Genomic DNA, 121,896 nt, shown 5'->3' with positions numbered 1-121,896 from the left:
AATTTATGTATTTAGATGATGTTATAAAGAATTTCAAGTGATGTGTATGATTCAATTTATGTAATATTGTATACTTGATGAAAGATGGAAAAATGAATAAAGAATTTGCAAAAAAAAAAGTATTCTTATACGCTTTTAATTGTGCAGTACGGCAGGCTCTTTCATATAGTTCTACATATTTTCCTTTTTGGTGTTCCGGTTTTTTTTCAATAGTTTTTGCTATATTGTTAACCTTGTTGGTGTCATTTTTAGCATTTTGGGTTTTCCCTTACAGCTATGCTGATGGTATAGTTTCCTTCTACATTGTCCTCTGATTTTCTTCTGTGTTCTTTTGGCTTATTTTCTTTTTGGTGTGTTTTTTTCTTCCCTCTTTCTCTTTCTTGCTCTCTCTTTTTTCCTTCTTTTCTCTTGGCCCCCTTTTTTTTTCTTTTCTACTTTTTCTCCTTACCTATGGCTTTTCATATCTTTCTTTATACTTGCCTTCCTCTTTCTTCAGTTCAGGTTTTGCAATGCATGAAATGTTACACTCAAGATTCTCTGTATTAACATTTTATAAAGTTGATATTTTGTTACAAAGTTATGTAGTGTTACACTTGAGATTTTCTGCATTAACATCCTGTATGGTTGCTAGCTTGTTACAAAACTTGTTCTTTCAATCAAATAGCTTTTGAAGTTTGTTTACGCAGCTATGTGTTTTGCGCTCTTTTATTGTCTTATGTAAATATTATGTTATGCTGTAATTTTTTAGAGTTTTTCTCTTGATGAAATATGGTATTCTGATGGTCCTATTTCCATATTTTTACTACACAGCTTTGTTTTATCCCAGACTTGCCATCTGTGAACTTATACGCTACAGGTTTGGTTTCATTTTTAGGTATTTGCATAAACATTGTCATATGTTTTGTTTGTCACATATATCTTTGATATATGTATTTATTTATTTACATGATTGGCCTCTGGTATTCATTTACTTGTATGGCTTTTAAAAAAAAAATTTACATTTTTAATTTTTATGTGATGTGTTTTAACATGTTGCATTATATGTTTTTATGTTTAGTGACCCCTGATACAGGCATTCCTCAGATGCCGAAACACAGTGCTGTGTCAGGTCCATAGTTTCTGCTTGTGTCCTTTTATGAAATAAACAAGTTGGTTTTACATTAGTGATCTTCAATGGCGTGTTCATTGTCCGTTCCCACTTCCTTTTGTACTGTTTTATACCCGTGGGTTCTCTGTCCTGTTGGACTTTTTGGTGTTATACTGTGGCTCTACTAGCAGAACATCCTATGGCTCACCCTGTGGCCCCCTGTATGGTACCTACAGTGTCTTCTAGCCCTATCATATATGGTGAGTATTTTCCCTGTGTGATATGAAGCACCCCCTCCCCCCCCCCCCCTTCAGCATATGTGTACACCATTTATCATTGTTATTTCTCCTTTGCAGGTGTCCAAGATACCAGTGCTTCTTGGCAGGCAACGCACATGTTTCATGGACGGATTTCTCCATCATACGTGGGTAAGTTATTAGTTTAATGGATTTCTTTTGTATTTGTCCTATCTTGTATCTTGAAGGTGACAACAGTGCCAGGCAATAATAGATTTGGGTTTATTTTATTTACTAGGACCAGCAACGTCAACGCCTGTGCAACCAAATAGGCCGCCTAGCTGTGAATCGAGGCCGCAAAAGCTGTGTATCGAGGTATGTAGTGCTCATTTGCTTCCCTTTCTTTAGTTGACATTTCTATATCACCTGATAGACTGGTATAGTCCTTATGAATGAGTTATATACCTCACTGCTACCAGCAGGTGGAGACTGAAAACAAATTTGTATATCAGGATAGCTTCCCTTCTTGCAATCCAGTCTTCCTCAGTCTCCATTAAAGCAGGTAGGGAGACTAATTCGGCTTCCCTCTTAGTACTGTTGGAATTTTGTTTTGGACTCCTGGGTTCCCCTTTTGTGCCCGATAGAGCTTGGACGGGTCCTTTTTGGGGATCTGTCCGACTTTGGAGGTGTTAAACTCAGCGGGTCTCGTGCTGGGTCCCTTCCTCCATCACCCCACATTTTTGTAGAGGTGCCTCAGCCAGCAGCCTGGTCCCCTGTTGGTCTGCCCTCCAGCTTTGAGAGCTGTGGAGTCTGTTCTGACCAAGTGGAAAAAAAATCCTGAGGTGTTCCTGTCTAAAGGGCTAATTTCCCTTTAAAACTGCCATTTCTATTGGTTTTTCTCATCTAACCAGCACTTTTATTACAGCTAGGGCATTTTTCAGCACAATGAGCACTTTTAAGGAAGAAAAAACGCTCATTGTGCTCCAGACACGAGGTATTCGCGGCCGGCCTATGCAAGCATTGTGCAGGCCAGAGCAGTGGGGGAGTCTCATCAGCAGCAGTTGCTGGCTGCCAGGGCATCCCGCTGCTGGTACCTCGCAAAGGATTACCTTACTGCCGGAGCGGCTGGGGATTCCTTTTTCATGTCGGTCGGTTCTTCGGCCTCAGCATCAGGAAAGTTCCAGGTTTTTCAGCCACGACAGGCTGCAGGAGCTCCAATTTTGGCGGTTTAAGGTCCAATTTTGGCAGGAATCATCTTCTTCATTTCTGTTACCTTCTCCCTGTTCTGGAAATACAGGGGCAAGGTATGGCAGGGTCTCCTGCTGGGGCAGGGAGTCCCTTGGGGCCGCCGGGGGTTTTCCCTCCTGAATTTATGTTAGCACTTTGTACAGCTTATGTGCTGGCGGCTGGAGGTTCTGTGTCCATTCTGGGGATCTCGGGGAGGGGGGGTTTGCCCTCAACGTCTTCCCCAGTGCGGCCCCAGGAAGCGGCGGTTTTGCCCCCCTCTACTCCTCTCTCATCCAAATGCCCGAGGGTGTTTTGGAATGAGGATTTTTGCCCAGAGGAGCAAGATGTTATTGATGAGGACTTGGCCCCTTTGGGAAATTTCCAGGATCCTCTTGGGGAGTCAGATTCCGCCAGCGAGGGGTTCGAGCACCCCCCTGCTGACAAAGATTTGTCTGTAGTGCACATTTTTCAGCGGGAAGAGCTTCATGAGCTAATTCTTCAGGTCTCCTCTTTTCCTATGTATTAGGATAGTTGGGACATTTTGCTCACACAGTGGTAGGTGCCGGAAGCTCCCTTTCTTTTTGCGTGCTATCAAAAATGCTGGGAAATGAAACAGGTAATTGGGGAAATATAGATCATTATAGCATCCAAAATTATTATCTGAAAGGGGCAAGATTTGGAGTGTTCAGGGATGGTGTCACTTAGATATCTACCCCCTGAAACTGCGCGCAGTTTAATTGAACAATAAGCTAATTAGCGCTAATGGTTGGCCACAACAAAGACTGAACTTGTCTAGCCATCTTCAGCTTTACTCATGCCACATGAGCCACCTCATTCACTTGCACATCCAAGCTAAGGGCTGAATTCAAAGTAATTACAAAGAACCACACCTTAACTACTGCTAAGTAAGTCACAAGTAGAGAATGACACAGGGACAAATTTGTCCCTATCCCTGCAGGAACTCAATTTCCCTGCCTCCCCCCCTTCCCATAAGCTTTGTCACTACCCTTTCCCTGCCCCATTCCTGTAAGCTCTGCCTTAACCGCTCAAGCCTTGAACACTTATGATTTTAAAGTGTTTGAGGCTTGTGCAGCTGAGGAGAGAACTTGCAGGGACAGGATGGGAAAATGAGTTCCCACAGAGACAGGGGAAAAATGGTCCCCATGTCATTCTCTCGTCACAAGAAAAGGATCCATTGGTGGATCTGATGTTGCCACCCACAGTATCTCTGTTTTAGCCACATTCAGTCTCATCAAGAGATGATAATAATAATAACAGTTTATATACTGCAGGACCGTGAAGTTCTATGCGGTTTACAATGATTAAAAGGTATTACAGATTGAGTGGCATAAACAAAGTTCAGAGTTAGTGAATAACAGTTCTAAAGATCATTTGTTAAGGACTAAGATTGTATAGGTCAGTTACCTAAGTACTTCAGGAACAGGTATGTTTTTAGGCATTTCCTGAATTCTCTATAAGTAGTAGGCACGAGCAGTTATTCCAGGTCTTTACCCCATAGACGCTTGCAGTTAATCCAGAATGCATCTATAAAACTCATCATTAATTCCAAAAAATTTGATCATGTGACACCCCTCCTACAAAATGCCCACTGTTTACCATTATCCCATCAGATTACTTATAAAATAATCTTGCTCTGTTTTAAAATACAACAATCAAACTTAACAGCATTTCTAGATAAATTCTTAATACCATATACACCATTGAGAACTTTACGATCTGCAGATCACAATTTACTCGTAATTCCCTCCCTAAAAGTTATTAATACTCGAAGAAATTAAATATTCACAATTTATGCTCCGCAGCTATGGAACACTTTACCCTCTTATCTTAGAGAAGAAAAAAAGCTCGATCGCTTTAAGAGCAGCTTAAAGTCTTTTTTATTTAAAGATGCTTTTCATACTTAAGTATCAAATATATGATACTTCTTTTTAAAGAAGTATACCTCAGGAGACATCAGAGATTCCCGCTGCCAATCCTTTATGTACTTCCCTAGACTCCTTTCTTTACTATAACTATTGTAGTTCAACCCCTTTCCCTGTTGTATAATGTGTGATTTGAGATGTATTCTTATTTTATAATAATGTACCCCATTTTAAAATGTACATCGCTTAGAAGTATTATAAGCGATATAATCAAATTTTAAATAAACCTGAAACCACCACCATTACTGCAACAAACATTCCTACATCAACTCTCATAAAGCAGCTACTGTGGTGTGTTGAGGAACAAAAAACTGTAAGCATCCATATACATTAAAAAATGATACCCAACGCACAAATTTCAGAAGCCAAAGATCCAAAATACAACATAAGGGAAAGAGGGGAACCCTAAGAGGCCCCTCTAAGAAAAGTTCTCAAAGCAGAAAGCCCAATATCTGTAAGCTCTGATCCATTAAAAAAGAATTCAAACCACAACGCCAATCTGTACCCCTAACTCCTTCAATCTTTCAACAACTACCCGTGCTCCAGTGTCCAATAACACCAACACCCCAGCAATGGTCTTATTCAAAGAAGACATTTCATCTAATAAAGCTACCAGTGCAGTTTCTGTACTAAATCTGGTCCTAAAACCGGATCGTCCTTCCCATAAAGCCTATACTTCTTCCAAAAGATGTCTGGAGTGGATATCCACCCAAAACTCATTAAATTCCCCCAAAAGGAAAATTAGAAATAGGCCTATAACTCCCCACTTCATTGAGTGAAATGACCCCTGTCTTCAAGAATGGGATTAAAAAGAGCCCAATGACTAGCAAAAGACTCATCATGAATCCTGCAGTGCAGAAAAAGTGAGGAAATGTAAGAGCCCAATTGATGGTATCCTGATTCTAAGCAGGAAAGTGAACTTAAAAGATTGCTTACATTAACTGAAGAGATCTATTTTGTGAGCTGAGGAAACATTGTGGTGACGTGATGAAGGGGGATGGGACTTGTATACCATCTTTTTGTGGTTACACATTCAAAACAGATTACATAACCTTGGCTTGAGAACATAATTTTTTCCAGAATCATGCTTGTAATCCAAAGCACTTGTATTTCAAAGCGAATTCCCCATAAGAAATCATGGAAACTTAGATGATTCAATCCACAACCCAAAAACTTTAATACAAAATACTGTATTGTATAAAGTAAAAATATATACAGTAAAACAAATTAACCTGCACTTGCAAGACCTTGCTCGTTTAGAACAGCCACTACACTCCCACAGCATCAGAGAGAGAAGAACCATCAGCTCAGTTGTCATGCACATATGCAATGCTTACTTCTATTGCAAGACCTCGTAGCATCAGAGAGAGAAGAACCATCGGCTCAGTTGTAACGCGCATATGCACCAACAACCACACAATAATGTTTCAGTTTCACAAGTTAGAGAACAGAACATTTCTTCAGTGGGGTGTACCTTTGGAAAGAATGGTTGTGGAGGGTGATGTATAAGAGGGTGACAATGTGGAAGTACCAAACGGGCACCTATTTCATAAAGACAAGATAGACACTTGTGTATCTTAATAAAATAGGCACTCGTTTGTACTTCTCACGTAAGTTCTCTGTTATAAAATAAACCCCTTAATGGATTGTTCATTAACAATTTGCCAGCTCTTCTCATTCACCTCTTTTTTTTTTTTTCCTTCCTGCCCTGCTTTTCATACCTCCCCCTTCTCTCCTCAACACATTCAGCGCTCAGCTTTTGACCTGGCTTTTTTTAATTCCCTTTTTCCTGAGTCATGTGTCTATCATCTCTGCTTGAATTCAAATCCTTAAATCCAGCTTCTGTTATACAACACATGTAAAGCCTCTCACAAAACACAAACCAATTAGCCTTCTGCTTCCCATGGAGAGAGCACTTCACCAAAAATCATTTTATGTAGCTTATATATTATACACGTGCAAGGGGGAGCTGAAAGTTCTCAGCCCAATCAACTTAGTAAATTCTGAGTGTTATTTTGCAACTGTAGCTGAAAAGAGTGTTATCTTATTTCATTAAGTGCCAATTTGCAGAAAAGAAATTCTATTTTTTGACATTGTTTCAGATCATTGTTTGAACCATATCCAGGTCATTCTCTTTTTGCTTGGACTGAGAACTTTTCAGCACCTCCCCCCCCCCCCAATATTTATTAGAATTTATTTGAAGAAATTCCCCTAGGAAAACTCTGGCATGCTTATCAATCATATAAAGGGTCCTAGCAGGGCAGGTGAAATACAGTCTGATAGGATGAAACTAAGCCTGTGAAGGAACAGAAAGGAAGACCTACCTCTCACAATTTATGGAATTTGCCATACAACAAGAGGCTTGAAAAGAGGAGACTGAGAGAGGACATGATTGAAACATTCAAGATATTGAAGGGAATTGACTTAGTAGAGAAAGAGAGATTGTTCACCCTCTCCAAGGTGAAGAAAACAAGAGGGCATTCGCTAAAGTTAGAAGGGAAAAGATTCCATACAAACGTAAGGAAGTTCTTCACCCAGAGAGTGGTAGAAATCTGGAACGCTCTTCCGGAGGCTGTTATAGGGGAAAGTACCCTTCAGGGATTCAAGACAAGGTTGGATAAGTTCCTACTGGAACATAACATATGCAAGTAAGGCTAGACTCAAATAGGGCACTTTGACCTAAGGGCTGCCGCGTGAGCGGACTGCTGAACACGATGGCCCACTGGTCTGACCCATTAGTGGCAAATCTTATGTTCTTATGATATAACCTTTCTGTAGTTACAATCAGAGTGGTTTACATATTATATACCATACTTATTTTGTACCTGGAGCAACAGAGGTTTAAGCGACTTGGCCAGAGTCACAAGGAGCTGCATCAGGAATTGAACTTGGGTCACTGCACTCCCCATTAGGCTCCTCCCCCACTCCATTCTAACATACCTCCATTTAAAATTTAGCAAATTACTACACAGATATATTCATGATTTTTCTGACTTCTTCATAAAACCAAAGTCTTGTTTACTCAACCAGCTCAGAATTAGATTGCTGTTGCTATTAATTCTTTTGTCCAATCTAAAACATAGCTTAGCTTTGTCAGTGGACTGCACATGAAAGCGCTATAAAATCAAGCTTTCTACAAGTGTCACTCGTACTTCTTGCAGATTTTCCTGTTTCTCTGCAGGCTGTGAGCAAAATGTTATCATAACATTTCTCTGGGGTTGTTTTTTTTTTTTTTTTTACTTCTTCCCTATTCCCAAAGTACTACTATTACTACTACTTATTTCTATAGTGCTACTAGACAGTCCCTGCTTGAATGAGCTTACAGTCTAATCAAGACAGACAAACTGGACAAGAAGGTGCATCAATACACTTGCTCAAGTGGGGGGAATTACAGAGGGAATGATAGGGCAGATAGTGAAGCTTAGAAGGTGTATTGGAGTTTGGAATTGGAAGCAGCTTCAAAGTAGGCGGCTTTGAATTTGGATTTGAATACTGCCAGAGATGGCAGTTTGTTCCAGGCATATGGTGCAGTAAGGTAGTAGGGACGGATTCTGGAGTTGGCTGTAGAGGAGAAGGGTATAGATAAGAGGGACTTACCCGATGAGCAGAGTTCCCAGGGAGGAGTATAGGGAGAGAGGAGAAATAATGAGGAACTGCAAAGGTCAATAAGGAACTGTAGGTCAGTAAGAGGAGTTTGAATTGTATGTAGAAACAGGGAGCCAATGAAGTGATTTGAGGAGGTTTGTGGGTATAGCGGCACTGGTGGAACATGAGACATGCAACAGAATTCTGCATGGATTGAAGGGAAGAGATGGTTTAGCGGAAGACCAGTGAGAAGCAGGTTGCAGTAATCTAAGAGGTATTGATGAGAATCTTAGCAGTGTGCTCAGAAAGGAAGGATTAAATTTTGGTAATGTTGTAGAGAAAGTAACAACAGGGTTTGACGGTCTGTTGGATTTGTGAAGACAAGGAGAAAGTCGCTAAATCATAGAAGTTCACAACTCAGTCCTAAGGGTACACCAAGCCAGTCATATTTTCAGGGTATCCACATGAATATGCAAATCTAACACATCCTTGTGGATATCCTGAAAACTTGACTAGCTGAGTGTGTGTACCAGATATTGGGTTGAGAATGATTGTTTTGTTTATATTAGAGCCTTGTCAATTACAAACATGAAAAAATAGATTACAGCATCACTATGGAGCCTATAAAGCTAAAGATAAAATTAGTCTCCTTCCTTACAAAGAAAACATAACTTCTGGATACACAGAGGGGCATTTTCAATAGGATGTCTTAAGTCTGAGTTTGGATGTCTTGGGAAAGATGTCCAGTAATCCAGTAGAGAAAATGTCCATTCTCAAAGCAGCAGGTGAATTCCTTGGTCAGAAGGGGCTTTTTTACCCTTTGGAAACTGCGATCTATCAGGGCATACTTTGACGAAGCATCATAGAATTTTGGTACAGTGTCATGGTTAGCTTGATTACTGTGAAACTGCTTATCTAGGAATATCTCAGAAAAATATGCAGTGGCTGCAGACGATTCAGAACGCGGCGATCAGACTGATTTTGGGGTTAAAGTAGTATGATCGCATAACACCATTTTATCGGAGGTTGCACTGGCTGTCAATAGAGGCACATGTGAAGTTTAAATTTGGTTGTTTTTGTTTTAAGGCTCTGTTTGGACTTGCTCCCAGATATCTGATTGATCTTTTTGTATTTGCGAATAATAAACACAGAAGAAGCTTTCTGCCAGTTAAAGGCTGTAAACTTAAACATCACCAACATCTTTTATCATATCAGGCAGCATTATGGGGCAAAGATTTGGAAAATTTGATCATGTCTTCAAGTTCCTACGTGGAATTTAGGAGAAATTTAAAGACATACTTGTTTTTTTAAACACCTGGTGGATATTATATTTTAGCATTTTTATCTTATTTAGTTGTTATTTCCTATTTTCTTTGTTACACAATTTTTAATCTATTCAGTTGTACTCATTATTATAACCTTTTGTCAACCGCAAAGAACTTCACGGTCCTGCGGGTAAACAAGTGATTATGCTATGTTAAAGACATCTATCTTTATTTTTTTAATGACCTATCTAGATGTTTTGCTCCTTAGTACATTTAGCTTTTATGTCCCTACTCAAATATAAAGACGTCCACATAAACCACACAAAAATAAGCTTTTCGGATGTTCAGGTAGCCAGCATTCTTAGCAAACTGGCCACACAGACATCTGAGCAAAGCAGAGGGGCACTCTAGAGGATACAGTTATCAGATGCTAGGATCCACTTGGGGATTAGCCCCCAAGAAAAGGATCTGGATATCATGCCCATTGTGCGGCAGCAGCCATAAAAGCAAACAGGGTGCTAGGAATTATTAAAAAAGGGATGGTTAACAAGACTAAGAATGTTATAATGCCCCTGTATTGCTCCATGGTGTGACTTCATCTGGAATATTGTGTTCAGTTCTGGTCTCCTTATCTCAAGAAAGATATAGTGGCGCTAGAAAAGGTACAAAGAAGAGTTACCAAGATGGTAAAGGGGATGAAACTCCTCTCGTATGAGGAAAGACTAAAACGGTTAGAAACATAGAAACATAGAAAAAAAGCGGCAGAAAAGGGCTATAGCCCACCAAGTCTGCCCATTCCAAGTATCCCTCCCCCCTGAGTTTACTCCCTTAACGATCCCACATGAGTATCCCATTTTCTCTTAAAATCCGTCACGCTGCTGGCCTCTATCACCTGGAGTGGGAGTCTGTTCCAATGATCCACCACTCTTTCGGTGAAGAAGTATTTCTTGGAGTCGCCATGAAACTTCCCTCCCCTGACTTTCAGTGGATGCCCTCTGGTGGTCGAGGGTCCCATGAGCCAGAAGATATCCTCTTCTGTCTCGATGCGTCCCGTGATGTACTTATACGTTTCAATCATATCTCCCCGTTCTCTTCTTTCCTCAAGTGAGTACAGCCGCAATTTCTTTAGTCTTTCTTCATACGTGAGATCCCTGAGTCCCAAGACCATCCTGGTGACCGTTCGCTGCACCGACTCGATCCTCAGCACGTCCTTTCGGTAGTGTGGTCTCCAAAACTGAACACAGTACTCCAAGTGAGGCCTCACCATGGCTCTGTACAACGGCATCATAACTTCAGGTCTCCTGCTGACAAAACCTCTGCGGATACATCCCATCATTTGTCTTGCCCTGGAGGTAGCCTTCTCCACTTGATTGGCAACCTTCATGTCCTCACTAATGATCACTCCTAGATCGCGTTCCGCCGTGGTCCTAACCAAGGTCTCACCATTTAGTACATAAGTTCTGCGCGGGTTTCTCTTACCCAGGTGCATTATCTTGCATTTTTTAGCATTGAAGCCTAGCTGCCAAGTAGTCGACCATTGTTCCAGAAGCAGTAGGTCGTGTGTCATATCATCAGGTAACAAGCTTCTGCCTACTATGTTGCAAAGTTTGGCGTCGTCGGCGAACAGTGATACCCTTCCTCTAAGTCCCCGCGTCATATCTCTTATGAATAAGTTGAATAGAATTGGGCCCAGGACCGAGCCCTGCGGCACTCCACTGATCACTTCTGATGCTTCGGATGGGGTACCGTTCACCACCACCTTCTGAAGTCTACTGCTTAGCCAATCCCCAACCCATGTAGTTAGAGTGTCTCCTAATCCTATCGATTTCAGCTTGTTCAGTAATCTTCGATGAGGGACGCTATCAAATGCTTTACTGAAGTCCAAATATACCACGTCCAGTGACTCTCCGGCGTCCAGTTGTCTAGTAACCCAGTCAAAAAAGCTAATCAGATTAGATTGGCAAGATCTTCCCTGGGTGAACCCGTGTTGGTGTGGATCACGCAGTTTTTTTTCGTCTAGGATTGTGTCAATATTCTGTTTGATCAGTGTTTCCATGAGTTTACACACTATAGACGTGAGACTCACTGGTCTGTAGTTTGCTGTCTCTGTCCTGCAGCCCTTCTTGTGGAGTGGGATTACATTAGCGGTTTTCCAGTCCAAGGGGACTCTTCCTGTGCTTAGGGAAAGATTGAAAAGAACAGATAATGGTTCAGCCAGGACTTCCCTTAACTCCCTGAGCATTCTGGGATGTAGGTTATCCGGTCCCATGGCTTTGTTTACTTTGAGTTTTGATAGTTCATCGTAGACGCTACTGGGCGTAAATTCGAAATCTTGAAACGGGTCTTTCTGGTTATCTCCTTTCTGCAGCTGTGGACCAGCTCCCGGCATTTCGCGGGTGAACACTGAACAGAAGTATTGGTTTAGTAGTTCTGCCTTCTCAGAATCTGATTCCGCAAAGTTACCGTCCGATTTCTTCAGGCGTACTATCCCATCTTTATTTCTTTTCCTGTCGCTAATATAGCTGAAGAAAGATTTATCCCCTTTCTTAATTTTCCGTGCTAGCTCTTCCTCCATTTGGAGTTTGGCCTCTCTGACTGCTGTTTTGACAGCTTTAGATCTCTCTAGATAGTCCTCTTTTGCCCTCTCTCTGCCTAAGTGTTTGTAGGTGATAAATGCATCTTTTTTCTGTTTAACTAGGTCTGAAATTTCTTTACTGAACCATTGGGGTCTTTTGTTTCTCCTGCGTTTACTTACTGTCTTTATGTATCGGTCTGTTGCTTCGTGTAGTATGGACTTCAGAGACGTCCACATGTCCTCCACATTGTCAGATTTTGCTTCTTTATGTAGCTCCTGATGGACAAAATCTCCCATGCGGTTGAAGTCTGTGCCTCTAAAATTGAGAACCCTTGTTGCTGTGTTTGTCTTAGGAAAACCTTTCTTGAGGTTGAGCCATACCATATTATGGTCGCTGGAGGCTAGTGTGTCTCCTACTGAGACTTCCGTGACGCTATCTCCATTGGTGAGAACTAGGTCTAGTAACGCCTGGTCTCTGGTGGGCTCCAATACCAATTGCTTGAGATGTGCACCCTTTATGGAGTTTAATATTCTTTTGCTGCTTCCCGTAGTCGCGGAGAGTGTGTCCCAATCTGCATCTGGCATGTTGAAGTCTCCTAGCATTACTGAGTCCCCGCGCAGTGTGATGTTCTCTATGTCCTCGATTAATTCTATGTCTTTGTCCTCCTGTTGCCTGGGAGGTCTATATATCACACCAAGGTATAGGCATTTTTCCTTTCCTCTGGCCAGGTTCACCCAGATGGATTCCCCGGTGTATCTAACATCTGTGATTCTGGTGGTTTTGATGCTTTCCTTAGTGTATAGTGCTACTCCTCCCCCCAATTTACCCACTCGGTCGCAACGAAGTAGGTTGTACCCTGGTATAACCATATCCCACCCATGCGATTCTGTGAACCAGGTTTCGGATATCGCTATCACATCAAGATCAGCGTTTGTTATCTCAGTCTCTAATTCTAGAATTTTATTGCCCAAGCTGTGTGCATTAACATACATAGCCCTCCATATCTGTGAAGAGATTCCTTTATGATGAGTTAGTGTGGCTTCTAGATTATCAGTGATTTTTCTCCCTGAATAATTGTGGATATCATTGGTACTTACCTTAGATTTGGTAGTGTCAGTGCGACTCGCCTCCACAGGGTGGTTTCTTACTGCTCTGGGATATAAGTATGTACCCTCCCCCAACTTACCTAGTTTAAAGCCCTGTTGAGTAGGCGGGCCAATCGATGTCCAAATACGTTTCTACCTCTTCTGGTCAGGTGGAGTCCGTCTGGTCCCTGCAGTCCCTGGAGCGTATCGCCGTGGTTCAGGAATCCGAAGTTCATTTCTATGCACCATTTTCGGAGCCATTCGTTAGTCCGTTGAATACGCTCTTCTCTCGCTCGGCCTCTATTTCTCACTGGAAGAATTGACGAAAAGACCACCTGTGCTCCTGTCTGCTTCAGCTTCTTTCCTAGTACTCCAAAATCTCTGGGGATGTTCTCTGTGTCGCTCCTAGCAGTGTCATTTGTGCCTACATGGATGAGAAACATGGGAAAATGATCATTAGGTTTTAGAATTTTGTCCAGGCTAGTGGTAATATCCTGGATCCTGGCTCCAGGGAGACAGCAGACCTCTCTTGATTGTAAATTAGGCCTGCAAATTGGTCCCTCGGTGCCCCTTAGTATGGAGTCACCAATGACTACCACTCTTCGTTCCTTTCGAGGGGGTCGGTCTGCGTGCTCTGGATTTGACGTTGTGTGCTGGGTATCCTCATGAGCCTCTTCTGCTGTTTCCTCGGTGGTTTCATCTTGTAGGATTTGAAATCTATTTCTGAGAGTTAGCTGTGGTATTGATGAACGGCTATCCTGTTGAAGAGAAAAAGAAAAAGAAGAAGAGCGTGAGAATGGGGTGGGTTTATTTCGCTTGCCCGTAGAGGAGGTTACTAGTTGCCAGGGGCCAGCATCTCCAATCATCTCCTGTACTCCAATTGTTGTGTTTAGTGCTGTAGGTTTGGGCGTGTCAAGGATGGACCTGTCGTGGGTTCTCTCTGTGGTGTGTGACAGTTCCAGGATGGTGTCATCGATGAAGGCCTCGTCATCAGCCTCTCTTCAGCTTGAAAAAGAGACGGCTGAGGGGAGATATGATTGAAGTCTACAAAATCCTGAGTGGAGTAGAATGGGTACAAGTGGATTGATTTTTCACTCTGTCAAAAATTACAAAGACTAGGGGACACTCGATGAAGTTACAGGGAAACACTTTTAAAACCAATAGGAGGAATTTTTTTTTCACTCAGAATAGTTAAGCTCTGGAACGCGTTGCCAGAGGATGTGGTAAGAGCAGATAGCGTAGTTGGTTTTAAGAAAGGTTTGGACAAGTTCCTGGAGGAAAAGTCCATAGTCTGTTATTGAGAAAGACATGGGGGAAGCCACTGCTTGCCCTGTATTGCTAGAATGGAATAGTGCTACTCCTTGGGTTTTGGTCAGGTACTAGTGACCTGGATTGACCACCGTGAGAACGGGCTACTGGACTTGATGGACCATTGGTCTGACCCAGTAAGGCTATTTTTATGTTCCTAATCAATTCATGACATTCCTACTCAGCATAACAGATTCAGCCACCATTGCAGCCATCTTTCTATTTAGGGTTTGTTTTATGTAATCCTTTTCCTCGTTGTATTAGCTATTAGGCAACACCCAGTTTGGGGAACTACTTCAGGTCCTCATTCCCTCAGTGTTTGAGTTTGTGTAGTAAATTACTCTTGACTAGTAACAGGTGGCCGTATTGCTGTAGACTGTAGAGAATTGGGAGAATTTAGTTAAAAGAAATGAGGGGGGAGGGCAGGGTGGTGGTCTAGGTATGGCAATTTATTTATATACTTTACCTAGGAAGATAGAGGACCATAATTGGAGATGAAAAAGCCAGCTTGGAAAAGGGGTGATCTGCAGACAGTCCAACTCACATGGCTGAGACCTGGAGAATATCATTAGCAAGAATAGTTTAGAAAGGACAACTGACCAAACTTGGTGGACAATCATTGCATTCTGGTCATCTTATCTCAAAAATAGATATAGCAGCATTAGAAAAAGTTCAAAGAAGAGCGACCAAGATAATAAAGGGGATGAAACTCGTATGAGGAAAGACTAAAGAGGTTAGGGTTCTTCAGCTTGGAAAAGAGATGGCTGAGGGCTTGATTGAAGTCTACAAAATCCTGAGTGGAGTAGAATGGGTACAAGTAGATCGATTATTCACTCTGTCAAAAATTACAAAGACTAGGGGACGCTCGATGAAGTTATAGGAAAATACTTTTAAAACCAATAGGAGGACATATGTTTTTTCACTCAGAGAATAGTTAAGCTCTGGAATGCATTGTCAGAGGTTGTGGTAAGAGCGGATAGCGTAACTGGTTTTAAGAAAGGTTTGGACAATTTCCTGGAGGAAAAGTCCATAGACTGTTATTGAGAAAGACATGGGGGAAGCCACTGCTTGCCCTAGATCAGTGGCATGGAATGCTGGTACTATTTGGGGTTTTGGCAGGTACTTGTGACTTGGATTGGCCTCTGTGAAGTTGGGATATTGGGCTAGATGGACCATTGATCTGGCCCAGTAAGGCTATTCTTATGTTCTTAACTATGTCTGATCTGCTGACATCTACTATGCTCCTATGTCTTGTGTTATCCAGAGAACATTTATTTATTTCTTTATCTTGTTGTTAGATTCTATTTTAGAACTCCCAAGTACCAAAGAACCCATTAAACACTTTCCGGTCTGGCAGATCCTTCATTTTTGCAGAACCTGAGTAATTCAATGCTCTGTGCACTAATAAGAACTGAAATCATAACAACCATTAAGCCCCTCTAATTTTTCTAATTGCGAGATACCACTGCCCACAAACCATTTGGACGTGTACCCTATCTCTAGCCTCCTGTCCCTTTGTCACTTTTAATGAGTTCTTCAGGCTGTTTTATGCCAGCTTATTAAAAGGCCTATGTGAATAATGCCATGTGATATTTTAATCCGAACCCGGTGACTTCACAGAGCTTTCTGCAGCGTTTCCTTTCCTCTTAACGAGTCTCATTTGACCCTGTCTTTCTTTCTTTCTGTGTATCTTGGTCTTAGAGCTTTGTCCTCAGCACAGGATCTCATCTCTCCATAGACTTTGCAGTTCGGGTTCATACCATTGCATATTCAGTTTTGCTGGGTGAACGGTAAGTAAAGAGCTCTTTTAACCTGGCTAATATAGACTTGATTCCCTTGCTGAAAACTAGAACATTTTGATTGTGATTCTGAAACAATAGTCTACATTTTCCTCTCCTGTGGATTTCAAACTGGTAGGTGAGGGAATAAAATGTTTCTGCTTTGAAAAAAAACATCTAGCTCCAATGCTTATAATATTACTAAAGGGTCAAATTATATATGTAAGCAAAATATTACTCAAATAATGATCTCCGGGTTGGGGGGGGGGAAGTAAATCCTATATTCTAAATGTTAAAACATATTTTATTCTCCAGGAAACCATTTTTTAACATTTACGGCCTCTTTTACAAAGCTGTGCTAGTGGCTGGAAAGGGCTTCGGGGCTGTTGCCGTGCGGCAGCTGCTAGCCCGTCTTTGTAAAAGAGGCAGTTAGTTTAAAGCTTAGCAGACATAATTGGTTTTCAGTTTAGAGTCTGAGAGTTGCTTCTGTATATGGTCGGAGAAGTGATCCCCAAATACGTACAATGGAGAGATGAACAGATGCCTGTAGAGCAGTGTCTGTGTGCCCCGAAGAGATTCCAGGTGTGCCAAGGGAGATCCCATAATTTTACTTTATTTTAAAAATTCCTTTCATAAGTATACTATAGATTAGATGACATAAGGATAGGAACAGTCCTTCCTCCTACTGAGACCCCCCAATGTCACTGCCATTTACAAATGGAATTCTTCCCATCCCGTGCATTCATGTGTAAACTATTTAAATGAACAACTATAGGGTTAGAGAACAGGCTGCCAGGTTCAAATCCCAATGCTCCTTGTGATCTCAGGCAAGTCACTTCTTCTTTCATTTCCTCATCTACAAATATACACTGTTAAGTCCTCCAGGGGTAGGAAAATACCTACTGTGCCTGAATGTAATTTACCTTGAATACTGAGGAAGGCATGAACTAAATCCAAATCCTTATCTTCATAATCATTCAAACAGCTTGTGCTAATTGTGCAACCATGTTAATGCAGTCATTCACAGAGAACTTTAATTGTACCTCTAGCCTTCATCACATAAAACGTTGCAATAACACGTGCATTAGCAAATACATAGGTCCCCAGAAATACTTCTACTTCAAAGGTCAATCTCTCAGATTTATTTTTTTTGGGGGGATAAGAATATTTGCAGTATTTTATTGCATTTTTATGCTTTATATTTTTTGTTGACCATTCTTCTTGTTGTTTAAAATAGACATATTTTGATTCTTTGCATTAAGAATTACAGATCATATATGTCAAGTGGCATTACTTCCAGATCTTGCCATATTTTCTTCGTTTACTTTCCTACATGCGTTGCTGTGGTCCTCTACAAACATTATTTTTTTTAATAGATTAAACTTTAGTTCTTCTATACTGTATAAAGAAGCAGGGCATAAGCTTACATTTCCTTGTTTTCTTTGTCTCTTCATTTTGTTTATGCTTTGTTAGGAATAAAATAATAACAACCTGAAATAAAAACTAAACAAAAGAAAAAAGCAACAAACCATCAGGTCCAGAGCACTTTCCAACCTTTAGAAAAAGCCTAGTATCACCAAATTTTAAAACATCAACTCTTCATTTTCTTATCCTCTACTCTTGGATGTACCTTACCCCATCCATGGGAGTTGTCAAAAAGTCCAAATAGGATGGGAGAATCCTCAGTTGGGCCTACCTTGCCAGACCCTGCTTCAAATGATGTGAGCTACTGGAGGTAACAAAATGGTGGACCCCTATACAATAAAATACTGCAGTCTCAGTTTGAATCCTAGGAGGCATCTGAAAGGGCTGTTGGGGATCACTCTTACTTCATTTGGACTTTGGCAATTCCTAGGTATGGGATAGAATGTAGGGGTGGGAGCATATAGGAAGGTTCAGGGGGGCCTTGAATGATTGGAATTTGATGCTGATTGGGGTTTTTCAGTAGGAGATGGAGCTGGGCTGAGACTGATGGTTCATATCACTAATTAGTTTTGACTTCCAAATGAAATGAAACAGATTAGAAAACTGTTTTAAATGAGAGCTCTCCCCTAATGCACCTGACCTCATACTTGAAGGAGATGAATCATTAACTCTGGTTGGTTTATTTTCCTCTGTCACATAGTATAAATTCCATAGGGATTCATTCCAACTGACATTATCTGAATCAGGATAACACCAGCAAGTTTCATTTCATCTAGGATTCTCCATTTTGTGCCTGGAATAACACAGAATGCTGATAGTAAATTATTTGGCATCTGGAGAGTTAAATGACTGTGCAAAAGAAAATGCAACATGGAGTTTTCATTTACTTTTGTCTTTACTGAATGAAACTCTCTTTTCTTGGCATCCTTTACTGTATTTATTTATTGCTTGAACAATTCTAGCCTGACAATTCTCAGACTTAAAAGCAAAATTATATATAAAACAGTAAAAACTCAAAATAAAACACAAATCTCACGCAGTCAAATCTTCCCAATATTGCTGCCCAATTCTCACTGCTCATCATCCCCCAGATTCTATATGAAGGGGTGCTGAAAAGTTCTCAGCCCAACCAAACATCTTCCTAAATTTTGAACCTGTTTTTGCCACTGTAGCTGAAATGTGTTATCTTATTTCATTAAGTGCCAATTTGCAGAAACAAAATTCTATGTTTTGACATTGTTTCAGATCATTGATTGAACCATATCCATGTCATTTTCTCCTTAGTTGGGCTGAGAACTTTTCAGCACCCCCTCGTTATATGGTGCCCAAAATTGGGTGCTGATATTTGAGCACGGATTCAGGTTGGGCTGAGAACTAAATTGGGTAGCAAGCCAAGTAATGCCAATAATTGGGTGCTGATGGCTGCTATCAGCACTAATTTAGATTTGGGTTCATATCTTTACTACAAGCTGGATCCAAAGCTACCTCCAAAGATCCTAACAATAAACCAGATCTCTCAATGCTTGCACTAACACATCGCCTGACTGTCATAGTATTATGGAAGAACAATGCACACATTGGATTCAAGGACTTCAGAACACTAAAAGTTCAAAAACATCCCACAAACTCCCCATCTCAACGTTAGGTATCACTGGTAATAGCACATTCTCAAAAATTTCTGTTATCCCTAGAGAGAAAGTAAGAGGTGCCGGAACATTGGTGTCCCTCCCCCACCCTCTTCTCTGCCCCTGCTCCTTCACTGTCCCCCCTGCAGTGCGCATGTGCCCCTTCCCCCATATCTCTTTAACTTTCCCAGCATGAGCATCATCATCAAATAGCTGCCCATGTCGGAGTCGGCTCTTCCTCCTACGTCACTTCTTAGGCACAGGACCCAGAAGTGATGTTATAGGAAGAGCCGGCGTGAGCACCAGGTTGGAATTACTGCTCATGCCGGCAAAGAGCTAGAGGTATTGTGGGGGGGTGGGGAAGAATTGGGAAGGAGCGGTCGGTGGATGGAGAGGAGGAGGGATGTTGGCACCCCCACCAGAATAGCACTCAGGGTAGACTGCCCCTCCTTAGTACTCCACTGGTTAACCCCCCCCATGAACTTTCCTCAAAAAGAATTGTTCAAACTTGATACCTAGTTCAGTAAAAGCCAACACATGCCTTCAAATCATTAATACCCCACCACATCTTTTCCCATTATAGCAGTCTCACTCCTCCAAATAACCTGAAGTACAACATTGATTAATTACCTTCAAACCAAGACTCTGTAATACAGAGTACATCCAACTTCTCTTGTAACAGCGAGTCATAAATCAATAGTCTTATTTCTTGATTTTTGCAGTTGTCCAGGTCTCACCGTATCTGGGTAGGTAGAACCGACGTTTCAGCCATCATGCTGTGGCCATTATTGATCTAGCATTTACCTGTAATATATTCTGACGTGGAATCGATCTCTCAACATGTGGTACAGTTGAAACATATCTCCATTGGACAATCCCTCACACGCCTACAAACCAGAGTCAGATAATACGCCATAAAGTTCACAACTCATAATTACTAAAATTGCTGCCATAGTAATATACAGACACACTACAAGACAAATCTAAAGATTCTACATTGCTCCATATACACTTACAACTTCCCCCCAAACCCTTCCAAAGTCCACCCAAAGATGTTCTCTTAGTTGTGCTCCTTTTCATCCTGACAAAGTCAATATCTTCTCTCTGGTGTACGGTAATCCCGACAGTAAAGAACTTGGACACCCCTGTGATGTCACAGGGGGTGGGGCCAGAAATAATCTGTGCAGGCTCAGGAATGTTACCATGACCGTAGTAGCAGTAGGTAGTAAACACAATCCAGAGGATGAATGTCAAGATGTTGATAGCTGAGCAATAATATATCTCCGTCTAAAGGCAAGCTGGTGAATCATGCAAAACAACTGAAAACGCTCTTTGATCCTTTTCTGTTGTCAATCGTGGTAATTCCATTCTTGATTTCAAGGTCCAGCTTCTGGACCATTCACTTTTCATAGTAACAGAACTGATAGATCTATTAGATAGGCAAGGAGCTCCTAAATGACGACAAATACTTTGGATAGCTCTATGTCTGAGTTCATGAAAGTGTGGGACAGGTAGGTGGAATCTTTTAGGGAGAGAAGGAAATAGTGGATGTTCCAGATGGGCAGCCTGGATGGGCCATTTGGGCTTTATCTGCCATTGTGTTTCTCTGTTTCTACATTTCTCCATGTTAACTCTTCATCTGTGACGTGGGCATTATGTGCAGAGCTAAACTGATCCCTTGAAACAGTGGGATTATTTTGACCCCTTCTTTGCTTCTTGCTTTTCCTTTCATTAAAAGAATCCTCACACAAGGTAGATCTGAGACTATTAAATCACACAAAAGAGGTTCTGATTAATATACTCTGTTTCATTCCCATCTCTTGCACTGCATCTCAGAACGATTTGGATTTGGGTCTAATGTAGTGATTCTCAACTCAGTCCCCAGAGACACATCTAGCGCATCAGGTACATTTGTAGCACGGCCTCCATTGTATGTAAATCTGAGGCAGTGCACGCAAATTTATCTCATACATATTCATTGTGGATATCCCGAAAACCTTAGCTGCTAGTTATGTCTCAAAGTCTGGGTTAAGAACACCTGGTATAACCTAATATGAACTGGTAAAATGCACTGTCCTCTGCTTACCACTGCTCTTTTGGATTACTGGGTAGAGGATAACACTGTAACAAATTTTTCCCTGTCCCCGTAGGAACTCAATTTGCCCATCCTGTCCCCACAAATTTTGTCGCTGCCCCTGCCCCATTCCTGTAAGCTCTGCCTTAACTGCACAAGCCTCAAACACATGATTTTAAAGGGTTTGAGGCTTGTGCAGATGAAGACGGAGCTTGCAGGAATGGGGCAGGGACAGGAAAATAGCTCATGGGGACGGAATGGGAAAATGAGTTTCCGTGGGGACGGGGGAAAAAATTGTCCCTGTGTAATTCTCTATTACTGGGGTGCTTAAATTATGCTATGGAAGCACAGAGCTTCTCACCAGTTTGTTTCTCGTTTTCTTTGCAGCAGCTTTGTGTTGAAATACAGAGCGCACCATGTCTACTACTGTGAGTATTACATCAGATGTTTCCTCCATTCTTCATAAATTCTTTCATAGCAGAACTAAGGATTAGAAGAAGCTAGAGAACTTTGCTAGTTTGGAACTTTCTGGAAAACACTTATAGCTTTCAGAATATAAAAAAGTAAGTAGAAGGGAATTACTCCAAACAATCACATCTGTGGACTCAGTGTTCATATTCCATATATCCCAAAAATGAAGAAAATATGTGCAAAATAGGTCAGAAATCTCTGTAAAGCATGACTAGGAGCATAAGGTATAAAGTTTGGTCACGGAATTTGCTACAACTCCAATAACATCCTCAGAGTCCAGCCAAAGGGATTTCTTCAGATGCTCTTAACGAATAGGTATAAGAAATAAATGATTGCAGCGTCTTGTGCTTTTTTAAATTTTCCTCCGCTCAGGCTGGTACGTACCGCATCATTTCTGAGGAGGAACAGGCTTTACAAAGCAAGTTAGAACATCTTACCACAAAGGACCACGGGCCAGTGTTTGGGACATGTGAAAAAATTCCTCCTCATACACTCCAGAAGGTAAAGAAATCTGTTCCCAAGGATACCTACATATGAGTACCTAATCTGTCTATATTATATTGCAGAAGGAGAAGTGTGTGTGTGTGGTGGGAGTGGGGAAGATGTCTAGCTTCCAATAAATTCCACTGGCCAACACTCAGGGCTCCTTTTACAAAGGTGCACTAGGGCCTTAACAAGCAAAATAGCGCGCGTTAAATTCCCATGCGAGCTAGCCACTACCGCCTCCTTTTTAGGAGGTGGTAGATTTTCGCCTACCGCACGCTATAGCTAAAAACCCTAGCTCACCTTCGTAAAAGGAGCACTCATTATCCCATGACAAGCAGGCAGGTATTCTCACAAATGGGTGACGTCATCGACGGAGCCCGGATGCGGACGCCTCACAAGCAGACTTGCTTGAAGAAACTCGAAGTTTCGAGTCGCCCGCAATTTTGTGGCTTTATTAAAAGGATTCTAAGTTGGAAGAAAAACGTGTTAGTCTTGGGATATCTAGATCAGTGTTTCTCAACTCGGTCCTGAAGTTACCCCCTTGCTAGTCAAGTTTTCAGGATATCCACAATGAATATGCATAAACTTGGATTTGTATACACTGCCTCCATTGTATGCAAATTGGATATCCTGAAAACCTGACAGGACCGAGTTGAGAAACACTGCTATAGAACATCTACAAGAAAGAAATCAATGGGTGGCTGTGACTGAAAATCCGAAATATGCACAGTCTCATTACTATAAGGAAGCTGTTACACAAGGATGGTCAGAAGCTACTGTTAAAGATCAGAGTCTGTTCCTCAGGCAAAAGATGAACTGAATGAGACACAGAAGACCCGAGAGACAGCTATTAAGGAGCTGAGAGAGCTGGTTCAGGACCAGAGCGGCAAGGGGGAAGAACTCTGCAAAGCAGTGGCTGAGAAGGTAAAGGACCAAGAGGACAACTTCTTTCTAAGGTTCATCCGTGCTCGGAAATTTGATGTCAACAGGTCTTATGAACTCTTGAAAGGTGAGGTATTCAATTTCTCTTGGATTAATAAGTTTTTGGGTCTGAAAGTAAATTATTTGTATCGTTAGTTAGAATGGTGTCAGTTATGAGCAGGAGCTTAAGCTCCCCTGTCCCTTCACTAATACATTTAGGCCCTGATTCTATAAATCAGTAATTCCCAACCCTGTCCTGGAGGACCACCAGCCAGTCAGGTTTTCAAAACAGCCTTACTGAACATGTATGGGGCATATTTGCATGCCTGTCATCTGCACTATATGCAAATCTCATTCATGTATATTCATTAGGGCTATCCCGAAAACCCGACTGGCTGGTGGTCCTCCAGGACAGGGTTGGGAACCACTGCTATAAATGATGCTTAAAGTTAGGCACCTAGATTGGTGTGCCTAGCAGATCTAGGCACCTAACAACCCCCCTCTCCACCACCTTTTTACTAAGCAGTGGTAGAAGTTTCTAACGCAGCCCATGGCGCTAAATGCTCCAACACTCATAGAATTCTATGAGCATCAGAGAAGTGTCAAAGCATTTAGTGCTCCAGGCCAGTGGCTCCACAGGCCCTCTTCTTTGTGCCCCCACGCTCTTTCCGCACCCCCCACACTCCTCCTTGCCCCCTACTCTTTCCGTTGTGCTCTCCCTCCCGTACCTCTTAATCTTCTCCAGCACAAGTGGCTTCTGGATGCATGCTCCTCGAGCCAGCGTTGGATTCCCTCTGACATCACTTCTTGGCCCCGTGACCTTAAAGTGATTCAGAGGGGAACAAGGCTGGTGTGAGCAACAGGCAGAAGTTGCTTGTGCTAGTAAAGTTAATACGGAAGTACAGAGTGAGGGGGGAGGGATGGCGTGAGGGTGGCAGGGCGAGGCAGACAGGTGTCAGTGCCCCTACTGACTTGGCGCCCGAGGCGGTCCACCCCGCATCCCCCTTGCTACGCCACTGCTCCAGGCGGCTTAGTAAAAGGAGGGGTTAATTTTCTTAATTGACATAGTCGGCACTGATAGTTGAAAGCACTATTAAAAACCAATGTATCTTAGCACATGGGTAACAGATATGTGGGGGTGGGGAGGGAAATGTATATCATATGGAATTAGGAATATTGATAAAAAGGGGGGTATTTATTTTATCTTACAAGATTATTTGTTTGTAAATACAAGTGATATGTGAAAATTGTTTGTATTATGTTTAATTCACTTGTTGTAAGAATTCAAAATGAATAAATAAATAATATAAAAAAAAAAAACCAATGTAAAAAATTTATTAGCTAGTAGGCAACTAAATCAGTACTCCAAGGTGCTTACTAATTAGTAGGCATGGTTAGGGGTGGATTTGGGGCAGATTTTGAACATGGTTTGACTTAGGTGCATTTATTTAGGCCAAGAAAATCTGGTCTAAATGGCAGTGTGCCTAAGGATTCAATGGCTACTGGCACAAGACTGCTTAGACACGATTCTACAAACAGCGCCCAGCGGATGATTGAAAACTGCGCTCAATGGCATCTACAAATTAGGCATCATTTATAGAATCAGAGCCTCAAAATCCCTGATATCTGTTCTTGGGAATCTCTTGGGTAGAAAAGGACATTTTATATTGTATTGTGACGTAGAGGGTCGTTTTCAAAACATATGTCTAAGTCCAATTTGGACGTATGGTGCTAGACGTCCAAAGTTGGCAGTAAGGAAATGCCTATTTTCGAAAGGCAAGCCACCATACGTCTAGAAATATTTTATTTTGAAAATCTTCTATCTGGACATCCAGACCATTGAGATGCCCAGACTGCCAGGATGCCTTATCTTTATACCACATTTTCAACCAAAATTTTGTCCCAAGTCTCAAACATCAGAACAGGACCATTTGAACATGAGAGGGGCCATTCCTGTAATGGACTGGCCACCCAGACCTGGCAACAAAGCAGTGGGGCACCTTAGAGGGCACTGCCGTGAACTTCACATAAAGGGTGTCAGGTAAACATCTCACCAGAACTCCCTTATGGGGTATGGTGAGACCCCCAAAACCCACTATATCTACCTGTCTACAACCTCGATAGCTTTTACGGCTGCAGGTGGCACCTACATGGCAGCAGAGTAGTGTTTTGGGGGGGTTTGGTGGGCTCACATTTTCCACCATGAATGTAATAGTTAGAGTGGCTTATGGGACTAGCTACTCTTTTCTATGGTTCAATAGCCCACCTACCCAGACTATTTTAGACACCTGTATGCAGCTCTACTAGGCTTTCCTATACCAGGTGCTGATGTTCTGGAGACAGGTATGTACGTTTGCAATCTGATCTTTGTGGGTATGAGGGGTCAGTGAGCACTGGTGTCAGTGGTGGTGTCTTACCTTGATGCATGCAGTGGTTATCTGGTCAGTTTGGGCACCTTTGTAGTACTTAAACCCTTCTAAAACAGGTCTAGTTCCAAACATATAAGTTCCATCCAGGATGTATTGCAAAATGTTTGATTATCACTGCAAGACGTTCATGTCTAACCCGCCCTTGAGACCACCCATAACACGCCTCCACCACGCCCATCTCATGCTCTGAATGTACAGAGGCTGGAACACCTTGCTAGACATACAGAAAGATGGTATGGATTATCAGCACTTGGACGTCCTGGTGATTAGGACATCCAGGTGCCGATTTAGGATGTTTTTAGGATGTCTGTGTTTCTGGATTATTAGCCTGATAATACCTATTATGAGTTAGGACACAACTTAAATTAATCTTTGACCAAAACTACAGCCGTATTAACTTTCTTATTAAATGAAAGGTTAGTATTGCAACCTATGACTCTATCCTATAGATGAATTAATTATTCTGATTATTCATAAAATGTGACACTGGAAAATACGTGCTCCATAGAATTGCTGTTCCTACAGATCACTGTTTGTTTACAGTCTGGTTACATTCACTCCACTAGTGCACTGCGATACTCAAGAAAACAGAAGGGAGGTGGGACTGGAACCAATGAGGGTAACTCGAAAGAACAAGCATGCCGTAAGTACAAATAAAAAAGCCAAAAACAGAAAACTATTGCTGTTGGGGGATTCCATCATCAGAGGCATTAACCTTGGTACACAAGGCGAGGAGACCAAAATAGTGAAATGTCTTCCAGGATCCTCAGCTACCAGGAGTTCCAGGCAAATACAGACTATAATTAATGAAGAAACTAAGGATTTTAACACTGATGTTGTTATCCATATGGGAACAAATGACTTGGCCAACAACTCCACACTTACAGCGCTGAAAGCTTTTTGGAAGCTTAGTGACGGCTTGAAACCTTTTGTAAAGACTGTAGCTTTTTCAGAAATACTGCCTGAAAAACATATGGAAAGGGAGAGCAAAGAGTAAAAAACACAGAGAACTTTAATAGATAGCTCAAAGCCTGGTGTCATCAAGAAGGCTTTAGGTACACATGAGGATGGGGAAATATGTGGAAAGCTAAGAAGCTATATTGCACTGAGGGGCTACATATTACTACAGCAGGAAAAATAATCCTTGCGGAGAAATTTAGACAATATGTTTCTAGGCATTTAAATTAGAAGGTGGGGGTGGTGTATGTATGAAGGACAATTAGAGACCACCCCCGACAAAAGAAAAGATGTGATGGTAGTAAAGATTGCCACGTAAACAATATCAGCAACTCACTTCTTAGCATTGCAACAGAAAGTGAAACGAAACAAAAATCTATATGAAAAAGGAGATTACCGATGAAAAATAGCTGGAAAGTGATGACGACAAATGCTTGCAGTCTAAGCAACAAAGTTTATGATCTGCAAGCCCTGATGTTAGAGGCAGATCTGGATATTGTCGCTATCACAGAGACGTGGTTCACTGAATCGCATGGATGGGATGTAAACAAACCTGGATATAATCTTTTTAGGAAGGACAGAGATGGTCAAAAAGGTGGAAGAGTAGCAACCGAAATGCAAGGGATCTGGGGAGAGGAAGAAGTGATATGGATCACTCTGAAAAGAGAAGACGGAACTTCTATCTACGTGTGTATAGTCTACAGACCTCCGACTCAATCGCAGTAAATTGATAAGGTTCTGATTGTGGATATCCAAAAGTTTGGAAGGAAAGAGGAGGTGCTGCTGTTGGGAAATTTCAACCTGCTGGATGAAGACTGGAATGTTCCGTCTGCGGAATCGGAAAGAAGTAGCGAAATTGTGGATGCCTTTCAAGAGGCTCTGCTCAGACAAATGCTGACGGAACCCACGAGGGAAAAAGCGATATTGGATCTGATCCTCACAAATGGAGAGAGTATCGCTAATGTTGGAGTGGGTGCTCACCTGGGAAGTAGCGATCATCAAATGGTTTGGTTTGATATAACGGTTAAAGTGGAGGGTGGCCGCACGATACTAAAAATCCTAGATTTCAAATATATGGACTTCCATAAAATGGGAGAATACCTGAAGAAAGAGCTGTTAGGATGGGAGGACATAAGAGAAGTGGAAAGACAGTGGTCTAAGCTGAAAGCAATAAAAATGGCTACGGACCTTTATGTGAAGAAAATAAATAAAAACAAGAGAAAAAGGAAACCAATATGGTTCTCCAAACTAGTGGCAGAGAAAATAAAGGCAAAAGAGTTGGCGTTCGTGAAATATAAAAAAAAACCAAGAAGAAAAGTGCAGAAAGGACTACAGGGTGAAACTGAAAGAAGCCAAGAGAGAGATACATCTGGTGAAAGCGCAGGCGGAAGAACAAATGGCTAAAAATGTAAAAAAGGGAGACAAAAAATTTTTCATATATATTAGTGAAAGGAGAAAGATGGAAAATGGAATTGCTAAACTAAAAGATGCTGGGAACCGATATGTGGAGAGTGATGAGGAAAAAGCAAACGTGCTAAACAAATACAGTATTCCCTCGATATTCGCAAATATGGTTTTTAGCAAGGGAAACAGGAGAGGGCAGCTGGAGTGCTGGCGAGTGAAGGAAATCACTCGCGGTATACTCCTGCTGCCCGGTCATTTGCGGTCGGGAAATACCGCGAATCACCGGGACCACAAATTCGCGGGGGAGCACTGCACTTCTGTTTTGTATTCATAGAAGAAAATCCTGGAGAAGGACCAAGATTGTCTGGCAAAATAACTTGAGAAAATTGAGTAGATTCAGCGCCATACACGAAGGAGAATGTTTATGAACAACTTGAAAAACTGAAGGTGGAAAAGCTAAGGGACCGGATGGGATCCATTCCAGAATACTGAGGGAGCTCAGAGAGGTTCTGGCGGGTCCTATTAAAGACTTGTTCAACAAATCTCTGGAGACGGGAGTGGTTCCTGGGGATTGGAGGACTACGGATGTGATCCCTATTCACAAAAGTGGTCACAGGGATGAAGCGGGAAACTACAGGCCGGTGAGCCTCACTTTGGTTGTTGGAAAAATAATGGAAGTGTTGGTGAAAGAAAGGATAGTGTACTTCCTTGAATCTAATGGGTTACACGATCCGAGGCAACATAGCTTTACAAAAGGTACATCGTGCCAAATGAACCTGATTGAATTTTCTGATTGGTGACCGGAGAGCTGGATCGAGGACATATGCTAGATATAATTTACATAGTAACATAGTAGATGACGGCAGATAAAGACCCGAATGGTCCATCCAGTCTGCCCAACCTGATTCAATTTAAATTTTTTTTTTTAAATTTTTTTCTTCTTAGCTATTTCTGGGCAAGAATCCAAAGCTTTACCCGGTACTGTGCTTGGGTTCCAACTGCTGAAATTTCTGTTAAGACTTACTCCAGCCCATCTACACCCTCCCAGCCATTGAAGCCCTCCCCTCCCCTCCACCAAACAGCCATACACAGACACAGACCATGCAAGTCTGCCCAGTAACTGGCCTCGTTCAATATTTAATATTATTTTCTGATTCTAAATCTTCTGTGTTTATCCCATACTTCTTTGAACTCAGTCACAGTTTTACTCTCCACCACCTCTCTCGGGAGCGCATTCCAGGCATCCACTACCCTCTCCGTAAAGTAGAATTTCCTAACATTGCCCCTGAATCTACCACCTCTGAACCTCAAATTATGTCCTCTGGTTTTACCATTTTCCTTTCTCTGGAAAAGATTTTGTTCTACGTTAATACCCGTCAAGTATTTGAACGTCTGAATCATATCTCCCCTGTCTCTCCTAGAGTATACATATTCAGGGCTTCCAGTCTCTCCTCATACGTCTTCTGGCGCAAGCCTCCTATAATTTTCGTCGCCCTCCTCTGGACCGCCTCAAGTTTTCTTACGTCTTTCGCCAGATATGGTCTCCAAAACTGAACACAATACTCCAAGTGGGGCCTCACCAATGACCTGTACAGGGGCATCAACACCTTCTTCTTTCTACTGACTACGCCTCTCTTTATACAGCCCAGCATCCTTCTGGCAGCAGCCACTGCCTTGTCATACTGTTTTTTCGCCTTTAGATCTTCGGACACTATAACCCCAAGGTCCCTCTCCCCGTCTGTGCATCAGCTTCTCTCCTCCTCCTTCCTATTATTAATCCCCAAATGCATTACTCTGCATTTCTTTGCATTGAATTTTAGTTGCCAGGCATTAGACCATTCCTCTAACTTTTGCAGATCCTTTTTCATATTTTCCACTCCCTCTTCGGTGTCTACTCTGTTACAAATCTTGTTATCATCTGTAAAAAGGCACACTTTTCCTTCTAACCCTTCAGCAATGTCACTCACAAACATATTGAACAGGATTGGCCCCAGCACCGAACCCTGAGGGACTCCACTAGTCACCTTTCCTTCCTTCGAGCGACTTCCATTAACCACCACCCTCTGGCGTCTGTCCGACAGCCAGTTTCTGACCCAGTTCACCACTTTGGGTCCTAACTTCAGCCCTTCAGGTTTGTTCAACAGCCTCCTATGAGGAACTGTATCAAAGGCTTTGCTGAAATCCAAGTAAATTACATCTAGCATATGTCCTCGATCTAGCTCTCTGGTCACCCAATCAAAAAATTCAATCAGGTTCGTTTGGCACGATTTACCTTTTGTAAAGCCATGTTGCCTCGGATCCTGTAACCCATTAGATTCAAGGAAGTACACTATCCTTTCTTTCAGCAACACTTTCATTATTTTTCCAACAACTGAAGTGAGGCTCACCTGTAGTTTCCTGCATCATCCCTGTGACCACTTTTATGAATAGGGACCACATCCGCTCTCCTCCAATCCCCAGGAATCACTCCCGTCTCAAGAGATTTGTTGAACAAGTCTTTAATAGGACTCGCCAGAACCTCTCTGAGCTCCTTTAGTATCCTGGGATGGATCCCGTCTGGTCCCATCGCTTTGTCCACCTTCAGTTTTTCAAGTTGCTCATAAACACCCTCCTCCGTGAACGGCGCATAATCTACTCCATTTTCTCGTGTAACTTTGCCAGACAATCTCGGTCCTTCTCCAGGATTTTCTTCTGTGAACACAGAACAGAAGTATTTGTTTAGCACATTTGCTTTCTCCTCATCACTCTCCACATATTTGTTCCCAGCATCTTTTAGCCTAGCAATTCCATTTTTTATCTTCCTCCTTTCACTAATATATCTGAAAAAATTTTTATCTCCCTTTTTTACATTTTTAGCCATTTGTTCTTCCGCCTGTGCCTTCGCCAAACGTATCTCTCTCTTGGCTTCTTTCAGTTTCACCCTGTAGTCCTTTCTGCTCTCCTCTTCTTGGGTTTTTTTATATTTCATGAACGCCAACTCTTTCACCTTTATTTTCTCAGCCACTAGGTTGGAGAACCATATCGGCTTCCTTTATCTCTTGTTTTTATTGATTTTCTTCAAATAAAGGTCCGTAGCCATTTTTATCGCTCCTTTCAGCTTAGACCACTATCTTTCCACTTCTCTTATATCCTCCCGTCCTAACAGCTCTTTCTTCAGGTACTTTCCCATTGCATTAAAGTCCGTACGTTTGAAATCTAGGACTTTAAGTATCGTGCGGCCGCTCTCCACTTTAGCCGTTATATCAAACCAAACCGTTTGATGATCGCTACTTCCCAGGTGAGCACCCACTCGAACATTAGAGATACTCTCTCCATTTGTGAGGACCAGATCCAATATCGCTTTTTCCCTTGTGGGTTCCGTCACCATTTGTCTGAGCAGAGCCTCTTGAAAGGCATCCACAATCTGCCTACTTCTTTCCGATTCCGCAGATGGAACATTCCAGTCCGCATCCGGCAGGTTGAAATCTCCCAACAGCAGAACCTCCTCTTTCCTTCCAAACTTTTGGATATCCACAATCAGATCCTTATCAATTTGCTGCGATTGAGTCGGAGGTCTGTAGACTACACCCACGTAGATAGAAGTTCCATCTTCTCTTTTCAGAGCAATCCATATCGCTTCTTCCTCTCCCCAGGTCCCTTGCATTTCGGTTGCTTGGATATTGATCTTTACAAAGAGAGCTACTCCTCCACCTTTATGACCATCTCTGTCCTTCCTAAAAAGATTATATCCCGGTATGTTTGCATCCCAACCATGTGATTCACTGAACCATGTCTCTGTGATAGCAACAATATCTAGATCTACCTCTAACATCAGGGCTTGCAGATCATGAACTTTGTTGCTTAGACTGCGAGCATTTGTGGTCATCGCTTTCCAGCTATTTTTCAGCGATAATCTTCTTTTTCGTATGGATTTTTGTGTCGTTTCACTTTCCGTTGCAATACTAAGAAATGAGTTGCTGATATTGCTTATGTTGCAGCCTTTACTACTATCACATCTTTTCTTTTGCCGGGGGTGGTCTCTATAATTGTCCTTCGTACATACACCATCCCCACCTTCTAGTTTAAATGCCTAGAAAAATATTGTCTAAATTTCTCTGCAAGGTTTCTTTTTCCTGCTGTAGTAATATGTAGCCCATCAGTGCAATATAGTTTCTTGTCCTTCTTTTTTTTTTTTTTTTTTTTTTCCCCATTATATTTTTATTTTCAAATTTTACAAAAAGTGTACATAATAATAAAATACATTTGATAAATGCATGGTATCACTTTTATATCTAACACAATGTATGTCTAAATTTGATTTTCCCCTTCACCCTCCCCCCACCCTTTCATTGCCCCGATATAATATTTTCAAATTTTATAAAAGTATACAACATATTAGAATACAATTGATAACTATTCAATAACATATTTATATCTAATATAATATATTCTGGATAAATTTTATTCATTTTCCCTCCCCCCACCCTTCTATTATTTTTTTTATCATTTGTTACATTTTGTATCATATATTATAATATATTATATATAAATTGTTTTCCTTACCCCCCCTATATGTGTGTCATAAAAAAAAAAAAAAAAAAAAATCTCTAAAAGAAGAGAAGAAGAAAAAGTATTCTATTATTTAATCATTACAGTATTTTGTCAATGGCCCCCATATTTTTATAAATTTATTATATGTCCCCTTTTGTATTGCTATTGTTCTTTCCATTTTAAAAACATGGCATATTGTATTCCACCAAAATGTGTAGTTTAGGTTGTTGTAATTTTTCCAATTGTTAGTTATATGTTGAATGGCAACCCCTGTCATAATTAATAAAAGTTTATTATTTTCTGGTGAAATTTGACTTTTTTTTCTCATCATTGTTCCAAATAAAATTGTATTTCCCCATCCTCCTATGTACCTGAAGCCTTCTTGATGACACCAGGCTCTGAGCCATCTATTAAAGTCCTCTGTGTTTTTCGCTCTTTGCTCTCCCTTTCCATATGCAGGCAGTATTTCAGAAAAAGCTAAAGTCTTTACAAAAGGTTTCACGCCCTCACCAAGCTCCCGAAAAGCTTTCTGTGCTGCAAGTGTGGAGTTGTTGGCCAGGTCATTTGTTCCCAGATGGATAACAACATCAGTGTTAAAATCCTTAGTTTCTTCCTTAATTATAGTCTGTATTTGCCTGGAACTCCTGGTAGCTGAGGATCCTGGAAGACATTTCAGTATTTTGGTCTCCTCGCCCTGTGTTCCAAGGTTAATGCCTCTGATGATGGAATCCCCCAACAGTAATAGTTTTCTGTTTTGGGCTTTTTTATTTGTACTTACGGCATGCTTGTTCTCTTGAGTTACCTTCATTGGTTCCAGTCCCACCTCCCTTCTGTTTTCTTGAGTATCGCAGTGCACTAGTGGAGCGAAGGAATTCTGTAGAGGTAATATTAATGAAGGTGGATGTTTCTGTGTTACATGTCGCAGTCTTCCTGAGCCTACTGTGGCCCATTTATTCCTGGGCTATTTTATTCTTTGAGGTAGAGGTGGTAAGTTGGTATGATTTTGTGGAGTGATGGAAGCTGCTTTAATTGTATTCAATTCCCGTTTAAGTTTGCAGAGCTCCTCCTTAATACTGGCAAGTTGAAGACAGATGGGGCAAGCCTTAAGCCTCCAAATAGTATGTCTTGGAATTAAAGCACCACAGTGATTGCATAGAATAAAGGTCATCTTGATTGGTTGGGAAGTGACTTGATTTGAGTAGTCCTGATTATATGGGTCTCTATATATGAATAGAGGTCCCTGAGGTTGGTGGGACTATAAGTCTTACCCTTATTCCTATGAAGGGAAAGAGGAAATAAGATTTAACAGAGGAAAGAGAAGGGTTTATTTTTTGTGTTTTTTTATATATATATATATTTTTTTAGTAAGAAACAGAGAGGAGAAGAGATATTAAGCAGATATAATTACTTAGATTTCAGCAAAGCATTTGATACGGTTCCTCATAGGAGGCTCTTGAACAAACTTGAAGAACTGAAGTTAGGACCCAAAGTGGTGAACTGGATTAGATACTGGCTGTCGGACAGATGCCAGAGGGTGGTGGTTAATGGAAGTCGCTCAGAGGAAGGAAAGGTGAATAGTGAAGTCCCTCAAGGTTCGATGCTGGGGCTGATCCTGTTCAATATGTTTGTGAGTGACATTGCTGAAGGATTAGAAGGAAAAGTGTGCCTTTTTAACAGAGTAGACACCGAAGAGGGAGTGGGAAATATGAAAAAGGATCTGCAAAAGTTAGAGGAATGGTCTAATGCCTGGCAACTAAAATTCAATGCAAAGAAATGCAGAGTAATGCATTTGGGGATTAATAATCGGAAGGAACCGTATATGCTGGGAGCTGAAAAGCTGATATGCACGGACGGGGAGAGGGACCTTGGGGTGATAGTGTCCAAAGATCTAAAGGCGAAAAAACAGTGTGACAAGGCAGTGGCTGCTGCCAGAAGGATGCTGGGCTGTATAAAGAGAGGCATAGCCAGTAGAAGGAAGAAGGTGTTGATGCCCCTGTACAGGTCATTGGTGAGGCCCCACTTGGAGTATTGTGTTCTGTTTTGGAGACCGTATCTGGTGAAGGACGTAAGAAGACTTGAGGCGGTCCAGAGGAGGGCGACGAAAACGATAGGAGGCTTGTGCCAGAAGACGTATGAGGAGAGACTGGAAGCCCTGAATATGTATACCCTAGAGGAAAGAAGGGACAGGGGAGATATGATTCAGACGTTCAAATACTTGAAAGGTATTAACGTATACCAAAATCTTTTCCAGAGAAAGGAAAATGGTAAAACCAGAGGACATAATTTGTGGTTGAGGAGTGGTAGATTCAAGAGCAATGTTAGGAAATTCTACTTTACGGAGAGGGTGGTGGATGCCTGGAATGCGCTCCCCGAGAGAGGTGGTGGAGAGGAAAAGAGTGACGGAGTTCAAAGAAGCGTGGGATGAACACAGAGGATCTAGAACAAGGATGCCAACACTTTTTTGGCTTGCGAGCTACTTTTAAAATGACCAAGTCAAAATGATCTACCAACAATAAAAATACTAAACATATACCCCCTCTTTTACTACGGTGCGCTAGCTGATTTAGTGCGCACTAAGTGCTATTGCGCCCATTATATTCTATGGGCGCGTTAGCATTTAGCGTGCACTAAATCAGCTAGTGCACCTTAGTAAAAGACACCCCCCACACCATATTTATATTTTTATATATATATATATATATATATATACACACACACATATATACATACACACTGAGTAGAAACATAGAAAGATGACGGCAGAAAAGGGCCACAGCCCATCAAGTCTGCCCACTCTATTGACCCACCCCATTAATTCTGAATGCTAATGACCTAGTTCCTTAACTCGACCCTCGTCGAGTGCACCTTTGAGTGCACCTCTTCTGTCCTCCAGACCTAATTCCACTTCCCAACCAACATCTCTCTCTGTCTTTCCAGGAGTCCAGCATTTCTTCCTCTCTCCTCCACCCCTATTGGCAACATGTCTCCCTCCTCTGTTCTGATCTTGCATCTCTCTGTTCTTCCTCAGGGTCTCTCCCCCTCTGTCTCTTCTGTCTGCACATCCCATAGTCCAACATCTGCCCCCCTCTCTTCTGCCTCCCCTTTGTTTCAGGTTTCTCCCTCTCTTCCTACTGCTAACATTTTGAGTCCTCCTACCTTTGGTCCAGGTCTTTGTCCCTCTCACTCTCTTTGTCTTCCCCCTCCCCAGGACCTGGCATCTGTCTCTCCTCGGTTCAGAATGTTTCCCCTCTCTAACCCCTCTAGTAGTCCAGGATCTGCCTTGTCTTTCCCCTCCCTTTTGGTTCAAGGCTGCTTTCCCACCCCTCCTCACAGTCCTTTTGTCTCTTCCCCCTCCCCGATCCAGCATCTCTAAGGCAATCCCCCCTCCCACTGTGTTCCTCGCGACGGGCACAATTTTACCCCGACGTGCGGAGCCTTACCTCCGCTGCTTCCCTGCACACAGTGACTGTCAGGTCAGTTCTCCCCTCCATTCTTCCTTCTGGGCCTACCACAGTTGAAAGTTAATTATGGCAGCCTGCAGAGCAAACCTAGCAGGCTGCTGTCAGTTTCTGTAGCACGTTCCCTCTGCCGCGGTCCCGCACCTCCTCTGACGTCGGGGGCGGGACTGCAGCAGAGAGAATGTGCTACAAAGGCTGACGGCAGCCTGCTACGTTCGCTCTGCAGGCTGCCGTAATTACAGTACTTTTAAAGGTGAGAAAGTGACTGGGGGAATTCTAGGGAGAACACTGGCTCTGCGATCTACCAGCGATGCCTTTGAGATCGACCAGTAGATCGCAATCAACATTTTGGGTACCCCTGATCTAGAATAAGAAAATAATAGTAAATATTGAACCAAGGCCAGTACTGGACAGACTTGCACGGTATGTGTCTGTATATGGCCTTTTGATTGAGGATGGGCTGGGGAGGGGTTCAATGGCTGGGAGGGTGTAGATGGGCTGGAGTGAGTTTTGATGGTGATTTCGGCAGTTGGAACCCAATTACAGTACCTGGTAGAGCTTTGGATTCTTGCCCAGAAATAGACCAGGATAGGCCAATGCATGTGATCCTTCCATCGTAACTGTCAGAGATCATAGAGATGTCATCCAACCTCCTGAAATCCTTCATCTGTGTTTCTATTTCTTTAGACAAACTTTGAATACTTCCTCTTGTTTCCTAGCATTCTGAATGTTATTTGTCTTCCTTGCTGTTTTCTAACCATTTGCCTCTAATTGACCCTTAAGGTTATGTCCACTTCCGCCAACAGTATCCAGAGCTCTTTGAGAACATTCATACAGAGGCTGTGCGTAGCACGATTGAAGCTGGATACCCCGGTGTTGCATCCAGTCGAGACAAGTTTGGCCGGGTGATCCTCCTCTTTGACATTGAGAATTGGAACTATGAAGAGATCACGTTTGATGAGGTGGGTCACTTGTTTGTTCTCTTCACTTCGTATGTCATTAAGGTGTCGATGTAAATAGCTTGGTTTCAGCTTCACCAGGCCCCTCCATTTCTGTCCTTTCTGAGTTAATGTATAGATGTGATCAGGGAAATGGCGATGTGGTGGTGTGACAGAAAAATGTGGTTTAATGTGCCTAATATAATGTAGGAGTGTACTTAATATATGGGCTATTTTTCTAAAGGCCCTAATGTGTACTTAGCACGTGAAAAATGGGCTACTGCAAAACACATTAAAGTGTTTTTGTCGTATTTTGCCTGTTGTGTGTGCTAAGCATTCATAAACTATTTTTTTTTTTATAGTACCGTATTTGCCGGCGTATAGGACGACTGGGCGTATAAGACGACCCCCCAACTTTCAGTTAAAAAATAGAGTTTTGTGTTATACTCGCCGTATAAGACGACCCCTTCTTCCGCACACCTTCTCTACCGCCCCGGGTGCAGCACAGCCGGCCAGGTTCCCTTACTTTTGTGGCACTTCCCCGACCGACCGACAACAGCCCCGGTCCGACAAACCTCCCTGCCCTTAACCGCGAATCTAAATTACCTTCTTACAGCTGCTGTAAGAAGGTATTTAGATTCGCAGCTACAGGGCAGGGAGGATTGTCGGACCCGGGCTGTTATCAGTCGGTTGGGGAAGTGCCACAAAAGTAAGGGAACCTGGCCGGCTGTGCTGCAACCGGGGCGGGGCGGCCGCCCCTCGAACCGCGAGGCTACTCTCCTTTTCCTTACCTGCCATGCCTGCAGCACAGAGCCGAACGGAAGTCTTCCCGACGTCAGCGCTGACGTCGGAGGGAGGGAGGGCTTTGTTTAAGCCCTCCCTCCCCTCCGACGTCAGCGCTGACGTCGGGAAGACTTCCGTTCGGCTCTGTGCTGCAAGCAGAGAAGGTAGGGAGAAGAAGAGCCGCGCGACTGAGTACATCCAGCCCCGCAAGTAAGGGCATGTAAACTGTACCCGGCGTATAAGACGACCCCCGACTTTGGGGAGGATTTTAAGGTACTAAAAAGTCGTCTTATACGCCGGCAAATACGGTATTTTTAGGCAGGGTGTGTCATGTGAAGAACAGGTTTGAAAACATTAACCAGCTAGCGTGTTCTCGTTACTGTGCTCTAACTTGCCAACAATGAGTTAATGCAGGAGCCTAAATAGGAGGCGGTAAGTGCTCCCGCATTAATATTTTGCAAGTCCCATGCGCTATTGGAAAAATGAGGACAAGACCTGAAAAAAAAGCACTAAGTCCCCTTTTTACAAATCAACAGAAGCGGTGTTTAGCGCAGGCGAGTGCACTGAATGTTCTGCGCTGCTCCCGACGCTCATAGGAACTCTATGAATGTTGGAAGCAGCACAGAGCATTCAATGCACTGACCTGCACTAAAACTGCTTTTGCGATTTTGTAAAAGGGTGTGGGGGGGGGTGTGTGTGGTAAATCTGCTGCATTAAATCTTGGCTTGTGAAGCAGAAAAATCCCATGCAAAGATGCTCTAAGCCCAGATTTTTTTTTGAAATATAGTTTTATTAGAGTTTACAAAAAACCAGAATGCCAAATAATACAAATCCAAAAAACATACTCATCTAAACAATCCCCCCCACAACCCCCCATCCCAAAAATAACCCCCCCCCCAGCAAAAAAAATCTCTTAATGTGGTCGTCGTCTCCAATGAACATATGAATCCCATATTTTAGAATAATTCTGCAAGGTGTTATGTAAATTGCAAGGTGTTATGCAATTGTAAATAGTCTAAACGAGAATAGAGAGTGAGAAGGCTCGGAATAACAGGAGTGCGCCAACTAAGCCCAGATTTTAATGTTGTTTAGTACTTAGTCATGGGTAATTTGTACTAGATAATGACATGAGAACAAATTTTTCCCTGTCCCTGCAGGAACTCAAATTTCCCATCCCTGCCCCATTCCTGCAAGCTCTGTCTTCATCTGCACAACCCTCAAAACTTTAAAATCATAAGTGTTTGAGGCTTGTGCGGTTAAGGTAGAGCTTACAGGGATGGGACAGGGGCAGCGACAGAACTCACAGGAACAGGATAGGGAAATTGAGTTCCTGCGGGGACGGGGACAAATTTGTCCCCGTGTCATTCTCTACTTTGTACCTACAGGTCTGCAAGCTAATCTTCAAAGGGAAACTTGCCATGGTAGGTTGTGATGAGTAAATATGTTCCCACAAAGTTTGCAGATGCATGCATGCTCATTGCTCCCCTTCAGACATATACACATATCTTGCAAAGCAAGCCCCCAGTTGCTCCTTTTCCCAGTAGGGAAGATTCATATGATGGCCACGGCATGCATACTTTTCTCTGTGGTTTGGGTGTGGGGGGAGGGCAATATTAATGGAAAAACTGTTTGCAAATTTCTACCATCAAAGTCTGTAAAGCAAAGCATTCAGGCAGGTAGCTAAGGCAGCCGAGTGGTTAAAGAGGGCCCTTTCTACTGCTGTGACCAATGACTGCAGCTACTAAACTGACAGAGGCAATGTGGTATTCTGGTACTCCAGGGGGCTAGCCCATCCCTTCCAAGCGCCCCCGCCTCTTCCCACTCCTTCCCCAGCCACATGTGCACCCCCTTCCCTGCCACAAGTAACAACTTCAGAGCGCTCCTTGTGACCGTGTCGGCTCCTGCTGATGTCACTTCCAGGTGGCACACATAGGAAGTGATGTCAGAGAGAGAGGACGTGGTCATGAGGAGCATGTTGAAGTTGTTGGTTACGGTAGTGAACAACTAGAGGTACAGGGGAAGGGAAGAGAGGAGCATGTGCGGGAGGGGTGCCTCTCACCCTTGCCACTGCTTCCAAGGGTCCTGATCCCAGTCCTAATACCATGCTGCACATTTAAGCCACATGTATCTCCTTGGAGGCAGACTGAATTCATTTGGCCAGTAGTGATGACAGAGATTGGCTTCATCCCCACCATCCCTACAAGAATGTTTAATTATGGAAAAGTGTGGTTTGGAAACTGACAGATGTTTTGTAGGTGTTAAACTAACTGTCCATCCCACTAGTGGGACAGCCATGCAGTGAAGAAACGGCAGGATTTTTTTCTCCCCGCTCTACATGGCTTAGATTCTCCGTGCATATTGTGTTATCCTGGAAAAGCTCCTTGAAAATGAAGAAACGCAGATCAATGGATTCTGCATTGTTGAGAACTTCAAGGGTTTCACGCTGCAGCAAGCATCAGGTATCAAACCTCATGAGCTAAAGAAGATGGTGGACATGTTGCAGGTGAGGACATCAGTGCCTTCAGCTTGCTTTTCCTTCTTCCCTTTCTCATGGTTTTATTTCACTCCTGTCTCACTTCATGCATGTTCTTCATCCCTTAGTTGCACAGCATTTGATTTGACATTTATTTATTTTAGTATTTATACACTGCTTATAGCCTAAGTGGTTTACATTCATATTTTTTTCTTATCTGTCCTGGTGGGTCACAATCTGACTAATGTACCTGGGGCAATGGAGTATTAACTGACTTAGAGCAGCGCTGGGCTTGAACCTGCAACCTCAGGGTGCTGAAACTGCATCTCTAACCATTAGGACACTTCTGTACTCCGTTATCACTATTTTCTATTTTGAATAAATTAGAATGATGTGTCAGGTTGGCCTTTGAGCCCAGAAATATGATAGTATGCAGAATCATGCCCTAGTCACTCTCCTTTTCTTTGACCTTGAAGAGAGATTACAAAAAGCTCCAGTTTTGTAGGGGTGCCAAACCCGGACCTGATCTTACTTCCATTGAATTCATTGAAGAGGATGGTAATTGTCAAAGACATTAACAAGGATAAGCAGAGATTTACCTACATAAATTGATTATCCCAGGACAAGCAGGCAGCATATTCTCACATGTGGGTGACGTTATCCACGGAGCCTCGATGCGGACAGCCTCGCAAGCAGACTTGTTTGAAGAACTTTTAGAAAGTTCACGACCGCACATGCACGAGTGCCTTCCCACCCAAAGTAGGGTACGTGTCTCCTCAGTGTATCCTCAGTTCTTAAGTTTTCCACGGAGCCGAGAAGTCCTTATTTCGACGCTCTGCGCAAAGAGTTAGTTCTACTTGTGCCTTCTCTCACTGCAGCTCGTGTATTTCTTTTACAGGGTCATTGTGTTTCTTTTCGCGTTTTATTTTATTTTTTTTTAATTTGTTTCCTTTTTTCCTCATGTCACAGCGAGGCCTACTCTGCGGCTTCAACCTGCGGGCTTCAATTTGGCCGCGGTGGTCTTTCCTTTTATGTCCTGGTCAGTCACAGGCTTCAAGAAGTGTAGCCGGTGTCAACGCGCAATCTCTCTCAGTGACCCACACAAGTGGTGTGTTCAGTGTTTAGGACCTAACCATCGTCCGGAGTCATGCACCCGTTGTGCTACACTTCAACGTCGAGCTCGCAAGCGTTGTCGAGTTCATCTTGAAAAAATATTCGGCGATTCCAGCCCCAACCTGGACCTCCACTCCAGCGAAGTCTTCTACAGGGAAACCACCTTTAACCTCGACCTTAATCAAACCTTCCTCGTTCGGGAAGTCCTCGTCTTTGGGGAAATCAGCTAAATCTTCTCCTGAGGAGCCGTTATCCTCACTGTCTCCCTCAGGTAAGACAGCTAAGCTAACTCCTCTGGACATGCCACCCTTAGAAAAGGTGGTTTTAAAGGTAACCAGGAAACGTGTCTCAAAGTTAAATTATTGTTCTTCCTCGAGCTCATCTTCCTCGGAGACCATAACCACACCAAATGTACCAGATTCAGTGATCTCGGTGCCGGTTTTGCATAATATGTTGACAACTCTTCTGCATCAGGAGTTTGGTAACATGCTTGCCAAATTAACTCCTGCCTCGACCCTGCTTCTTCCAGGCCAGCCTGAGCACTCAGCAGTATCACAAGGAGTCGAGTCCTTGGCAGTACCTCAAGCTACATCTACCCACTCTATACAAGGAGTTGAGTCCTTAAGAGTTCCTCGAGCTGAATCTACCCACTCTGTGCAAGGAGTCGAGTCCTTAAGAGTGCCTCGAGCTGAGTGCCACTCTATACAAGGAGCTAAGTCCTTAAGAGTACCTTGAGATACCGTGACACAAGGAGCTGAGTCCTTTTTGGTATCTCGACGTCGTTCTCCAACTACCAGTCCTCCCTCCCTCCGTTGCCCTTTTCGAGGTATAGGACGAGGATTCCTTGATATTCATCTTCTAGGCTGGATCTGGCTCAGTCACAGGACCATGATTCGAGGTGTAGTTCTCTACATCATAATTCGAGGTCTTCATCGAGGCCCAGGTCTTCTTCTCGAGACAGGTCTTGTTTATTGAGGCATAGAGAATCCTCGAAGCCACTAACTCCTCTTCACATTCTATGAGTGGGTCATCTTTGCCTATGGATTCAGATCTCAGGTATCAATACTCCAGAGTAGTGCTGCCCGATTCAGGGAAAAAAATTTTGATTCGATTAGATTTTCCGGCCCAATTGGGTGTTTTGTTTTTGTTTTGTTTGTTTGTTTGTTTTTTTTCAAACATCCTGGTGAGTTTATTTTATAGCCTCTTCACCCCCTTTGCCTTCTCCTAACCACACTGGCGCTGTGACTTTTCCGGTCTCTGTTAAATCCTAGCTCATATTTGCGGTCTAACATCAGCTCTGGCAGGATACACGTTTCAAATCTGACATATTGTAATCACAAAACAGAAAATAAAATTATTTTTTCTACCTTTCATTGTGTGGTCATTGTTCAAATCTTGTTGGTCCCAGACTCTGTCTTCTGATAACTTGCTTGCCAGGGTCTCCTTCTTTCTTCTTTCTCTAACCATCCATCTGCCATCTCTGACCTCCCCTTCCATTTCCCTTCCCTCCCCCTGAGGTCTGGCATCTTTCCTTTTTTACGTCTCCATCCACAGATTCACCTTTTCTCAAGTACCCTTTCATCCAGCATCTCTCCCTCCTTCCCCACCACCCCAGGGTCCACTATCTCTCCCTTTCTTTTTCCCAACTACCCTCCTATCCAGTATCTCTATCCCCCCTCCACACCATCCCTTGTGTCCAACCTCTCTCCCTTTCTGTTCCTTCCCTCCCTAAATCCCATTGTCCATCATCTCTCTCCCTCTCCTCTATTTTCAGACCCATTATTTCTTTCTCCCCCCCTAAAGTCCGGCATATGCACATCTCTTTGAACCCCCCCTTCCTTCCCTCCCTCCGTGTACTTCTACACCAGGGCCCCCTTACCCTGAAGGCCTGTCCCTCCCTTGAAGGCCTGTCTACTCCCTGAAGGCCTTTTCTCCCCTTTAAAGGCCTGTCCTCCCCTTTAAAGGCCTGTCCTCCCCCTTAAAGGCCTGTTCCACCATCCCTGAAGGCCTGTCCCCCCCCTTGAAAGCCCGTACCCCCCTTAAAAGCCCGTGACCCCCCTTGAAGGCCTAGCCACCTCCTTGAAAGTCTGTTTCCCCCCTTAAAGGCCTGTCCCCCCATCCCTGAAGGCTTGTCCCCCCTGAAGGTCTGCATCCCACCCCTGAAGGCCTGTGCCATCATCCCTGAAGGCCTGTTTCCCCCTTGAAGGCCTGTCCCCCTTAAGGCTTGTCCCACCCCCCACCCCAAAGGACTGCGCAGTCCCCCCCAGGGAAGGTTTGAGTGTTCCCCATGGCCTTCCGCGCACCATTTACCTAATCGGACGTCAGAGGGGCGGGACCACGACGGAGGAACCAGCTCCGAAGCGGTACTAAGATCACTAACACCGCGATCTTGCTTGCAGGCTGTTCCGGCTGGAAGGTAAACAGTGCGGGGAGGCTGGGGGAAGCGGAAGGCCGAAGGGGTGGAAGCCGGACGCCGGGGGTGGGAAGCCGACAGCAGCACTTCCCGACTGACCCTCCCCCCTCGCCTTCTAAAGCAGATGCGGCGAATCGGGAAGCCGATTTTTTTTTTGTTTTTAACCGATTCAAATCAATTCACCCGAAGTGAATCAGTGAACCGATGTGAATCGGGTAGCACTACTCCAGAGAGACATCACCCTCGTACTCTGCAATGAGAGGAACCTTGAGGTCACCTTCTCCTCCATGAGGTTGTACCTCTTCAGATCAGGTATCCTTTACTAAATTTCTCTGCCAAATGAGTAAAGATCTTTTTTTTTTTTAATCTTTATTCATTTTACATCTTACAACAAGTGTAACAATAGATAACAGTTGAATTGAATTGAATACAACACTTGAATCTCTATCATATTCAAAATTAAAACATTAAAATTTTTAACCCATTTCCTCCCAATCCAACTATAACCTATGTGTTCACAAAGCTCATATATAATATTCTTTATTATTGATCTAAATCTTTAATAAAATTATAAAATCCCTCCCCCCATCCCTTCCTTCTTATTGCATTTATAATGGAAAAATGGTATTTATTCATTACAATATCTTGTCAATGGCCCCCAGATTTTATTAACATAAGAACATAAGCATAAGAACATAAGAAGTTGCCTCCACTGGGTCAGACCAGAGGTCCATCGTGCCCAGCGGCCCGCTCCCGCGGCGGCCCATCAGGTCCGTGACCTGTGAAGTGGTTTCTGTCTAATCCTATAACCTACCTCTACTTCTATCTGTACCCCTCAATCCCCTTATCTTTTAGGAACCTATCTAGACCCTCCTTGAACCCCTGTAGCGTGCTCTGGCCTATTACAGCCTCCGGGAGTGCGTTCCATGTGTCCACCACCCTCTGAGTGAAGAAGAACCTCCTAGCATTTGTTCTAAACCTGTCCTTTTTCAATTTCTCCGAGTGCCCCCTTGTGCTTGTAGCTCCCCACAGCCTGAAGAATTTGTCCCTGTCTACCTTCTCTATACCCTTCATGATTTTGAAGGTTTCTATCATGTCTCCCCTAAGTCTCCGCTTTTCCAGGGAGAATAGCCCCAGAACATAAACAATGCCTCTGCTGGGTCAGACCTGAGGTCCATCGTGCCCAGGAGTCCGCTCACGCAGCGGCCCAACAGGTCCCGGACCTGTGCAGTAATCCTCTATCTATACCCCTCTATCCCCTTTTCCAGCAGGAAATTGTCCAATCCTTTCTTGAACCCCAGTACCGTACTCTGCCCTATTAAAATGATTATAGTTCCCTCTTTGTATGGCAATTGCTCTTTCCATTTTATAGATGTGACATAAGCTTTTATTGATCATGACAGGAGTCGCCATACAACAATTCACATTTAATTGGAAGAAATGGAATAGACTCAATTATTGCTTCTGGTGGAATTCATTATGAGTAAAGATCTTAACATCACTTTGGAATCTGACTCAAAATACTCTAAGGAGTATTTAGAAGAATTGAGTATGCCTCATCCTTCTAGGGAGTCTCTCAAATTACCATTGAATGGCATTCTTTCTCAAACCTTCAAAAGAAATCTTGAAACATCATATTCTGTCCCAGCAAAGTTGGAATCTCACTACAGTATGGTCCACTGTAAGGGATTTGAGAAGTCTCAATTATCCCATCAGTCTCTTCTCATGGAGTCTTCTTTAAAAAGAACCAATCCTGCCAAGGTTTATGCCACCGTCCCTCCTGGAAGAGAGGGCAGGACTATGGACAAGTTTGGTCGTCGGCTGAATCAAAATTTCACCCAGATTCCACCATATCTTCCCCCAAGAGAGTATCCTTCAAGTCCGTCGCAGACCACCCTTCTTCTTCAGGAAGCTCAAGCTCTGCTTCGTCTCCATGCCATCGAGGAAGTTCTGCTGGAACAGCAGAGCAGGGGGTTTTATTCCCGTTACTTCCTAGTTCCGAAGAAGACGGGGGTTCTGTGACCTATATTGGATCTCAGAGCTCTCATCAAATTTCTTGTCAGAGAAAAATTTCAGATACTGTCTCTAGCATCCTTATATCCCCTTCTACATCAGAACGATTGGTTATGTTTTCAGGATCTCAAAGAGGCTTACACTCACATTCCTATTCATCCATCCTCGCAAATTCCTCAGATTTTGGGTGGGAAATCATCATTTTCAATACAGAGGGCTACCCTTCGACCTGGTATCATCTGCCAGAGTGTTCACCAAATGCCTCGTAGTAGTAGCAGCAGTTCTGCGCAACCATGGTCTTCAGGTTTTCCCGTACCTGGACGACTGGCTCATCAAAGATGCAACATCAAAACAAACTGCACCACCGGAGAGCAGCCTTTTTGTTGCAGGCCGCTGCTCGGTTGGCCGCGGGAAGCCGTCCTTCGTCCCTGCACAGCCGGAGAGGAGCGTGGGAGCACTGCTCCGCCCCCCTCCCAAACCAGCAGGAGACCGACTAATTAAAACAAACAGCACCACCGGAGAACAGCCTTTTTGTTGCAGGCCGCTGCTCGGTGGGCCGCAGGAAGCCGTCCTTCGTCCCTGCACAGCCGGAGAGGAGCGTGGGAGCACTGCTCCGCCCCCCTCCCGAACCAGCAGGAGACCGACTAATTAAAACAAACAGCACCAACGGCGTACAGCCGTTCGGCGTGCCGTCGAAGGCGCACGTCAAAGGCGCGTGCGCCTTAGCACGCGCCTTTGCTAACCACCTGCGAGAGGCACCCGCATAGGTGACCCCTGTTACCATCATCCAGAATCTACTCACTCCAAGCCCAGACCACAGAGTGGTCTACAAATCTCCACTACAGGCACAGACATTGTAGACTGACAGAAACACAGCTGGGCCAATCTACTAGTGAGTTCCTTCGCACGTGACAACCACAACAGGGCCGACGCACCAGTCTCCAAGTCCGACGGTTCCAATCCTGAAACCCCATCTGAAGAGGTATTACTGCTACCTAACAAGTAACTTTTCATTTTACGGCCTGGACACTGTGTCGGTTTGTAACGCATAAATTGTATTGCATTGTTTTGATACTGCTCTAATTGCACCAGATTTTCTGTTCGATACTACTATATGATACAACTGCGGACTTTTCTGTATTGATCCCGTCCTATGAAACCTGTTTCCCTCAAACAGTCCTCTCCACTTTGCATTACCCCTGATCAACCAAACAACAAGACAAGAGAATTAACACTCCATTAGCACACTGCGCCATCCTCCACCCATCCAGCGCCCCTCAAAGCCCCTCCGCAAGCGCCAAAACCTCAGCCATTGCGGCTTGACAAGCCCTCCGCAATGGCCTGGCCTAGCACACTCCAATGCGCAGCACTACTACTAATCTACTTGATCACCACTAGGCTCTGCAATGCAGACAACTCTAGCGCATCCCCCATCCCCATCCACTTCACACCATACCGATCAGTAAAACCCAAAATCCCTACTTACACTCTCCACACCACACAAGACCACCCACACATCAATCTGCCCACTATCCCCCCGCAACCCCACAAACCGACCAAACCCCACGCAAAAAAACCACAAACTCTAAAAAAACTGACTTACTCCCACTACTTCCCAATTGACCACACCAACCACCAGATCTTACTTGGCTTTTACCTAAATATCAGATCTATGAGGAATAAATCGACTTTGATCAAAGATTGGCTGACTGAAACTAACCCCGACTTTGTCCTTCTCACAGAAACCTGGTTGTTATCTGACAAGGACATCATCATTAAAGATTGTCTACCCACAGGATTCAAGATTCTCTCACTGGCTAGAACTTGGGGAAGAGGAGGTGGTCTTGCAATAATCTTCCGAGACCAACTAAACTGTACCACTCTCAATACAACTTATTCGCCCATCGCAGAAATTCTCACCATCTCTCTAACATCAAAATCATTGCCCTCAGCACTAACCATCACTTTATTCTATATCCCGCCAAAAAAATGGACCATGACCAAAGAGGACTTCGCTGAAACCCTACTAACAAATTCGTTAACAAGTCCTTACAACCTACTATGTGGGGATATTAACACCCATCTTGAGCTAACCGACCAACCAGAAATCTCTGATTTGTGGTCATTGCTCACCCAACTAGGCTATGACAAACACCCCCCTATCAAAACCCACCAAAGAGGTCATCAGTTAGACCTGGTGACTCTCTCCTCCAAGGAACTAACAAATCCCACTTTTTACTGGAAACAAGGCAACTGGTCAGACTCTCTTTGGTCTGACCACCGTCTATGTACCTTCACCATTGGATGCCAACACAAACCCACCAAAAACATTAATACTAGAACTATCAAAACCCACACTACCAGAGGAAAGATTGACCCAACAGAATTTTGGTCTCGCTTCGAAATTAACTCCACTCCAACCGAAGAAATAGATCAACTCATGGCCGCCTGGACCAAGGATAGTACTACCATACTAAACGAGATTGCTCCCATTAAAACCCGCAGAATAAGAACCACTAACAACGAGGGCTGGTTTGATCCAGAACTGCTGCTATTAAAGAAGGATCTAAGAAAAGCAGAAAGACTATGGCAAAAATCTGGAACCCTCGAACATAGATTGACCTGGAGACAAAAACTAAAAAATTACAAAAACCTCACAAATGAAAAAAGAAAAAATTTCTACTCCCACAAAATCGGTAATATCAAAACCAATAGTAGTAACCTCTTCAAACTGGTTAATGACCTATATAACACCGAGACCCTCACTAATACACATGAAGAATCCACTCTAACTGCCAACACCCTGGCAGACTTCTTCAACTCCAAGATCCAACAACTAAGATCAACACTACCCACTAGGCCCAACCCCCTGGAGTTGTCCCCATTCTCCCAAACCCGGATATACCTAACCTAGACCCAGGAACCAGAACAGACCTAAGCTGGAAACAATTTGCTACAATCGACTGGCACAACTTTAATACCTACTACGATAAATATTCACACTCCTTCTGCAAATTGGACACATGCCCACCAAACATCATGAAAGCCACCCCGCCCCACTTCAAAGCAAACATGATGACATGGGTCAATTTCCTTTTATCCACAGGAAACTTCCCTCCTGAGCAAGGTCAGATTATGATCACCCCAATCATAAAAAACGCGAAAGAATCACCAAACTCCCCATCTAACTATAGACCGATCGCAGGCATCCCCCTATTTACCAAAATAGCAGAAGGGTTGGTAAAGACGGAACTCGCCGCATACCTAGAAAAATTTAACATCCTATGCGACTATCAATCAGGCTTCCGCGCAGACCATAGCACTGAAACCATCATAGCCTCTCTTCTGGACCACCTCCACTCGCTCTTTAGTCAAGGCTCAAGTGCCTTGATTATACAACTCGACCTGAGCAGTGCTTTCGACCTGGTCGACCACACCATTCTACTAGAATGCCTGGCTCACATCGGCATCTCCGACCAGGTCCTCAATTGGTTCCAGGGATTCCTTAGAAACAGATCCTACAAGGTTCTCAAGAGCAACTCCCTCTCATACAGCTGGGACAACACCTGCGGGGTCCCTCAGGGCTCCCCCCTATCACCCACTCTGTTCAATATCTACCTGGCCTCCCTAGGTAACCTCCTACTTAACCTCAAGCTCAAATTTTTCATATACGCAGGATGACATCACAATAACTATCCCCCTAACCAATTTCTCACAAGAACTACTTGACCACATTACAAACATTCTCAACCAAATTAAACTCTGGATGCTATCCTTCAGACTGAAACTCAATCCCGACAAATCAAAATTCTTCTTAGCCACCCCCAATGACAAAATCAAGGACACTATTATTCAACTGAAAGGAACAACTTACCCCCTCGAACCCACCCTAAAAATTCTGGGAGTCACACTCGACAAAAACTTATCCTTAGAAAACCACACTGACCTCACGGTCAGGAAAAGCTTCTCCGTTCTCTGGAAGCTACGCACCATAAAAAAATACTTTTACGACACTTCTTTCCGCCTACTTGTACAATTTTCCATCCTCAGCATTCTTGACTACTGCAACATCATTTACCTTAACGCCACGAAGAAAACTACCAGGAGACTAAAAATAATCCAAAATACCGCCATGCGTCTCATCTTCGGCCTAAAGAAATGGGAACACGTCACCCCCTTTTACCACCAACTTCACTGGCTGCCTTTCGAATCTAGAGTTATTTTTAAATTCGCTTGCTTCTGCTACAAATCGGTAAATGGTTCTTCTCCAAGTTATATTAATCCTCATTTTAACCGGTACTACTCAAACAAGAAATCCCATAGAATTCAGCTGTTTGCCTTCCCCTCGCTAAAACTTTGTCACCTCAAAAGATTCCTAGACAAAACCTTCGCCTTCCAAGCAGCCAAGCTGAACTCATGGCTTGCCCAAATGATACTCGAGGCCCCCACTTACCTCGGCTTCAGAAAATCTCTTAAAACTTACCTTTTTAGTGAACATGACCCCTAAGGAACCCCCATTTTTCATTACTCTTCGCCCCCCCTAATTCGCCCCCTGCTCTTTTACCCTCCTCCACGATAGCTTCTCTTTTCCCGACCTCCCCCAATCTCCCTCCCTCCTCTATCAAGTTCGGTTAAATTTGTTATATAGCTGATAAATTGCTGTAAATCTGTTGTCAACGCAGATCCTAATCTAACTGATATAAACCGCCTAGAACTCCCTGGGTATGGCGGTATATAAGAATAAAATTATTATTATTATTATTATTATTATCTCATGGGGTTATTAGAGCGACTCAACGAACTACTTGGTTCTTCCAAAGTTTGGGATTCGAAATCAACTTTCCCAAATCCCAGCTATAGCCCTCTCAGACCCTACAGTTCATCGGAGCTGTACTGGACACTGTGCAACTCAGAGCATTCCTTCTTCAACAACGTCAGTATGCTCTTATTCGACTTTGTCACAAAGTATCATCCCTCACTTCACTTTCAGTGGGACACATGATGGTTCTCCTAGGTCACATGAGTTTACATGACTCCTTTTGACAGACTTCACCTCAGAATTCCTCAGTGGACTCTGGCATCTCAGTGGGCGCAGACCTACTCTCTCAGCACATTACAGTGACTCCTTCGTTGAGACAGTCTCTCCACTGGTGGATGCTCTCTTCCAATCTCTCCAGAGGTTCACTGTTTCAAGCGCCCCCTCATCGGAAGGTCTTGGGGGGCTCATCTTGATGGTCTCCGTACTCAAGGCCATTGGTCCAGCACATATCGTCAGTGTCATATAAATCTGTTGGAACTCAGAGCGATCTTCAATGTTCTCAAGCTTTTCAACATCTTCACGATCAAGTAGTCCTCTTTCGTACAGACAATCAAGTCGCCATGTACTACGTCAACAATCAGGAAGGAACAGGATCTCTCCCTCTGCCAGGAAGCTCAAAAGGTGTGGGATTGGGCAATCCGTTACAACACCTTTTTGAAAGCGGTCTACATTCAAGGAGAGAAAAACTGTCTGGCGGACAAATTGAGTCGTCTTCTACAGTATTATGAATGGACACTCAATTCCTCACCTCTCCATCACATTTTCTCTCAGTGGGGAACTCCTCAGATAGATCTCTTTGCGTCTCCCCACAATAACAATTACAGACTAGTATACCTGACTAGTATGCCTGACTTCAGTGGAACAATTATAAAAAAATAAAATTGTGGAGCAAATAGACAAATATGATTTAATGGAACAGAGTCAGCATGAGTCCAGCTGAGGAAGGTCTTGCATGACTTCTTTGAAGGTGTGAATAAACAAGTGGATAAAGGTGAGCAAGTGCTGTTTTTGTTTTGAAGCATGTGGTTATCTCTTTTCCAATGTCCTGGACCTGTTGGGCCGCCGCGTGAGCGGACTGCTGGGCACGATGGACCTCGGGTCTGACCCAGCAGAGGCATTTCTTATGTTCTTATGTCTTATGGTCTTACATAGTAAGGCATTTCACTTTTTATATCCTGACCATTGATACAGTGATCTAATCCCAAAACATGTTCTTCCATGAAGATATTGCTAATCTCTTCTTTGTGATGTCTGCATAGATTTATTCTCATTTCGTATGTCTAAAGGGAGTGTAAAACCCTAATGTTAGGTGGGAAAACTCTGATTCTATAAATGATGCCTAACTCATAGATATGCCATTGAGCACTGTTGTCAATCATTTGCTAGGCGCCATTTATAGAAACTTGTTAGCAGCGCCAAAGTGGTCTTAGACGTCGAAACCTTAGGCGCACTCCCATATGGGCCAGGATTTTCTTGGACTAAATGAGCGCACCTACGTTAAACCATGCCAAAAATCCACTCCTAACCACACCTACTTTATGTTAGACATCTTGGTGTAGTAGTTGGCACCTACTGAGTTAAGCGCCTACCAGGTAATTAATTGTTTTTAAAATAATTTTTAATGGTGCTTTCAATTAACAGTACCGATTGAACTAATTAAGAGCGGAGCGGAACTAAATGGCTGGGTAGTGGAGTTGCTCTGTGAAGACAAGCTATTTGACAGAGATCATAGCCAGAAAAAATTCAAATTTCACTCTGAAAAGTGAGGTAGAGGTGGATAATGGCTTCGGGAAAGCAAAACAAAAATTTGGCGGCGGGGAGCAGCTCAGGAAGCGGGAAGCGATCGAAACTTGATACGGCTTCACCGATGTCAGTTCCGTTGCCGCCGGAGGATGTAGAAAATAAAGACATAATGAAGGAAATACAGGCGGTAAAGGAAATAGTATTGGAATGCGCTAAAAATATAAAAGAAGTGAAAGAAGAGGTGGTATGTTTATCAAATAAACTGCAAGCAATGGAATTGAAAGTGGATCAAATTGAGAAAAGAGTGGAAAAGTGTGAGGAGGAAAGTATAAAGCACATGGAACACAGTAAGGAAATTGAAGCACTGAAAAGGGAGCTGGAAGATTTGTCCAATAGGGAACGAAGGAGCAATTTAAGGGTGCTTGGGGTCCCGGAGGGAATTGAAAAGTCGGATCCGATTGGATTTTTGATTAATTTTTTGCCCAAGGTGCTCCCGATGCAAAACAAGTTTCCATTGGAAATAGAACGTGCACACAGGGTCCCAACGAGATTATCAAACAGCCAAAAAGGACCACGTCCACTGATCTTTAAGCTACTTAGATATCAACAGGTAGCTGAAATAATTAAATTAGCTAAAGATAATAAAAACTTAAAGTGTCAGGATTCAAAGATTTACATAGTGCCTGACTTTGCCAGAGCAACGGCACAAAAGAGAAAGCAGCTATTAGACCTGAGACCACAGCTGAGAAGTCTGGGAGCTAGATATGGGCTCATATACCCGGCAACTATGCGGGTCACTTATAAAAATAAAACTTTGAATTTTGATACTGCAGATAAACTTAAGGAGTTTTTGGAGCAGTGTGAATCACCAATGGCTACTTAATAGAGACTTGGATGGAAGTATTTGTGTTCTTGGTTGAAATGTTTATTTTTGTTTGGAAATTTCTATGTTAAAGGAAGAAAAAAGAAAAAAAAAGAGTTAATAGGATTCTGAAGGCATGGCTGCAGTTGGATTTCAAATACATTCCACATTCTATCTTGTCATGAGGCAAATGGAATGTAGCCTGCAAGAGCATAAGAGATGCAATATTACAGACCTTTTAAAGGACAGAAGTTAATAAGATGGATTGTACTGACTTGCTGTTTGGACAGACAGACTGAGAAACGATAGAGGATTGTGCAAAACAGATTGAAGGAAATAAGTTCTAAATAGTATTGAGAAGATATAAACTACAAGCAAGAGGACATTAAATAGAATGGATCTGCAAACAAGATGAGAGTTAGACTGTGACTTTGTAAGCCTTACAATTTTCATTTGCATAAAAGGGGAAGTCAGCTGTGATATATGGAATAAGACATTGTAATGGAAATTCTCTAAATGCAGCAGAGGATTTTTTGAAGATGGTTCTGGTATATAGTTGACCTGACCTTAAAATAAAAATGACAGAGCTACAATGGTCAAAAAAAAAAAAAAAAAAGGAACAGGGTTTGTATATGTAGAATGTGAAGGATCTATGATTGGCACCACAAGTTTGAAATTGTGGTCATTGTAAATCTTTATGCAAAACAATTGGAAAGGAGATTTAAGGTGGATCAAAAGATGAGACTGAGAATGTATAAACAGTAGTGTGAGAGGATAGAATTTGATATGGATCTGCAAGCAAGAGGAGATTTGAAATGAGACTTTATGAGACATATAGCATCTTATTACAAGAAAAGGAAATTTGTTGTTATGTATGGACTATAGTTTTAAAATTGCAAATCTATTAATGCAACAAGAGTCATAATATTGTTGTTTGGGATAAAAATTGGTCTGAACTTAATATAAATAATGGTGGATATACGAGGAGATTAAAAAAAAAAAAATTAATTTGAAGTTTTGGTAAAAGCGAAGGATGTAGGAAAGTTTGGATGTTATAATATAAAGCATATGATATAAGAGAATGTTGTGAATGGAGTGGAAATTAAAAGGGTAGCAAATATGCTAGTGTGGAAATGGGTATGGAATGTTAGGAGGGTTATGTTAAAGGGATAAAAATTGTTGTTTTGGGGAATTTATTGACTTTTTGAATAGGAAAAAGATTTCCATTATATATTTAATAATATTTAAAAGTGATATTTAACTTGAGGGAATGTGATGTAATCTGACATGAAAGATGGATGTGGTTTGGATGAATGTAATTTTAAAATTTGGTGTGATTATTTATGTATTTCAATAATATCTTAATGGAAATGAGTGAGTAGAGAAGGGAGGGTTCATGAGAGATGGGGGAAAGGAAAGGAAAAAAAAAAAAAGAGGTAATCCTTGATAAAGAAGTCTTGTGTGATAAAATGATATTCATTTTAATATGATAATGATCTGGCTAATGGTTTTAAAATTATAAATATAGCTTGTGGGGAGTTTATCTATTGCCTAGTCAAGGTGTGCGTTTCAAAGTTGGCAAGTAATTTAAGGGAGGGATGGGAGGGGGAGGGGATTAAGAATATGGGAAGGGGTATAGGGGAGGGGATGGGTTCTAATAATAATTTTAAAAAGGGGAAAAGAGGTTATAATATTGATGTGAAGAATATTATTGATTATTGTTTTGATTTGATATAATGACTTTAAAAATTTTTTCAATAAATGTTAATGGTCTCAACCACCCGATAAAAAGGAAAAAAGTATTGCTATATTTAAAAAAACAAAATGCGGATGTCTATTTCATACAGGAGACTCACCTTAATGGAGATGAATCAAAAAAGCTAATTGGTAATTGGGTGAGAGATTGCTTTTTTGCACCGGCGGTGGGGAAAAAAGCTGGGGTAGCAATTTTAATAAATAAAAAATGTTCAGCAGGATTTAATATGGTGAAAGCAGATAAATTAGGAAGATGGGTGCATGTGAACATGAGTATGGGCAATAATACTGTGGCGCTATTTAATGTGTACGTACCTAATTCGAATCAAATTGAATATTTTAAAACTCTACAACCAATAATTTTACCACTGGCTGCTAATAATTTGATAGTAGCAGGAGATTTTAATGCTGTTGTGGACCCTTTATTGGATAAAAAACCTAGTAAAATTTTAAAATCTTTAGGGTTGGATAATTTTATAAATTCTTGCAATTTAAAAGATATATGGAGAATTCTTCATTTTAATGATCGAGATTTTTCATTTTATTCACATGTTCATAAATCTTTTTCTAGAATTGATTATATTCTTGTTTCTGATGGGCTAATACAAGATGTTACACAAGCCTCTATAGAACCAATAATTTTATCAGATCATGGAGGAGTGTGGATTTCTTTAAATTTTAATGACCCGGATAATGGTAGGCCTGTATGGAGATTTAATAATGCATTGCTTGCATATCCAAAATTTTGTGAAGAATTTCAATTAAAAATGGATGAATATTTTCAAAATAATATTACAGAGGAAATATCTACAGAAATAATATGGGATGCTTTTAAAGCAACGATGAGAGGGCAAATTATATCATTTTCAGCTTATTCTAAAAAACAATTAAATAAGCAATTTACGGAACTGGAACACGAAATAAAAGATTTAGAATTAAAATTGATTAATAAGTGGGAGAATTCTACGTTGCAAACTTTATTAAAAGCAAAATATAAATATAATGAGATTTCTTCTAATTTGGCTAAAAAAAATATTATGTGTCAGCAAGCTTTGTATTATGGTAGTTCAAATAAGGCGGGAAGATTATTGGCTAATTATCTTAAAGTGAAAAAAAGAAAGATGAAATTGAATGCAATAAAAGATGAAAAAAGTGAAACTCATTTTCAGATTGGTCCTATTTTAAAACAGTTTTTAAATTATTATAAAAACCTGTATTCTTCTGAGTCTTATTTAAATAAAGAAAAAGATGGTATAGTGTTTTTAAATAATATTGAAGGTCCGAAGATTCCTGATCATATAAAAAGAAGTTTGGAAAATCCAATATCTTTACAAGAATTACAAACAGCATTGAAATCTCTTAGAGTAGGGACCGCTCCAGGTGGTGATGGTTTTACGGTAGAGTTTTATAAAGCATTTCAAAATACTCTTTTACCTCATTTATTAAATTTATATCAAAATCAACTAAAGAAAGGTTGTATATCAGGCACTATGGCAGAATCATTAACTATTGTTTTGCCGAAGCCAAATAAAGATCCCATGTTGGTTTCAAATTACAGGCCTATTTCATTGATAAATGTAGATGGTAAATTATTAGCCAAACTTTTGGCTACGCGTTTGGCAAAAGCTCTTCCTCACATAGTTGGTATGCATCAAACAGGGTTTGTTGCTCAGAGACACTCTTCTAATAACACCAGATTGGCATTGCAAATGTTATATTTAACAAAAGAAATTGGAGATCCGGCTTTTTCTGTGTCTCTAGATGCAGAGAAAGCTTTTGATCGTGTGGAATGGACATTTATGTATCAGGCCATGGAGTGGTTTGGTATTGGTTCGGGATTTATACAAATGATTAAAACTCTGTATAGCTCTCCTGTTGCTAGATTATATATCAATAATAATTTTTCTGATTGTTTTAAATTGCAAAGGGGAGTTAGACAGGGATGTCCTTTGTCTCCTTTACTTTTTGATATAGTGCTTGAACCCTTATTATTAGCTATTCAACAAGAGGAGGAGATACAGGGTATACCGCATAAAGATAAAGAATATAAAGTTTCTGCATATGCGGATGATATATTACTTCATTTGAGGAATCCGGAAACAACCATTCCAAATTTATTGGTTTTGATTGAAAGATTTGGAAAGTTTTCAGGATATAAAATAAATTGGACTAAATCAGAAGTTCTTCCTTTAAATGTGCATTGCACAAAAGGATTATTTGACTCATTACCTTTTATTTGGAAAGAAGAAGGAATAAAATACTTAGGTATATGGATAAAAAACACGCTTGATGAGACAATTATAATGAATGAAAAAAGTTTATTGCAAAAAGTAACAGAGTTATGTGAGCAATGGAATCCTTTACATTTATCTTGGTGGGGAAGAGTTCAAACTGTCAAAATGATGATATTGCCTGTGGTTTGTTATCAAATGGGAATGATACCAGTTTTTTTTCAGGGGTCTTTTTACAAAAAGTTAAATAATATTCTTAGTAAATTTATTTGGCTGGGTAAAGCTGTAAGAATTGCTCTAGTGACTTTACAAAAACCAATTGAGGAGGGAGGGGTAAATTTTCCAAATTTTTATAGGTTTCATCAATCCTATATATTGCGCCAAGGTATGTATTGGGTCCTCCCAGAACTCATGGAGAAGCTTCCAGATTGGTTATGGTTGGAGTGGCAGCTCATGTCTCCTATCAGGCTTCGTCATCTGCTTAGCATTAAAATGCCTAGAATAAGGAAAACCAATAGGATATTAATGGACACATGGACAACATTAAAGTATGTAAACAACTTAACTCCTATTACTATTCAAAAATCTACTTGTCAAAATATATGGCTGAACTCCAAGATACAAATAGGCGGTTTTATGATTGTCTGGAAGGATTGGATTGAAGCAGGAATACGTACTTTAGATGATGTTATTAATGATGGTAAGCTGCTGGAGTTTTCACAATTGCAACATAAATTTGGACTTAATAAAAAACAAAGTTATAAGTGGTTGCAATTGAAGCAGGCTATTCAGGCAGGGTTCCCTGAATGGAAGTCTTTAAATACTCATTTTACTCTAGAATTCTTATGCTTCCAGGCAGATTTTATGGGTCACCAGGCCGCACAGTGGTATAAAACATTATCTGGATATTTAAATAAAAAACCAAGGACTGTACTTAAAGATATTTGGAGCATTGAGATTAAGCATCAAATTAATGCATCTCAATGGCCACGTATTTGGTCTTGGAGGATAAGATGTACAATGTCTGCGTCTATGAGGCAAACATGGTTTTTCCTGTTGCATAGAGCACTCTGGACCCCTGTTCGCTTACAAAAATTGGATTGCTCTAAGTCTAATAGATGTTGGCATTGTCATCTTGAGGCTGGAACTCTAGATCATTTATTATTTTATTGTCCTTTTATTAATACTTTTTGGAAATTGATCTGGGGTCAAATAAATTGTATGTTAGAGAATCCTGTGGCCCTATCATATGACACAGTTTTGTTTGGAATGTCTATGAGGGCCAAAAGTCAAATTTCATCGAATAATAACAAACTGTTAATGATTTTAACAGGAGTTGCAATCCAACATATAACACATAACTGGAAAGACTATAGAGGATTGAATTATTGTTTCTGGTGGAGTTCGGTTTGTCAGGTGTATGAAATGGAAAAAACATTGGCAATCAAGAGAGGTTATTATAAGAAATTTAAAGAGGTGTGGAGACCATTAATTGAGTATTATAATAAATAAATAATTATATTTATCCCCATTAAATATATGTAGGGGGGAGGAGGGATGGGTGGGTTTTATGACATTATGAGGGGTAATATATGGAAAGGGAGGGAGGGGAGATAGTTTATGGTATAAAATGAATGTAGAGTTTCAAGTGAAGAATGTATAGTATGACTTGAATTATTGTACACTTGTTTGCATAATGTAAAAACGAATAAAGATATTTAAAAAAAAAAAAAAAAAGAAAATTAAGTTAGGCGCATAGATCGGCTAAGCACGCCGATCTAGGCATCTGACCTCAGGTGCCATCTGGGCTAAAATGTATTAAATTAGGCCAATAAAAAGTTGTATTTTTTTGTGGGTTAATGTTTATCTTCACCTATTTAAGTGGACCTACACAGCCACCCCAATCTTATCCCAAAAATAGTAAGAAAGGTTGCTCCACTATGCTTTAGTAGAGCAACATGGTACAAGCAACACTTCACTTTCCCCCTGCTCACTGCTGCTGAGCATAACTTTTAAAAAGGCATGTTTCTATCACACACAGGACTCGTTTCCAGCTCGATTCAAGGCTGTTCACTTCATCCATCAGCCCTGGTACTTTACCACTACCTACAATGTGCTCAAACCTTTCCTGAAGAGCAAGCTGTTGGAGAGGGTGAGTGCATGATAGAGCAATAAGTAAAGACAGAAGTGGCCCCCCACTTTTCTGCTAAATTATAACATTCGTTGATGCCACCCTCAGGGGCGTAGCCAGGCACCTAGTTAGAAGATCACTTGCCCTCTCCCACCCAGGCGTGGTGATCTGATCTGGTCCCTTCCCTCTGCTGCCACTGCCAATCTTCCTACTCATACACTCTGCCTATGCGGAAACAGGAAATTACATAAGAAGGAAGGATGTAACAATGTGCATCTGTCAGGCTGCTCGTTGCAGACGAAGATTGGTATGCAGTAGGAGAGGTACGGGTTTTTTTAATCTGTCAGGGCTTGGGAATCTGAGTCCAAAATAGGTGCCCCCCCCCCCATACACATACTCTAGCCAGCATGCTTGAAACATATACTCTTGATGAAAAGGAGGGCTGGAAGTTTAATTTCCTTTGAAGCTTCCTCAGTAGGGTTACCTAGATTTTTCAATTGGAAAATCTGGGCCCCCTAGACCCACCCCCAGGCCCGCCCAGTTCCACCCATCCCAACCCTGTATCGCCCTAATCCCCCCCCCCCCCAGTCCATGGAAATCCAGATGTCTGGTAACCCTATTCCTTAGCACAGCTCCTTAAGCTGCTGTTTCCCTCCCTCCCTAAGACTGTGTATGTCACCCCTTACATATCAGGGTGCATGAGATTTGATATAACGCCTTACCATGGTACATCAAAGCAGTTAAATTTTTCATATTAGTTTTCATCTATTTCACTTTTGCTTCCCTGGGCACCTCCTTTCCTCACTATATCGCTGTCTACATGTGCTCCAGGGGGGGGGGGGAGGGAGGAGGGGGGGGGCTGTAGGAAGCTGGATCAAAAGGTGATCTGAACCCTTAAGCCAGAATCTGAAAATTATGTGGATGTTGGTCCAATATTCAGCTTCTCCTGCCTGCATAAATCACTTTCAATGTTGGCCAGTTGATCTTTAATGGGCTTGCAAGGAATGTTACCGACTCATCGCTAACTTACCTCTCCTAGCAAAAGTAACATAGAAATTGGTCTTTAACCAGTTATCCAACTTTGCAAAAAAAAAAAAACCAATGCCTTTCATCCTTACCAAACTGGATTTCGAAGACATTTACCAAACTCTCTCTCATCGGTCTGACTACCTCAATTCTCTATTTCAAAGACCTCCGTAAATCTTCTATTCTAATCTCCTTAGACCTTACATTCGCTTTTGACACCATCGATCATTCCCTTCTTCTCTGCAGATTTGAATCTATTGGTATATCAGACACTGCTCTACAATGGTTCTCCTCTTATCTTCATAATCAAAATTACAGAGTTAGCTTCAATAACGCTAGTTCTTCTCTGATTGCACAAACCTATGGGGTCCCCTAGGACTCAATGCTTTCTCCCCTTTTTAATATCTTCCTGACACCCCTCCTCACCTTAGCCCAATCCATCGGCTTCATAGTATTCACCTATGCTGACGACATTCAATTACTTCATCCACTAAACTTTACATCCCCTGAAGAAATAAATGAGATCAACCTCAAATTTGATAAAATCAGTTCCTGGCTCCAACAAAATAAACTGACTCTTAATATTCTCAAAACTACTGGTGTCTGCTTCCCTAGCTCTAAAGATGAACATCTCTGTGCTCCCATTAGCATTGATTCTACTCCTATTCAAATAGACAGCAAAATTATATAGTAACATACATAGTAGATGATGGGAGATAAAGACCCGAATGTTCCATCCAGTCTGCCCAACCTGATTCAATTTAAATTTTTTCTTCTTAGCTATTTCTGGGCAAGAATCCAAAGCTCTACCTGGTACTGTGCTTGGGTTCCAACTACCAAAATCTCAGTCAAAACCTACTCCAACCCATCTATACCCTCCCAGCCATTGAAGCCCTTTCCAGCCCATCCTCCCCCAAACGGCCATATACAGACACAGACCGTGCAAGTCTGCCCAGTATTGGCTTTAGTTCAATATTTAATATTATTTTCTGATTCTAGATCCTCTGTGTTCATCCCATGCTTCTTTGAACTCAGTCACCGTTTTCCTCTCCACCACCTCTCTCTGAAGCGCATTCCAGGCATCCATCACCCTCTCCGTAAAGTAGAATTTCCTAACATTGCTCTTGAATCTGCTACCCCTCAACCTCAAATTATGTCTTCTGGTTTTACCATTTTCCTTTCTCTGGAAAAGATTTTGTTCTACGTTAATACTCTTCATGTATTTGAACGTCTGAATCATATTCCCCCTGTCTAGGGTATACATATTCAGGGCTTCCATTCTCTCCTGATACATCTTCTGGCGCAAGCCTCCTATCATTTTCGTCGCCCTCCTCTGGACCGCTTCAAGTCTTCTTATGTCCTTCACCGATAACGGTCTCCAAAACTGAACACAATACTCCAAGTGGGGCATCACCAATGACCTGAACAAGGGGCATCAACACCTTCTTCCTTCTACTGGCTACACCTCTCTTTATACAGCCCAGCATCCTTCTGGCAGCAGCCACCGCCTTGTCACACTGTTTTTTCGCCTTTAGATCTTCGGACACTATCATCCCAAGGTCCTTCTCCCCATCCGTGCATATCAGCTTCTCAGCTCCCAGCATATACGGTTCCTTCCAATTATTAATCCCCAAATGCATTACTCTGCATTACTTTGCATTGAATTTTAGTTGCCAGGCATTAGACCATTCCTCTAACTTTTGCAGATCCTTTTTAATATTCTCCACTCCCTCATCTGTGTCTACTAACATAAGAACATAAGCAATGCCTCCACTGGGTCAGACCCGAGGTCCATCGTGCTCAGCAGTCCGCTCACGCGGTGGCCCAACAAGTCCAGGACCTGTGCAGTAGCCCTTTATCTATACCCCTCTATCCCTTTTTCCAGCAGGAAATTGTCCAATCCTTTCTTGAACTCCAGTCCCGTACTCTGTCCTATTACATCCTCTGGAAGCGCATTCCAGGTGGCCACCACACGCTGGGTAAAGAAAAACTTCCTAGCATTCGTTTTGAATCTGTCTCCTTCCAACTTTTCCGAATGCCCTCTTGTTCTTTTATGTTTTGAAAGTTTGAAAAATCTGTCCCTCTCTACTCTCTCTATGCCCTTCATGATCTTGTAGGTCTCTATCATGTCTCCTATGAGTCTCCGCTTTTCCAGGGAGAAGAGCTCCAATCTTTCAGTGTATGAAAGGTTTTCCATGCCCTTAATCATTCGTGTCGCTCTCCTCTGAACCCTCTCAAGTATTGCCATATCCTTCTTAAGGTACGGTGACCAATACTGAACACAGTACTCCAGGTGCGGGCGCACCATTGCCCGATACAATGGCAGGATGACTTCTCTCGTTCTGGTCGTAATACCCTTCTTAATAATACCCAACATTCTGTTTGCCTTCTTCGCGGCTGCTGCACATTGTGCTGTTGACTTCATTGTTGTGTCCACCAGTACACCCAAATCTCTTTCAAGGTTACTTCCCTCTAATACTAAGCCCCCCATTTGGTAGCTGAACATCGGGTTCTTTCTCCCTATATGCATGACCTTGCATTTCCCTACATTGAAGTCCATCTGCCATTTATTCACCCACTCCTCCAGTTTGTTTAGGTCCCTTTGTAGATCCTCACACTCTTCCGCATTTCTAACCCTTCTACAGAGTTTAGTGTCATCCGCAAATTTGATAACTTCACATTTCGTCCCCATTTCCAGGTCATTTATAAATACATTGAACAGCAGCGGTCCGAGTACAGATCCCTGCGGAACTCCGCTCGTGACCTTCCTCCAGCCCGAGTAGTGACCCTTCACTCCAACCCTCTGCCTTCTGCCTGCCAACCAGTGTTTGACCCATCTGTGCACGTCCCCTTCCACCCTGTGGTTCCACAGCTTCCTAAGCAGCCGCTCATGGGGTACCTTGTCAAAGGCCTTTTTGAAGTCGAGGTAAATGATGTCTACGGGTTCCCCTTTGTACAACTGACTGTTTACCCCCTCAAAGAAGTGCAGTAAGTTTGTTTGGCACGATCTTCCCTTGCAGAAGCCATGTTGGCTCGCTTTCATCAGCCCATTTTTTTCGATGTGCTCACAGATGCTGTCCTTTATCATTGCTTCTACCATCTTGCCCGGAACCGATGTCAAACTTACCAGCCTATAGTTTCCCGGGTCTCCTCTTGACCCCTTTTTAAAGATAGGTGTGACATTTGCTATCTTCCAGTCCACCGGGATCTCTCCAGTTTTCAAGGAAAGGTTGCAAACTCGTTGGAGTATTCCCGCTATCTCATTTCTTAGTTCTTTTAGTACCCTAGGGTGGATACCATCCGGGCCTGGTGATTTGTCGCTTTTCAATCTATCTATCTGTTGGAGGACATCCTCATGGCTCACCTCTATTGTTGACAGTTTTTCTTCTTGGTCTCCATGGAAGATTACGTTGGGTTTTGGTACACCGGATGTGTCCTCGCTTGTGAAGACTGACGAGAAAAATTTGTTTAACCTGTCGGCTACCTCTTTTTCCCCCTTTATCACTCCCGTTCTGTCTCCATAATCCAAAGGTCCTACTTCCTTTCTTGCCGGTTGCTTCCCATTAACATATCTGAAGAACGATTTGAAGTTTTTTGTCTCCCTGGCCAGCCTCTCTTTGTATTCTCTTATCGCTCTCCTAACCACTTGATGACACTCTTTTTGGCTTTTCCTATGTTTTTCCAGTTCTCCCCAGTTTGGTCTTTTTTCCATTTCCGGAATGATTTTTTCTTGTCTCCTATCGCTTTCTTCACCTCATCGTTTATCCATGCGGGATCTTTTGCTCGGTTGTTTTTTTTTTGCACCCTTTTCTAAATCTGGGGATGTACATATGTTGTGCTTCTTGCACTGTGCACTTGAATAGAGACCAGGCTTGCTCTACGGTTTCTGTTTTTCTTGAGCTTTTTCTGAGTTTTTTCCTTACCATTGCTCTCATAGCATCATAGTTCCCTTTCTAGAAGTTGAACATTGTCGCTGTGGTTCTTTTCCCTTTTGTTGTACCTACTTCTAATTTGTACTGGATCATGTGATCGCTGTTTCCTAATGGTCCTACTATTTCCACTTCCTTTGCAGGTCCTCCTAGTCCGTTGAGGATTAGGTCAAGAGTGGCATTCCCTCTTGTTGGTTCCTTGACAAGCTGATCCATAAAGCAGTCCCTCACAGCCTCTAAGAATTCTGTTTCCCTTGCACAGTTGGAGTTTCCAATACTCCAGTTTATCCCGGAGTAGTTAAAATCTCCCATTACTGTCACATTCCTGTTGTTGCCTTCCCGCCTCAATTCTGCTGCCAGATCTTTGTCGTTTGCTTCCGTTTGTCCAGGTGGACGATAGTATAGACCCAATCTTATGTCAAGACCATTTTTTCCTGGTAATTTAACCCATAATGACTCCAATCCTTCCGCCTTTGGTTCTATATCCACTGCGGACGAGGGAATAGTGTCTTTTATGTATAGTGCTATTCCTCCACCCTTCTTGTGAGTCCTGTCTCTTCTATAGAGTTTGTACCCTGGCAGTACTACATCCCATTGGTTATCCTCGTTCCACCATGTTTCCGTGATTCCAATGATGTCTAGGTCCTCTTTTTTGGCTTTGATTTCTAACTCTCCTATTTTGTACTTTAGGCTCCTTGCATTTGCGTACAAACAATTTAAGTCTCGGTCTTTTCTTTTCTCTGCTTGTTTTTCATTTGTTTTGCTCCTCTTGCCATCCCCTATTTGGGCCGCCAGTCCCTGATTTCTGTTCCTTTCTTCCTCATTTTTTGGTGCATCCTTTTCGTCTGCAACCTGATTTTCCGATTTCTCCTGTTCCTCTAATTTTATCTGTTTGCCCCTCTTGTTGGTCAACAGTTTCTGTTGTTCGTCTCTTGCTTGTTCCCAGCATTTTTCCCGCTCAGTATCTTCTTTGGATACTCTTGTCCGAACCGTCGACGTCAGGTCGACTGTCGGCTTTCCCCTTCTTCTCAGTTTAAAGCCTGCTCAATTCCTCTCTTGACGTTGTTTGCTAGCAGCCTCGTTCCTGCCGTGCTCGGGTGTAGTCCGTCCCTCCTGAAGAGCTTGTTCTTCCCCAAAAAAGTTGTCCAGTTCCTCACAAAAAGGAATCCTTCTTCTTTGCACCATCTCCTCAAACATGCGTTTATTGCTTGTAGCTCAGTCTGCCTCTTCACGTCTGCCCTCGGTACTGGCAAAATCTCTGAGAATGCTATCTTCTGTGTCCTCAGCTTCAGTTTCCTTCCTAAGATCTTGAACTGTTCAGTTAGCAGAGTCCTGCTGTAATTTCTCCTGTTGACATCATTTGTTCCCACATGGATTATCACTGCTGTCTCTTCTGTTTCTGCGCCGTCCAGGATCCTCTCGATTCTTTCGGTGATGTCCTTCGTTCTTGCTCCTGGGAGACAAGTCACTAGCCGATCTTCTCTCCCTCCTGCTACGTGACTGTCCACTTCTCTCAGGATTGAGTCTCCCACGACGACTGCAGATTTCCCCTTCTTCAGCTTTCTCTCTGGTCTCAAGTCTGAATCCTCGATGTGGTTCAGTACTTCTCTTCCGGGATACCGGCCAGTCTTCGCCCTCTCTGCTTGCTTGAATCATCTATGCGGTCCTTCATCCTTGGCGTCTGTTGGCCCCTGTCTTCCATCTGTTGGCCCCTGTCTTCCATCTGTTGGCCCCTGTCCTCCATCTCGTGTAGACGTAGCTTCCTCGCTCCAGCGCTGTTACAAATCTTGGTATCATCTGCAAAAAAGCACACTTTTCTTTCTAACCCTTCAGCAATGTCACTCACAAACATATTGGCCCCAGCACCGAACCCTGAGGGACTCCACTACTCACCTTTCCTTCCTCCGAGCAACTTCCATTAACCACCACCCTCTGGCATCTGTCAGACAGCCAGTTTCTAACCCAGTTTACCACTTTGGGTCCTAACTTCAGCCCTTCAAGTTTGTTCAAGTGCCTCCTATGAGGAACCGTATCAAAGGCTTTGCTGAAATTTAAGTAAATTACATCTAGCATATGGCCTCGATCCAGCTCTCCGGTCACCCAATCAAAAAATTCAATCAGGTTCGTTTGGCATGATTTACCTTTTGTAAAGCCATGTTGCCTCGGATCCTGTAACCCATTAGATTTAAGGAAGTACACTATCCTTTCTTTCGTCAAAACTTCTATTATTTTTCCAACAACCAAAGTGATGTTCACCGGCCTGTAATTTCCCGCTTCATCCCTGTGACCACTTTTGTGAATAGGGACCTCATCCGCTCTCCTCCAATCCCCGGGAACCACTCCCGTCTCCAGGGATTTGTTGAACAAGTCTTTAATAGGACCCGCCAGAACCTCTCTGAGCTTCCTCAGTATCCTGGTATGGATCATGTCTGGTCCCATAGCTTTGTCCACCTTTTGTTTTTCAAGTTGCTCATAAACACTCTCCTCCATGAACGGCACAGAATATACTCCATTTTTTCATGTAACTTTGCCAGACAATCTCGGTCCTTCTCCAGGATTTTCTTCTGTGAACACAGAACAAAAGTACAATGGAATCTCGATTTGCGAGTAACGCGGTTTGCGAATGTTTTGTAACATGAGCAAAGCACTCAGCAAACTTTCGTCTCGCTAACCGAGCACTGCCCCGATAAACGAGCACTTACACTGCAGGAAGCGCCGCTTCAGAAGGATTCCTCTGCCGTTCTCCGGCCAGCCTTCCACATTGGGTGGCTTCCGCATGCTGGAAAGCCTCTATCTGAGCCTACGCAGCCGAGTGCCGTCCCCCTGCACATTGCGTATGATCATGAACAACGTCAATCATCGACGTGCGTGTCATATGCAACTTGCAGGTGGGATGGCACTCGGCTGCGTAGGCTCAGATAGAGGCTCTCCAGCATGCTGTAGGCACCCGGCATGGAAGGCTGGCCAGCGGACGGAAGAGGCATCCCTCCCAAGCGGCACTGCAGAGTTCTTCAGCAGATGACGAATGAAGGAGGCGGACAGAGGAGACGGCGCTGCAGCACCCGGCACCCGACAGGTACAGTCCCCTGGGCCACCTTTTGGGTTCTGGAACGAATTGTCTACGTTGCCACTATTTTCTGTGGGACACTCTGCTTTGATATATGAGTACTTTGGATTACGAGCATGCTTCTGGAACGAATTATGCTCATAAACCAAGGTACCACTGTATTTGTTTAGCACATTTGCTGTTTCCTCATCACTCTCCACATATCGGTTCTCAGCATCTTTTAGTTTAGCAATTCCATTTTTCATCTTCCTCCTTTCACTAATATAACTGAAAAAATTTTTGTCTCCCTTTTTTACATTTTTAGCCATTTGTTCTTCCGCCTGTGCTTTCGCCAGACATATCTCTCTCTTGGCTTCTTTCAGTTTCACCCTGTAGTCTTTTCTGCACTCTTCTTCTTGGGTTTTTTTATATTTCACGAACGCCAACTCTTTCACCTTTATTTTCTCCACCACTGGTTTGGAGAACCATATCGGCTTCCTTTTTCTCTTGTTTTTATTTATTTTCTTCACATAAAGGTCTGTAGCCATTTTTATCGCTCCTTTCAGCTTAGACCACTGTCTTTCCACTTCTCTTATGTCCTCTCATCCTAACAGCTTGGTGTTATCCTCGATAAAGAACTTACATTCCACCAACAAATCAGTGCCGTGACACAAAAATGCTTCCACAAACTACGACTCATCCTCTCTATTTCTTCACTACTCGATCCTCCATCAATCAGTATACTGATTCATTTCCATGTCATTTCAACCTTAGATTACTGTAACGCTCTCTACCAAGGCATAACCCAGAAAGAAATTTGTCGGGTCCAATTAATACAAAACACCACGGTGAAACTAATCTACCATGCAAAAAAATTTCACCACATTATTCCTCTCCTCCGTACAGCCCACTGGCTGCCCATTTTCACACTTCGTCTTACTTACAAAATACTACTACTTATTAGCAAAACAAAACATTCTCACCAACCAGCTTTTATTGATAAACTTTTAATTCCGTATGCATCCTGTAGGACTCTTTGATCTAGTAATCAAAATCTTCTCATTACCCCCTCAATAAGAGAACTCTTCTACGACACCACTCGCACATCTATTTTTCTGTTACAGCTCCTGCTTTGTGGAATGCCCTCCTTCCTGCTGATCTTCGCTTAGAAAACTCATTAGATAAATTTAAAATCAAACTCGTAAAACCTCAATGATAATCAAAACACTTCTTTTGAAGTGACCCCTCCCCCCATATCCAATTGTATTTCCCCACCCATTTTGCCTCCCTTTATTTTTATTTTTCATCTCGATGTATTTAATAACTCTTCTTTCCCCTTGTTTCCCTTTCGTATCATGTACATAAATGCATAAGTGCTTCCCTCCTTTTAGCTTAGCTATGTTTTTTTTTTAATTTTTATATTTTATTGTTAACCGTTTAGATACTTGTATGATAAACGGTATATCAAAAATAAAGAAACTTGAATGTTACACCCACATCTCTGAGACGTGTGCTTATTTTATGTTACCACAGGTTTTTGTCCACGGAGAAGACTTGGAAGCCTTTTTTCAAGAGATTAATCCTGATATCCTGCCAGCGGATTTTGGAGGCAACATGCCAAAATATGATGGTAAAAGCATTGCTGACAAGCTCTTTGGAACCTCTGAAGCTACCATCTTTTAATAGCCAAAATTTAATGGCTTAACGTGCACTTCCAAAATAATGTACATTTCACTCGCCACTCAAGAGTGAACCATATAGGCAGGATCATGTTGTGTCTTTACAGTTGGCTCTGATGATGCCATAAAAACAAAAATAAAACTAGTAGTGCAGAGGAATTTTCAAAGACTCTTTCTAATGATATGCATACAGTGTCTATGAACACTGGGCTCCATCTCTAGTGATATTCAAATCCGGGCTCAAATCCCACTTTTTCAAAGCTACGTTTAGGTCCTAATGCTTCACCACATTCTTCGGCAATGAATTCCAGAGTTTTAATTACATGTCGTGTGAAGAAATATTTTCTTCGGTTTGTTTTAAAACCTGCTACTTAATCATTAGGGTTAGATAATTTGGTGAATACTTGTAATTTGAAAGATATATGGCGTATTCTTCATTTTAATAATCAGGAGTTCTCTTTTTGCTCACCAGTTCATAAATCTTTTTCAAGAATTGATTACATATTGGTATCAAATTCCATAGTGCAACAAGTGACACAAGCTTCCATTGATCCAATTACTTTGTCTGATCATGGAGGAGTGTGGATTACACTTACACTAGATAATAATGAATACAATAGATCATTATGGAGGTTTGATAATACATTGGTTTCAGATTCAACTTTTCTTGAAGAAATTAAGTTAAAAATTTTGGAATTTTTCCAAATAAATACCTCAGCAGATATTAATGCGGAAATCTTATGGGATGCATTTAAAGCTACTATAAGAGGTAATATTATTTCTTATTCTGCGTATATTAAAAAACAACTTATTAAACAATTTTCAGATTTGGAAAAAGAAATTAAATTGCTGGAATCCAAATTAATAGATGATTGGAATCACGAAAATTTGCAAACTTTATTAAAGGCTAAAGGCAAATATAATGAAATTTCTTCAAAAATGGCAAGGAAAGATTTGTTTTCTCTGCAAACCTTGTATTATGGAAAATCTAATAAGGCAGGAAGTTTACTTGCAAATTATCTTAAAGCAAAAAAGAGAAGAATAAAAATAAGTGCAATAAAAGATGAGAAAGGAAATATGCATAATCAAACTAATAACATTTTAAATCAATTTTTGGCTTTTTACAAAGAGTTGTATTCTTCCGAGTCTTCTATTGATAAAGTTCAAAAAGGTATGGAATTTTTAAATCTTCTTGAGGGTCCAAAGCTTCCTGATCATATAAAAAGAAGTTTAGAAGAACCTATATCATTAAAAGAATTAGAAACAGCATTGAAGTCTCTTAGAGTTGGATCCGCTCCAGGTGGGGATGGTTTTACTGTGGAATTCTATAAAACATTTCAAAATTCTTTATTACCCTATTTACTAAATTTATATCAGTTTCAACTTAATAAAGGTTGTATTAAAAGTACTATGGCAGAATCTATGGTGATTGTTTTGCCAAAGCCAAATAAAGATCCCACTATGGTTTCAAATTACAGGCCAATATCATTAATTAATGTTGATGGAAAATTAATGGCTAAAACACTGGCATTAAGATTGGCAAAGGCTCTTCCTTACATAATTGATGTACATCAAACAGGTTTCATTGCTAATAAACATTCTTCTAACAATACAAGATTGACATTTCATACATTAAATTTAACTAAAATGATGAATGAACCAGCTTTTGCTCTTTCATTAGATGCAGAAAAAGCTTTTGATAGGGTAGAATGGTCATTCATGTATCAGACTTTGGATTGGTTTGGTGTGGGTCCTGGTTTTGTTCAAATGATTAAAACTTTGTATAGCTCCCCTATGGCAAGATTATACATTAATAATAATTTATCTGAGAGTTTTAAATTACATAGAGGAGTTAGACAAGGATGTCCATTATCTCCTTTGCTGTTTGATATTGTTTTAGAACCCTTATTGATAGCTATTAATCAGACAAAGGGGATACAGGGTATTCCCTTGAAAGAATGGGAATACAAATTATCTGCTTATGCGGATGATATTTTATTATATTTGCGCAATCCAGGTTCAACTATACCATGTTTGTTAGAATTGATTGAAAGATTTGGAATGTTTTCAGGATATAAAATCAATTGGAATAAATCTGAAATTCTTTCGCTTAATGTGCATTGCATAAAATCTATGTTTGATTCATTTCCTTTTGTATGGAAAGAGGATGGATTAAAATATTTAGGAATTTGGATTAAAAATTCAATAGAAGATACAGTAAAAGAAAATGAAAAACTTTTATTAAAAAAGGTTTCGGAATTATGTGAACAATGGAACCCATTACATATATCTTGGTGGGGAAGAGTTCAAACCATAAAAATGATGATATTGCCTGTGGTTTGCTATCAAATGTGTATGATTCCGGTATTTTTTCAAAACTCTTTTTATAAAAAATTGAATGCAAAAATTATTAAGTTTGTTTGGCTTGGCAAAACACCTAGAATTGCTTTGGTATCTTTACAGAAATCAATTAAGGAGGGTGGGGTAAATTTCCCAAATTTCTATAGGTATCATCAGGCCTATATTTTACGTCAAGGTATGTATTGGGTCCTCCCAGATCTCATTGAATACACTCCAGATTGGTTATACTTGGAATGGCGACTCCTGTCTCCTTTACATCTTTGTCACATTCTCAGTATCAAGATGCCCAGATTGTATAAAGAAAATAAACTTTTATTAGATACATGGAAAACTCTAAGATATGTAAGTAATTTAACTGAAATTCCTATTAGTAAATCGACAAATCAATCTATATGGCTAAACTCCAAGATTCAGATTGGCGGAACTAAGATTGTCTGGAGGCATTGGTTAAATGCAGGAATACGAACTTTAAATGATGTTATTTCAAATGGAAAAATGCTTGAGTTTACACAATTGCAAAATAAATTTGGACTGAATAAATCACAATTTTATAAATGGTTGCAATTGAAGCAGGCCATTCAGGCAGGGTTCCCTGAATGGAAAACTTTAAATTTTCAATACAGCATGGAATTTTTATGCTTCCAGGCAGATTTTCTGGGTCACCAGGCCGCACAGTGGTATAAAGTTATTAGTGAATTGGTTAATAAAAAACCTAAAAATGGTCTTAGGGATATTTGGAGCATTGAGATTAATCATCAAATTTTGGCATCTCAATGGCCACAAATTTGGTCTTGGAGAATAAGATGTACACTGTCAGCATCTATGAGACAAACTTGGTTTTTTCTTTTGCATAGAGCATTTTGGACCCCTGTTAGATTACAAAAATTAAATAGTTCAATGTCTAATAGATGCTGGCATTGTAAGCTTGAAGTAGGGACTTTGGATCATCTTTTATTTTTCTGTCCCTATATATTAGCCTTTTGGAATTCGATCTGGGATCAAATAAATTCTTTATTAGATAATCCTGTAGCATTAACTTATGATACTGTGATATTTGGCATATCTATGAGGAAAAAGAGTCAGATATCGGCAAGTAATAACAAACTTTTATTGATTATGACAGGAGTTGCCATGCAACATATTACTACAAATTGGAAAGATCACACAAGACTTAATTTTAATTTCTGGTGGAATTCACTATGTCACATATATAGAATGGAACGTTCAATAGCAATACAAAATGGAAATTATAAAAGGTTTAATGAAATATGGGGGCCATTGACATTGTTTTGTAATGAATAAACACCATTTTATTAACATTATTTATGATTGGAAGGGAAAGGGGAGGGTTTATATAAATGAAAAAAAAAATAAAAATGTAAAAAAAAAAAAGAAATATGACAAAGATTGATTCAATTAAATAATTGTATGGAAAGGGAGGGGGGAAGAAGGGTTTAGATATATATACCTTTGTTATGATCTTGATAGATTTATCAAGTGATGTTAGTAAATCTATGTATTACTTATATTGTACACTTGTTGAAAGTTTAAAAATGAATAAAGAATTATAAAAAAAAAAAAAAAAAAAAAAAAACCTGCTACTTAAGAGGGGGTGCTGGTGAGGGTTAATGAAGATGGCTGCATAAGATCTTTGTTCCCGTTCCTGCTCATTGGGCACATTGGACACATTATAAAGTATCACAGTTGTCAAAGGGGGCGGCTTGTGATCCTGTTGCCCGGAGGTGGGGACATTTCAACATATGCTATTTGCCTGTACAATTGTTTTGGAAATCAGTATGGGAAAGAGTTTTAGCTATGTTTACATTTCATGTTCCACTAACTTGCAGACTGGTTGTTCTGCGGCCTTAGCTGCAGTGTTAAAGTAGAGGCCTTTAAGTTATTTGATGTATTAATGGGTTTGGCACAAAAGTATGAGGAAGTGGCTGCTATCAAACAGAAGCATTTGTCATATTTTTTAAAAGTCTGGGGTTTGTTGGATTCCTTTTGTCAGACTGATGTATAAAACCTGGCTCTTGTTGGTGCCTTGGTGGATATTCTGTTTGTGATTTTAAAAAGTCAATAAATATTATTGAACTGAAAAAAAAAAAATTCTACTTAGTAGCTTCATCACATGCCCCCTAGTCCTAGCATTTTTGGAAAGAGTGAAGAAGCAATTCACATTTACCCTTTCCACTCCACAGATTATTTTATAGACCTGTATTATCCCAGGACAAGCAGGCATGATATTCTCACATGTGGGTGACGTCATCTACGGAGCCCCAGCGCGGACAGCTTTTCAAGCAAACTTGATAGAAGTTTCAAGTTTGCACACTGCACCACGCATGTGCATGCCTTCTGCCCACTAGAGGGCGCATCCCACCTCGTGGTCCTCAGTTCAATTTTTTCCGCGGAGCAAGAAAGCCCTGTGGATCTGAGCTCCAGTGTTTTGCCTTCTAGCTGCCGCGTTTAGTTTGTTTTTTCTTCGAATTAGTTCGCGGTGCTGCTTTCTTTCGGTTCTTTTCTTTTCAAAAAAAAAAGATTTTTGTTTTTCGTTGGGCTCCGGGGGCTCCCGGAAGCCGTGGCCGTGGGACGTCGGTCATTCCCGGCCTTCTTCTTTTTCTTCGTTGATGTCCCGTCCTGTTACGGGATTCAAAAAGTGCAGCCGGTGTGAGAGGTTACTTTCCATCACTGACCCTCACCGGTGGTGCATTGTCTGTCTTGGCCCCGAACACCCGACAGCATCGTGCGATCGCTGTGCGACTTTTCAAAACAGGGCCCTCCGTCGCCGTAAGGCCAGAATGGCTGAATTGTTCGCCGTCGACGCGCCGCCTAAGGCCTCGACGTCGGCTTCGGCCCCGGCCTTGACCTCGACCTCGGCGTCCTCGGGGGCCTCGGCTTCGCCTCGGCCCTCGTCTTCGAAGGCGTCGTCAGTGAAGCCAGCTTCGGGTAAGTCCTCTGTTCCATCCCCTTCAGCAAAGAAGCCATCCTCGACTCAGGCCAAGGCGGGTGGGTCGACCCCGGCCCCGCATCGGACCTCGACTCCGCACACCCCGAGGGAATACTCGAGACCGAGGTCGCCCTCCAGGGAGTGTGCCCCGGACTCGGAACTCCCCACCTTCGTGGGGATTCCGGCCTTCCAGGATCTCCTTCGAGCCCTGATTTCATCGGAGCTGTCGGGAGCCCTGGAAGTGTTGCAGCGTGCTGCGGTTCCGGCGACCTCGGCCGAGGCACCTTCGGTCTCGGAGGCCCCGGCCTCGGCTCCCTCGACCTCGGGAGCCCCGGCCCCGGCGACCTCGGGCTCGGGTACTGTGGCCCCCTTTACCTCGACCTCGGCCCCGCCCCTGACCTCGACCTCGGGGGAGCCTCCTGAGTGGAGTGTGAGACCCAAAGAAAAGTTGCGCAGAGTGCGCCGTCTTTCCTCCTCTTCCTCCGGGTCTTCCCGGGACGCCTCGCCCTCGACGAGACCTCGGACGAGGCGCCGATCGAGGAAGTCTAAGCGGCCCCGAGGCTCCCCTCGGCGCGATCGTTCCTCGTCGTTCGGGGGCGAGGCGCTACAGGTGTCGGAGTTGCGCCTCGACAACCCGAGGCTCCTCCGCTCACCTCGTGGGAAGTCTTCCCGCGCCGCCTCGCCGAGGAAATGGGAGAGTGTCCCGCGGACCCCGGGGTCCTCGCCCAAGGGTCCTGCGAGGAGGACAATTTCCCCTTCCCCCTCGAGGGCCTTGGTGAGGGGATCCTGGGATTCGGGGTCCGTTAGGGATCCTCACTATTCTCATGAGGCCTCCCCCCTTTCCTCGGGGGGGCGGTCGAGAACCCCGTCTCCCCAGGCCAGGCCGTCCTCATTTTCATCCTTTGTCCAGGACATGGCCCGAGCCCTGGGGATTGACCTGATGGTAGGTTCTCAGTATTCCAAAGAATTTTTGGAGGAACAGGACCTTCCCACTCCTCCTAGAGAGGTGCCTAGACTCCCTCTCAACAGTGTCCTTCTGCAGACCTGGCTGAAGAACTTGTCAAACCCTCTTACAGTCACGTCTGTGCCTTCAAAAATGGAATCGAAGTATAGGACGATTCCCCCTAAAGGGTTCGATAAGGCGCAGCTCTCCCACCAGTCTCTTCTGGTGGAGTCTGCTCTTAAAAAATCACAGCCCTCACGGGTTTCTGCGGCGGTTCCACCCGGCAGGGAGGGGCGGACCCTGGACAAGTTTGGCCGTCGCCTCTATTCAAATTCCCTGATGGCCACCAGGGTTCTAAATTACGCCTTCACCTTTTCCTCCTATTTGCGTGGTATGGTGAAGGACCTTCCTCAATATCGAAACTCGTTACCGGACTCCCAAAGAGCAGGATTCGATAAATTTATGTCCAACCTGTCTCAATTGCAGTTGTACCTATTTCATGCAGTGTACGACGCCTTTGAGCTGGTTTCGAGGGTGTCGGCCTTCGCAGTGGCCATGCGCCGCTTGGCCTGGCTTCGCACCCTCGACATGGACCCAAACCTGCAGGAACGTCTTGCAGACTTGCCTTGTGTGGGGTCCGAGTTATTTGACGAGTCACTGGATGCGGCGACCAAGCGGTTGTCGGAGCAGGAGCGCTCTTTAGCATCCCTGGTCCGCCCCAAACCTAGGCCCCCGCCGCAGAAACCTTTCCGGCCTCCGCCGCGCCGATATCCTCAGAAGGCGACCCCGGCTTTCTCGAGGCCACCTCCGAGACGTCCGTCTCAGCGAGGCAGAGGGGGACAAACCCAAGCCCCGGCGCAGGGCCCCTCCAAGCCCGCGCCTTCCTTTTGACGGGCTGAGCGGACGGGGCGGGTTCCCCTCCGCAATCTCTCAGGAACCCCTTCCTATCGGGGGGCGTCTTCGGTTCTTCCGGGAGGCATGGACCGGAATTACCTCAGACGCTTGGGTGCTCCGGATCGTCTCCGAGGGCTACTCGCTCAACTTTGTGTCCTCGCCACCGGACAGTCCCCCAAGTTTAGTCCCTTGCAACCGTTCGCAGCTGCCGACCCTTCTGACCGAAGCCAAGGCCCTCTTGAAGCTTCGGGCGGTCGAACCGGTCCCCAAGGACCAGTGGGGTACGGGGTTTTACTCCCGTTACTTTTTGGTCCCAAAAAAGACCGGGGACTTGCGCCCCATACTGGACCTCAGGAAGCTCAACAAATTCCTGGCCCGGGAGAAGTTTCGAATGCTATCTCTCCCGGTTTTGTATCCTCTCTTGGAAGAAGGGGACTGGATGTGCTCCCTCGACTTGAAGGAAGCATATACCCATGTTCCGGTGCACCCCGCCTGCCGAAGATTCTTACGGTTCCAGGTGGGGGACCTCCACCTCCAGTACAGGGTACTACCCTTCGGCCTGGCCGCGTCCCCACGAGTATTCACGAAGTGCATGGTGGTGGTTGCGGCAGCCCTGAGGTCTCGTGGGCTCCATGTGTTCCCTTACCTGGACGATTGGCTCATCAAAGCCCCGACCAGGGAGGGGGTTATCTCAGCGACCCGACAGTCTATTGCCTTCCTGCAAACCCTCGGGTTCGAGATAAACTTTCCAAAGTCTCAGTTGAGGCCGGCTCAGTCTCTTCAATTCATAGGTGCGGTGCTGGACACGGTGCGCCTGCGCTCCTACCTCCCGACCCAGCGGTTGGAAGCCTTGGTACGGATGGGCCGACATGTCTCTCAACTATCGATGGTGTCAGCCCAGCGCATGATGATGCTGCTAGGTCATATGGCCTCGACGGTACACGTCACGCCGTTTGCAAGGCTGCATCTGAGGATCCCTCAGTGGACCCTCGCGTCCCAGTGGCGTCAGGAGTGCGATCCGGTGTCTCGCCTCATTTCGGTGACTCCGCTTTTGCGGAAATCGCTGCGTTGGTGGACAGACTCTTCAAATCTGTCCATGGGGCTACTGTTCCGCACTCCTCCCTTTCGCAAGGTCCTGACCACGGACTCCTCGGAGTACGCGTGGGGAGCCCACCTCGACGGTCTTCGCACGCAGGGCCTGTGGTCTGCAGAGGACCGGCGGTGTCATATCAACGTGCTAGAGCTTCGGGCCATCTTTCTGGCACTTCGAGCCTTCGTTCACATATTGCAGGACCAGGTGGTCCTCGTCCGCACGGACAATCAAGTGGCAATGTACTATGTGAACAAGCAGGGGGGAACGGGGTCTTGGCCCCTCTGTTCGGAGGCTCTTCGCCTTTGGGAGTGGGCGGTCTCCCGGAACATCTTCCTCCGGGCGGTCTACATCCAAGGAGAACTGAATTGTCTGGCGGACAAACTCAGTCGACTTCTGCAACCGCACGAGTGGACTCTACACTCAGCAGTTCTGCGCGAGGTTTTCGCTCGCTGGGGTACGCCACAGGTGGATCTGTTTGCCTCTCCGGAGACCCACAAACTACCACTGTATTGTTCTCGGATGTACTCGCAGGATCGTCTGGAGGCGGATGCCTTCCTTCTCGATTGGGAAGGGAGGTTCCTGTATGCGTTCCCTCCTTTCCCTCTGATCATGCGAACGTTAGTACATCTAAAATCGTCCACGGCCACGATGATTCTCATTGCACCTCGGTGGCCGCGTCAACACTGGTTCTCCCTGCTGCTTCAGCTCAGTGCCAGGGAGCCTCTTCTTCTGCCTGTCTTTCCTTCTCTGCTGTCTCAGAGTCAAGGATCCATGTTACATCCCAATCTGCAGGCATTGCACCTGACAGCTTGGTTTCTTGTTCCCTGACTCCTCCGGATCTGTCTCAATCGGTGAGGGAGGTATTGGAAGCCTCTCGTAAGATCTCGACGAGGCTTTGCTATTCGCAGAAATGGACCAGGTTTTCCACCTGGTGTTCGTCTTTTCACCTGGATCCGGTATCGGTTCCGGTATCCTCGGTTTTGGACTATTTATTCCATCTGTCGCACTCTGGCTTGAAGACCACTTCGGTGCGTGTTCATCTTAGTGCGATTTCTGCTTTCCACCAACATCTGGAGGGACGCCCTCTGTCGCTCCATCCTTTGGTGACACGCTTCATGAAAGGGTTACTCAGGGTTTGTCCCCCTCTTAAGCCTCCTTCCGTCGTGTGGAATTTGAATGTGGTTTTAGCTCAACTGATGAAACCCCCCTTTGAGCCACTCAACAAGTCCCCTTTGAAATTTCTGACTTGGAAGGTGGTGTTTTTGATTGCCCTCACCTCCGCTAGGCGGATTGGGGAGTTGCAAGCCTTGGTTGCGGATCCTCCTTTCACCGTTTTCCATCATGACAAGGTGGTTCTCCGCACCCATCCTAAGTTTGTCCCTAAGGTTGTTTCTGATTTCCACCTCAATCAATCTATTGTCCTTCCTGTGTTCTTTCCTAAGCCCCACTCCCATCCTGGCGAGGCGGCGCTTCACACGCTTGACTGTAAGAGGGCATTGGCGTTTTACCTTCAACGCACCAGGTCTCATCGGAAGGTCCCTCAATTATTTCTGTCCTTCGATCCCAATCGATTAGGGCATCCAGTTTCCAAGCGCACTCTGTCCAACTGGTTGGCTGCTTGCATTTCCTTTTGCTATGCTCAGGCGGGCCTTCCCCCCCCGGGTCGAGTCACGGGGCACAAGGTCCGAGCAATGGCAGCTTCGATAGCTTTCCTCCGATCCACTCCGATGGAGGACATATGTAAGGCTGCCACTTGGTCTTCGGTTCATACATTCACCTCTCATTACTGTCTGGACACTTTATCCAGGAGTGACGGCCGGTTTGGCCGGTCAGTTTTGCAAAATCTGTTTTCCTAAATTGCCATCCTCCCACCTGCCCTTTTTTGGTTGGCTTGGAGGTCACCCACATGTGAGAATATCATGCCTGCTTGTCCTGGGATAAAGCACAGTTACTTACCGTAACAGGTGTTATCCAGGGACAGCAGGCATATATTCTCACAACCCGCCCGCCTCCCCGGGGATGGCTTCTACGTTAGTTATGGAACTGAGGACCACGAGGTGGGATGCGCCCTCTAGTGGGCAGAAGGCATGCACATGCGTGGTGCAGTGTGCAAACTTGAAACTTCTATCAAGTTTGCTTGAAAAGCTGTCCGCGCTGGGGCTCCGTAGATGACGTCACCCACATGTGAGAATATATGCCTGCTGTCCCTGGATAACACCTGTTACGGTAAGTAACTGTGCTTTATATCACCTCTGAGCCATGTTATATGATATAGTTTTATTTTACTTCTGTGGATTAGCAGAGGTGGAAGAGGGGAACAGAATGGAGAATTATACAAAAAATTGATTTGTGCATGATGTGAATTTGTTAGAGAATGCAGGCAAGTTGTAGAAAAGAATAGACCGTGTAGTTTAAGGAGAGAGAAAGAGGCAATAGATTGAATACTGGGAAATTAAGGTCCTAATATGATAGGTGAAATATAAGAACAAAATTTGTATGACTTTAAAGGAAACAGAATTTAAGGTTAAGTGAGGTTGATTTTTACAGTAAGAGAATGAGGGATTAGACCCTGTAAAGTTAAAGAAAGATTTGAACGGCTAGACGTGTTCACCCTACAGGAGTTATAAATTGTTAGATTGTGATTGTGCAGAAGCATAAGAAGAAGGAAAGATATGAGAAGATGTTCTTCTGGCCGTTCAGAGCAGGACGTGGGAAAATGCCTGCTATTCAGGTAAGGACACTTATAAAGAATGTACACGTATATGAAAGCAGGAGTCGTGTTAATTGTTTAAAAAACAGAAAGTTTTGTGAGACATGTGTCATGAAGGTATGTGCGTATGAATTTTGACCTGTTTATAAGGGATATTTTAGTGGGAATCAGGCAGAAGATGAGGAGAAGGTTCATAGGAAAGATTTGTTGAAGGTACTTGGTGTGTCTTTGTTTGGAAGTGAAAACAGTGTCAATGATAGCTAACAGTGAAAGAATATTTTGTGCAGAAAAAGATTTATTCCAACAGAGATACCATGCTTATAAGAAAAAATATATCAGAAATATGCTGAGTTTTATGAATACAGAGTGGATTTAGAGACTTCTGTGTGTGAATGTGTGTTTTTCTTGGGTGTGACTGATGGATGGATCTGAAGAGAATTTAGTGAAGGAGGAGATGGTCAAAAGCTCTAGAGCAGGGGTGTCAAAGTCCCTCCTCGAGGGCCGCAATCCAGTCAGGTTTTCAGGATTTCCCCAATGAATATGCATGAGATCTATTTGCATGCACTGCTTTCATTATATGCTAATCTCATGCATATTCATTGGGGAAATCCTGAAACCCAACTGGATTGCGGCCCTCGAGGAGGGACTTTGACACCCCTGCTCTAGAGAGAGGATAAGGATTTTAATCTCTTATCTTTATAATCTCTTATATTTATAAATTTGAGACTTGGTTTAGAAAATAACAACGATAGATGTTATGTACCCATATCTTTCTGTAAATTGGTTGAAATACTGGTAAATAAGAAGTGGGGTGTGACTTGTCCCTCATAAATTGGAGTTACTGTTAAATTTCTAGATTCACTCTGACAATGTAGCTGGGGTCATTTTCTTCCCTAACTACCTGACCTTAGCACATCTTATCATGTCTGTTGACCCTTAGGCTTCTGCTGAGGTCCTTTGTTACTCTTAAATATTGAAACTTAGATGTAATCTAGGTATGTCCAAGATTAGATACGATGGATGTAATCTTCCATAGGCTTTTGCCGACGCTGGTTAATCCAACAGAACATGCTGACAATTATCAACTGTAGGCAGGGCTGACACTGAGCAGAGTGTTAGGTTAAACTTATCTTTTGACAGGTAAGCTTTTTGGGATAGGAACATTCTACAGTGACAGTAGTTCATTCATGTTAATGGAAAGTTTTATTTTCTCCTTTAGATATTAATGAATTTGCAATTTAATAGTTGTGGTATTTCACGTCTTTTATTTGTGAATGAACAATTATTACAGAAACAAGTGAGTAAATGATTACAATGTCACTAAATGAACTATCCCCAGATATGGAATGTCTTCAGAGATAACTACAGATAAGGTAAGCTATTTGTGAATTATGTTACTACAGGTATTAATAGATTCCTCATTGATTGGGCACAAATTAAAACCTGTATATTAATTTTAATAAAGAAAAATGCCGGCTTAGTATAAACCTTATGCCATTGGAGTCAGAGCATCAGATACCAATATGTGCCAGCTGTATTACCTAGAAGTACTATGACTCCATTTTAAATTACCCCTGAAAGATGGATGCCCCTTGCCTTTTGGTCATTTGGAAATTGTATTAATGTGGTTTTGCCTCTGATTATGTTGTAGATGGTAGAAGCTGAGGACTGCAGATTAAATCAGGAAGACAGAGGACCTATCCAGACCGCATTCATGAAATCTATGGACAGTCATATTTCTCTGACCTTTTATGATTCCAATCAAAAGGACACATGCATACCTTTACAGCTTCACAAGACATCAAGATAATAACTTTGATTTACTCCTGATTTTGATCATGCTCACTTATGGTTGAGAATTTGAGAAGCAGAGAGACTGTTGCGAATCAACCGTCAGAAGAGTTTGCACAAGTTACCAGCCAGTCCACACCTTACTTTACATTTGTATTGTTTTTATATTGTCAATTGTTTTCATATGTTTTATGATGCATTATTGATAAGAGATTTTACTTTGTTTAGGTGTTAACGTTAGTTATGTAATTTATCTGGATTTTTACATTTTTCTCTTAATTGTGCAATAATGCAACTGTATTATGATTTAGAAACACTTGATTTATGATTGCTTTTCTCCCAAATGTACACCTACACCGTGCAAGCTATTTATAGTAGCACTGCAGATCTTCAAAGGATCCTCTACATTTATTGCCATTATACTTCTGGCAGTGCTTTACATATTTATTATTTGCTGACACATTATGAGTTCTTTTAACGATTTAATTTTATTTTGAGAACTTGGTTTTTGCACCGCACTCGGAGAAGAAAAAAATGTCTTGGGTGCATTCATTGCTCACATCATCATGATGCATATATTTGGGTTTCTTAGGGTTTACACTTTGTGTTTATTTTATATCTTAGTGCATTCAATTCTAGTTTACTATGTCTGATACTTCTGGGTACAGAGAAATATTCTAAGTTTAGTAAATTGAGGTTCTCTTATTTTAGGTGAAACCAAAAACAATTGACCCCAAGGAATCCACAGAGAAAAGAATCCAAAAAAAACATTGTGGAGTGATGATGTTCATGAAATGGACTTGATTAAAAATAAATAAGAGTTCCAAAAATACAATAAAACAATCAACATGTAAATAAAATGATTCACATAAGAACCTAAAAGACCTAGTACGCTGACAGAGTAGGACCCAACATGGTCTGTGTTTTGACAAGATAGTCTTCTTCAGGGTCTCTGAAGGTCCTATGGTGGTAGATACGTGGAAAAACTGATATGTGGAATTTGTAAAAAGAATGCTGCTTGAAACCAAAGCTATGAATTACTATGACTCCATTTTAAATTATCCCTGGAAGATGGATGCCCCTTGCCTTTTGGTCATTGGTAAATTGTATTGTGGTTTTGCCCCTGATTATGTTGTAGATGGTAGAAGCTGAAGACTGCAGATTGCATCTGGCAGACAGAGGACCTATCCAGACTGCATACATGAAATCTATGGAGAGTCATATTTATCTGACCTTTTATGACTCCAATCAAAAGGACACATACATCCCTTTAAAACTTCACAATACATCAAGATAATAACTTCAGTTTACTCCTGATTTTGATCATGCTCACTCCTATGGTTGAGAAGCAGAGAGACTGTTGCAAATCTATCGTCAGAAGAGTTTGCACAAGTTACTAGCCAGTCCACACCTTCCTTTACAGTTTCATTGTTTTTATATTGTCAATTGTTTTCATAAGTTTTATGATGCATTATTGTTGAGAGATTTTACTTTGTTTAGGTGTTAACGTTAGTTATGTAATTTATCTGGATTTTCACATTTTCCTCTTAATTGTGCAACTGTTGTGCTTTACTTTTATTTATATATATATATTTTAACAAACCTGTATTATGGTTTAGAAACACTTGATTTATGATTGCTTTTCTCCCAAAATCTACACCTACTATTTATAGTAGCACTGCAGATCTTCAAAGGATCCTCTACATGTATTACCATTATACCTTCATTTACCCTCTTTGAATTATACTTCTGAACTTTAATTATGCTTTATTGCATAATCCAATAGGCCCATTATGATATCTTGTTAGCTGCTGTTTCTTTATCATTGTCTCATGCATTGTTCTCTGAAATGAATTATTTGTTTATCCTGTATTTTTATGTACTGTGACACCTGTAGTAGGTTATAGCCCTGTCACACATGTGGCAGTGCTTTACATATTTATTGTTTGCTGATACATCACGAGTTCTTTTAACGATTTAATTTTAATTTGAGAACTTGATTCTTGCTCCGCACTCGAAAAATATGTCTTGCGTGCAGTCAATGTTCACATCACCTTTATGCATATATTTGTGTTTCTTAGAGTTTACACTTTGCATTTATTCTACATCTTAGTGCATCCAATTCTAGGTTACTATGCCTGATACGTCTGGGTATAGGGAAATATTCTAAGTTTAGTAATATTGAGATTTATGTATTTTAGGGACATCTAGGGATTTTGATATGCCTTACATATTTAAGTTTTAATAATAACTTTATTTTTGTATTTGGCAGTATCACATTAGTTCAAGAATGGTTTACAGAGCAAGAGACTGTACACAGACAGCGATGTTACAGAAAAGACTTTCAAATTACATTAGCGAGTCAAGAGTAGTCAGGTAGATCTGGAGGCATATCTGAGATAGCTAAGTTTTAATCTTTTCTATTAGCTATACTGTTTTTCTTTTGCATTTTCCTGACCTTTATACCCCAAGTGTGCCATTGTTTCCCAAATATCTCTATAGATTTACAAAAAAAAAAAAATCCTGCAAGTTTAGTCTGGCTTTTTTGGTATGTGACCTTTGGCTATTGTGCCTTGAATGTAGCACACACACTGTTGGTACACCTGCCACCTTTAGGCAAGAGCTGGGGAAATTTCTTGTATGGGTTTACTTGGCCAGCAAGATCACATAAATTACTTGGAGAAGGATTTATCTAGGCCAGTGGATGGGATTTGCTTGCTTTTGCAGCTGAGAAATTAAGCATACCATGGGTACTCTATGCAATTTGCTGGTTAAACTGGACTTGGGGGAAACTAAATATAACACATATTTGTATAGGTATTTACCTTATGTGTACATTTTCCAGCTCCCTTTTTCTTTGTTTAAAAAACAGTTTGGGTTTCCCTTGCTATTTGCTATGTAGACTAGGGACAGCTAATTTTGAAAATTCTGGAGGTAACATATGGAAATGGTTAAGTTAAAGTCAGGGACCTGATACATTGGGTTTCTATTACCCCATGTGCGAATCCTTTCCGAATTACCTTCTAATGGACCAAAGAGAAACGCTCCCTTCCTTTCTGAAGGGGAACGGTTCGGTATGATCCTTATACTAAATATGAGACAGTTATCTATCCTTATTGAAACTATGGGTAATGAAACAACAGTAGTTACTCAATTTCTTTCACTAGAGTGAAAACAAACACGTATTGTAGCCCTCCAAAATTGGATGGCACTTGACACTATCCTTGCGGCCTAAGGAGGGTACATGGTCCATTATTGGGCAGGAGTGTTGTATTTATATTCCTAATTCCTTCTCTGACCAACAAGCACATACATCTTTGGATGAGGCATTGCAGAATTGGGAACAATTAAGGTAGAGCATAAAGGCTGGTTTGATTGGTAAGCTGCATGGATACCTAATATATCATGGGAAAAAAGGCCTAGTGGGTATTTTACTAGGCCTGTTATTTCTCTTTTTGGTTGTGTGTTGTAGTTTGTCCTGTCTAATTGAAAGAACACGTTTGCAGAAAGTGATTCCCAACTTTATGTTGATCCATAGGATAGGTAATGCCCAATGCAACCCCAGAGTGGAGCAAGATAAGACCATTGAAGCCCCAGGTGTGAATACTGCTTTCAGTAGTCAAACTAGGATCTAAAAGGAGGGGGGGGGGTGTGACTGATGTGGCCCTTGGCCTAAATGAGCTGTGGGTGGGAGGGGCAGCATATTAAAAATGGACAGGTATGTGGTGGGCTGGGCAAGTATGAAATTGAAAAATAAAAATAGACACTACACTTTCTTACCGTGGTTCAGGATTTTACTAGTTAGGGATCCAAGAGCAGAGGAGAAGGTTTATGAGTGGCTATATAAAATCACAATTGGATAAACCAGAACACAAACCAGGTATACAAATACGGGATAACATTTTGATCTGAAAAAATATGTGCTTTGTGCTGTGGTCACTGGAAACAAAAGCAGGCATTATCTCGGGGCATTAGAATTAATTGATAAGCGCTGTTGAAAGCCAGAGAAGATAAACCAGGGGCTGTAGTTTAGCTTTATGAAGTTCCATTGTTTCAATGTGGGCCCAGTCTGGTCTTGGGGTCCTGTATCTATGATCAATGTGCTCAAAATATGTTTGCTTGATACAGGAAAAATATATACTTGGTGTTCTAGGAGTCCCGTGGGACTAAGTTGAGAAACTTTTTTTTTTTTTTTTTTAGCAAGTAACACCACATCAACCAAGTGAGAAATTTAGATGCTTTTGGGCACTAGCTGAGCACCATTCACTGGTGACAAACGTTCATGATGGACTGCTGCAGATGACAACTGGCTTCCAGTTGCTGCAGTGTTGATTCTTTGAAGGCTGCATGGTAGATGCATCAAAATAAATTTAAGGGAGGCAACTGAAGCACATGCCGTGAGACAAGCAGACTGAGCTCCTGAATATTCTCTGTTCCTTTTTCTTCCGCTTTGTTTACTATCCTCTTCCCACCCCCACAGAGGTTGCAGAGAGAAAGGTGGTGATATGCAACAGTATCTAATGTTTAAGGGCACTCCACCTCTATTCTATCTCAGTCCCAGGGTGAGGACACTAATGTTACCTTATTTTCCTTGAATTACAAAGTTACTGTGAGGCCTGTTGGTATTTATAATTGTATATTGTAATATATAAAAAAAATACATACGGTGGAACCTTGGTATATGAGCATAATTCATTCCAGAAGCTTGCTCGTAAACCAATTTACTCATATATCAAAGCAAGTTTCCCCATAGAAAGTAAGAGAAACTCACTTGATACATTCTACCTCCTATCCCCCCTGGCCATTAGCACTGCTCCACCCCACCACATCTCCAAAAGACCCCCAACTGAGGCCACTGGTGCGCTTCCATGTCTCCTGTGAACCGGCATGCCCCCCTCCCGTGAAAAAGCATCCACTGCTTGAACGTAAAGCTTACCCCCCAATGTGGCACCGGCACACAGCACCAACCCACAGGAGGTGCTGGAAGATCGTGCTTCTCCGACTGGGCCTTGAACATGCGCAGATGTTCAAGGCCTAGTCAGAGGAGAGGCACGATCTGTCAGGTGGGTTTTTATTTTTCCTTTTTGAAAGACCAGTAGAGAATGAACTGGTTTCTGTCTTGTACAATGGGAGAGGGGTCGTGGCACTGTTGTCCTCTTCTGTAAGTCTTCTAATCTGTAGAATTCCTTCCCAGCTCATAGGATGACTGTTCTCACATGAAAGTGACAAGTTGAAAGAGAAATAGAATTCAGTCTGCCTCCCGCTTTTTTGGGAGGGCCTTTTGTTCTAGATATCATTTTCTATTGGTATGGATTGAATATGTGGTACATCTTGAGTATGGCGGTGAAGGTTGTAGGATGACATTTAGATACAAGAAACGTCAGAAGTTTGCAAACTTGTGGCTGGTTATGCACCCCAGTAAGGAGGGTAAGGTTGAATTTGAAAAGTTTCTGAAGTAAGCCATCTTGGATTTAAGACACATAATAAATATTTTAGATAAATAACTCACTTCACATCTCCAAACCATCTCAGACTTTTGTGGGATTCAGACTGAAAGTGTGCCCAGCACTGACCCCATGTTCTAAATTGCTGGGGCATTGGAATGGGACAATTCATCATGGCTGTTTAATTGTAGGGAGGCTGGGCTTCAGGCAGCAATACATCCGATTAGAAGCTAAAAGCTTTGGTGGCAGCTCCTCCTCCCCCCCCCCCCCCCCCAATCTCAAGTCCTGAGCTCCCTGCCAACCACCACCTGCTTCCCGGACTCAACCTGCTGCTGCAGGGGGCAACAAAAGGGAGGGTAGAAGAGGCATCACCCCCAAACGCTGAATGGGATTCATCGCACTGACACTGTTATGCTACATTGACCTAGAACCCCCCTCCCCCAAGCCCACTCTAAACTGAATTGCAATCTACGCCAAGTCAGCTCAGTACTTGCCTTAGTACAGCGGTCTCAAACTCAAACCATTTGCAGGGCCACATTTTGGGATTTGTAGGTACTTGGAGGGCTGCAGAAAAATAGTTAATGTCTTATTAAAGAAATTACAACTTTGCATGAGGTAAAACTCGTTATAGTTTATAAATCCTTCCTTAATTGCTTCTGATAATTTCAGCTATACACAGCTGAAAGCAGTGTAACATGCAGAAAGTAAAGTTTAGATAGTTTCACTTTCTGCATGTTCTGGAATGTTACCCACTTCACTGCTGTAACCACGCAAGCACTTTCCTACCTCTGCACTCCACCTCACAATCACGTACAGACCAGGAAAGCGCTTGCGTGAGGTTATAGCAGTGAGGCAGGCAACGTTCCAGAGGAATGGTAACATACCGAGGGCCTCAAAATAGTACCGGGCGGGCTGTGAATTTGAGACCACTGCCTTAGTACCTGCTAATTTTGTGCCTCTGATACAGAAAAGTGCTGGGGCCAAAGTATAGAAATACCCTGAAAGGAACGTTTCATTTCATTTGTTGCGTATATAGCTGGTTTTCGACCCAGTCCTCGGGCCACATTCGTATTCACTGTAGCTCATGCATATGGATATCCCTCCTGGTTGGATGTGTCCCGAGGACTGGATAAAGAGCCTCTGTCCTAGGCAAATTCCAAACAAATACACACAACTTCAGAGGCAAGAGAGGGAACAGGTAGGGGAGAGCTGAGTATGTAAGATAGTCAGCATTGGTCTAAAATCACATAGCCATTTCTTTTTGACCATCAGTTAAGGGCATAAATACAATAATGCAACTTGATCCAGAAATAAGGCAGATATCCTAAAGTTTGTTTTGTTTTAAAAAAAAAAAAAGGCAGCGGTGAGAAGCTCAAGAAGAAGCAAGGAGTTGGCCTAGCTCTGCTAGCAGGCATGGCAATCAGTTGTAACTCAGCAGCAGGTGAGTTTCATGATTTTGATAACCTGTCTATGTGTTCGCCATCGAGCAGGCTTATGGTGGTCCATTACAGATACTATACAAGATTAGGAAAAAGAAGCAGTACAGCTTTTGTAAACAAAAAACAGACCGTTTTTGCTACAAAGCTGAGACCCCAGCCTCTGGTACCTCCAAACAGTGGCCCAGTAATTAGCACCCTTAGAATGAAAGGTCTAAACATCAGTTTTCCCTTTCTATAAACAGAAAAGGAAAAAAAAAAGCCAAAGGGAGTGATTTGATATACCCTCCTTGCTGTGGTTACAATCAAAGCGATTTATATCTTACTATTTTGGGGCCCGTGGTTTGTAGTAGTGTTGTGTGTACTAGTGGTGCCCGCTCTTTTCAATGTCCTCTAGCTTCCCCCTCAGGCCTCCAGGTCTTAGTTTCAGCTAATTACGGCAGCCTGCAGAGAGGATCGCCGGTGCTGTAGCGATCCAGAGGAGGGGCGGGACCGCAGCAGAGGGAACATGCTGCAGAGTCCAATGGCAGCCTGCAAGTAACGCTACAGCACCGGCGATCCTCTCTGTAGGCTGCGGTAATTTGCAGCATCCTCAAGCTTCCCCCCCGGAAGGACCGAAGCAAGCAGGAGCAGGGAGTTCTGAATGCTGCGCTGCTGACGACTGTGTGAGACCGCCGTGGTGGGGGAGGGTAGAATGCTGCAGCAGCACTCTTTTGGGGAGACAGAGGGAATGAGGGGGGAAGAGAAATGCTTTTGCAGAGTGGGGAGGGAAAAAGAAGGGAGAAGGGCTACTGCTGGACAGGGGAAGCAGGAAAGGGGTGCTGCTGGACAGGGGGAAGTTCAAAGGAAGGGAGCAGACAGAAAGAAAGACAGAGTCACACAGACAGGGGGATAAAGACAAATAAAGGTCGGGGAGAGAGAGAGAAAGAAAGAAATGCCTCAGCCCCCCCCCCCCCCCCATTGTGCTAAACGTCTACACATCTATTCTAGCACCCGTTACTGTAACGGGCTAAAAAAACTAGTTTCTTTAATAAGACGTTAACTATTTCTTTTCTGCGGCTCTCCAAGTACCTGCAAATCCAAAATACGGCCCCGTAAGAGGTTTGAGTTTGAGAGCACCGTTGTAGAGGATCTTGCGTTAAAGATAGTTTTCACAGCAACCTGTGAACTTCCCTACACTGAATTTAAGTAAGTCTCGATAATGGCCCATTTCCTAGCGACTTTAGTATGCAGAGGCAAGGACTTAAGAGATTAGCATTTCACATCAATGTTGTAAAAGCACTGAGTGCCACCAAAGTGGATATTTAGTGAGTCAAAGGCTTTCCAATGAGATAAGATTAGTCGCAGTGCAATAAGTAAGAGAGTATTAAATAGAGCATGATGTGTATCAGAAATCTGAAGAGAAGGAGCCTCCGATTTAAGGATGACTATAGTAACGGATAAATTTGATTGTATATCAGAAATAGAACATATAACAGACCAAATGTCATTCCGATAAGATTGTAAGCATGGACAATCAAATAACATGTGTATTAAAGTTCCTGGAAATAACTTGCAATTCCAACATTTATGCAGTCTTTGAGGCATCCAGTTCGTTTTACGATGCAGAAGAAACACGGATCGTAACGAGTTGGCAGAAGGAATCGTTCTAAGAGTTTTGGACCCAGCCGTCTCAGAAGGAAGACAATTAAGAACAGCCTTACCGGGTCAGACCAACGGTCCATCAAACCCAGTAGCCTGTTCTCACGGTGGCCAATCCAGGTCACTAGTACCCGGCCAAATCCCAAGGCGTAGCAATATTCCACGCTACCGATACAGGGCAAGCATCAGCTTCCCCCTAGGTAGGGTTCAAACCTATTCTCGGAGCCACCAACTGCTCCTTGTCTCTGAGCCAGCAACAGGTAATGTGTATTAAAGAGGGAGTTAGCGAACAATTTGTAGATGTTCGATGCTACATGTCCCCTTGTCGACAACGATGAAAACAAGGAGATCGGGGAAGGAGCATCTGCAGTGAGAGTAAGGAGGATATTTGATTTTTTAAAAATCACTCCAGAGAGCCAAAGCCAGTACATGAACATGATGGCAGAAAATGGCCACGGCCCATCTAGTCTGCCCACACTAATGGCCCACCTCCTAACTATCTCCATGAAGAGATCCCACATGCCAATCCCATCTTTTCTTAAAATCTGGCACGCTGCTGGCCTCAATTACCTGTTGTGGAAGATTATTCCAGCGATCAACCACCCTTTCGGTGAAGAAATATTTTCTGGTGTCGCCAAACTAGGTTTTGAGCTGATATGGATAAATAGAAGTTCCGAAAAGCTCTCAATGTGAAAGTTCAGGTGGCTCGAGGGTTGAGTGCTGGGTTAGTAACCGGAGGCTGAGGGTTCGAGCCTCAGCTAAGGAGCAGGATCTAAGTGATGAATTTTTCATCGACTAGGTTTTGAGCTGCTATGGATAAATAGAAGTTCCGAAAAACTCTCAATGTGAAAGCTCGGATGGCTCGAGGGTTGAGTGCCGGGTTAGTAACCGGAGGCTGAGGGTTCGAGTCTCAGCTAAGGAGTAGGATCCAAGTGATAAATTTTTCATCGACTAGGTTTTGAGCTGATATGGATAAATAGAAGTTCCGAAAAGCTCTCAACGTGAAAGCTCGGATGGCTCGAGGGTTGAGAGCCGGGTTAGTAACCGGAGGCTGAGGGTTCGAGTCTCAGCTAAGGAGTAGGATCCAAGTGATAAATTTTTCATCGACTAGGTTTTGAGCTGATATGGATAAATAGAAGTTCCGAAAAACTCTTAATGTGAAAGCTCGGATGGCTCGAGGGTTGAGTGCCGGGTTAGTAACCGGAGGCTGAGGGTTCGAGCCTCAGCTAAGGAGCAGGATCTAAGTGATGAATTTTTCATCGACTAGGTTTTGAGCTGCTATGGATAAATAGAAGTTCCGAAAAACTCTCAATGTGAAAGCTCGGATGGCTCGAGGGTTGAGTGCCGGGTTAGTAACCGGAGGCTGAGGGTTCGAGTCTCAGCTAAGGAGTAGGATCCAAGTGATAAATTTTTCATCGACTAGGTTTTGAGCTGATATGGATAAATAGAAGTTCCGAAAAGCTCTCAACGTGAAAGCTCGGATGGCTCGAGGGTTGAGAGCCGGGTTAGTAACCGGAGGCTGAGGGTTCGAGTCTCAGCTAAGGAGTAGGATCCAAGTGATAAATTTTTCATCGACTAGGTTTTGAGCTGATATGGATAAATAGAAGTTCCGAAAAGCTCTCAACGTGAAAGCTCGGATGGCTCGAGGGTTGAGTGCTGGGTTAGTAACTGGAGGCTGAGGGTTCGAGTCTCATCTAAGGAGTAGGATCTAAATGATGAATTTTTCATCGACTATGTTTTGAGCTTATAAGGATAAATAGAAGTTCCGAAAAGCTCTAGATGTGAAACCTCAGCTGGCTCAACGGTAGAGTGCTGGGTTAGTAGCAAGGCCCCATAGCCTCAGCTCGGGGCAAGTACTGGGTTAGTAACAAGACCCCCTAAGGGTGGTTACTGATCCCAAGTAAATAAGGAGGGGGGTGTATACTGGGTGGGGCCAGGGGAGGAGGCCAGAGCAGGAGGAGGAGTAACAAGACCCCCTAAGGGTAGTTACTGCTCCCAAGTAAGGAGGACTGGGTGAGGCCAGGGGAGGAGGCCAGAGCAGGAGGAGGAGTAACAAGACCCCCTAAGGGTAGTTACTGCTCCCAAGTAAGGAGGACTGGGTGGGGCCAGGGGAGGAGGCCAGAGCTGGAGGAGGAGTAACAAGACCCCCTAAGGGTAGTTACTGCTCCCAAGTAAGGAGGACTGGGTGGGGCCAGGGGAGGTAGCCAGAGCAGGAGGAGTAAGTAGGAGGGGGGTGTATACTGGGTGGGGCCAGGGGAGGTAGCCAGAGCAGGAGGAGGAGTAAGTAGGAGGGGGGTGTATACTGGGTGGGGCCAGGGGAGGAGGCCAGAGCAGGAGGAGGCTTAACAAGACCCCCTAAGGGTTCAAGCCTCAGGGGGAGGGGGAGGAGTAGCAGCAGAGTAGAGGCCAAGGGAGGAGCCACCAGAAGAGGAGCCAGGCGGAGAGGTGGGCCCACCAGAAGAGGAGTGACGGAGCCAGGCGGAGAGGTGGGCCCACCAGAAGAGGAGCGACGGAGCCAGGCGGAGAGGTGGGCCCACCAGAAGAGGAGCGACAGAGGCGGAGAGGTGGGCCCACCAGAAGAGGAGCGACGGAGCCGGAGAGGTGGGCCCACCAGAAGAGGAGGAGAGGTGGTGGCAGCGAGAGGAAGAGGAGGAGGAGTGGTGGTGGTGAGAGAAGGAGGAGGAGTGGTGGTGGCGGCGAGAGGAGGAGGAGTGGTGGTGGCGGTGAGAGAGAGAAGGAGGAGGGGTTATGCTGCTTTTAATAATATTATTGCTGACTCTCCCCCCCCCCCCCCCCCCCCCCGGTACCTGTTAGAGACAGCTCTTAGAGCTGATTCAGCTGTAATAGAGGAGAGCTGTCTCTAACAGGTACCGGAGGGGGGGGGGGAAGAGTCAGCAATAATATTATTAAAAGCAGCATAACCCCTCCTCCTTTTTTCCTCACCACCACCACCACTCCTCCTCCTTCTCTCTCTCACCGCCACCACCACTCCTCCTCTTCCTCTCTCCGCCACCACCACCACTCCACCTCCTCTCACCACCACCACTCCTCCTCCTTCTCTCACCACCACCACTCCTCCTCCTCCTCTCGCCTCCACAACCTCTCCTCCTCTCTCTGCCACCACCACCTCTCCTCCTCTTCCTCTCGCCGCCGCCACCACTCCTCCTCTTCTGGTGGGCCCACCTCTCCGTCTCTTCATCCGGCTCCGTCGCTCCTCTTCTGGTGGGCCCACCTCTCCGCCTCTTTGTCCGGCTCCGTCGCTCCTCTTCTGGTGGGCCCACCTCTCCGCCTCTTTGTCCGGCTCCGTCGCTCCTCTTCTGGTGGGCCCACCTCTCCGCCTCTTTGTCCGGCTCCGTCGCTCCTCTTCTGGTGGGCCCACCTCTCCGCCTCTTCGTCCGGCTCCGTCGCTCCTCTTCTGGTGGGCCCACCTCTCCGCCTGGCTCCTCTTCTGGTGGCTCCTCCCTTGGCCTCTACTCTGCTGCTACTCCTCCCCCTCCCCCTGAGGCTTGAACCCTTAGGGGGTCTTGTTAAGCCTCCTCCTGCTCTGGCCTCCTCCCCTGGCCCCACCCAGTATACACCCCCCTCCTACTTACTCCTCCTCCTGCTCAGGCTACCTCCCCTGGCCCCACCCAGTATACACCCCCCCTCCTACTTACTCCTCCTCCTGCTCTGGCTACCTCCCCTGGCCCCACCCAGTCCTCCTTACTTGGGAGCAGTAACTACCCTTAGGGGGTCTTGTTACTCCTCCTCCTCCTGCCTCCTCCCCTGGCCCCACCCAGTCCTCCTTACTTGGGAGCAGTAACTACCCTTAGGGGGTCTTGTTACTCCTCCTCCTGCTCTGGCCTCCTCCCCTGGCCTCACCCAGTCCTCCTTACTTGGGAGCAGTAACTACCCTTAGGGGGTCTTGTTACTCCTCCTCCTGCTCTGGCCTCCTCCCCTGGCCCCACCCAGTATACACCCCCCTCCTTATTTACTTGGGATCAGTAACCACCCTTAGGGGGTCTTGTTACTAACCCAGTACTTGCCCCGAGCTGAGGCTATGGGGCCTTGCTACTAACCCAGCACTCTACCGTTGAGCCAGCTGAGGTTTCACATCTAGAGCTTTTCGGAACTTCTATTTATCCTTATAAGCTCAAAACATAGTCGATGAAAAATTCATCATTTAGATCCTACTCCTTAGATGAGACTCGAACCCTCAGCCTCCAGTTACTAACCCGGCACTCAACCCTCGAGCCATCCGAGCTTTCACATTGAGAGCTTTTCGGAACTTCTATTTATCCATATCAGCTCAAAACCTAGTCGACAAAAAATTCATCATTTAGTTCCTACTCCTTAGCTGAGGCTCGAACCCTCAGCCTCCGGTTACTAACCCGGCACTCAACCCTCGAGCCATCCGAGCTTTCACATTGAGAGCTTTTCGGAACTTCTATTTATCCATATCAGCTCAAAACCTAGTCGATGAAAAATTCATCACTTAGATCCTGCTCCTTAGCTGAGGCTCGAACCCTCAGCCTCCGGTTACTAACCCAGCACTCAACCCTCGAGCCATCCGAGCTTTCACGTTGAGAGCTTTTCGGAACTTCTATTTATCCATATCAGCTCAAAACCTAGTCGATGAAAAATTTATCACTTGGATCCTACTCCTTAGCTGAGACTCGAACCCTCAGCCTCCGGTTACTAACCCGGCTCTCAACCCTCGAGCCATCCGAGCTTTCACGTTGAGAGCTTTTCGGAACTTCTATTTATCCATATCAGCTCAAAACCTAGTCGATGAAAAATTTATCACTTGGATCCTACTCCTTAGCTGAGACTCGAACCCTCAGCCTCCGGTTACTAACCCGGCACTCAACCCTCGAGCCATCCGAGCTTTCACATTGAGAGTTTTTCGGAACTTCTATTTATCCATAGCAGCTCAAAACCTAGTCGATGAAAAATTCATCACTTAGATCCTGCTCCTTAGCTGAGGCTCGAACCCTCAGCCTCCGGTTACTAACCCGGCACTCAACCCTCGAGCCATCCGAGCTTTCACATTAAGAGTTTTTCGGAACTTCTATTTATCCATATCAGCTCAAAACCTAGTCGATGAAAAATTTATCACTTGGATACTACTCCTTAGCTGAGACTCGAACCCTCAGCTTCCGGTTACTAACCCAGCACTCAACCCTCGAGCCACCTGAACTTTCACATTGAGAGCTTTTCGGAACTTCTATTTATCCATATCAGCTCAAAACCTAGTTTGGCGACACCAGAAAATATTTCTTCACCGAAAGGGTGGTTGATCGCTGGAATAATCTTCCACAACAGGTAATTGAGGCCAGCAGCGTGCCAGATTTTAAGAAAAGATGGGATTGGCATGTGGGATCTCTTCATGGAGATAGTTAGGAGGTGGGCCATTAGTGTGGGCAGACTAGATGGGCCGTGGCCATTTTCTGCCATCATGTTCATGTACTGGCTTTGGCTCTCTGGAGTGATTTTTAAAAAATCAAATATCCTCCTTACTCTCACTGCAGATGCTCCTTCCCCGATCTCCTTGTTTTCATCGTTGTCGACAAGGGGACATGTAGCATCGAACATCTACAAATTGTTCGCTAACTCCCTCTTTAATACACATTACCTGTTGCTGGCTCAGAGACAAGGAGCAGTTGGTGGCTCCGAGAATAGGTTTGAACCCTACCTAGGGGGAAGCTGATGCTTGCCCTGTATCGGTAGCGTGGAATATTGCTACGCCTTGGGATTTGGCCGGGTACTAGTGACCTGGATTGGCCACCGTGAGAACAGGCTACTGGGTTTGATGGACCGTTGGTCTGACCCGGTAAGGCTGTTCTTAATTGTCTTCCTTCTGAGACGGCTGGGTCCAAAACTCTTAGAACGATTCCTTCTGCCAACTCGTTACGATCCGTGTTTCTTCTGCATCGTAAAACGAACTGGATGCCTCAAAGACTGCATAAATGTTGGAATTGCAAGTTATTTCCAGGAACTTTAATACACATGTTATTTGATTGTCCATGCTTACAATCTTATCGGAATGACATTTGGTCTGTTATATGTTCTATTTCTGATATACAATCAAATTTATCCGTTACTATAGTCATCCTTAAATCGGAGGCTCCTTCTCTTCAGATTTCTGATACACATCATGCTCTATTTAATACTCTCTTACTTATTGCACTGCGACTAATCTTATCTCATTGGAAAGCCTTTGACTCACTAAATATCCACTTTGGTGGCACTCAGTGCTTTTACAACATTGATGTGAAATGCTAATCTCTTAAGTCCTTGCCTCTGCATACTAAAGTCGCTAGGAAATGGGCCATTATCGAGACTTACTTAAATTCAGTGTAGGGAAGTTCACAGGTTGCTGTGAAAACTATCTTTAACGCAAGATCCTCTACAACGGTGCTCTCAAACTCAAACCTCTTACGGGGCCGTATTTTGGATTTGCAGGTACTTGGAGAGCCGCAGAAAAGAAATAGTTAACGTCTTATTAAAGAAACTAGTTTTTTTAGCCCGTTACAGTAACGGGTGCTAGAATAGATGTGTAGACGTTTAGCACAATGGGGGGGGGGGGGGGCTGAGGCGTTTCTTTCTTTCTCTCTCTCTCCCCGACCTTTATTTGTCTTTATCCCCCTGTCTGTGTGACTCTGTCTTTCTTTCTGTCTGCTCCCTTCCTTTGAACTTCCCCCTGTCCAGCAGCACCCCTTTCCTGCTTCCCCTGTCCAGCAGTAGCCCTTCTCCCTTCTTTTTCCCTCCCCACTCTGCAAAAGCATTTCTCTTCCCCCCTCATTCCCTCTGTCTCCCCAAAAGAGTGCTGCTGCAGCATTCTACCCTCCCCCACCCCGGCGGTCTCACACAGTCGTCAGCAGCGCAGCATTCAGAACTCCCTGCTCCTGCTTGCTTCGGTCCTTCCGGGGGGGAAGCTTGAGGATGCTGCAAATTACCGCAGCCTACAGAGAGGATCGCCGGTGCTGTAGCGTTACTTGCAGGCTGCCATTGGACTCTGCAGCATGTTCCCTCTGCTGCGGTCCCGCCCCTCCTCTGGATCGCTACAGCACCGGCGATCCTCTCTGCAGGCTGCCGTAATTAGCTGAAACTAAGACCTGGAGGCCTGAGGGGGAAGCTAGAGGACATTGAAAAGAGCGGGCACCACTAGTACACACAACACTACTACAAACCACGGGCCCCAAAATAGTAAGATATAAATCGCTTTGATTGTAACCACAGCAAGGAGGGTATATCAAATCACTCCCTTTGGCTTTTTTTTTTTCCTTTTCTGTTTATAGAAAGGGAAAACTGATGTTTAGACCTTTCATTCTAAGGGTGCTAATTACTGGGCCACTGTTTGGAGGTACCAGAGGCTGGGGTCTCAGCTTTGTAGCAAAAACGGTCTGTTTTTTGTTTACAAAAGCTGTACTGCTTCTTTTTCCTAATCTTGTATAGTATCTGTAATGGACCACCATAAGCCTGCTTGATGGCGAACACATAGACAGGCTATCAAAATCATGAAACTCACCTGCTGCTGAGTTACAACTGATTGCCATGCCTGCTAGCAGAGTTAGGCCAACTCCTTGCTTCTTCTTGAGCTTCTCACCGCTGCCTTTTTTTTTTTTTTTTAAACCAAACAAAAACAAACTTTAGGATATCTGCCTTATTTCTGGATCAAGTTGCATTATTGTATTTATGCCCTTAACTGATGGTCAAAAAGAAATGGCTAAGTGATGTCTTTTAGACCAATGCTGACTATCTTACATACTCAGCTCTCCCCTACCTGTTCCCTCTCTTGCCTCTGAAGTTGTGTGTATTTGTTTGGAATTTGCCTAGGACAGAGGCTCTTTATCCAGTCCTCGGGACACATCCAACCAGGAGGGATATCCATATGCATGAGCTACAGTGAATACGAATGTGGCCCGAGGACTGGGTCGAAAACCAGCTATATACGCAACAAATGAAATGAAACGTTCCTTTCAGGGTATTTCTATACTTTGGCCCCAGCACTTTTCTGTATCAGAGGCACAAATTAGCAGGTACTAAGGCAGTGGTCTCAAATTCACAGCCCGCCCGGTACTATTTTGAGGCCCTCGATATGTTACCATTCCTCTGGAACGTTGCCTGCCTCACTGCTATAACCTCACGCAAGCGCTTTCCTGGTCTGTACGTGATTGTGAGGTGGAGTGCAGAGGTAGGAAAGTGCTTGTGTAGTTACAGCAGTGAAGTGGGTAACATTCCAGAACATGCAGAAAGTGAAACTATCTAAACTTTACTTTCTGCATGTTGCACTACTTTCAGCTGTGTATAGCTGAAATTATCAGAAGCAATTAAGGAAGGATTTATAAACTATAACGAGTTTTACCTCATGCAAAGTTATCATTTCTTTAATAAGACATTAACTATTTTTCTGCAGCCCTCCAAGTACCTACAAATCCAAAATGTGGCCTTACAAAGGGTTTGAGTTTGAGACCGCTGTACTAAGGTCAGTACTGAGCAGACTTAGCGTAGATTGCAATTCAGTTTAGAGGGGGGTTCTAGGTCAATGTAGCATAACAGTGTCAGTGTGATGAATCCCATTCAGCATTTGGGTGGGAGGGTGATCCCTCTCCTACCCTTCCTTGTGTTGCCCCCTGGAGCAGCAGGGTGAGTCCAAGAAGCAGGTGGTGGTTGGCAGGGAGCTCAGGACTGAAGGTTGGGGGGGGGGTGGAGGAGCTGCCTGAAGCCCAGCCTCCCTGCAATAAAACAGCCATGATGAAATGTCCCATTCCAGTGCTTCTTCTCCGACTGGGACTTGAGCATCTGCGCATGCTCAAGGCCCAGTAGGAGAGGCCCGATCTTCCGGCACCTCCTGTGGGTTGATGCTGCGTGCCAGTGCCACATTGGGGGTTAAGCTTTCAGTTTGGATGGGTCGGGAATGCCGGTTCGCGGGAGGGCAGTGTTTGTAAGGGGGGGGTGATGCCAGTTCATGGGAGGTAACATTTGCAGGCGGTGGGCAATGCCAGTTTACGGGGAGATGTGATAGTGCACCAGTGGCCTCAGGGGTGGGGGGTCTTTTGGAGATGTGGTGTGGTGGAGCTGCGCTAGTGGCTGAGGGGGGGGGGATAGGAAGTGGACCGTATCAAGCGAATTTCCCTTACTTTCTATGGGGAAACTCGCTTCGATATACGAGTAAATTGGTTTACAAGCATGCTTCTGGAACAAACTATGCTCGTAAACCAAGGTTCCACTGTATGTATTTTTTTATATATAAAAATATACAATTATAAATACCAACAGGCCTCACAGTAACATTGGAATTCAAGGAAAATAAAGTAACATTAGTGTCCTCACCCTGGGACTGAGATAGGATAGAGGTGGAGTGCCCTTGAACATTAGAGATACTGATGTGTATCACCACCTTTCTCTCTGCAACCTCTGTGGGGGTGGGAAGGGGATAGTAAACAAAGCGGAAGAAAAAGGAACAGAGAATATTCAGGAGCTCAGTCTGTATGCCTCACGCGTGTGCTTCAGTTGCCTCCCTTAAGTTTCTTTTGATGCGTCTACCATGCGGCCTTCAAAGAATCAGCACTGGAGCAACTGGAAGCCAATTGTCATCTGCAGCAGTCCATCATGAAAGTTTGGTTCAGCTAGCAGCTGGACTGTTGAAAAGCCCAAAGGCGTCTAAATGTTTCACTTAGTTGATGTGGTGTTATTCGCTCAAAAAGTGCTTCTCAACTTAGTCCCACTGGACTCCTAGAACGCCAAATACATATTTTTCCTGTATCAAGCACACAAACATATTTTGAGTATATTGATCATCGATACAGGACCCCAAGACCAGACTGGGCCCACATTGAAACAATGGAATTTCATAAAGCTAAACTACAGCCCCTGGTTTATCTTCTCTGACTTTCAATAGAGCTTATCAATTAATTCTAATGCCCTGAGAGAATGCCTGCTCTTCTTTTTCCAGTGACCACAGCACAAAGCACATATTTTTTCAGATCAACATGTTATCCCATGTTTGTGTTCTGGTTTATCCAATTGTGATTTTATATAGCTACTCATAAACCTTCTCCTCTTCTCTTGGATTAAGTCCTTATCAACAAATCCCTAACTAGTAAAATCCTGAACCATGGTAAGAAAGTGTAGTGTCTATTTTTATTTTTAAATTTCATACATGCCCATTCCACCACATACCTGTCCATTTTTAATAGGTTGCTCCTCCCACCCACAGCTCATTTAGGCCAAGGGCCACATCAGTCCCCCCCCCCCTTTGGATCCTAGTTTGACTACTCAAAGCTGTATTCACACCTGGGGCTTCAATGGTCTTATCTTGCTGCACTCTGGGGTTGCGGTGGGCATGACCTATCCTATGGATCAACATAAGGTTGGGAGTCACTTTCTGCAAACATGTTCTTCCAATGCAAATTAGACAGTACAAACTTCAACCAAAAAGACAAATAACAGGCCTAGTAAAATACCCACTAGGCCTTTTTTCCCATGATATACTAGGCATCCATGCAGTTAACCAACCTTTATCCTCTACCTTAAATTGTTCCCAGTTCTGCAATGCCTTGTCCAAAGATATTATATGTGCTTGTTGGTCAGAGAAGGAATCAGAAATATAAGTACAAGACTCCTGCCCAATAATGGCACATGCACCCTCCTTAGGATGCAAGGAGATAGTCAAATGCCAACCAATTTTGGAGGGCTACAATACATGTTTGTTTTCACTCTAGTGAAAGAGATTGAGTAACTGCTGTTGTTTCATTACCCATAGTTTCAATAAAGATGGATAACCTGTCTCATATTTTGTAACCTACCTACTCCATAAGCAAGTATAAGGATCATACCGAATCGTTCCCCTTCAGAAAGGAGGGGAGCGTTTCTCTTTGGTCAGTTAGAAGGTAATTCAGAAAGGATTCACACAGGGGGTAGCAGAAACCTGATGAAACAGGTCCCTAACTTTAACGTAACCATTTCCATATGTTGCTTCTGGAATTTTCAAAACCTAAAGTTTTTATAATAATTTTATATGCACCTTTCATATGTAAAGACCCACCCAAAATTCACACATATAGTCTAGAGCCCCAAACACATCAAACTCATATCTATCACATATTCAATAAGTACTATTAAGGTACATATATTATATTTAAAAATGTGAAAAACCCTATATCTCCCCCAAGCCAGACTGCAACGTCTGGCATGAATTAGCTTTCTCTAATCTACACAGCAAACAGCACAGGAAACCCAAACTGTTTTTTAAACAAAGAAAAATGGAGATGGAAAATGTATACATAAGGTAAAAACCTCTACAAATATGTGATATATTTAGTTTCCCTAAGTCCACTTTAACCAGCAAATTGCATAGAGTACCCATGATATGCTTGATTTCTCAGCTGAGAAAGCAAGCAAATTCCATCCACTGGCCTAGATAAATCCTTCTCCAAGTAACTTATGTGAATTATCTGACCAAGTAAATCCATATAGGAAATTTCCTCAATTCCTGCCTAAAAGTGGCAGGTGTAGCAACAGGGTTTGTTCTACCTTCAAGGCACAATAGCCAAAGGTCAAGTACCAGAAGAGCAGAACAGAGACTAAACTTGCAGGGTTGTTGTTGTTTTTTTTAATTCTATAGAAGTATTTGGGAAACACTGGCACTCTTGGGGTATAAAGGTCAGGAAAATGCAAATAAAGACAGTATAACTAATAGAAAAAGATTAAAACTTAGATATCTCAGATATGTCTCCAGATATACCCGACTACTCTTGACTCACTAATGTAATTTGAAAGTCTTTGCTGTACCATCGCTGTCTGTGTACAGTCTCTTCCTGTGTAAACTGTTCTAAACTGATGTGGTACTGCGGTATACAAAAATAAAGTTATTATTAAAACTTAGAAATGTAAGGCATATCAAAATCCCTAGATGTCCCTAAAATAATATTACAAAACTTAGAAAATTTCCCTATACCCAGAAGTATCGAGCATAGTAACCTAGAATTGGATGCACTAAGATGTAGAATAAATGCAAAGTATAAACTCTAAGAAACTCAAATATATGTATAAAGGTGATGTGAGCAATGAATGCATGCAAGACATATTATTTTCTTCTCTCTGAATGCAAGAACCAATATCTCAAAATAAAATTAAATCATTAAAAGAACTTGTGATGTGTCAGCAAATAATAAATATATATGTAAAGCACTGCCACATGTGTGACAGGCCTATAACCTACTACAGGTGTCACAGTGCATAAAAATACAGGATAAACAAATAGTTCTTTACAGAGAACAATGCAGGAGACAATGATAATGAAACTACAACAGCTAACATGATATCATAATGGGCCTACACAATAAAGCATAATTATGCAGTATGTATGCAGTCTGGAAAGGTCCTCTGTCTTCCTGATGCAATCTGCAGTCCTCAGCTTCTACCATCTACAACATAATCAGGGGCAAAATCACATTAATACAATTTCCAAATGACCAAAAGGCAAGGAGGATCCATCTTCCAGGAGTAATTTAAAATGGAATCATAGTAATTCATAGCTTTGGTTCAAGCAGCATTTTCACAAATTTCCACATATAAATTTTTCCACGTATCTACCACCATAGGACCTTTAGGGACCCCTGAAGAAAACTATCTTGTCGAAACGCGGACCGTGTTGGGTCCTACGCTGTCAGCGGACTAAGTCTTTTAGGTTCTTATGTGAATCATTTTATTTGCATGTTGATTGTTTTATTGTAGTTTTGGAACTTTTATTTATTTTTAATCAAGTTCATTTCATGAACATCGTCACTCCACCGTGTTTTTTTTTTTTTTTGTTTTCCTTGGATTCTTTTCTCTGTGGATTCCTTGGGGTCAATTGTTTTTGGTTTCACCTAAAATAAGAGAACCTCAATATTACTCAACTTAGAATATTTCTCTGTACCCAGAAATATCAGACATAGTAAACTAGAATTGAATGCACTAAGATGTAGAATAAATGCAAAGTGTAAACCTTAAGAAACCCAAATATATGCATAAAGATGATGTGAGCAATGAATGCATCCAAGACATATTTTTTCTTCTCCGAATGCAGTGCAAGACCCAAGTTCTCAAAATAAAATTAAATCGTTAAAAGAATTCATGATGTGTCCGCAGATAACAAATATGTAAAGCACTGCCACATGTGTGACAGGCCTAAAACCTACTACAGGTGGCACAGTACAAAAAAAATACAGGATAAACAAATAGTTCTTTTCAGAGAACAATGCATGAGACAATGATAAAGAAAATACAACAGCTAACAAGATATCATAATGGGCCTATTGGATTATGCAATAAAGCATAATTAAAGTTCAGAAGTATAATTCAAAGAGGGTAAATGAAGGTATAATGGCAATAAATATAGAGGATCCTTTCAAGATCGGCAGTGCTACTATAAATAGCTTGCATGGTGTAGATGTATATTTTGGGAGAAAAGCAATCATAAATCAAGTGTTTCTAAATCATAATACAGGTTTGTTAAATTATTAAAAAAAAAAAAAAGGAAAAGCACAACAGTTGCACAATTAAGAGAAAAATGTGAAAATCCAGATAAATTACATAACTAATGTTAACATCTAAACAAAATAAAATCTCTTAAGAATAATTATAAAACATGAAAACAATTGACAATATAAAAACAATGAAAATGTAAAGGAAGGTGTGGACTGGCTGGTAACTTGTGCAAACTTTTCTGACAGTAGATTCGCAACAGTCTCTCTGCTTCTCAAATTGTCAACCGTAGGAGTGAGCATGATCAAAATCAAGAATAAACCAAAGTTATTATCTTGATGTCTTGTGAAGATTTAAAGGTATGCATGTGTCCTTTTGATTGGCATCATAAAAGGTCAGAGAAATACGAATGTCCATAGATTTCATATATGCTTCTGGATAGGTCCCCTGTCTGCCTGATGCAATCTGCAGTCCTCAGCTTCTACCATCTACAACATAATCAGAGGCAAAACCACATTAATACAATTTCCAAATGACCAAAAGGCAAGGGGCATCCATCTTCCAGAGGTAATTTAAAACGGAGTCATAGTACTTCTAGGTAATACAGCTGGCACATATTGGTGTCTGATGCTCAGACTCCAATGGCATAAGGTTTATACTAAGCCAGCATTTTTCTTTATTAATCAGTAGTTCGCTCTTCCATCAAATTACCAAAATAAAATTAATATACAGATTTTAATTTGTGCCCAATCAATGAGAAATCTATTAATTCCTGTAGTAACATAATTCACAAATAGCTTACCTTATCTGTAGTTATCTCTGAAGGCATTCCATATCTGGGGATAGTTCATTTAGTGACATTGTAATCATTTACCCACTTGTTTCTGTAATAATTGTTCATTCACAAATAAAAGATGTGAAATACCACAACTATCAAATTGCAAATTCATTAATATCTAAAGGAGAAAATAAAACTTTCCATTAACATGAATGAACTACTGTCACTGTAGAACGTTCCTATCCCAAAGGGCAGATTAGCTGTAGCCCCAAAGGAGAGGGGACGCTGAAAAAGAGCTCTTTTATGAACTCTTGAAAAAGCCTTTTTGGGCGAAACGGGTCCCGTCAGGGCATGCTAGAGACACTGAATTAAAAGGATAAGTAAAAAAAAAAGAAACTTTTGCTGTTCTTTAGTCTTTATTTATTTTTTGAAAGATGATAGAAAGCCGGCAGCAGTAGGCAACATTTAATCAGGAGGCTATGAAATGAGACCAAGCTGGACAGTTACACATTTTGATGTGAGGCGTATTAAAGGCTCTTTTGCCATCCTGTAACTGAACCCAAACCATTTTATTTCAGCCCACAAAACTGGGACTGATCTGGGGATATAAAACAACTCAATTTGAAGAGCTACTTAGTAAACTGATTAACGGAAAGAGTTTGAACTATAAGATATACAGTGCCTTGCTGTCGGGTTTGGATCCTACCTCCACTCAACACAGTGACCTAGGAACAGGATTTAAACTCTAATGGAGCCTGAAAAATTGTTCAATTATCAGTCTTGCTTCAGTCAAGATATAATACAGGGAAGAGTAAACTTGGGAGGGATTGTAGACATAGCAGGATTTTTAATGTATGTGATGGGGATCCATGAATATGTAAAAAGACTGGGAGGCAGTGAAGATTTTGTAGAAGGCATACTGTGGGAGGGAGATCAACAGTGGTTCCACCTGCTGGCTCTTCAGTGCAAAATGGAAGGCACGGAGTGGTGTAAGGGGAGGTTCATTAATGTTCTGTAACTTGACAGCAAGGTGTACGATTGGAAGTTATTAGAAGCATACTGCACAGCAGCCCACTACATTGGTACTGGGCTATCCCTACTCTAAAACAGTTAAAAATGCAAAAAGGGACTCTCTCACTGGAGCTAAAATGCTTTGCTGCTCCTGGAGCCATCCCTATAATATTCACTTTGGAAGGTTCCAGTGTATCACCATAAGTACGAGACCTAGTTCCACAGTAACTATGACATTTATCCATCTGAGAGGGAGGAGAGGGACATTTCAAAATAGAAAATCTTTACATACAGTCGTGGGTTGGAAAAGTTTGCTAAGGAGAGAAACAGATCTACTAGTGCCCTACCCAGCTGGTCCATGTCATTAAGGAAACCAAAGCAATTCAGCAATGGTAGAATTAAAAATCATCAGTTACTGGTAGCTGCTGTTTGTTTTTTGCTCTATATTGCACTTCTCACATCGCTCTTCCTCACAAGCCGGTGGACATCATCTCCATAATCTTCTGAAAGGAGTGGGAGCAGCCCTCCTTCCTCTATTAGAGAATAGAGGAAGGAGGGCTGCTCCCACTCCTTTCAGAAGATTATGGAGATGATGTCCACCGGCTTGTGAGGAAGAGCGATGTGAGAAGTGCAATATAGAGCAAAAAACAAACAGCAGCTACCAGTAACTGATGATTTTTAATTCATCATTCTTTAACAGGTTATACAAGGGGTTCACCAAGTTAAGGTGTAATTCTGAGGGTTGGCCACAAGGCTTGTTGCCTCTTGCACAGGCTTTGGACAAGACAAGTTGCCTCTTGCACAAGCCTTGGACAAGTTTTTACAGCAAATAATCTACAACATAGTAGCAGCGGGGGATATGCAAGGACATACATAAGAACATAAGCAGTGCCTCTGCTGGGTCACACCAGAGGTCCATCATGCCCAGCAGTCCGCTCAAGCGGCGGCCCATGGGAAATCAATCCAGTCTTGCTGCCCTACATCTAAATGTAGGTTAATTACTTCCACAGAGCTACTGCTCCCAGTGGGAGAAGTCAGGCTAGCTCCAGGAACTAGGTTCAGATCGTGCACTCCGAGTTGTTATTTTCACCAATGAAGTGAACAAACTTTCATCAAAGCGCAGTGTAAGGCCTAGCCTCTAACACTCCAGGGGGGAAGGGGAACTTTAGATCCCTTTGCCTCCACATGTCTCTGGCTCCCGCCTGCTGGATTGATGTGCTGCAGTCCCAAAGCTGTGCATTTCAAATCATCATGCAAGAAATGACAGCACAACTCTTGTCAATTTGATACACACAAAACTTGGCAGGAAGTGTGTGTGTGTAAAAAAAAAAAAAGCCATACGATTCAGAGATTGCAGGTTGAGGGGAAGGTATTGCCTAGTCTTTGGTCAATAGATAGGATCTCTTAAAAGGACTTCCCTCCATGTTGTACATTGGCATTTTTAAAAGAGAAAAGGAGCTAAGTTAAAAACACCCTGGTGCCGCTTCCATCCAAGCAGTACTACTAAATCTACATGCTGTTCTCAAGTTACTGTTTAAAAGATGTTTGGGCAAATCTTCATTTCAGTGCAATCTGTCAATGTTGGAAAAAAAGGAGCGAACCTATAAAAAAGGGAACCAGAGAAGTTAAAACTTGATTTTAAAAAAGTGAAATTAAAGAAAATTATAATCCAAAATTTATGTTCTAAAAATAACACAATAAAAAGGTATTCCACTGAGTAGGAGGTTGAAATAGGAATGGTTAGAAATGTAGCTAGCAGGCTTTGACCTGGATGTTCTAATGTGGACAGATACATTTCTCTTCTCACAATACACAGATGTTAGAGAACTTGCGGTGCTGTTAATCTTCAGAAAGCATCCACTCCATCTTAGCCTTCCATGCCACGTTTCCTGCAGAGCTCTGAACATCCCACACTGGGAGGAGTCTATTTCCTCACACGTGAAAAAAAGAACGCAGCTCAGTCTTCCTTAGCTAGGTTGATGTGACCAGTGCAAATTTGGATATAACAGAAGGAATGTTTTTTTCCACTGGGGATGGGGCCAAGAGAAGTGCTCATTTTTCCAATAACGTCCTGGTGGAGTGGATTTGAGTTATGGGGAATAAGGGAAGCAGGAGCCTGGTCAGGAATCCACAGTAGCATAGTTTTTCTCAGCCCATTCTGGATTCGATTCTCCAGTCTCCTAATTATCGGGTCTGCTTCAAAGCTTGTGTGCCAAAATCAAAAACAGTAGTGATAAATAACGTTTGAAATAAAACACATGAAAAAAACAAATTTCCACATTCTCAGTTTCCATTTGGATTTCTAATTATGGCACAGGATGAGATTTGGGGTAATGAGGGCAGGGAGTAACTGACAGACTTGGAGACTATGTTAGTGGACATGCTTGGGCACACCCTTGTTTTACTGGGCAGGCTCAAGCTGGTCCCAGTGGTGGGGGTTTTCTTTCCAATAATCCTGGATAGCAAATGCCCATGACTGTTTCAAGAATGGCTGATCTTACCTGGAAATGAACTGCATGACTGGACGGGTGGGGAGGGAAAGTTGGCAGTTTAATCGGTTTATCTGCTTCATGATCTTGCATGTCTCAAAGCCTTCACAACATCCTTAAAGGATACCCTCCACAACTACATTTTAATACTGGAGATACTGTGGTTTGAAACATTAAAAAAAGAAGGAAAAAATCCAGCAGTGCAAAAAAAACAAACTAAAACAGTATCTTTCCCTCATAGTCAGAAGGTCTCGTGAGATGGAAGTTGCTGTCCTGTACACAAGACCTCAGACAGATCAAACCCTCAAAAGTTGCATGTTTAGGATCGAGACTTCCAGTTAACAGAAAAGTGCTGGACGCCATTCTCGTTGAACAAATGGCTGTAGGAAGAGAAGTCCTGATGTAAGCATGTTTCTCAGAGTGTCGCAGCCTCCCGACGCTTGCATTGATAGCTGGAGAGGGAAGAGGTAACAGGCTTTTGTGCATGCCAGTTGCTCACTCTCTTGAGATATTCGGACTCGACAGGACGAGGATCTTCTGGCTCATCGCTCTCACTGCTGCCCTCGCTGTCCTTAGCTGGCTGATCCACCGAACGCAGGAAGCTGGAATTGTGTGGTGAAAGGTACATCCTACAAGGTCCCTACCGCCATGGGGCAGGAGAGCAACTCATCATACAAAGAGTGTAGGGAGTCCTCGTCCTCCTCCCCCCGCCATGTGAATGTGATTGTTGTCAAATGCCCTAGGACCTTCGTATGGATTCTGCCCTTTCGGGAGCCTGATCTGAGGGAAGAAAAGACAGGGAGACATGAGTTAAAGTGAATCAATGTTGTATGTAAACCGTGTGAAATGCATGCACTAAGTGAAAAGGCTTCCGAGCCTGCTTAAAGATGAAAAGTGATGGAAACTTAGAACCAAAAAGCACAGTTACTTACTGTAACAGGTGTTATCTAGGGACAGCAGGCAGATATTCTCACGAATGGGTGATGTCACCGACGGAGCCCCGGTATGGACCACTTTAAAAGTGCATTGCCACTTTAAGTATTTAGAAAGTTTGTGATAACCCTAAACCGCACATGCGTGAGTGCCTTCCCGCCCGACGTAGGGCATGCGGTCCCTCAGTTAAGATAAGCCAGCTAAGAAGCCAACCCGGGGAGGTGGGTGGGTTGTGAGGAGTTGCCATTCAATTGGAGATTACATTTAATTGGAAAAATTGGAGCAGATTAAATTAGTTTTTGGTGGAATTCTTTATGTCATCTATATAAGATGGAAAGAGTATTAGCCACACAGAAAGGATATTTTAGTAAATTTCGAGATGTTTGGGGACCATTAACAGATTATTGTAATGAGTAGTTAACATTTTCCCTTAATAATACAATTGAAATGATGGGATAGGGATGGGGGGGGGGTTTCTGATACTTTATTAAATGTTTGGATTAATAAGAAAGATTACATTGTATAATATATGTGAATGTATATATGGGAAGGATAGGAGGGAGGGGGTTATAATTTCATTAATTTAAGTTGATTGTACTAGAATATCAAGTGATGTTTTTAAGTTCAAATGTTATTTCTTGATACACTTGTTGTAAGATGAAAAATGAATAAAGAATTAAAAAAAAAATTAAAAAAAGAGAATATCTGCCTGCTGTCCCTGGATAACACCTGTTACGGTAAGTAACTGTGCTTTATCCCAGGACAAGCAGGCAGCATATTCTCACACATGGGTGACCTCCAAGCTAACAGAAATGGGATGACCTTAGGAAAATAAATGTTGTAAAACAGATTGGCCGAAGTGCCCATACTGTCTGGAAAAAGATTCCAGACAGTAGTGAGAAGTGAAATGTATGAACTGGGGACCAGGTGGCAGCTTTAAAGATTTCCACAATAGGAACAGATCTGAGGAAAGCAACAGAAGCTGCCATAGATCTAACTTTGTGGACTGTGACACGACTCTCCAGTCTGAGCATAGCAGAATGAGATGCAGGCAGCCAGCCAGTTGGAAATCGTTCTCTTTGATACAGGATGCCCCAACTTGTTTGGATCAAAAGAGATGAAAAGTTGGGGAGATGTGGCTTTGTCCGGTCAATGTAGTAGGCCAAAGCTCGCTTACAGTCCAAAGTATGCAAAGCAGTTTCTCCAGCATGAGAATGAGGTTTAGGAAAAAACCACTGGTAGAACAATTGACTGAGATGAAATTCAGTGATAACTTCTGGAAGAAATTTTGGATGTGAAAGCAGAACCACCTTGTAGTGATGAAAACCTGTGAAGGGTGGATAAGAACATAAGAACATAATGCTACTAATGCTTGTAACTCATTGACCCTCCTGGCAGAGGTGAGAGCAATAAGGAAGACCACTTTCCAGGTAAGAAACATGAGATGAGCTGTGGCCATTGGTTCAAATGGTGGTTTCATCAAGCTGGAAAGAACCACATTAAGGTCCCAAACAACAGGTGGAGTCCTTTCATAAACCTGGAGATCAAAGGTTGAGCAGTCAGAGGCTTACCCTCAACTGGCATGTGAAAAGCTGTAATAGCACTGAGATGGACTTTGATAGATGTAGACTTTAGACTACAGTCAGACAGATGAAGAAGATAATCCAACACCAATTTCAGTGCTAAGGATGTTGGATCGTGGTGATGAAGAAGACACCAGGAAGAAAACAGAGTCCACTTTTGTTGGTAATATTGCTGGGTGGCTGGTTTCCTGAATGCACCCAGAATTTGATGAACAGGCTGAGAAAGATGTAAGAGAGATGGATTCAGCCCAAGAGAAACCAAGGTGTCAGGTGTAGTAATTGCAGGTTGAGATGTAGAAGCAATTCCTGATTCTGAGTGAGCAGAGTAGGGAATTCTGGAAGAAGTATGGGCTCCCTGGAGCTGAGTTGAAGTAGAAGGGAAAACCAATGTTGCCTTGGCCACCGTGGAGCAATGAGAATCATGGTGGTTGCTTCTCTCTTGAGATTGAATAAAGTACTCAACATGAGAGGAAGTGGAGGGAATGCATATAGAAACAGGCCCGTTCAATCCAGGAGAAAAGCATCTGCTGTCAGATGGAGAGGAGAGTAAAGTCTGGAGCAAAACTGGGGCAACTGGTGATTGTGAGGAGCCACAAACAAGTCCTCTGAGTGCCCCATTGAGCAAAGATGGACTGGAGAGTTGCAGAGTCGAGAGTCCATTCGTGAAGTTGAAGAATTCTGCTGAGGTTATCTGCTAGGGAATTCTTCTCCCCTTGAATGTAGACAGCATTCAAGAACAGATTGCGAGCTATCGCCTAAGTCCAGATTTTCTGGTCCTCCTTACAAAACAGAAGAGAGCACATGCCTCTTTGCTTGTTGATGTAGTACATTGCTACTTGATTGTCCGTGCGAAGGAGGACTTGAGGGCATAGAAGAAGATGAAAAGCCTTGAGGGCATAAAACATTGCTCTGAGTTCCAGGAAATTCATGTGAAATTTCCACTCCCTGGCGATCCAAAGACCCCCAAGTCTGCAGATCGTCCATATGAGCCCAAGTATAAGGGGATGCGTCTGTCATGATGACCTTACGATGAGGAGGTAAATGGAAAAGGAGAGCTCTGGATAGATTGGAGGTCATCCACCATTGAAGCGACTACAGAAGAGAAGATTTCACAGATACATGTTGTGAGAGACGATCCGTCACCTGAGACCACTGGAAAGCAAGGGTCCACTGAGGGGTGCGAAGATGTAGTCTTGCCAGTGGTAACACATGAACAGTTGAAGCCATGTGTCCTAGGAGAACCATCATGCGCCTGGAAGAGATGGTTTGAAAAGGAAGCAATTGCTGACACAGACAAATGAGAGCCTGAAGGCGATCTGGCGGAAGAAACGCTCTCATGAGAATGGTATCTAGGATTGCCCCAATGAATTGCAGATGCTGAGCTGGAATGAGATGTGATTTGGGGAAGTTGACTTTGATTCCTAGAACTTGTAGAAAAGAGATGGTCTGAGATGTTGCTTGGACCACTTCCTGAAATGAAACAGCCTTGATCAACCAGTCGTCTAGGTAAGGAGACTTGAAGGCCGTGTGATTGGAGAGAGACGGCCACAACAATTAGACACTTCGTGAAGACTCTGGGAGAAGACACCAGACCGAAGAGAAGTACCTTGTATTGGTAATGACAGCGATTGATTTGAAAACGGAGATACTTCCTGGAAGCCGGATGAATTGGGATATGCATATAGGCTTCCTCGAGATCCAGGGAGCCAGTCGTTCCGATTGAGGAGAGGATATAGCAGGGCGAGGGATAGCATCCTGAATTTCTCCTTGACTAGAAATTTGTTGAGAGTACAGAGATCCAGGATGGGTCTCAGTCCTCCAGTCTTCTTGGGGACTAAGAAGTAATGGGAGTAGAAACTCTGGGCCTGCTGATTGAGAAGAACTTCCTCGATGGCATTCAGCAGATGGGATTGTACCTCCTGCACAAGAAGGTAGGACTGTGCAGGGTCCAAAGCAGACTCTCTTGGCAGATGATCTGGTGGTAGGGTTTGAAAATTGAGAGAGTAACCTTGACAAATGATGTTGAGGACCCAGAAGTCCGATGTTATGAGTTCCCAACGACTGATGAAGAACTGAAGAATACCTCCGATGGAATGAGGTAAAGTTTGAGAAATGTTGAGATTGGCTATGCTCCTGAAAAACAAGTCAAAAATGCTGTGTAGATTTAGGTGGTACAGCTTGCTTTTTTTGCTGTTGTTGACATGGTTGTTGCTGTTGGTGCCTCTGGCGCAGAGGTTGAGACTGAAGTGGCGGCATAGGCTTTGCAGCAAAATGATGCTGATATGAAGACTGTTGCCTGAAAGGGGCAAGAAAGTGGAGGTTTTTTCCTTGGGTTTCACCAGAGTATCCCACTCGGTTTCATGGGCCAATAACTTTTGGGTGGTTGTATCTAAGGAAGCCCCAAAAAGTTCATCGCCCAAACAAGGAGCATTAGCGAGCCAATCCTGGTGGTTAACATCCAGCTCCGATACCCTAAGCCAGGCTAAGCACCGCATAGCCACAGACATAGCTGCAGCACGAGATGTTAGCTCAAAAGTGTCATAAATAGAGCATATCATGTATTTGCGCAGCTGTAGCAAGTCAGAGATGTAATGTTGAAAAGCAGGTAATTTGCGATCAGGTAAGTATTTCTGAAAAGTGGCCACTTGGTTAACCAAGTGTTTCAGATAGAAAGAAAAATGGAAGGCATAGTTGCCGGACCAGTTGGCAAGCATGGCATTTTGATATAATCATTTGGCAAAGCGGTCCATTACCTTGCTCTCTCTGCCAGGAGGAACAGAAGCATAAACACTGGCTCCTGCAGATTTTTTAAGGGTGGACACCACCAGGAGATTCATGAGTGAGCTGGGACTTGTCAAAGTATGGAATAGGAACTACCCTATATAGCGAATCAAGCTTGCGAGGAGCCACAGGGATGGTCAAAGGAGTTTCTAAATTCTTGTAAAAGGTCTCCCATAAGATGGCATGGAGGGGGAGCCGAAGAATCTCCTTAGGTGGCTGCTTATAATCTAATGCATCTAAAAATTATTTAGAATTTTTTGAGTCAGCTTCAAGGGGTACAGAAAGAGTTTTTGACATTTCTTTCAAAAATTTGGAGAAAAAAGGACATCCATTTTTTGAAAAGGCTCTTGAGAAGATGAGAATTGCAAGTCTTCATCGAAAGAGACTTCATCATCAGAAAGAATAGGCTTTTCAGAATCACTCCAGAAATCAGAGTCCCGTGTGGGTGGAAGGCGGTGTCGATGATTCCATATGTTTCATCTAATTCAAAGTCTTACCCAATTTGACTGATACCGTCTCGGGAGATGTTTGTGAAAAAGAACGGTGACGAGCTGTCTCCGACATCGAGTCTTTAACCAACCCAGACGGCACCGATGAAGACTTCTGTAATGCCGGTGCCGAGTCTGTAACTGTCGGTGCCGACATGGAAGACTCAGACCTGACTGTGACTGGCACTGGAGGAGCCGGTGTCGCCATAACAGGGAGTAAGAGATGTAACTGTTCCCTTCACTCCACCCGCAGCAGTTCTTCAATTTGCTGCTAGACAGTGTGCACCGGTACCGCTGGCTTTTTTGACGATACTATAAGTGTGGCTCTGCGCTCCAGCAATGAGGAGGCCGATGTCGAGGCACTCACCGCAATAGGAGCCGAGCACTTTTTGGGTCTCCTCGAGATCTGAAGGGCTTTTCTTACTGCTGAAGTGACCTGAGGATCCGAAGGGGTGGGGGAAGGCTTCTTAGCCGGCTTACCCACTGCATGCGGCACCGAAGATGATTCTATCGACATAGTAAGTCGCGGTGTCAACTTCGGTGCGGACCCCGACGCCGGTGTCAAATCACCCTCTATAATTGATCCGAAGTGGAGACGTTGCTGAATCTGACCGCTTTTAAGGGTTCTTTTCTGGAGAGAGGAGCGAGTGCAAGATTCAGCCCTATGCTCTGGCCTCGGACAATGGAGACATCAGCGATGTGAATCTGTGATGGAAATTGGGCAAGCACACCGTCCACACTTCTTAAAACCCGTTTTGAGGACAGGACATTGAGGGGAAAATGGCCTTGGCAAAATCGAAGGTCGAGGCTTGAGGAGTGTAACAGGCCCCGCCAGGCCGAAACCGAGAAAGTTAAAAAAAATTTTACTGTAAAAATGAAAGAAAAAAAAGAGAACGAATACTGACAGGAAAGTCAGAAAAATAAGTCACGTGAGCGGGAAGGCAATGAAAAACTATCAAAGGCTGTTGATGAGCGACTTAGCTCCGCGGAAACTAAGAAACCGAGGGACTGCATGCCCTACGTCAGGCGGGAAGGCACTCGCGCATGCGAGGTTCGGGCTATCGCAAACTTTCTAAACACTTAAAGTCGCGATGCACTTTTAAAGTGGTCCATACTGGGACTCCGTCAGTGAGATCACCCATTCGTGAGAATATGCTGCCTGCTTGTCCTGGGATAATCTCATGTATGGGTAATGTCACCGACAGAGCCCCAGTATGGACCACTTTAAAAGTGCATCGCCACTTTAAGTCTAGAAAGTTTGCAATAGCCTGAACTGCGCATGTGCAAGTGCCTTCCTGCCCGACATAGGGTGCACGGTCCCTCGGTTTCTTAGTTTCCGTGGAGATAAGATGTGTTTTTTGAATGGCCGTTGAAATCTTTTTTCCGCTGCCTTCCCGCTCTCGTGGATCTCTGACTTTTTTGTCAGTTTTAGTTTTATTTCATTTGTTTATTCTTTAAAAAAAAAAAAGTAATAAAAATCTTTACTTTTTCTCTTTCGCGGGTTTGGCAAAGCAGGGGCCTGTTCCACCTCCACAGCTTCGGATTTTGATTTCACTGAGGCCTTGTTCCCTTCAATGTCCCATCCGCAAACAGATTTTAAAGTGCGGACGCTGTGCTCGCCCCATTTCTATCACTGATCCACACTGCTGGAGAGTCCAGTGTTTAGAGCCTGAGCACCACTCAGAGGCTTGTTCCCGCTGCTCATCACTTCAGAAGAGGACACTTATGAATCGCCTCATCCAGCTGCAACTCCTTTTAGGCGCCGGCATGGAAGGAGACTTGACATCATTAGCATTGGCGCCAGCGGAACCGTCTTAGTCAACACCACAACTATCGACATTGGGAGAGCCATCTTCAGTGTCGCATGCAGTGGGTAAGGCGGCTAAAAAGCCTTCCCCCACCCCTTCGTGTCCTCAGGTCAAAGCAGCAATGAGCCAAATCCTGCTGACCTCGAGGAGACCCAAAAAGTGCTCCGCTCCGATTTCGGTGAGTGCTTCGACATCGGCCTCTTCATCGTCGAAGCGTACAGCCGCACCAAAGGTACCGGCGCTTACTCTTAAGCAGCAGATTAAAGAATTGCTGCAGGAGGAATTAAGGGAGCAGTTCCAACTGCTGGTGCTGACCATGTCGACACCGACTCCTCTGGTGCCAGTCAGGTCTGAGCCCTCGACACTGGTTGCACCTCCACAGGAATCTCCATCGGTACCGCCACGTCTCATTAAGCTGCCAGCACCGATGAACCGTCGACACCAATCAACTTCCACTCAGACATCACCTGAGACGAAGTCGGTGTGCTCAGGAAAGGCATTGCAGAAGTTAAAGCATTTAGAGCAGGGGTGTCAAAGTCCCTCTTCGAGGGCCGCAATCCAGTCGGGTTTTCAGGATTTCCCTAACGAGTTTGCAAGAGATCTATTAGCATACAATGAAAGCAGTGCATGCAAATTGATCTCATGCATATTCATTGGGGAAATCCCGAAAACCCGACTGGATTGTGGCCCTTGAGGAGGCACTTTGACACCCCTGATTCAGAGCCTTCAACACCGAGTGCACGGCACCGACTCAGCATAACTAGGGATTCAGATCTCAGGGGAGATTCTGAGCAATTACCTCATATCTGAGGAGGAAGGTTCTTCAGGTGATGAATCTATTCGACACTCTTCTCAAGAGGCTCCTGTCGTGTCTGATAAATCATCTTTTTCCAGATTTTTAAGGGAAATGTCTGAAACCTTGTCCATTCCCTTGGAAACTGACTAAAAAATTAAAAGTTTTTAGATGCCTTGGACTACGATCAACCAGCAAAGGAACTTCTTATACTTCCCCTCCACGATATATTAAAGGAGACTTTATAAGAACTTAGAAATGCCTCTGACCGTCCCTGTGGCTCCTCGCAAACTGGATTCATTGTACAGAGTGGTTCCTATTCCAGAGTTTGACAAACCACAGCTCCCCCATGAATCCCTCCTGGTGGAGTCAACCCTAAACTTCAGGGGCTAGTGTGTACACCTCTGTTCCCCCTGGCAGAGAGAGCAAGGCAATGGATCGGTGTGGCAAAAGGCTATACCAGAATGCAATGTTAGCCAACCGATCTGGCAACTACACTTTTCACTTCTCATTTTATCTGAAGCATTTAGTTAACTAAGTTGCCACGTTCAAAAAATATCTTCCTGAAAGTAAGCTTCCTGCATTTCAGCACTTCATCTCTGACCTGCTCCAGCTCCGCAAGTACATGGTTCGCTCTGTCTATGATACCTTCGAGCTTACCTCATATGCTGCGGCAATATCAGTGGCCATGCGTCGTCTGGCCCGGCTTAGAGTATCTGGACTGGACGTCAATCATCAGGACAGGTTAGCCAAGGCACATTGTCTGGGAGATGAGCTTTTTAGTGCCTCCTTGGACACAGCTATCCAGAAGTTGTCTGCCCATGAGACCAGGTGGGACACTCTGTTAAGTTCCAAAAAGAAGCCTCCACCTTCTCGTCCATTCAGGCAACCATCTTCATATCAGAGACGGTTTGCTGCCAATCCTATGGCCCCTGGCTCAGTCTCAAACCAGGAGACAGAGGCAACAGCAACAACCACGTCAGCTACAGCAAAAACAAGAGGCTGCGCCTCAAAAATCTACACAGCCTTCTTGATGTGTTTCTTCAGAGCATAGCCAACATCACCATTCTACAGACTTTGCCTCAACCCATCGGAGGCTGTCTACAATTATTCATAGCTCACTGGGAACTCATAACATCAGACCTCTGGGTCCTCACCATCATTTGTCAGGGTTACACTCTCAATTTTCACACCCTGCCTCCAGACCATCTTCCAAGAGAGAGTTTGCTTTGGACCCTGCACAGTCCTCCCTTCTTCTCCAGGAGGTTCAATCCCTTCTCCTGCTGAATGCCATCGAGGAAGTTCCCCTCAATCAGCAGAAGCAGAGATGCTACTCTCATTACTTATTAGTTTCAAAGAAAACGGGAGGACCGAGACCCATCCTGTATCTCTGAGCTCTAAACAAATTTCTAGTCAAGGAGAAATTCAGGATGCTATCCCTCACCCTGCTTTACCCTCTCCTCAATCGGAACGACTGGCTATGCTCTCTGGATCTCAAGGAAGCCTACACACATATCCCAATTCATCCGGCTTCCAGGAGGTATCTCCGTTTCCAGATCAATCGCTGTCATTACTAGTACAAGATTCTTCCCTTTGGCCTGGCATCTTCTCCCAGAGTCTTCAAAAAGTGCCTGATTGTAGTGGCCGCATCTCTCCGATCTCACGGCCTTCAATCTTTCCTTACCTGGTCGACTGATTGATCAAGGCTGTGTCTTCGCAGGAAGTAGTCTAAGCAACAACTCAGACCAATTCTTTTCTTCAGGTTCTAGGATTCAAAGTCAACCTCCCCAAATCACATCTTCTTCCAATTCAATGTCTGCAGTTCATTGGGGCAATCCTAGACACCACTCTCATGAGAGCGTTTCTTCCTCCAGATCGCCTTCAGGCTCTCATCCGTCTTTGTCAGCAACTGCTTCCTCTTCAATCCATCTCGTCAAGGCGCATGATGGTTCTGCTCAGCCACATGCCTTGCACTGTCCACGTGACTACACTGGCAAGACATCTTCACACTCCTCAGTGGACCCTTCCCTCTCAGTGGTCTCAAGCGACTGATCGTCACTCACAGCATATATCTGTGACCTCATCTCTTCTGCAGTCGCTTCAATCTATCCAGAGATCTCCTTTTTCTCTTACCCCCTCATCACAAGGACATCACGACGCACACTTCCCTTTCCACCTATGCCTACAGCCCTGCATCCCTAGTTTGCCTATGTTTAACCCTCTTCCTGGGTCTGAAAGGATTCTAAAGCAAGAAAAACCAGGAGAGAAACCTCCACAATCAAGTCAAGAAACCAACACGCACAGCGGAGATCCAAAGTATTGTTGGTGTGCAATTTTATTCCACAAATCAAAGTCTTGTGCGATGGCTCGACACGCACGTGTTTCAGCCTCTACGGCCTGCCTCAGAAGCCTTGGTTAGCCAATGTGTTATTGATTGTGTGATACAGCTTATCATAGATCATAACACAACTGTGAGAACAACATATATAAACAGCGCATACCAAACATGGTTTGGTGTGCGCAGTGTTTGGTGTGTGCAGTGTGTATATGTGGTTCCCACAGTTGTGTTATGACCCATGATAAGCTGTATTACACAATCAATAACACATTGGCTAACCAAGGCTCCCGGGACAGGATGTAGAGCTGAAACATGTGCGTGTCGAGCCATCGCAAAAGATTTTGTGATTTGTGGAATAAAACTGCACACCAACAATACTTCGGATCTCCGCTGTGTTTATTGGTTTCTGAAAGTATTCTGGCATCAAGCACTGAGGCCTGGGATGGAAGAAATTGCTATCAACTGATAAGGGGACAATTCAGTCTGGCACCTCTCCCTGAAACACTCCCACTGGAAGAAAACGATTCATCGCAGCCATTTCATTGCAGCCACACTGAAACATCCCAGGATGAAACAGCCAGGATGAATTGTCCCATTCAATCCAGGGCTAACCAGATGGTGCTGCTGAAAATGTTGGGTTAGACCTCAAGTCAAAACTGACAATTTGGGGGGGGCATTCCAGAGGACCACATAATACATATATACAGGACTGCATAAAACATAGTCCTAGCTTTATGCAATTCTTCATATCGCACTTAACTGTCTATGTTTTAGCTGGCTCCCTATACTCAGAAATTCAATGCTGGAGCGTGGAAGTAGCCTGGCATTGAATTTCTGGGTTTAACGCTGGTAGTTGTCAGCAAAACACTGATCATTGTTGGCTGAATATTGGGCCTAGAATTTTCAAATAAAACAATAATAATTAAAAATATGATATTCTTGACAATAGATTTAAAACTTAACAGAATAATATTTGTCCTGGGAAAAAGTGTCACACTGGAAAACAAAAGATACCTCCAAATTAGATTAACACAAAATGGAAAAATAACTGAAACATTTTGTTGATATTCTCTATAGATATAACTATTTAAAAACTATAGTAGAAAAGTCACCTAATAATATTCACCTCAGGGGCAACAGTTCTAGGTACACTCTGTCATAGAATTGCTCTTATGATGTTAACTTTCTGTGGTAATATTTTGAGTTAACAGGTTGTTAAAACTCCTAGTCCAAGCATTGTCCCCCCTTTTGAAATCACCAATTCATTTAAGGGTTATAAGCACTAAGAGAGGCTGCCATGAGTAAGAGAAGTTATACAAAATCACCAATCTTTATTCTTTTGCCATGAATCTGGAGGACTCCATACCATACCATACAGTTTCTTATACCTCGCAATTTTCAACTAAGATTCATTGCGGTTTACAATAATTCTGAGCATTCATTGAAGTTACAACAAGATTCATAGGCTATGAAGAGTATAAGCCATGAGAATTACAGCGAGAAGAGTTAGGTCTTCAAAAGTTTCCTGAATTGGTAGTAAGTGGACTACAAAGACGAGCAAATGCAGTAGCAAATATTCATCAAGAGAAATCAATATTTAGTATTTCCCTGCAATGTACTAATTTTTAAATGTAGAGAGTTCTGATCAACAAAATAAAACCATTCTGGTGTGAAAAGTTTTTATATTTTACTCCAAAAAATGTAAACTTTATACATATCCATATTTCTATATGGTAAATATTAATTTGTATAAAGGTTTTCAGTCTTGTGTAATTTAAAAAAAACCTTGATAACTCCACAATATATCACAGTTTTTAGCAAAAACATTTAATCTTTCTTTGCTATTGCTTCTGCTATGAGCATGTCTGTGGTCAATAACCCCATAAATACAGATTTCTGAGACCCTAAAACAAATTACACATTGTGCCCATTCTTGCTAGTTAGTCCAAGGAGGGTTACACAAAAGAGTCACATAATCCTAGAAACATTTTTCTGACTGAAGACAGCCATCGTGTCTCTAGTGCACACAATGTACATTTACCACAGTTCAACAGAACAGGCCCAAACGTATGGGCCTAAGGCAAACAAAAGGAGCTCTGTATCTCCTGATATGGTCAAAATGTACTGTTAATACAGTAGTTCATTATTGCTTTGTTAATTAACAGAAAATTCCATACTTATGAAATGTGTACAAGAGCCTATTGATGCCACAGGACTTTGTATGCACCCATGGAATTAGAATATCTAATTAAAGTGTCTAAAATGCAAATCAAGGATAACCTCGATAAAGTGCTAACTGGAGGAGACAATGCTTCAGAATATAGAATGACATTTATCATACAAAAGAGTACTGAAGATGGAATAACTGACCATGATATAAAGCACAGTTACTTAATGTAACAGGTGTTATCCAGGGACAGCAGGCAGATATTCTCACACATGGGTGATGTCACTGACGGAGCCCCGGTACAGACCACTTTTAAAGTGCATCGCCACGTCAAGACTTTAGAAAGTTTGCGATAGCCTGAACCGCACATGCGCGAGTGCCTTCCCGCCCAACGTAGGGCATGCGGTCCCTCAGTTAAGATAAGCCAGCTAAGAAGCCAACCCGGGGAGGTGGGTGGGTTGTGAGAATATCTGCCTGCTGTCCCTGGATAACACTTGTTACGGTAAGTAACTGTGCTTTATCCCAGGACAAGCAGGCAGCATATTCTCTACATGTGGGAGACCTCCAAGCTAACCAGAATGGGATGGAGGGAGTGTTGGCCTTAGGAAAATAAATATTGTAAAACAGATTGGCTGAAGCGCCCATCCCGTCTGGAGAAAGACTTCAGACAGTACTGCGCACATCTTTACTGTAATGTGGCCTCCAGAATTGCACACAGTACTCCAGATGAGGTCTCACCATGGCCCTGTACAACGGCATTATGGCCGAAAGCCTGAAGTCATAATGCCGTTGTACAGGGCCATGGTGAGACCTCATCTGGAGTACTGTGTGCAATTCTGGAGGCCACATTACAGTAAAGATGTGCGCAGAATTGAATCGGTTCAGCGGACGGCCACCAGGATGATCTCGGGGCTCAAGGGTCTCTCGTACGAAGAGAGACTGAACAAATTGCAGCTCTACACTCTTGAGGAACGTAGGAAGAGGGGAGACATGATCGAAACATTTAAGTACCTCACGGGACGTGTCGAAGTGGAAGATGATATTTTCTTTCTCAAGGGACCCTCGGCCACAAGAGGGCACCCGCTCAAACTCAGGGGCGGAAAATTTCATGGCGACACCAGAAAGTATTTCTTCACAGAGAGAGTGGTTGATCATTGGAACAAGCTTCCAGTGCAGGTGATCGAGGCAGAC

General features: G+C 43.1%; 1 protein-coding gene across 1 annotated transcript; it reads left to right on the top strand.

Annotated features, from left to right (window-relative positions):
- Positions 1-1,174: 1,174 nt before the first annotated feature.
- RLBP1 (retinaldehyde binding protein 1) lies at positions 1,175-69,858 on the top strand. The gene is made up of 10 exons (XM_033921049.1): positions 1,175-1,347; positions 1,444-1,515; positions 1,622-1,698; positions 21,602-21,642; positions 22,058-22,186; positions 22,976-23,180; positions 36,654-36,832; positions 39,936-40,094; positions 59,055-59,165; positions 68,679-69,858. The coding sequence occupies exons 4-10, from the start codon at positions 21,631-21,633 to the stop codon at positions 68,826-68,828; spliced, it is 945 nt and encodes a 314-aa protein (XP_033776940.1). The 5' UTR covers positions 1,175-1,347; positions 1,444-1,515; positions 1,622-1,698; positions 21,602-21,630; the 3' UTR covers positions 68,829-69,858.
- Positions 69,859-121,896: the final 52,038 nt, after the last annotated feature.

The sequence above is a fragment of the Geotrypetes seraphini genome, chromosome 14 (assembly GCF_902459505.1).
Source record: "Geotrypetes seraphini chromosome 14, aGeoSer1.1, whole genome shotgun sequence".
Classification (NCBI taxonomy): Eukaryota; Metazoa; Chordata; class Amphibia; order Gymnophiona; family Dermophiidae; genus Geotrypetes; species Geotrypetes seraphini.
Note: the sequence above shows the minus strand (reverse complement) of the source record. Positions and strands in the feature narration are given on the sequence as shown.

Coding starts and splice junctions, on each gene's coding strand:
- RLBP1 (XM_033921049.1), top strand. Junction 36,833..39,935: donor AAGAGATCACGTTTGATGAG/GTGGGTCACTTG, acceptor TACATGGCTTAG/ATTCTCCGTGCATATTGTGT. Junction 40,095..59,054: donor AGATGGTGGACATGTTGCAG/GTGAGGACATCA, acceptor TATCACACACAG/GACTCGTTTCCAGCTCGATT.